This window comes from Akebia trifoliata, chromosome 10 (genome assembly GCF_017979445.1).
Source record: "Akebia trifoliata isolate Shusen 1 chromosome 10, ASM1797944v1, whole genome shotgun sequence".
Taxonomy (NCBI): domain Eukaryota; kingdom Viridiplantae; phylum Streptophyta; class Magnoliopsida; order Ranunculales; family Lardizabalaceae; genus Akebia; species Akebia trifoliata.
The window spans coordinates 2,199,847-2,343,022 of NC_141384.1; the positions used below are offsets into that span (position 1 = coordinate 2,199,847).

Here is a 143,176-nt window from a genome sequence, read left to right on the forward strand (position 1 = left end):
ACAATTTATAATTATAAAAACTTCTAGAAAGATTATCAAAATAAACCAAATTGTTTTAGAAACAAAATCAAATCTCATTTTTCTCATCAAACTTACGTTCGATCTTCAAAGCTTCAACGTTAAAACACACCTGCCTAGAAACTAACGAAAGAGAGAAGAAATTAATAAGAAACGAAAATCAGAGATCTAGAGAGAGAATGAGGATTGGAAGGAGAGAAATTAGAGAGAGAGAGAGAGGAGAGAAGAAGGTACGTAACGAACTCCAGTCTGTATGGGGACAAACATGCTATATGCATGGGACCCACGTATACGGTACGAACATTTATGTTAATTTTATGCCACGTGTCATGGAATAGAGAAAGCTGTGGCTGATAGGCCGTACAATGTTTGCGGAGACTAGAGGAGGTGGTTGATCTCTTGCCCAACTTTCTTGGACTCGAAGCTTATTGTTGGTGTCCTCTACCTTCCAATTATGGCAAAATTCTAATTCATCCAAAATGGTTGGATTAGTGGACCCAACGTTTCAATTTTTTGATCTAAAATCAACTTGATTAGCTAAGATGTTTTAATTTTAATGTTGGATTTAATATTTGATGAGCCAATTCGAGTAGGATTATGGATGGATTAAATTTAGATTGATATTGATCTAGAACCAATATGATAAGAGTTAGATTGTCACATTCGGATTCTGTCATCCAACTTATTGAATTGGCTTCTTTGTTGGATTGAATTCTTAAACGATTTTCAATATTTTGATCGATAATTGGCTTGGGTCAGATATTTTTGAAAAAATTGATTTTTATGGACCAATAAGATTTTGATCTTAATCATCATACCTATGATCCCATTCGAAACAAAAACGTCGAAAAAATTAATTATAAAAATAGGTCAAAATCATTTATAAATATTATTAATAGAAATTATAAATGATTGAATATTTTACAAAAATTATTTAACCTTCAGCATATGTTGACATCAGATAGACATTCATCATCGTCATCATCATCATTGTTTATTTTGTGATTAGTATCCTCGTCCTCTTCATTTTAACCATTATTATCATCGTACTTTTGTTAAAGAGATAGATAAGTTTACTTCGTCATTATAAAGGTACAAAGATAATTTCAAATCAAGAATATAAATGTAAATTTATCAAATTGCTCGTACATTAGATAATCGTTTTGAAAAAAGAAAATATTAAATGCTTGTATAACTTGTTCAATAATTTTTTTGGTACGTAAATTACACTTTGACCGTTTATAATTTGGAATACCCCCTTACATTTTGATAATTGCACTTACCTCCCTTGCATTAACAGGATTAAAATTTAAATATTATTTTACCCTCTTATTTTATGTTATTTTTATTAGAAAAAATAAATTTGAAAACAATAATTAAAATGCCTCCGCCTAAGCATTCATTGAATTCATTTTTTCACAAGCATATTTTTATTTATAAAAAAGAACATTTAAAAAAGGGCAGAATGATTTTTATAAACAATATTGAACTGTTAAGTTGATGGCAATTTGACAGAAAAGGGATAAATGAACCTCGTAGATAACTATAAGGGAGGTAGGTGCAATTATCAAAATATTAAGAAGTCAAAGGAAATTATATCAACTTACAAGGGGTCAAAATATAATTTACCCTAATTTTTTCTAAATAGGTAATTACTTTAGTAGTGTCAACAATCTAATAATTTGAGATGATTCTGATTAAGGCATTAATTCTAGTGTTGAGGAAACTTTTACTTTCCAAGTTGGTTAGTTTGTGAGGGTTGCTATGATAACCTTTGTAAAATCCATCTTGAACAATTAATATTAAGGGTGCAACTTGGTTTGGGTTGAGGCAAAATTGGAATCGAATCAACCAAGGTCGATTTCATTAAATGAGAATCGAACCGAATCAAATTGCCATAGAACCAAACCAACCCAAACCAAGCTAAGGTCAATTCGGTTTTATGGGTTGCCAATAGCTTAAAAATCTAATTGAATCAACATATGTTTAATAAAAATTAATAAATATGAATATGAAATCTCATATAATGAGTCATTAGTTTATCCATCAATATAAAAAAATCATTAATGTATCTATTAAAAAAAAAAAAGTTAATAGTTTTTCCATCAATTGAAGAAAGTCATTAATCCATCCATCCAAAAAAATGTCATTAATACATCCATGAAAAATAATCAATTTATCTATAAAATATATGTATAGTTTATTAATTAGATTAGTAATATTTATTTATAATTTTATTAATATTAGGATTTGGTTCTTGGTTTGGTTCAGTTCTATATAAGACATGAGTCAATAACCGAACCAAATTGGTCGTTTTCTAACTGAAGTTCATTATAAACCGAACCAAACTAATCCAAAGCTCATGGTTTGGTTTGCTTCGATTCTCAATTTGAACTGGACTAAGTTGCACCTCTAATTAATATGCCTTGCTTATCATAAAAATAAGGAGAACTTATCAAATTAATGTGCAAACAAATGGTGAAATTATGATTTTTAATGCAAAATCATAAAGTTTTGTATAAAAAAGAAAAGAAAAGCAAGTCTCAACCTTATGTTTGATGTTTTGCACTACATTTGGGATCGTTTTTGACGAGCATTTTAAGGGGAGTCGTGATTTTCTGATGCCCCCTTTGATGTAAGCTCCTTGATGTGGCATGGGCTAGAACCATGGATTTCTTCGGGATACACAATTGTACATCCACATAAACATGTGAACTTATGTATCCCGAGGAAATTTGTGGTTCTAGCATATGCCATGTTACGGAGTATATGTTAGAGGGGTCGTCAGAAAATCATTATTCTTTTAATGTTAATATGCATTAAAGAGTTGGTTTATAAGCCAATATTTGTTCATTGCCTCTTCACTGATTTGGTTTATAAATCTGGATATGAATAATGTATGTTATCTATGAATAATGAATTTAGATGATAAAACGAAAGGCAAGGCTCTGACATGATGAGAAAACAAAATTTTCACTTAGAGTCAAGTCGAGTATCATTTAAGGAGTTCGTTGAAACTTCTGACCTTACAAATTATTTGTTAAAAGATTTGTCAAAATAATTATTTTGGAATATCTTAACTTCTAATCCAGTTTTGAAAGTGTAGAATGCTAAAAGAAAAATGTTCGAAAGTTATAATACAAAATATTATTTCTTTATCTTTCTTCAAGGTAGATGTTAGTTCATCACTATTCTCCAACTTTTTCAACAAAAGGAATTCATTCTGAGACCAAATAATAAAGATGATTTTGATGTCGCATTGTAACACCCTTTTATGTCGCATAAGATGATTAAATCACTAAAACTATAATACTAAGGTGGAGAAGTTGCATTCAGGACGAGTCTTCTTCCATGAAAGGAAATTAGTGTTAAACAAATCAGATGGTGATCGTGAAAGATTCAGTTAGAATGTATCTCATGAAGTTAAAAAAATGTGAAAATTCTTTGGGGCAAGATTGGCATATATTTGTGGAGCAATGGTTGAAGGAAAAAACAGTTGTAAATGAAAAGAAAGGGAAGGTAAGCAAGAACTTGACATTTAAATCATTTTCTCTTATGCTATATTGAATTCAATGTGTATTTTTTGTTTTGACGGTTCATGATTCTTTAACTTGTAAATTATTGGTAAAAAGTCGACGGTCCACAATTCTAATCACTTTTGATGGATTCAGAAGTTTAAGATTGGGCTGATTTTTTGTGAGGATGATCTCCTCACTCTAGATAACATCCTCATAAAAATCAGCTCAATCTGAAACTTTTAAGTCATATAAGACAAATCGTTGGCTCCCTGACGTGGCTGTCAAACCTATATATATATATATATCCACGTGCACTTTATTAGTAATTTTAAAAAGTTAATTCATGATTGTGAGGGTGTAAATTTATTGATTCTTACCAAATTGACCTGATTTTTCAATCAAGTTTCCATGTGAAATGAAAAAGTTGTGAACTCAACATAGTAAATGTGATTCTAATTTATTTTTGTTCATTTTTTATTTGTGAGATTTACCCGACAAATCTAATTGTTGCACTTTTATTACAAAAACTCCCTTGAAATTCTGACAACTCCAAGGGAACCTTGCTTTATGAAGTTCATTACCCACCAAACCTCACTTTATTAGGTTTGTTACTAAGCAAACCCTGGAGTGGGATCCACATCATAAATTTCTAATTAATTTTTTTTCCAGTTTAACATACCTTGTAGTGGATTTTAACCACATTAATTTGTAACATTAAAAAACATGATCTGACGTACAAGATTATAAAGGTTAAAATTCTAAGAACTTATAAATAAATTAATTAATTAATTTGCACAGTTGAATTTTAATTTTAAATTTGAGAGTTTGATATCCATTTTTCAACATCTACTATCAAGATCAAAAAGAATTTTTTTTTTCTTTAATTTTGTTTCTTTGGAATCTAAGTTTTTACATGCAATCTAGAAATCTGCGTTATTGGATTGCTAATTTGATTGTCCATGTGAGCCCAATGATCCTTAGTAAGATTTGAAATCTTATTAAATTAGTCATGGTAGCATGATTCATTCAGTAATGTTTGTGCAGGTAACAAACTTGATAAAGTAGGGGAGTTTTTGTAATAAAATTGAAATAGATAAGTCTACCAGGTAAATCTCTCTTTTTATTTCAATTTTTTTTCTTTTATTTGACATTGATATTGGATAGATTTTCTCAAAATACTTAAAATGCATATGCTATAGTTCCAAAACGGACACTCAAATCAAAAGTTATAATGAAATCTTAAAAAAATAAAATTGAATCATATCTTCCTTCATCATTTTCTGTTATAAATCATTTAAATAAATCGAGAAATACATCTAAATGTTCAAAATTAAGAGTATATCATTCTCTATTCGTCATTCATAGTGGAGAAAAAAAAGTGTTGAAAATGATTGCAATCATTGTTGGAAAACCTGTGCATGTTAATCATGCGAAAAAATTGTAATTTGGATATTCTAAAAATGTTAAAAAGAGAGATAAGGTTGATGGACAATTAAAAGAAATATTAAGTTTACTAAATGGACCATCAAACTTTGCTCAATGGTTAGGGATTATTTAGAAAGAAACCCCTCCTAGAGGGACTATTTAAGCTCGACTTGAGCCCACTAACTCAAAGTTGTTTTTCAATGTGTCCAACCGACTAAGCCACCTCTACATTGCTATTTATGGAAAAGAGTTATCTTCCTACTAAAATACAAAAAGAGATAAAATAAGAAATCTTACACTTAAAAAAATTGAACTAAGCATAAAATCCATACTACTAAATCTTAAAAGTAGAAAAGAATTGACAGAAATTCTAATTTTACAACGAAGTTATTATCAAAACAAAACTTTTCTAAAATGATAAATTTGTTGAGAAAAATTTGTTTTTCCACTCATAAAAGCTCGTTCAAAAGTTGAAGCGTTTAGGAAACCCCATATTTTTCGCTTTAAAAAAGCTCTTTAAGCGAAAAAGACGTGGTTTCAGGGATCGATGCAGGACTCCAATACTAGATTCTTGTATCCTAGTAGTAGCGTCTATGGAACTCAAAGAGGGAGAAAGCCAATAATATGTATACACGAAGGATTCATGCCCCAAAATGGAAAGTTAATGGCAAAGCATGGATCCTGAAGATCTCAACATTTCCACTAGGTATGAGTCCCATTCAGTGATTCCAAGTTTGGGCCCATGATTTCTACTAGTGAATGAGCCACTCACTTGGATTGTTGGTGGTTCAAATGCTCCACAAAATCCTATGTCACTTGTCCTACATTATATATATATGGAAATGTTCACCACCAAACATTTTTCAAAACATGGGTTAGAAGTTTTGGAATTGGCTGATTTTTGGTGATGATGATCTCCTCACCGTAGAAATCATCATTACCAAAAATCGGCTCATTCCAAAACTTCTAACCTCATCAAAAAATGGTTTATAAAAAATGGACGGTCCACAATTTTTCAACTTATAAACATGGGGCTAAAAGTTTTGGAATGGGCTGATTTTTGGTGAGGATGATCTCCTCACCGTAGAAATCATCCTCACCAAAAACCAGCCCATTCCAAAACTTCTAACCCATGTAGGACAAAAATGGTTGGGCAAAATGTTTGCCAAAATGTTTGGTGCTGAACGGAACCCATATATAATGGCAAACATTTTGCCCAACCATTTTTGTCCTACATGGGTTAGAAGTTTTAGAATGGGCTAATTTTTGGTGAGGATGATCTCCTCACCCTCAACAGTGAAGAGATCATCCTCACCAAAAATCAGCCCATTCCAAAACTTCTAGCCCCATGTTTATAAGTTGAAAAATCGTGGACCATCCATTTTTTGTAAATCATTTTTGATGGGGTTAGAAGTTTTGGAATGGGCCGATTTTTGGTGATGATGATCTCCTCACCAAAAATCGGCCCATTCCAAAACTTCTAACCCATGTAGGACAAAAATGATTGGGCAAAATGTTTGCCAAAATGTATATATATGGGAAATATTGGGCACCCTACTATTTTCACTACATGTTTTGTCTTACATGGGTTAAAAGTTTTGGAATGGGCTGATTTTTAGTAAGGGTAATCTCCTCATCATAGAGATCATCTTCACTAAAAATCAGCATGTTCCAAAATTTCTAACTCATGTAGGACAAAACACGTAAGGCAAAACGTAGGGTGTTTAACATGACCCTCTCTCTCTCTCTCTCTCTCTCTCTCTATATATATATATATAAATCAGCCCGTTCCAAAATTTCTAACTCATGTAGGACAAAACACGTAAGGCAAAACGTAGGGTGTTTAACATGACCCTATCTTAAGAGTGCTCTTGCCTATATTTTAAAGGGTTTGGGATTGGTCTGCCATTAAAAAAAAATGTTACTTCTCTCAAAGAAGCCAGGCTTTTAGGATCAATTAAAAACTTCCATTTGGGATGGATATCCATCCTATCTTACTTCCACTCTTATGCATCGATTGCAAGGGTCTTCTCCAACCAAAATCGAAAATATTATAGCTAAAACAACAAACTTTGCAAAACGAATAATAAAAGAGCGGACTATCCATAAAGGAGTGGGCTCTTCAACCTAAAGAGGATGAACTTTATGTATATTATCAAGGAAGTATTGTCGAGGAAATAACATTAAATATAGGACTGACTAGTTGCACACCTTACACTACCAACTGCACCCTACTTAAAATTTTCCCTTTGCACTCCATTTGGATGATTGACTCGAAAAATAAGAAAGAAATGTTTCACTTCTTCATTGTTTTTATTTTCCTCGTACTTCAATGAACTTGAACTAAAATATTACACCACAACCTTTTTTAAGAAATCACAAAAATATTGATCTAAACAAAAATACCATAAGACAAATGATAATTTGACACTCTTTTTTCAGATCCCCCCCCCTCCCTCCCTCCCTCCCTCCCTGACGGTTACAGAACCATAAATCTTTTTCTTGTGTTTCTTGAAGCAAAAGATCTACGGTTCTATGATGGGGGTGTATAAGGGGCGTCTAAATAAGGAGCGTGAGATTATCACGACTCATACCATAAACACACTACTTGAGATAGATATTCATCATCACGTGGGAAAATAAATTCCACCAACTGATTGCATACCTAGGAAAATATGATTTTTTAACTCAACCAACGTGTGCCTTGCAAGAAACGTAGTTTTCCCCCCTCAGGATACACAACTACACATCCCCATAAAACATATGCAGTTGTGTATCCCAAGGGAAAAAATTTACGATTCTTGCACTTGCCACGTTAGTGAGTTTTTGAGTTACCCTGTTAGGTTGAATTACAAAATCAACACTCAAAAAAAGAATTGGTTTTTAACATTGTTTTAAAACTCATATAATCAACTTCAAACTCGGCTAAGTTGACTCACCTTGATTGGTTTCAAGGTAACTTGACCTCAAAAAATCAATGGAAGCAACTTTTAGAGGCAACCTAACAAATCAAAAAGTCAACTCGATCGAGTCAGCTTGAAAATGCACCTAGACAAGTCCTAAACCTGAGCAAGTTACTCGACTATATATGATATTTTTGTGGAGATTGGAGAACTACAAATTAATATTTTATTTACTTTAAAATATTACTTTTTTTAATAATTACAAATTTAACATATTTTTATTTGACTCATTTGAGTGGAATCACAAGTTGTCAACTTCACTAACTCAATGAATATACAAGTCAAATCTTGGTTGAGTTTTAAAACAATGGTTTTCAGTTTGGGAGGTTGGGGTAAATGTAAGAATAATTTTTTACGGGCATTTTCGGTACAAAATCTAATTTCCAAAGTGTAATTATTGCACTTTAACGTGTGCCCTAAGTGCACATGTTAACAAGACCTATACTAGATATGCTCTCTCGTAGGGGTGTCAATGGGTCGGTTCTAATTCAATTCTTCAAGAACTTAGAACCATAATCATTATATTAGTTTGGTTTCGATTCTTGTTGTTTCTGGGTCCAATTCCAAAATAAATGGAACGGAACTGCCAAAAATCACGGGTACCCATCGATTTCAATTATCAAGAATCAAATGAGAAAAAAGAAGTATTTCAAATCATTATAAATAAATAAATAAAAATTAACATATTATCAATAAAATTGTTAACTTAGTTATAATTTGTTATTTTTTTCAAAAATAAAAATTTATCTTATTTAAAAGTAATAATTTTTTAGAAGAGTAACCCATTTTAAGTTTCAATCGATAATTTATATGAAAAATTGAAGAATTTTATATAACATACATTTATTTTTGAAATAAAAAAATACCTTAAATCATCTAGAATATAAAAAGAAATGACAAAATAAATTGGTTTTGAATACCCGCGGATACTCATTAGATAGAACCTAACGGCTTTAGTTCCTATCAATTTGGTTCCATTTTAGATCCTATGCTAATCAATTCCAATAAAAAGGGTTCCAGAACTGGGGTATTCAGTTTCAATAATTTTTGTTGTATTTAGAATTGCAAACAAGGCTATCGACCAATTCACCTTGAAATCTAGTAGAGTAAAGTTGACTCACTTGAGTTGACGAGTTTCAAAAATATGAGGAAAACTACAATTAATATATGAATCGTGATAAAATGACTACCCAAGTGGCATACTCAATCGACTCCCTCTTATGTGACATATTTGAGCATCATAGATATGTACTCCTCGGGATGTTATGTATCTCAAGGAGTATAGATCTACGATTCCCAAACATGCCACATGGGGGTATTACGACTCTTAATATATTTTATAGAGTGATGAACCCTTTACTTCTCTTCTCAAATGTCATAGTCACTGCTAAGACTGTCAACGGATGCTTATCGATTCGGATACAATAATATCTGAATTCAAATTTGAATCTGATAAATGTTCTAAAATTCTATCTGAATTCGAATCCAATTATCCTATTGGATATCAGATAATATCCAATTAAAATTCAAATAATTTGTATATTAAAAGAAAATATAAATTTTTCTTATTCAATTGATTTTTCATTATTAAAAAAATTATTATATATTATATTATGTATATAAAAAATAAATTGAATAAAATCATATATATTATATATGATTTCCATTCGAGTATTATCAAATTCTAAATGTTAATATCCAAATTCGTATCTGATAAGGGTTCGAATATATAAAATCATCCAAATTCAAATTCGATATTTAATTTTTTGATTTTTTTGAGTTCGAATGGAATTCGAATTTTCAACTACCCATCGACACCGCTAGTCACTGCTCGTATTTTAATAAGAGCTCCCTTCTAAATATAGGTTATAGAGTGTAGCCTTTTAGCTTTAATTATCCTAAGTTGTAACTTTTCAAAATCTAAGGCACAAACTTCCAAGCATTCCAAGGGCTTTTGACTCGGTCTTTTTCACTTTGGACTAAAGTTCAGTCAATGAGAACATAAATTTACTAACTTACCCCCCAAACCTTAATGGTGGATTATTAAAGAAGACTAAGACTTACGAACAAAAAAGCAGGTGTGATGATAGATACTAGGTAGGCCACCCATCAATAATAAAAGATTATTTTGGATGTTGTTTATAACCATATCCATTGAAGCTTATGGATAATTTAAGGACCTGTTTGGTTCGACAACAATATTAATTAGTTCTTAGATTTTTGACTTTTTGGAGGGCTTTAAAAATTCTACAAATGTGGATGCTGTTGTCACAATGAAATAGTGATATTTGCAAAGCTATTTTTCTTCTTGAATCCAAACAAGTCTAATAGTTTAAGATTTATCCATTTCATTCAAATAATAAAATATCATCCCTAAAGTACAAGACTGGCACTACAGGATGTTGAAGTTTTTGTATTGTTATCATCGTTATCATTATCAAAATTTTGTTCGAAAAGTTTGGGGTCGACTAAATGAATCTTTCTCTTTTATCTAAAAAATTTTGTACGAAAAGAACAAGAAATGGGATTGAATCGAAAATCACGTGCTTATATCTTCTGTGAGGTGTTGGGACAAATCAGATCGGATTCTACTTGAAACTTCTTAGATTTACAAACCAATAATAAATTGTCCTTGCACTCGACATTGATCATATCAAATGTATCATGTAAAGTAATCCAATGCAGTGGATGGCAACAATGACAATCGAAGTATACGAACTAAGGTCGTCTTCGCCAAAAGGACCAAGGGTTTCTCATAGTAAATACCATACTATTGAGTGAACCCACGGGCAACCAGTTGCGTCTTACATGACTCACAACTTTTTATGCCATCTTGTGAGATTCTCCCTTTTTTAAGTGGAGATAAAGTAGAAAACTTTTCAACCATAGCACCTACAACCAATGAAAATGTTATAGGCCTCATGGTAAAAATATGGTTCATGATAGGTGTTTAAAACTGGGATCCTCAAATGTAATATTTTGATATAAATACTTTTTTATTTAAATAGGAGGTTATTTATAAGCGACCCTTACCAAACAATTAATAGTAATATCTATACAACTTTTGATGATCCTTTGTTGGATTATAAAAAGTAAAAGAGTCTTGTTACAATGACTCAAAATAACACTCAAAGTAGCATTGTGTGTGGAGAGAGTAATTGATTTTTCTTGAATGTATAACACTCGTATCTCGAGAAAAAAATCAGTATATGATTTTTTTTCATACTCAAGTATACTATCAACATTGTATTGAGTGTAATTTCAAGTCACTTTAGTATTTTTAAGAGGAAAAAAATGGTGTCTTCTTACAAATGGGTCCACTATTCACACACCAATAATGCTTAAGTGATCTCAACCTAAAATCTCATATTGCATTTTTTGACGAAAAAGCGTATGGGAACTATATATGTTTTTCATTGAAATACAAGTGCAAAATATCTATGCTTCTTATCCACTTTCATGTCAAGAAGTGCAATATGAGATTATAGATTGAGGTCACTCACGACTTTTCCTGGTCTCAATGTCACCCCATCCGGCAGTTTTGACCCAAAATAATTATGCCACGTGGCAAAAGAAACTCCAATTTTAATGCTCCTAATGCTTATTAGCCCATAATTAAGTAGGGGTAATTATGAAATTATTTCCACTAAAAAGGTCAATTTTAAGAACTCCAATATCTAAATATCTAAAGCAAGCAAACCAACCAACCGTCGTCGTTGTTCACAATATAGGCTGAGCAAACAAAGCAAAAAAAAAAAAATGAAGAATGAATGTCTGACTCTGACTCAAATCTGTAAAAAAAAAAATTTCTCTCTGTCTCTCACTCAATCTGATTTCCAGCAGCCTTTGACCGAATCTCAACCGTCCATCACCCTTCCCAAAGGACCCCCCCATCTCTTAAATTTCTGAAACTCTTTGTTTGTCCAGTAGTCCTTCCAGCTCACCCCACTTTGATCGGATCCATTTTCTGCCTCTCTTCTCTACCCATTTAATCTCCCATCTGTTGCCACTTGTATTTAATCAAAATCATAAAAAAAACCCACCTTTTTTAGTTAATTTTCTTTGGGCACTCGTTATTCTGTGTGTGTGTGTGTGTGTGTGTAGAAACAGAGGAGCTTCAGAGATCGATAATGGAGATGTAGTTGATGTTTTTGTTATTTTTTTTATTTTTGTTTTAATGGGCAATGTAACATCAAGTGTTGCTGCGAAATTCGCGTTTTTTCCACCAGACCCACCAACATATGATGTGTACAGAGAGGGAGATGGGAAGCTTTTGTTCTCTGGAGTCTCGGCAGATAAGAACGTTGATGTTCATTTGGTTGATACAAAGGGAGGAAACAAGATCGTTGCGACGTTTTGGAAACACCCACTTGGGAGATTTACTCTTTTATATTCTCATGGAAACGCTGCTGACTTGGGTCAGATGCAAGAGCTCTTTATTGAACTCAGAGCACACCTTCGCGTCAATATTATGAGGTATTTTTTTGTTAATTTTGATTTTTTTTTCCCTATTTTGTTGTTTTGGAATTTGGGTTTTGATTTGATGTTTATGTTCTGAGATGGGTTTTGGTTGTTCTGGTTCTGTTTTAATTTTTTGAGATCTTTATTGAGCTCAGAGCTCGCCTTCTTGTCAATATTATGAAGGTTTTTATTTATTTATTGGTTAATTTTGATTTTATTCTTCTTTTTGTTGCTTTGGAATCTGGGTTTTGTTTGATGTTTGTGCTCTAAGATGGGTTTTACTTGTTCTGGTTCTGTTTCAATTTTATAGCTCAGAGCACACCTTCGTGTCAATATTATGAGGTATTTTTTACTTAATTTAATTTTTTTTTCTTTCTTGTTTTCTTTTTTGTTGTTTTGAAATCTGGGTTTTGTTTTGATGTTTGTGTTCTAAGTTGGTTTGTTTGTTTTTTTTTTTTTTTAAAGGCTTGAGATCGGTTCTTGTATTTGTGAGGTTTGTTGTGTTTAATACCCATTTGATGATTTGTCTTTTTTTTTTTTTTTTTTCTGGTTGGTAAGCTGAGATGGAACCATTAACTATTGTTTGTTTGCTATGTGATGTATTAACCAATTTTGCTAGCAGAGCATAGCTTGGGTTTTGTTTATATTGCTTTTGTTTTTGCAAATTGGGACTTGTGATATTCATATAATATATTTTTTTGGGTGCAATTGTTAGCCATCCAAATATATTTATGTTTATACTGTGTGTTGCGGAAAAACTCCCTTAGATTGATAAATTACGAAGATTCAAAGCAGAGAAAACCAAACACGAGATTTGCGTGGTTCGGCAAGAGTGCCTACATCCATGACTGCGATAATTATTTTTTATTGATGGCAATTGCTAAAATACAATACTATTTTAGGGTTTCTGAACTTGGAATATGTATGGCATCCAAGTGCGAAACACGCATTTTCTAAAGACGAAAAGGCCCACACCAAAAAATAACTCAAGTTAGGGCCATAAACTAACATTGTGGGCCTAATAACCATTGATGTCACGTTGCGTTGGTTAAATTTGATGATGAATTCAGTTCAATTGAAAGCATAGTTGAATTTTATGTTTGATCCCAAATTATAGCCTTAGAGATATTGGAGATGATAGCAATAGGGTTTTTAAGGATGCTTATTGAGACAGCTGTGGATTTGTTGGTATAATGGGTTTAGAACCCATATCAACATTTGGAGTAATGGGTTTCATACCCATTCAAACCGGTTATGTGTGAAAAAATGAAATTGCGAAGAGACAATTACACACAAGGATTTACGTGGTTTGGTAGTGTGCCTACATCCACAGAATAAGAACGACCACAATTTTCTCATACGTTTTACAGCCCTAGATATCTTTATTTATAAAGCCGGGAGTTAATAAAATATGTAAATCTCCCCCAAATAAGAAACTCCCCAAAAATTGAGAATCCTTAAGGTCAATGGGACCCCGCCCCTGGAAATCTGCCTAGTGCAACAGAATACAAGACATCTCACAAACAACATTATGTTAGCTAATCTTTTTGTTGTTGTTGCTAAACCTTTTTTGAAGGTGTCAGCTTGCTAAGTTGGTAAAAGTTTGTGGCTGTTGATACCACAACCAAGGACCAACACTTCTTCGTCCACTAATTTCTAATCTCTAACCGTCCGTTTGCTTATCAAATAAATAAATAAATAAACTAAACCCATTTGGATTATGTCTAATCCATATATATGTTGTGTTGACAGGGTTAGTAATGGTAGGGATTTTTTTTTTTTCACATGTCCACTTTGTATCCCAATCTTGAATGACTTCTTACATTAATTTGAGGTTGATGTAATGACTTGACTATGTGTCCTTTGTGGGCTTTGGTATATGATGTAATTACTACCAAGAGGAAGCTCTTCTTTGTTATTGACGAATTATCTTCTGATTTATTGCAGTTATGATTATTCAGGATATGGAGCTTCCACCGGCAAAGTAAGCTATACTTATGACACATTTGATAATATGGTTCACTTGGATTTTGAAAATGTAGTTTGGGTGTGAAATTAATGTCCGTTGGAGTCCTTTTATAATTTAGAACAAAGGAAAAATTGAATGAAGAAAATAGTTTTTTTTCTCCCCTATCTTTATCTATTACTAAGTAGTTTTTGTGGTAATGATGATAGCCATCTGAGTTCAACACATACTATGACATAGAGGCGGTCTATAATTGCTTGAAAAGAGAGTATGGAATTAAACAGGAGGATGTAATTCTTTATGGGCAATCTGTTGGGAGTGGGCCCACGCTACATTTAGCTGCACGTCTACCACGGTTGAGAGCCGTTGTCCTTCATAGTGCAATCCTTTCAGGCATACGGGTGTTGTATCCTGTCAAGATGACATTCTGGTTCGACATTTTTAAAGTAAGTCTTGATGAAGTTTGTTTTTTTTTTTTTTTTTGCTTCCAATGCACACGTAAATACTTGATTATATGTTGAGGAAACCTATTCATTCTCTGCAGAACATTGACAAAATACGGCAAGTCAGCTGCACAGTTCTTGTTATACATGTAAGACTTCAATTTATTTTGGCTAATATGTGCATTTCTTTTAACATTTTTATTTTGTAGTACGGTTCTTTTAACATTTCTTTGGAAACCATAACACATATCATAGGTTATGAATAGACCTATGCTTGCTGTGAACCCATATTTGTAGTCTATCATTGTTTTTATTGTTGGACTGGTTTACCATCCTATGGTCAGTATTGTGTTTCTCATTTGTTGATAAAGTTTCAAAGTTATTGTAGATTTTGTAGTTCCGTCATTACATTCATTATTGAGAATCTTGAAGTATTTTAAATGTCATTTTCATAGTTAAATAAATACTTTGAAAGTGGCTGTTGTCAGCTTTACATTTTATTTTTTTTCCTTTTTTATTTCTTATTAGAAGATCTAGGAAAAGCTTTTTGATGGGATATATAATCAGTGGAAGCTAACTCAAATATTAGAATTTAAGATTTTTCTTTTAAAATCTCTAGAAATAATTAATTTATGATGTAATAAATTTCTCAAAGAGAAAAGAGAGAAAAAAAGAGGGTGTGTGTGTTGGGGGGGGGGGGGGGGGGGTAGTGTTATTGTGATAATTAAATTATTGGATAAATAGTGAGGGTTTGGGGAAGTATGTGGCAAAGGACAACCATGGTCACAAGTAGATCAATCTGTTATAAGTAGTAAAGAACATGAATTAGGATTGTGAGAAAGTATCTTAAAAGTAGCAGAACTATATAGAAACCCTCCACCAATAAAATTCCTTTCCGAGTCACTCTTTTGTTTTGTTCCTAAACCACATCTACCACTTGACCACAAGCTGTATCAGGGATGAGATCTTTGGGATACAAGTTCATATTTCTTTGAAGGTGGGCAAACATGTATTCCTTTCAGCTTCTTGCTTCAGAGACAAGGTAAAGTTGTTGTTGTTGCTTTAGAAACAAGTAAAGTTGTTGGCGTGCATCTAGCATTTATTAGCCATCTCATACCCATTTCTCCTCTAAATAGCTTCACGAATTCTTCTGAGTCTCATAGTTGTTTATCAATGTTATATATATATATATACTAGTGTTCGCCCGTATCCTCTTTGGGATTAAAGGGGTAAATAGGAAAGATAGTAAAATTGGAAGGATATTATTGAAAATGGGGGGAGAAGAAGAAAGACAATAAAATTTAAGGTGCATTATTGGAAAAAGGGGTAAAGTTGAAGTGATTTTCTTGGAAAGGGGGGAGAAGAGGAAAAACAATACAGTTGAGGGTATCCTTGCAAAGGGGAAGAAGAGAAAAAAAAGGTAATTCTCGAGATACATTCTTTGTGGGATATAAAGATTGAGACAAAGGAGTACGTTCCACCATTGTGTTTTATTATATACTAAAGTTTGCCAACGGCACGAGCATCCTCTTTGGTTTTAAGGAGGTAAAAGAGAAAATATAATCAAGTTGGAGGGGTATTATTGAAGGACATCCCCTTTGGCATTAAGGGGGTCAAAGAGAAAAGATAACAAAATTAGAGGGATATTATTGGAAAAGTGGGGAGAAGAGGAAAGACAAGATTGGAGGGGTATTGGAAAAAGGAAGAAGAGGAAAAGGCAATATGTAAAGTTGAAGGGGGTATTCTTGGAAAGGGGTAAAAGAGAATGATAATAAAGTTGAGCTTGAAAAGGGAGGAAGATCAATCAAGGTAAAGTCTTCCTCGAGATACTTTCTTTATGGGTTATAAGATTGAGACAAAGGAGTGCGTGCGTAAGTAAGTAACAAGTGCATTCCATATTCTAAGAATTTGACATGTTGGACACCATGTCATATGTTCAGATATATGGTTTACTAGATATGGTAGATTAGCGTATTCATGTGTTGAATGCATCCAATGCACTTTTTCAAACTGTTATTTATAGGGAGATGAGACAGGGTGTGGAGCATTTCAAGTACTAAGTTGTTGGAGCGTTTGTGGGCATTTGCATCCTTGTTTGTTCTGGGTTGATCATCTTGACCTTCTTTCTTTCTATATTATACACGTAACATCAACTGAAAATAATTAAAACATGGCTCTTAACTCTCAGCAATATGAAATAATTGACACAATGGAAGCAGAAGCTTGTGTCAATTTAGGAGAAAAGACAGGCAGTGTGTATCGTAAATAAGCTAACATCATATATCTTATTTAACTTATCTACATATTGTAGCAGTACAAACTAAAAATTTAAAGATACCTTTAGTAATATAAAAACTTAAAACATACTTGAGATTCATGCGTTCTAATCATGGTAATTATATCTAGGGTAAGATAGGGATGTTTTGATGTCTCATAGCTCGAGTGAGTGAGATTCTGATGTAGGGGCAAGAGCTTGTTTAAAAAACATTTTTCCATAGCTTTATCAGTTGGGTTACATCTGATTTAGATTTATTTGTGAAATAGAGTTTTTTTTTTTTTTTTGTCAAAATCAAAGCCTTGGGTCCTATATCCTGGTTTAATTATAGGCCAAAAAGTAGCTTGGGCGCCATTGCAATTGGGTTTTTTCTTGTCACATCTGACACCCATCTGGGAACTTTGGACTGCCAATCAAATAGATGACATCTCAAAATTTATGTGGAATGAATGGTATCAATCGTGTTTCATTCATCCAATGAAAATGTAAATTCCAATTTAAACTCAACTTGATTCCGTGCCTAAAATTTTTTCCATTCAAAACCAATGAAACAAAGATGGCTTAAAAATGAGTACTTCAAAATTATTTCAATCAATCTTATCCTTATGAAGTTCTAAGAACATCTGGTTTTTCGTAGGGTTGGGGTGTCTGACCGTAGGGACTAAATCCCATCCCAAAGGGTGTGGGGATCCCTGAAACTTCTTAAAATCTATAAATATTGATGTTTTTTTCTTGAATTTTATTTGCAAAAGCCATACTAGTTCTCCTTTGTCATTTCATTTAAATTTTATATTTTGATTCATAATTGTTGTATTAGAATTCCCAAGGATGTATTTCGGCTAAGAAATTCTTTGACCACAAAAGTTCTACTATGGTTATACCTGCCCATAGAATCATCCATCTTGTATGATTAAGGTTGTTTTTATTTTTTTGACATCATCATCATAATCATCATGAGCTTTATCTACCCCTTATCCCAATTGTTAAGGGTCGACAACTTGAATTCTATTTTGACACTCAAACTGCATCTTTTGCCATATCTTCAGCCAAGGCATAGAAAGTGTAGGAATGTTGTAAAGTTGTAAACTTGTTACAATGTTGTTAATGATGGTGAAGCTTCAAACTAGACAATTAAAGAGAAGGAACTATAAGGTTATTAGTGTCGATGAAGCTCTTGTTGAGAATTCACAACCAGTGGGTTCTAATAGGGATTTGTCAATGTAGGGTCTTAATAGTAGTTCACTAACACACATCCTTGGTATTTTTCCTCCACACTTGGGTGTGTCATACCCCAGTTAAGCCCCATGACCCTCTTACATTCATAGTATTCCCCCTCTCCAACAGATTGGTTTTTTGGAGTAGTTGGTTGGTTAACATGGTATTAGAGCACTAGGTTTGTATGGGTCACGGGTTTGATTCTTTCCACCCTTATGGGTGAGTGGTAAGTGTATATTTTCCTCCACTCTCGGGTGTGTCATACCCTAGTTTAGCCCTTTATATTCATAGTTCTCTCCCTCTCCAACAGATCGGTCTTTTGGAGTAGTTGGTTGGTTAACATGGTATTAGAGTGCTAGGTTCGTATAGGTCACGAGTTTGATTCTTTCCACCCTTATGGGTGAGGGGGGGAGTGTTGAGTCTATATTTTCTTCCACTCTCGAGTGTGTCATACCCCAGTTAAGCCCCGTGACCCTTTTGTATTCATAGTTCCTCCCCTCTCCAACATATTAGTCTTTTGGAGTAGTTGGTTGGTTAACAATCCTTTCTCCGACTCGTGAGGGACCTACTTGTGTCTTAGGGCATAACCGTGTTATGTTGGCTCTGTTATAGGGTTATGTTGTGATCACAGTAGTGTTATTTATTGTGAGGAACTTGTTTATTTTTGAATCATTTGCAGATCGTAAACCTCTTACTATAATTAATGTAAACTATGGACAAAACATAAACAATGTGAACTAATTTAGGATTCTAACAGTTATGTAGCATGTTTTTGTTTTTTTGATAAGTATAATCTATTGATAAAGGGGAAAAAGTACAAGGAGGCTGAGGAGGCCTCTCAAAGAGCAACATAAAAAAGAAAAAATAAATCTTCAAATGTTACAAAAAGAGTTCCATCTAAAAACAAAGCCATCAAAAGAAGTTCCCCCAAAGTCTATGTTCTGTTTGGACCAAAGATACAAATAGCCCAAGATCTCCAAAAAACTGTCGTGAGGGCTTCTCATCTTATTATTGAACACCCTGTTATTTCTCTCGTTCCACACCCCCCAAGCAATAGTCGAGGGAAGTATAGCCCAAAAGAATTTTTTTCTGGATGAGAAAGCATTGTTGGCCCATTCTTCTAATAATGAGCAGAACTTACAAGGAAAGACCCAATGAATACGGAAAAGATTAAGGAAAATTGACCAAATATTGTGGGAAAAGAAACAATGAATTAAAAGATGGTCTACAGTTTCTCCATCCCTCAAACAAAGGGGATAACAATTTGGTGTGATCCACCCCCGAACAATCAATTAATCCAACGTAAGAATCCTCCCAAGGGAAGCCAACCAAACAAAAAAAGAGATTTTAAAAGGAACTGACTTGGACCAAATGATTTGTCCGAAGACGGATCTCTCGGCAAGGGGGATAAAGCACTTGTAAAAGGAACTGACAGAGAATCTCGATTCCTTAGCCCTCGACCATTCCCACCTATCCTGTTCGCTTTCGTTGAGATGAGCTGAATGCAGGAAATCTAAGAAAGATGCCATCTCTATTAGCTCTCAATCATTAAAGTTTCTCCTGAACCCCAAATCCCAAGTAGAGTTGGAATCGATGCGAATCAAATACTGTTGTATTAACTGGTTCTTTTTCAAAGAACAGGCGTACAAGGACGGAAATTGAGCTGCTAGAGGCGAACTGCCGCACCAACTATCCTCCCAAAATCTCACCTTGTCCCCCTTCCCCACTTTAAATTTAATCCATTTTTCGGTGAATTGGGAGTGTGACTTCATGGAGGTTATGCTGGGATATTGTGAAATGTTTAGTCTATATCATTTGCAAGAACATAGATCATATTTGTGTGGGCATCAGGCGAATGCTAACAACCTTAAAATATCATTTTAAGATGAGCTAGATAGTGTTGGTGGTGGTTGGGAAATGCGTTAGTGTCCGGGAGGATGCATCAATATCATTGGTTTTTCTTATGGAGTTGAAGTCTATAAAAGTAGCGTCATGCTCGCGATTCATCGATAGGAAAGTGTTGACGGACCTTCCTCTAGGTGATGCCCCTTGGAACTCTTGCAAGTTTTTGGTTTTGGTTTTGGTTTTTTTTTTTTTAATTAATTAAAAACTCTTACAAGCTATAATCAAGAAAATCATATTAAATCAAAACTTGAAAGATCTATGGTTTTGGCTAAGTGGGAGGAACATATTTCCAATGTCATTTCAAGAATAGACTCCAATGCCAAAATCTGACCATAAACCTGCAATATTAAATGTTGGATGTATAAACTTGCTACAACCCCCCATCACCATTTAATTTAAATTTTTTGACCGGTCATTTAAGTTTTGAATTATGGAGTTGAAATTTACCAATTTCTTATATAAGGTGTTTTGGAAATTAGAAGTGAAGAAGAGTAACATTCTTGAAGAGATTGCATGTATTGATAAAGAAAGAGAGTTTGTCCAATTGATTGCGGATAGAGCTATAAGAATGGAAAAAAAAGAGTAATATTCGAAGATTGCTCTTTGGGTGGAGATAGGTTGGCATCATGATCTAGAGTTAGGTGGTTCATACAAATACAAACTTTTCCCATTGAATTGCCAATGTTTGAAGAACTGATAATAAAATTCTAAGACTTGAGGTAGATGGAGAAATTATTGAAGTGGAAGACAAGATTCTAAGATTCCAAAAGGTAATTTTCAATTTCTTTTTAATTTATGGTCTTTTAGCTGAAGTAGATGGTTGGATTTCCACTGAATATATTAATCTCTCCTAAAACAATACTAGCTCCAATCCCATCTTGATGTGAACTTGGGATTGTTAGGATAATGATCCAAAATCACTCTTTTCTTGTGGGCATTTTTGTCCTAATTAGTTGGGGGCATTTTGGTCTCTTGTATGTTTTCTCTTTATGGGGGCATTCTATGTTTATCTTCAGAGATGCTTTTTAGAGTTTTCTTAGAAGAGTTTCTAGAGTGAGATTGAGGTGGAACTAAGAACTAAGGGGTTGGGATTTTCTTTGTGCTCAAGATACATGGTTGGTATTAGAGCTTGAGGTATTTTTGAAAAGGTCTTTTAAAAGGCTCGTAGTGGTTTGAGGTAGAAAAGTTTGATTAGAAAAAAGATTTTGAAATTTAGAAGTTGAAGATGCATAATTTATTTGCTCAATCAAGGCAACACAGAGCTTTGAATGGGAAAAACAAGAAATTGAAATCGATGATCAATGATGATAGAGAGGATCTTGATTTGAAGGCACGAGCTAACATTCGCTTGTGCTTAGTGAATGAATTGTTATTCAACAATGTCGTAGAGAAGACGACAAAATACTTATGAACAAAATTAGAAAGCTTGTTCCAAACAAAGTCTTTCATCAATCAGATTTTCTTGAATAAAAATTGTACTCATTGAGAATGAAAGAAGGCACAAAGGTATCAGAGCATTTAAATGATTTCAACAACCTCATTTGACTCTTGAAAGTGTCGGGGTGAAGATGGAGGGGGAAGATAAGGCGGTTACATTGTTTTACACATCGTTGGAGTGGTATGATAACTTTGTAACTATATTGAGTTGTAGTAAAGAAGACTCTCGATTTGTGGTGCTCTTCTTGTCAATGAACTAAGGAAGAAGGTGTCTTTGGTTAGTTCAATCGATTCGAAAAGAGAGGCACTTGTGGTAAGAGGTAGATCGATTAAGCAAGGTAGTTCATAAAAAAACCATCCAAGGAACAAGTCAAAGTTTTGATCAAAGTTGAAATGGACAAATGAAAACAATACGTGTTGATTTTGTGGCAAGTCAGGCCATGTAAAGAAGAATTGTTGGAAGAGAAGGGAGTTGGGTTCATCCAAAGATTCTAGCTTGGGAAGTGAAAATAAAATAAAGCCAAAGATGAAGCTAATCAAGTTCAAGAATCTATTTTGAGTTAGAAGAAGAGGTGTTGATGGTGGTTAACAAACCCATGTTTCAACAAAATTGGATTCTTAATAGTGGTGCCACCCACCATATGTATTTATATTGATCTTAGTTTGACTCGTACAAGCCATGTGAATGAGGGTTGGTATCCATGGGGAACAATTCATCTAGTAAGGTGATTGGGATGGATTTGGTTCGTCTAAGGATGTTTGATGGACAATTAAAAGACTTGAAGATGTTAGGCATGTGTCGGATTTAAAGAAAATGTTGATTTCTCTCCCTGCTCTAGACTTGAATGGTTACAAATTTACCGGGCAAAGTGGAGTAACTAAAATTTCAAGAGGGGCTCTATTTGTAATAAAAGGTGTTCGAGTTGGAAACTTATGCAAGTTATTGGGAAGCATAATAATGAATGAGGAAGCAAATTCGGTAGTGGAAAATGAAGAACTTCTATTTCACCTATGACATCAAAAGTTAGCACATCTGAGTTGTAGGTATAGAGGTCTTGATAAATAAGAATTTTATTCCTTCACTAAAATTTGGAAGGTTTGAATTTTGTGAGCATTGTACCTATGGCAAACAACATAGACGGGGACATTCAAGGCCGAGATGCATACTTGAATATATCCATTTGGATGTTTAGGGTCCTTCACCAACTACCTCATATGGAGGTGCATGTTATTTTTATTTTTTTTCATTCATCAATGACTTTTCAAGAAGAGTATGGATCAAAATTCTCAAGTCCAAAAGTGATGTGTATAGTGCACATAAGCATTTCAAAGTAGAATTAGAAAAGTCTATGAGACATTGCATCAAGGTTTTTAGAACGAATAATGGGAGAGAGTTCACATTAAATGAGTTCAACACTACACAAATGTTGATACTCCTCAACAAAATGGTATCATCAAAAGCATGAATAGTACTTTGATGGAATGTTCACGATGTGTATTGAGCAATGCTGGTTTAGAAAAAGAGTTATGGGCGAAAGCGGTTAAATTGATTTGTTATCTCATTAATTGATCACCTTCAGTGGCATTGGGAAACAAAACTCTCAATGAAGTGGTATGAAATTCCCAGTGATTATATCTTTTGAATTTTTTTGGATGTGATGTTTATGCACTTATCCCAAGTTGTCAAAGGAACAAGTTAGGATAAATGCTATCACCTTCGTTTACGATGCATCGAGAGAATCTTTTTTGCTACAATTCAACGTAGTTATAAGGTTATCATAACACTCCAGCAACATGCAAAACAATGTAACCGTTTTATCCTTATCGTCAACCTTCACCTCAATGTTTCAAGTGACAAATGAAGTTGTTGAATCCATTCAAATGTTCTGAAACCTTTCTCCCTTCTTTCATTCTCAATTAGTACAATTTTCTTTTCAAGAAAAATCAATTGGTAAGAGACTTCGTTTGGTATAAGTTTTCTAATTTTTTTCCTATAAGTCTTTTGTTGTCTTTTTCTCAACAATGTCGAATAACTATTCATTCCTTAAGTACAAACAAATGGTAGTTCGTGCTTTCAAATCTTCAACGGTCATCAATTTAAATTGTTTTTCCCATTCAAAGCCATATCTTTTCCATATTGCACTAACAAAGCATGCATCTTCAATTTCCAAATTTCAAAATCCATTTTCCCATCAAACTTCTCCGCCTCAAACCGACTATTAGTCATTTAAAAAAAAACCTTCTTTCAAATACCTTGAGCTCTGATACCAACGATGTATCTTGAGCACAAAGAAAACCTCAACCCCTTATTCCCTAGTTCCACCTTACTCTCACTCTAGAAACCCTCAAGAAAAGAATGATTTTGGATCACTATCCCAACAGGGAAAAATTCTCATAATGCAACCATGGAGAAAATGTCATTATGGAGCATTATAACATTGTGATGATGACACTTTTTTTTTTTTTTTTTTTTTTTTTGAGGACTCTTAATGGAAGTGGTTCTGCTGAGATTTGTGATTATCCTTTAAGGGACTGCTTCATTTTACAGTGATTATTTACTAAAACATAATACATCCATATCCAAATGTAACTCTCATCAAATCATACAAAAGAAACATCACTCTTCCAAAAGAAATAGAGTAATCTGGCTTTGAGAAGGAAGTTAGCATATCCTGTCTCGAAGTAACATTGAAGGTTTCGATTTGTTGACATGATGTCAATACTTCCTTGGATTCTCCTATTCTAATTCAATCTAAAAAATAATGCAATGTTTTACTAGTTAATAAGGTTGTATGGTTGTTATCATGGGCTACTCAGGCCTTGTTAGTCATTTTTGGTGCATCATTACATAGTGGGTGAGTTTTATGAGCTTATGTGTGAGTTATCTCCTTGTATATGTTGCAATTTTATTGGGGATAAGGTTTTGATGATGGTGATTGTGAAGTAGGGAAGGAGTATAGAGGACCTATCGACGTAAAAGATCAGAAGTTTGATATAAAGTTGGCATATTTTTTACGTGGTATAAATCTAACTTAAGGGGATTGTTTGGGTATGACATGGCTCCCCCCCCCCCCCCGTCACGTGTTGTTCTGTCTTGTTTGTTGACTCGTGTTTGTATGTGTAAAATTCCCTTTTTCCATCTTGGGCATCCTTGCATCAAAACACCCTTAAATCTCTTAGAGAAATGTGGAATAATTGATTTCAACCATTCAAGTTGCCATTAGAAAAACCTCAGAATACATGGGTTTTGTGAATATTTCAGATTGTCTTGAAATGCTCAATTTTCACTTTTTTATTTTTATTTTTTTATATACATTATTATTGTAGTTGTTCAACATTTGTCAACATGTTGAGCTTTATAGTTATTTGTTGTTTCTCTTTGTTTTGGCTTGAGCCCATTTAAAGTGTGTCGAAGCTATCATACATCAGCAAATTTTTGTTGCTTGTGATGGTGCTTAGATGTTAATGGTTTCTTTGCAGGGAACAAACGACGATATTGTTGACTGGTCCCACGGCAAACGCTTATGGGAACTATCAAAAGAAAAATACGAACCCCTATGGGTCAAAGGTGGTGGGCATTGTAACCTCGAAACTTATCCTGAATACATCAAGCACTTACGCAAGTTTGTAAACGCAATGGAGAAACTTTCTCTCGTAAAACAAACAAAGCAAGCAGTTCCTCCAAATCCAACCATTACCGAAACAAAACATAACAAGTGCTTGAGATTTGGCAAGAGATAACTTGTGTGCTTTCTTGGTATATTCTCTCTGCAAGGTAAGCTTGCTTTCTTCACAAATCTAGTGTTGGACAGCCAAGCTTCTTTGGCTGTGTTGTTCAAGAAAACCAATAGGAATCATACGTAGATGTTTGATCAACAGCGGGTTCAAGGGCTCAATAGGCAACTCATACGATATCTTTATTGTGCTTGTGGAGAAATGTTTTATGCTAAGATCCAAAGCTTTTGTTCTTAGTCTAGATTTGTTGTATAACTTGTCACACTATGTAAAGACTTCGAAATTAAAATCATTTTGGATTACTTTGTCTGCTTCGCCCAATTTTCACACACAGATTTTTTTTAATGTTGTTCTGCGACATTGTTATGTTTGAGCGATTTTTGTGTGTCCAGGAACTCAAATTTTTTTCTTTTGGTTAAGTAGAATTTTTTTTAGGTGTATTTAATAAGATTCTTGAGACCTCAACATCTCACCCCATGAATAGCTTAGAGAACTGCTATTGGCACCCCCAACTTTTGCTTATTACACCCCAATTAAAAATTTTAAAAAATAAGTCAATGGTTAGGAAAATAAAAATTGGGTTGCCACTAGAAACACTCTTTATCTCTTATTTAGATTTCACTTTGTTAGATTTAGGATTTTATATGAGCTTAATCCTAATTGTAAATAACTGTTGAAGTTGTTTAAATTTATTATAATGCTTTGTAATGTCGAAGTATTAATTTGAACCAAAGTTTGGTTATGTTTGAAGGGTGTACTTTGATCTTTTATTAGGATGTGATAAATAACATAAAATAATTGGGGTGTAATAAGTAAAACTTGGGGTGCCAATAGCAGCTCTCATGAATGAAGGAGGCTTGCAAGTATAAAAATAGAGGAATTTAGTAGTTTTTTACTAGAAATAGTATTTATATAGTTCTTTGACAAGGACCTTGTTGAAAAAATTGCCCCAATTTTGTTATTTAATTTGCTTCTGATTAGTAGAATATATTTATTTGAAAGGGACCATTTTTATTATTTAAGTTCAATTATCAACAATGAAATATAGAACTAACTTTGGATGTATAAACCAGAAAATGATTTGGAGTTTTACCAATTAATTATTATTATTTTTGCAACATAGTCTATATATCACTAATGATTTTCCAACACCCTGTCAGGCCTATGCTCTCTCACTAAATTGTAAATCATTTGCCTTGGGATACTTAAAATCATAAATCTTTTTTTATGTATCTCGAGACAAATGATCTATGGTTTTGTGATGAGGGTGTCAGATTATCATGACTTTATATATATATTGGTAAGGGTGATTTAGATATACAACTCTACATTTTGGTGAATATTTGGAATACCCATGTTTTGAAATTGAAGACATCCCCTTGGCCTTGGTCTTCTTTGATAACTAATAAAATTACTTGAATGCCCTCATCTTCAATCCCTTATTAAAATCCCTTGAATTTTTTTTTTCTCAAAATCAGTGTCCCCAATGTTAAGATTTTGTTTATTTCAACATTTAAAACACAAGGCAAGATAGAATTTTTGAAAAAGTAGAAAATTGATAAAATTTCAAATAGAGAATTTGATGGTTTTGTAGAAAGGGTTAAGCAAGGTTGAAAATGATAGATTGAAAATTAGGTTGTATAGATTAAAAATAATTCGGTTGAAAAACTTAAAAGACAACAATACTTTAGGAGAAAAATCAAGGGTATTTTTTTTCCCGGTTAGAGATTGAAGATGAGGGTATCATTTAGATGATTTGTGATAATTTGATGCCCTCATCACAGAACCGTGAATCATTTGCATCGGGATGCACAAGAAAAAGATGTATAATTTTGCGTATCCAGAGGCAAATGATCTACAATTCTATGATGAGGGGAAGGGAGGGGTTATATGTCAGAAAATCATTATTTTATTTAGATTATTTTTAATTACTCTATAAGAGAAGACTGAGGTCAAAGGACATGTCATTAGTTCGAAAACACGAGGGTATGTCTAAATAATCTTACTGACATTTACGAAATAACATGTTGATGTAAAAACGACGAGGTGCCCATTGGAGAAATGAGTTGGATTCCATGAATCACAAAAAAACTAGAAAACCACATATCACTAGGATAAATCCTGATCATTAATTTTTATATTTTAGTGGTCAGGATTTTGTGTGAGAAATTAGAAAGTCTTGATGAGATATAAAATGAAAGTCAATCGAGATTATTTGAAAATCTACAAATAAGATTAATAGTAAAGTAAGAGCTTACACATGATGCATGTTCTTATCAATCTGAATCGTCTATCTTCTGTGGGCCTAACTGTTAAACCATGGATGTACTGTATATTCTTCTAGAAGGTCAATAATGATAAAGGTTCATGTTTTCTATTAAAAAAGTTAAAAACACAACTCATTAGATGGTTAAGATTGATCAAGCTGACTCTACCTAAGGCCCATTTATTGGATTGTTAAAAGATGGATCACAATCCACTACTATATTGGGTCCCACATATATAACTCTCTCTCTCTACCAGCTTTGATAATCCTCACATGCTTAGCAAAATTAATATTAGAAATATTATATTGGTTGATAGTATGTGTCAACTAGAACCATAGGAATCAAGTTGTCCAAGCTTTCAATATTTAAATAGAGAATTATATTGTCACACCAAAATTTTCCATCAGACACCAAGTAAGGATCTATGCGTGCGTACACACACATAAACCTCGAGAACAACAACCTTGGATTTCTTCCTCTTTCATTCTCTCATTCCCATAAGCGAGTTCTTATGAGCGTGATTTTTTTAATCACTAAATAGAAACCCATGTCAATGAGGTTATTTGGAAAGAAAGAAGAAATCACAAGTTATTATGGGTTGTTTTGAAATTGATTGTGCTTTTTCTAGTAATCTTGTATCTATCCTCTTTTAAGGCAAAAAAAGGTTTGTTCTACTTGAGGTTGTAATTGGTTTGGGTCTGTTTTATCCCTGTCAACCTTTTAAAAAGAAAAAGAAGAAATCACAATAAATGTGGTCGTTAATAAAGTTAAATTTTATACACAACTCAAACACCACGGTTAATTTCATTGTTTAGTGTGTGTGCATGGTTCCCATGCATTATGTGCCACATCTGATCAAATTGACAGTTGACAAGTTTTCAGAAGGCAACGTGGACACGCCCATGTGATATCTAGATGACACAACCACCTCAAACAAATGTGAAAAGAGATGTAGATGTAAGGACCTCAGACCGCCAATGAATTGAGTTACAAATCCTAGTGACAATCATCTTACAAAAAGGTATGTCGGGAGGCCAAACATTTAATGTTCCCAACACTTGATCAACCATTTGCCTATAACCCCACCTCCCCTCACATTAGAGGCGAAGGAGACATTCGTTGGACTATTAGATCCTCAAAACACTCTCCAAATAAAGACCAAAACCCTAATTTTGATGTAACAGTTACCGATTAATCACCCACTTGATTTAGATGACAATCAGAGTCACTTGTAAATTAATTACATATACAAATCTTATCCATCTATTTTTTAGAATCACTTTGTATCCTTAATCATCCCATTGTGTTATAAGAAAAAAAAAAGAAGTTGATGGGATGACATAAACCATCTTAAAATAACGGAAAGGAAGCTTACAAGAAGCCAACCTATTTGTTTTATATTTTGAGAGTGTATGTCCTTGTGGGCGACAGCATTAGGTAGACTTGAAAACACACATTAGTAAGTGATGTACACGTCTCATCCCACATTACTTTAATTCACACCAAAGGGATGTCGTTTGTGTCACTTTTAAAAGCAAGGAATCTTAGATCTTACACCCAAAATGAATCTTATTTTTATATATGAAATAGTTGAAAATATCAAACAACAAATCAACTATCAGTGTAAGAGAATAATGTGAAAGCCAATGAAAGGTTTTGAAGTTCAATGGGTAGTCAACTAATGATGCCTTGAAGGATCATGAGATCATTGGGTCTTGTTTGCATCTATATTGTGGGAAATGGGTTATTTTAAAATTTAAAAATTGTTTGATTTTAATGTAGAAATGTGTAATGGGGGAATATGGCATTAAATGGAGTGGGTCAGATCCAATACATAAAAATCATATTTGATTTATGGTTTGGAACATATTCAATCAACGCGACGATGATGATTGTGATTATATATTAAAATATACATTACATATAACATGGATGAAATACTATTGATACTCGGATTTGGTGCTGTTATAAATTTGATTTTGATCGATCGATTTCACGATTACTAGAGATTATGAAGCTATCAATCAAATAAATTTATATCATACCTACATGTTTTGATTTCAAAGACATTATTTATGGTAGATGACGACGTTGAGACGGATGAGGGTTTTAAGAGAGCAAGAAGAAGATCCAAAATTACATGGCATGAGATAAGAAGAGCATATAATAATACACTTTCACTTATATAAGCCATGGATTTAGACATAATAAGTGAAGGAATAGAATTTGTCAATCCAACTCCAAGTTTTTTTTTTATCCTTTTGAAAATTGGCTTTTATTATGACGATGAAGATGATCATTAAATCAAAGAAATTTGAATCCATTGATGTTGTATTAATTCCATTTGACATGATGGACACACATGTTGTGGAAAAGCTCCTTAGATCGTTCAAAACTGATAAACTACGAAGATTCAAACAGATAAAAAAAAAAGATATTTATGTGGTTCGACAAAATTATCTACATTCACGGCAGGAGATAATAATTCTTTATTGATAAAATACAATACAAATTTTAGGATTTCTGAACTTGAAATATAAATGACATCCTATAGAGCAAAATATGTATTTTTTAAAGATGAAAATACCTTTAAAAGTTGTACATATGCCTAAAAAAAGTCAATTATAGGTCTACAGGGGCTCAACATACGCCAAAAAAAAAAAAAAAACTCAAGTTAGGGCCCCAAGTAGAGTCAAGTGGTGGCATCCACGTCAATCATTCGCTATTTAAACATCACTATAAAGCTTTATGATGAGATTAAAGAGGGATTATTAACCTTACCTTTTTATGGGATATTTTGATTGAGAGATGATTATGAGTAGTACATCCACTATTAGACTTTGTTTTAAAAACTCTCTATCAACTTTGAGAGATAAAAGTAGCTTTACCCATTGATGTAGAATGGGAGATCACATCATCTAATCATCTCTAATATCTCAACCGCTACAAATTCTATAATTTTAAATTCTTATCCACATGGCTGTTGTTCCTCACTACCAATGGAGTTCCCCAAGCACAAAGAAGTGGGCATTCAAGTTGAATGTGATTTGCTAGCTCTCTATTCTAAATCAATTAGGGTTATTATCTCTCTTTCACCACCAACTTCTAAACCAAAAAAAAAAAGGTGAGTTGTTTTGTTGCCATTACTCTATGAAAACATGTCCCTTCTCTCTCTCTCTCTCTCTCTCTCTCTCTCTCTTTAAATACACCTCCATGGTTTGATGAACATTTGAGATACCCCTATATTTTCAAACTGTTGACATGCCCCACTTTACTTCGGTCTTCTCTTATATATTAATGTTAAATGACCTAAATACTCTCATTTTCAAATTCTAGTAAAAAAAAAAAAAACTCTTAATTCCAATCCCCCTCCCAACATGAAAAAAGGTCATATTCGACAATCCAAGAACGTCAAATTTGATAAAATCGATGGATTAAGATGTCAAATTTTTTGTTTTGACGGGCCGAAACCATCATATTAATGGAGGATAAGAGAAATTCAACGGTTCTAAGTTGTTGAATCAGGGAACATCAATTTTTTTTTTGTCATGAGCCATCGAAATTCGATTTCTAAAATTCGTGGGCCTTGACACGCTAAATTTTCCTTACTTAGTGCCCCTCCCCCCCCCCCCCCTCCCCCTCCCCCTCCCCCTCCCCGTGGTAAAAAAGAAAAAAATCCTATCTTGTCTTGGTGATTTTAAAGTTTTTCTCTTTTTTTTTTTTTTCTCAAAGGCAAGATAGGATTTATATATATACTTTTTGTGATGTGGGTTTCGAACATGTGAACCCAACTAGTAAGAACAAGGCAATTGGTCTCTTAGAGCAACAGATCTCGTCCAAATCCCTCAAGGTACATGCAACATTACCCCCACCAACCACATATACAAGGTAAGCAAGGATAAATCTTTATGAGTGACTAATAGGGACTCTTGAACTCAAGACCTCTCCCTTTTTAGAGGAATGCCTTAACCATTACACCCAAAGTTTTAAAGTTGAAGCAGATATAATTTTAAGATCGAAGATAGTTATACAAAATTTTACTCAAAATATTAAAGATAATTGATTTTGAAAAAAAAAAAATCAAGGTATTTTTTTATACAAGTTGACGATGAGGATAACTGCACCATTCTTATTAGTCTATAAGAAAAGATCGACGTCAAAAGGACATGTCAATAGTTTGAAAATATGGTGAGTATCTCAAAATTCAGCAATATGGGGGAGGGCATCTCTAAATTTTTATTTTTTTATTTTTTATTATTTATTTTTATAGGCTTAGGTTGTAAGTTGTAACCATGGTAAAGAAATTATTTTCTACTAACACATAATTGGAGAAATTATTGTTGTCAAAATAAGAGTTTGTTACACCAACACTATAAAGTAAAGAGAAATGGATGTTTTTGTGGGTCCCTTTGGTTTTTTTCAATGGAAATAATTACAAATGAGGTGGGTCCCTTGTTGGGTCTTTGGATAGAGACCATCAGTGATTGATTGATACCTCATGCAAATACAACAAATTTGGCAATATAAGGTACCACTCAGCCTTCCAAGTTAATTATTTTGTAAGGTAATTATGGTATGGGCATGTGACCCTTATAGTGAGGACCCTTTTGTCCCAATTATTAGGCTAAAGGGTACTCATCTTTTGCCCTTCCCTTTGCCTTTCACTCAGTAAATTTATTTATCGAGTCAACCCATTATTTTTAGGGTTTGGATAAGTTGGATCATGAAAAATATGAAATCCTGATCATTGAAACATGAAATCTAACTATGATGTATTCTTTATTAGAGTTGTATTTCATATCTTGATGGTCGAGATTTCATTTTTTTCATGACTTACTAGATCTTGACCCAATGTTCTACAAATCATTATAAAATATAAGTTTCCTATTACTTAGTTAATTATTAGAAAATCTTTGCAAATGTTTGTTTGTGCCCTCATGGAAGTTTGGAACTTTGTTGTTCGAAGAATTCAACAAAAGATCGTAAAATTTTACTTGTGAAAATAAATTGAATAAAAACGCATGTGCCAAGACAAAATATTCAAACAGGTCACACCAAAAAGATCTTCCGAGACAAAAATCATCATAATCAACCAAGAACACTCTCTAAGTCAAAATCACTGTAATTGGACAGCTTTTTGATCACATTGATCTTTGACCTAAAATCCCTAAGTAGGACCCATTAACAATGGCCCCAATATTATGATTTTAGAATTTGGTACATGGTCTCGATATATCGAGTTGATTAGCTCGAGTTATCTCATTTTGACTAAGTCAAATTATTAAAATTGATTTAAAATGATTTGTTAATATATATTTTCATATTTAAATAATTATATTTTTCTCATTACAAGATATATTAATAGATGCTCAATCACAAAATTTTATTTCTATAAATAATAAATAAAACAGTCAATTATTTTATATTAAAAACATAAAACAAAATTAATTCAGTCAAAAATTTTTAGAATTCGATCGATATTTCTAAAATGAATAATGATTTTCTAACGCCTCCATCACAAAACTGTAGATCATTTGTCTCGAGATACATAGAATCATAGATCTTTTCTTGTGTATCCCGAGGCAAATGATCTATGGTTCTGTGATGGGGGCGTAGGTTAGATCATTTAGTATCTGACTCGAATGGCTTTGAGATCAAAATGATTTGTCGAGTCATCTCGATCCCTATTGAGTATTTAAACCATTTTTTGGGAGGGATACATACATGTATGTAGATACCAAACGGGGCATAGAATGAATAATAAATCATCCGATCCGATACAAAACCGAAACATATCGGTGTGAGACACGATACTGTCTAATTACATAAAAAATTAAAAGTTTATTTTTTTTATAAATATTCTAAAAGGCTTAAAAGATGGAAATAAAAAAGCCCAAAAGGACCTAAAAAGGGAAAATTCAGAAAGGGCAGAGAGAAAGTAAAATAACTGCACCACAGCCGGGAACCACGCGCAGGCGTGTCTGCATCCCGTCCTCGTCGACAGAGCCACTCCTTGTGGTCCCCACCACACGATAAAGACGTCTTTATCAAAAATAAAAAATAAAAAATTAATAAGGACAACTCTATTATGTGTCACGTGTAACTGGCCTTATTCAAAAAATTTCAAATCATACTCATTAGTGAATCAATGGTTAGAAATCAATCATTCATAAAAAATAGTTCAATCAAATGGCTATAAGTCATCAATTCAAGCGTAATTAATGGATCAGGCCGGATCGGATCAGGATCTATCTTAGACCGACCCATTGAAATCGAATCGAACACATTTATCAATGGTTAAGGTTTAACGACTTTGAACCCAAGTCGTGATATCAACACTCCACAAACTTTTTCATGGTATCGGGTTTTTATCAGTATCTTACTTTGATCAGATAACAATCAAATTCGATCGAATATAATTTCATGGTGTATATCCTATCAAATCGAGTCATGATTGATCCAAACTAGATCAGAAAGATTATCAAATCTGATCGTTCTCATATGGATCTTTATTGGAGCCCAAATCTTCAATCCAAATTCAAAGTTATTAAATTGGATTGGATCTTGAGGACTGATCCATAATCCAAATCATAACGTATGTGGGCCTAAAAACACCACGTGTCAATTAATAAGGTCTTGATCACAATGTTTAATATCAAATACAAATGCACCCGATCCTGTGCGGCTATGTTCATGGATAGGTCCTTACGACTGCGTGCTACTTAAAAAGCTGCATTTCTTTATGGTTCGCTTCTCATAACTCAGCCAATGAGATGATGAAACGTGGCATTAATTCATAAATATTTTTATAATTGTAAAAATATACCTTCAAAGTTTGATTAATTACGATCTGACCATTGAATTATTGTCAAATTGTCAATAATCCTTCTATTTTGCCTTCTCGCTCCTATAATTGAGACCGTAGAATGCTTCGCTGGATGCACTAATTGGTTTAGGAGAAGTGATAATTAGGTTATTATTAGTCTTAAAACCTAATTAATTGAAAGATTCTCTATAGATTTTCATTTAATTTTTACAGATAATTATCCCCATGTGACCCTCATGAGCTGGATTTTTCTAATAATTTTAGCTATGGTTGTTAATGGATCGGATTCGAAATGGTTGATCCCAAACCGATCCGATAAGTAATAAAGGATCATTAATAGACCCCAAATCATTAACCCCGAGACCCAAACGAATCATACGAGAATATGCTTGATCCAAAATCAATTCGATAAATTATCCAAGTCTTAAGTCATTGAATTGAAATAAATTAAATTTCAAGTCTAATGGCACACAAATTAAAAAAAAAATTGGATTTTATGAACAACATGTAACTAAGATTTAGTTTTATGTCTAAATTGAATGAATAAGAACCCTACAAGGGTAGGTATTGAGTTCGAGTCACTCCCTTACAGGTCACTCTTGGGGATTTATCCCAAAAATTATACAATACGTATAGAGGGAGGGGGTCTGACATGCCCGAGGATTAGGTCGGATTTTCTTTCAGATAACTAAGTTTCAAAATAAAAAAATGAAACTCAAACCATGGTCAACAATTATTTGGTCCTGGTCAATTCCAATAAATTTGGAAATTTTTTGAATAGAGGGCAAGTTGAAAAAGAGCAATTTTTTTTTTTTTTTTTTTGCAAAAATATCAAAATAAATTTGAAAAAATTTCAACCCTACGCCCTTATCTCAAAGCAGTAGATCATTTACCTTGGGATACACAAGAATTAGATTTATAATTTTACATATCCCGAGATAAATGATCTACGGTAGACTATCTAAATGTTCTGATTATAAATTGTAATATCATTAGTCTTACCTCTGGGATTTCTCTAAGTTATCTTTTTTTTCTTTTCTTTTCTTTTCTTTCTAAAAATCTATGAATTCAATCAAAGTAGCTAGTGATTGAATGATTGGGGATCAATGAATTGGTGGGTCCAACTAAATGATTGATATTGATAAAAGGATGCACCACGTTACACCCAAAAGAAACCTTAACCTTCTAATTTTATAATAACCACAAGGTCCCGTAATTCCAAAAATATCCACATAAAATAGTACATAAAAGGTGCAAAGCTGTAAAATCCCAAAACCCATAATAATTTCTCAATTTTCAATTTTTTTTTTTTTTTTTGGTAAAAAACTAAAACAACCATAAAAATGCATTATCAATAATCCAAAATTCCAAACTCAAAAGCATTATTTTAGAAATAAACTAAAATAACCATAAAACTTTCCTATTAGACTCTCTCTCTCTCTCTAAACTCTATTGATGCTTCTTTGAACACAGAGTGGAAGAAAATACAAAGAAGATAAATTTCCAAAAAAAATTTCACTTGTGTTGTGTGTGTGGGTCAAAGGCTTCTCTCTGTCTGGTTTTCTTTTGGGTTGTTTATTATTTGTTTTTGGTGGTTCTTTATTCTGTATTTGGTCGAGAGAGAGAGAGGGAGAGATTGGGTTTTCTTCAAAGTTGAGAATCCTTCAAGGATTGTGGGTTTTCTCTGTTTGATTTTCTATTGGGATCTAAAATGACAGTTGAGGAAAGAAGGGGGAGTATCTGTGAAGATGAACCCAAAGATCAGTTTCCAGTAGGCATGCGTGTTCTAGCTGTAGATGATGATCTCACTTGTCTCCGCGTGTTGGAGTCTCTGCTCCGTCGATGCCAGTATCATGGTTTGATTCCTTTGTTTGTCACACTTTTTTTTTTTTCTGTTTGGGTTTCTGTTGATTTTGTTGGATTCTGTCTTTTTTCTTTCTTTTAGATTAAAATCATAATTTCTCCAAATGGGTTTTCATGCTTTCTCCATTTTTCAGCTCAGTTTTTTTTCTGCTTTTTTGTTGTTGTTGTTGTTCCTGGACTGTTTGAGTTTCTGTTAATTTTGTTGGATTCTGTCTTAGTTTTTGTTATTTTAGATTAAAATCATAATTTCTCCAAATGGGTTTTCATGCTTTCTTCATTTTTCAGCTCAGTTTTTTATACTGGGAGATGGATTGTTTATATTATATTACAATTTGTTTTAGTTTTTGTTCTTTTTAGATTAAAAGCAGAATTTCTTCAAATGGATTTTCTCATTTTCAGCTCAGATTTTCTTATCTTATTTATTTTTTTCAATGGATATTGCGATTTTTTTTTTCTATTATTGGGTTCTTTATTCTTATTGTTTTATGGTTTTAAAATTTCATTTATTTGATCATTCTTTAGTTTTTTTCTTTAATTGTTTTAGCATACAAGAGAATTTCTCCAAATGGGATTTTTCATAATATTCTCATCCTTAATTCTAGTGATTTTACCTTCATTTTTAAAATTTATATGTTGAGTAGTTTCAATTTCATACTATCATGGTCTAGTATTATTTTTTTCTATGATCCCAGATCCAGTCTTAGATATTGGGTTTTGTTTGATTTAATTCTCTTTGGTCTTAAAATATTTATAAAGTTGAGTTTTTTTTCCATCTGATTTATGTTTGTTGCAGTTACTACAACTATTCAAGCAGCTTCAGCTCTAAAGATGTTGAGAGAGAACAGAAACAAGTTTGACCTTGTTATTAGTGATGTTCATATGCCTGACATGGATGGATTTAAGCTTCTTGAACTTGTGGGGCTTGAGATGGATCTACCTGTCATAAGTAAGCAATGATTCGTATTCGTTTTTTTTTTCCGGTTAATTTGGCAATTTTGATTGTAGTTTATTATCAAATTTGTTACTGAAGAGAAACTTAGATATATGCAGAAGTAATCCCAATTTCTCTTCAAGAGAGTTCCCTCTTAGTCTTTTGCTTTGTTGGGAAATATGTTCTAGAGAAAAATCTGGCCATCTTGTTTATTTGTATATCTAATCTTGGAGAATTGATCAAAGCAATTTGTAATTTTTTTTTGGAAACTAAGGAATGGATTAGCTTCTGCAAGAATAAATTATATTAACTTTGACTTTTGATCTTTTAATTGACATTAGTGTTGTCGGGAAACGGGGACCCCAAACTTGTGATGAAGGGGATTACCCATGGCGCTTGTGACTATTTGCTGAAACCTGTTCGAATTGAGGAACTCAAGAACATATGGCAACATGTAATCAGAAAAAAGAAGTTCGATCCAAAGGATCCAAACAATTCCGACAGTGCAGAAAAGCCTCATCTGGGAACGGGTGAAGGTGGACAAGGACCCGGAACAGCTGAACATGGTGATCGTAACGGGAAACTCAACAGGAAACGGAAAGACCAAGATGAAGATGAGGATGATGAATTCGAGGAAAATGGGCAAGAGAACGAGGACAACTCATCCCAAAAGAAGCCTAGAGTTGTTTGGTCCGTGGAACTTCACCGCAAGTTTGTTGCAGCCGTTAATCAATTGGGCATTGATAGTGAGTCCTTGACCTGTCATTGATATTGCATTTTAAGTCATTTGTGGAGCTTTTTACAACTTAATTCCATTTGTTTGTTTTGTTTCTAATGCAGAGGCCGTACCTAAGAAGATACTAGACCTAATGAATGTTGAGAGGCTTACTCGAGAGAACGTAGCAAGCCATCTTCAGGCATGAATAATATGGCCCCATGTTTTTATTTATTTATTATTATTTATAATTTCTTTGACGGTCACATTCCTGCTTTTTGGTCGCAGAAATATAGGCTTTATCTGAAAAGGATCAGCTGTGTGGCGAGCCATCAAGTTAACATGGTTGCTGCTTTAGGGGGTAAAGATGCCTCCTATTTACGTATGGGTTCATTCGACGGACTAGGAGATTTTCATGCCTTGACTGGGTCAGGGCAACTTTCAAATCCCTCTCTAACATCTTTCCCACCAAGTGGGATGCTCGGTAGATTGAACACTCCCACTGCTTTGAGCCTATGTGGGGTCGCATCATCTGGAATGATTCAACTCGGTTGCACCCAAAACTCGGGCGGCTCCATCAATGATCTTGGGAAGCTTCAACAAGTCATCTCACCCGGAAACCAAAATGGAAATTTACTTAGAGGGATGCCAACATCATTTGAACTCGACCAATTACAACAAAACAAGTGTGTATCTCGCATTGGAGAGTTCTCTTCTCCCATTGATGACCCAACATTTTTTCCACTCACTAGTGCCTTTCCAGACACCGGCGTGACCATTGGTAGCTCAAGCAATTCTTTTCTCAATGTCTCGAACAACCCATTGTTGTTACAAGGACACCCACAACAGGCACGGAGTCAGGCTTCTGTTAGAGTGCCGTCACTTAACTCGGAATCTTTCGAGATGGGTTCTAGTGTTTCTTCTCATTTGCCTGATCAGGGTCGATGCAATGACAGCTGGCAAGGTGCCGTTCCATTAACCGGGTTTTCATCGAACCCTTTGCCATTAAGTGACCACCCTTTCAATCATACTGATTTGCGAGAGAATACTTCTTCGATGGCCCCAAATATCCGAAGTAACTCACTTGATATTTCCCCCACTAGTGTGGTGACATCATCTCTGCTGGATTTAAGAAGAGATGCACAATACCAAGCCGGCACGATTGGTGTTAATAATGTTCAACATGATAACTTGAAGGTCTTGAACTACGGAAGCATGGGTAGTAGGGCTGGCCAGAATATGAACTACACTATGCAGCAGAAAAGAGAAGAGAATAAACAGAATTACACACAAAATTCAAATATTAACTTCGGTTCTTTAAACTCTTCGCCACCCGTCCATGGTGTTATGGGTCCCTTGGGTCAGAGTTTGGGTCAAAATAATGCGGTCTCCAGTAGAAAGATGGATTCAACTATTATAAACCAAACAAATTCAGGTTATCCGTTTCTAATGCACCAAAATGGGTTGGAGAAGTCAGCTATGGGGATGATGAACAGATTGAAGGAACCGTATCAATTGGAGCAAACTAAGTCACAGAGTGGGCTACTGCCTAACAACTGTGGCTCCTTGGAAGATCTAATGAATGCGATGATTAAACAGGTAAAACCGCTATCTTGATTTGTTATCTGAGGGTTTTTTTTGTTTTTTCTCAAATATGCCTTTGTTTATATTTCTGCAGACATATTTGGTTAAACTAAAAGAATATGTGTTATTGATTTAGTGGTTTGTATGCTGGAAATGTTAGTAGCTGGAGTTGGTCTTGTGATGTGATGTGATGAAGTTTGTCTTATATCTGATGTGTTGATCTTGCTTCAAGAAATTATTGAAATTGAGTTTGGGTTATTGAACTTATGTTGAAAATCTCTTTACTATTATTATGAGAGAAGACGGAGTGAAGTGACTCGACACCAAAAATTGGATTCCAAAAATGCCCCCATCTTAACAATTAAACTTAATATAACTAGGGTCATTTTGGTAAAAAACTGAGAAAAGTGGAACTGCATGTCCCTGAGATCACTCTGGTTAGTTTTTAAAATTACAAAAATATCCATATAATCTTCAAAATCACCCTTTAATTAATTCTTAAATTACAAATAAGCCCTTCAGATACATGTGTGTTTGCACATGCCACCTTCTTGCTGTCGATAATGGTATAGATGCCAAAGACAGGAAATGTATCCTGATTGTGTCAGGGGCTTAATGATATATGAGTTATGTTGCATTTATATTTTTTGATAGGTACACATTTTATTTCCAAAAACGAGAGAAAGGAGGTTGACAGGATGCCCCTAATACAATTAAAACAAAAACAAAAAGCAAATTACAGCTCATACCATACACCCATGCCAGGGTTAAAAATTCACCTTACAGACAAGATCCTACTTGAAAAGGAATCATCAAAAAGAAAAAGAGAAAAAATCCCTAAAATCATCAAAGGCTTTGCACCAATAAAACAGATGCACTAAATGCTAATAATGACCTCCTCACGCAGTGCACCACTATTTCCTTCCTTCCATATGTATCAACAAACAACAAAAGGGGACAAAATCCATAAAATTCAATCTCCAGATCTAAAAGAAGGAGACTACCAACTTTGGAAAACTAATATTAATGTTCTAAGAAAATTCTAATGGATATAAAAAAAGGTATAAGATAAGACCAAATTTCACAAGTAAATGAATAATGGTTGAGGTGATTTACAAATTCTCCATTGGCTTTATACAATGAACCAAAATTCTCAGAGATAACACCATGAGACGAGAGATCGTCCAGCATTCAAAATGCCCACCTTGGATAGAACCATGTGGTCCCAAATAGTTAATTACCCTAGTAGTTAGGTACCATCCCTGTGGTCCCAAATGTTGCATGTATTATTTCTAGGGTTGCAAATGGTCCAAATTTATGTGGTTGGGTAAAATCAGACTCCACAATATTGGACCATATCCAATCATTGATGATTAGGTTTGAGCAGGGTTGAGTCAAAATCAGTTTTGTCTCATTTATTAAATGGGTTTGGAACACCATACAAGTGCGTTAGGAATTTTTTTTAATGAGCCAACCATTTTTATGGGTGTTTGTCATTATATTTAATCCCTTATAAGAAATTATATGAAAAATGAAAACTAAAATCCTATCAGACAGATCTTTCCTTTCATACTCAAACCCTCCCTTCAGAAGTTATCAATCTATTATTGGAATATGTAGTATGAGCTCCTAGCTTGCCTATCTCTCTGCAAAGACCAAGGACCCACTTTTTTAACGATACAAAAACGTGAGGACCACTTCAATATTGAATAGTTATCAAAGGGTCTCTGCATATTTGACATTGAAGCACCAACCCAAGTGGTACATCTCTTAAATGATTGTAGTATTATCTGCCATGTTGATTTGAACATTATGATATTGATTCCATTAGTTCTCATCACAAGACAAGTATTGTTAAAATTACACCTATCAAAGTATTTTTTCATTTTACATGAGTTAGATGTCATGAGTTCTAGATTGGAATGATACTGTTTGAATTACATCTATCTCAACTTATTTTTATCTTGACATGAGAATCAAGCCTCATGGATACTGTTTGCCTAGTTCTCATAGGTGATTTATCCATTTTTTTTTCTCTTGAGTTCGAAGCTTGATCTGTCCAACATGCTGCCGATGTAAAAACAATTGGCATGGTCATACACCTTTTCTTTATAAAATTCACACACAATTTCTAGCTCTCTTTAACCAATCTAGCACTTAATTCATTTAGAAGTTTTGTCGAAGATGGTGTTTTTCCTTCTATCAAGAAGGTTATCTTCACCAAATTCCTTCCCCAAAACCTTACTCTATAGTGGTGCACATGTGCATTCTGGCCAGAACAACCTGATACACTTTGGTAGAGTAACCGTTGCACTTTTGCTTGGCAAGGTCTGACCTTCCAAAAGTCTTGCCCCTCAGTACGCCAACCACTCTTTAAAAAGGTTATGGAAGAATCATCTTATCCATATTGGCTAATTTCATTTGCTTCAACATGGCTTCCACCTGTTTGTTAGCTTCCTTTTCCTGAAACCGCCCGTTCTTCGTCTTCTGGTGTATGAAAGTGATCTCCTCTCATCACAAAAAAATAAAATAAAAATGTGACATCTTTCAGTGACGCACCCATCTTTAAATCAATTCCCCTCCAAAACGATTTCAATTCTAATCCCTTAGTTTTTTCCTTCATAAACTTCATTTTTCTTCAAAATGAAAAGAATTCTACCACTCTACGATACCATCAGCGAGCTTAGGATCATGAAATTACATTATCTCAAAATTGGAGGTTTTTAAAAAAATAAAGGAAAGGAAAGTGAAGGGTTTATATGGACATCCCCGAAGGCAAGCAAGATATGACAAGCTATGGAAGCAGTAGCTTGTTCCTTAGCAAAAAAACTGTGCCCATAGATTCTTTTGTAAATCGGGAATTTTTTTCTTCGTAATCTTGTCTTATTAATAAAATTCCACCTTTATGGATTGAAAAATTCCTAAAAAGATGATATCAATTGATGAAGGCTTAATGGGTATATGCAACTATTAGGATGACTTAAGTTCGGAAGAACATTCAAAATATAATAATGAATACTATATGCAGTTAATGCAAATTAATTTAAAGGAATACTGAAAAATTCTGGTCTGATATAACTAAACCGCACAATTTGTTGTTTCTAGGCCTCTTTTATGCTGATGACGGTTAGCTGCAGTTAATTCATTTTGTTCTCAAATTTATCTTTTGAAGTAGTAGTGGTTCACTTCTGCATGTTATATTTCATACATATGCATGTGTAAATGACAAACAAAAGATTTTTGGAACAAGTGTCTTGCATTAGACATGTCATGGTTTGCGCCTCCGCTAGCATGTGTACCATGTTTACCATTATGGTATTTTGTATATCATTATTATTGAGAGCTTCTATTGCCACACCAACTTTTACTAATGCCACTCCAAGATGTTTGCTAATTTTTATTGATTTACATATGAATTGGGATGGCATTAGCAAACGTTGGTGTGTCAATAGTATCTCTCTTATTATTGATGATCAAATGTTTTACTTTGTATTTTCCTATTATATTCAATCTTGTGCTATTGCTACATATTTGTCTGCTTTGTCTTACACTTGATTGTTTCAATTTAAAATCTTAAATGGATGGTTTCACATCAACATGGTCTAATACCTGATGGACACAATCCCTACTTGAATATGTGGAGAAGGGCTTTAGGGTCTGTTTGGAAGATGGATTTGAGTTGAAAATCTTGTAAATTCGATTTCCATTGTTGGCTTCGTACTTTCTCAGTGTCGTAAGTAATAGAATCCCCTCAATTGCCAAATTTGGCAGAGTTATAACTCCTACCTAAAAGGGTTGGAGTTGATCTCAATTTGTGCCAATATGATCATACCCCCTAAGTTGTTCAATCCTAGGTTGGTTCTGCCAAAGTCGTCTAGGTTGCCATGTCCAGGTCGCCCAGGCCTCTGTGTTGGGTACCTATGATGACTTCATCTCCAACTCCCGCAGATAACAAAACTGATGAGGACATCAAATATTGAAGAGTAGATTTTATGTTTATTTAGGTTTTTTTTTTTTTACTTTTATTTTTGGACTTATTTTCATGTTTTTGGGCTTATTTTCATGTTTTATTGACCCTATTTTATCTTCTTCCCTTACCGTCTTGCATCAGAAACACTGGAGTTAATTTCAGGAGTTGCTACGAACTCTTAATACTTGCATCAACTCCAACTCATCTTTGAAACACATCCTTTAAGTTAGTTTTCTATAGTTATTTCGATTAATGACACAATATTCAACCAACTTTAGACAATGTCAGTATTGATCTAGAAACGTATTTTATGTCATATGCATGGATGTATTGTTTTTAGGATGAAATTCTTTTTTCTAGTTCTCTCCTACTTTTCAAATTACTTTTGCATCTCTTATAATCGGTATCCCTTGTCGGTCTTTTGGTAATAGGATTGGGTTGATGTGATGCAGGAACAACAGGAGGGTATGTTTATGAACGATGACATCGATTGCGACATTTATCCCGTCAGAACATGTATTTGAAACTTGGGTAGTGCTGCCAACTCCTTAAAACAAAAACAAAAAAAAGGGGAGGGTTTAACAACATAAATGACCTCTTTGTGGGGTTTGTATTATCATGTAATCTCTTTGGCTTCAATCTATATTGTTTATCTGTAGAGTTTTAAATCTTCTTTCCATTTTCTCCTCTGTCTAAGACCAACTCAATCTCAGGTTTTGATCAAAATATCTTTGGAAATTAATCTAAAATTTCATTTTGAATCAATGTTTTATTATGCTGAAATATTTCATCGAAACATTTCAAAATGTTACGAAACTTTGAACTATGGGTCAACATTTAATTACACTGATCTTTATGGGTGGATTTATATTAATTTCAACCCATCTCTTGGTTGGTTCACTAACGATATAGATGCACCATGCGCCAACGTTTGGTCCCAACTGTAATTGGGATCCCAAAATTGTCACCCCCATGGCTCCATAATCAATCAATGTTTTACTCTGATCGAGTGATTGAGTCAACTCAAGTCCTCAGAAACGATTCTTTTTCACTCTCACAATACCTTTATTTTCAATCAATTAAGTAAAACATAAATCCTAAACCCTACAGATTTTTTCGTTTTCGCTCTTCTAACTGTAGAGATCATCCTCACCAAAAATCAGCCCATTCCGAAACTTCTAACCTATGTAGGACAAAACATGTTGGACAAATTGTTAGGTAAATGATTGGTGCCGAACGGGACCCTATGGGTTAGGTATATGGGAAATGTTCAGCACCCAACCATTTACCTTAACAATTTGCCCAACATCTTTTGTCTTACATGGGTTAGAAGTTTTGGAATGGGCTGATTTTTGGTGACGATGATCTCTACGATTAAAAGATCATCCTCATCAAAAATCAGCCCATTCCAAAACTTCTAACCTCATGTTTACAAGTTGAAAAATCGTAGACCGTCCATTTTTTGTAAATCATTTGTGATGGGGTTAGAAGTTTTGGAATGAACTGATTTTTGGTGAGGATGATTTCCTCACCATAGAGATCATCCTCACCAAAAATCAGCCTATTCCAAAACTTCTAACTCATGTAGGACAAAACATGTTGGGCAAATTGTTGGGTAAATGATTGGGTGTCGAACGGGACCTATGTATATTTGTCAAAATGAAATATGTCTGTTATTTGAGATTCTCAAGGCTAAAAAGTAATGGGCCATGGGAAATGCTATGTTGGTAAAATAACAAGTCTGCCTCTGAGAGTAGGACTATCAATGGATCAGATCTATTTGGTATAGATCCAATATGGGATCGGCTTCGGGACTGATTCGATAAGTGTTGAATCGGGTTTTTATTAGTTCTCAATATAAGATCCACATCCGATCCATTAACAATCAAACCGAGTTCGTATGTGAATAAATCCGATTTTATATACAAATTTAAAGAAACTGTATGGCTCAACCTAATGTAATTTGTATACTTTTTAACATGTTATCAGATTGGGATATGATTGATCCAAATCTGATCCAAAAAGATATCAAAATCAAACTCTTATCAGAATCCAAAACATCGATCCAGACTTGAAGTTATTGGATCAGATTTCGTGTATGCTTTGTTCCATTGATAACTCTACTCGGGAGTTCATGGCTTCAATCAGGTTTGGAAAAAAAAGAAAAAAAAAAGGTAAAAAAGAGACCCGTGATAAACTGACTCGAAAAAGGTCACTCGAAATTCACTCAACTACACAGAACCATAGATATTTTCCCTCTCGTCTATCTCAAGGAAAAAAAATCTATTGCTCTGTGCACATGCCACGCCAGTTGAGTGAATTTTGACTATCTTTTTTGGAGTGAGTTTATCACGACTCTAAAAAAAAATTGTTTTAGGCTTAATTGAAAGGTATAGAAATGAAATTAAAATCCAACAATGAAAAACAAAAACTGTTTTGCTACATTCCCATCTCAATAATTTAGGGTGTGTTTGGAAGCAGTAGTTAGTTGGAGTTAATTCTAACTTCTTAAATGAACTCCGATGTTTTGTTTCCTATAGTATTTTTTTTTTTTTTTTTGTAACCGAAGGAGTATCCCATCAACACTCTCATGTAAGTGTGACAGACTAATCTCCCTTGGGGACCCTGCATGATCAACCCCATACGAGTTTTAAGGGGACGAACCCAAACCCATTTAAGTGCCACATAAGGTGGTGGGCAGGGGATTCGAAGACAAGACCTGGGGAGCACACCCAGTCTTACCATCAAGCCCAACCCCGATTGGTATTTCCTATAGTAATTTAGTTGATGAATTGTTCTCGTATTTATTGAGATTCGATACGACTCCTCTATTACTTGGAAAATATTGTTATAGTCAATAAAATTCAACTGAGTCAGATGGGTTTTATATATTTTTATAAATTAATTAATTTATGCTAATTAAATATTTATTATCTTAAATAAATATGATTAATTTTGTGATGAAACATATTCTAATCTAGTGTTCAAAATGGATCGGCTTCGGGGTAAGATATGAGTATATTCATATTCAAATCCAATTTTTTTTTATCTAGATCCGTATCTGAATTCGATTTAGATCTTATTAACTAAAATCATGCCCAAAACATATTGATTACACTAAATCTGGATTTGAATATGATCCGACCGAATTAATTGATTTTGTTCGAATAATTTTGAGTTGTTGAATAATTTTATTTTTTATTTTTTATTTTATTATATTTTTTTTATTTATTGTATTATTCTATTTTACTATTATAATTTATTTATTTTCTAAGAATTCATATTAAAATAAAGTAGTAGATAAAAGATATCATTTAGATCTAGGTGGATATAGGGATGGATCCATATTTGATCTGGATTTGACTCAGGTTAAGGGACATCAATCCCATATTTAACCCTTATTTTATTAAAAAATAATTATTATTTAAATAAGAATCTATATCATAAATAATATAAAATGAGTTGAATGATTTATATACCAGGTGATTTAAGTGAGTCAACTCAATTTTTAGGATTAAAGATTTTTACTTGAAATTATAAATCCCACCTATATAGATGGGAGTCGTAAACTCTTTTAAAAATGAAAGTTGAGGATCTTCTTGTGATTGAAATTTTATGGAATTTTCTAAGATGGGAGTTAACTCCAACTCCCATTTCCAAAAACGCCCTTACTATAATACCGACATGGACTTGCATTATAAAAACTTAGAGTGCAAGTAAAACCCCACAACATGACAGTTGAACCAGAAAACAAGTATGCCAGATGTCTTTCCATGATTGGCTATGATACCTAAACAGCAATTTGACCAAGCAAAGATCGTTTATCATGCAAGGCCATGAGGCTGCCACGTCTCACATATCCAGCTTTCATACATTATCTTCTCTTCTTTCGTTTTCTAGAAATATCTATCTATATATAACTAAGCACCAGAACAACCCAACACTAAAACCCACAAAAACCCTCTGTATCAAAAAAGAAAAAAATGGCAAAAAAAGAGATGGAAGCAGTTAAGGGCTTAGATTTGGAGAAATATATGGGAAGATGGTATGAGATTGCTTCAAATCCTTCATTCTTTCAACCCAAAAATGGGATGAACACAAGGGCTACTTACACTTTGAATCCAGATGGGACTGTTCATGTCCTTAATGAGACATGGAGTGATGGGAAGAGAGGTTTCATTGAAGGGACAGCTTATAAGGCTAATGCTTCAAGTGATGAAGCCAAGTTGAAAGTGAAGTTTTATGTTCCTCCTTTCTTGCCTATAATTCCTGTTGTTGGAGATTATTGGGTTTTGTTCATTGATCCTGATTATCATTATGCTTTGATTGGACAACCTTCAAGGAAGTATCTTTGGGTATGTTTTCTTTCTTTCTCACTTTTTTTTATTTTATTTATTTTATTATTTTTTTAATAGATTTTATGATAAATATCTGTGGGTTTATTATTATTTTCTATATTTTTTCTCTTTTTTTTAATTTTTGGTATCTGATTTAGGTGATATTATTGGGCTTGTTTTCTTAATTAATTTTGTTTGTTTTTGTAAATTTTGGATTGGGTATCTTGAATTGTACCTCATATGTTCAAATGGAATCTACAAATTCATGGACTGAAGGGTTTCACTAGGATTACTGTTAGGGGGTCTGAAGGGAATCTCACCAAAGCACAAAATATGGTTACTTTTAGGCTTTGTTGTTTTGGTTGAATTGTGTGAGAGGAATGTTGAAACTTGAAATAAAGTGGCCAAAAGGAAAGTTGAAGAATTGATGTTTGCACTAAGAGTGAAGAGAATTGTCACACAAGTTCTTAATTTTTTTTTTCTTGTATTATTCCAATTGGGATTTCATCCCTGTTACATACAAAGTTCCCAAGAGAGAGATTGGTTTAGAGAATATTAGGGTCAGGTTTAAGACATCGTACCATTGGAGGTACTGTTTGAGCGAGGTTAGGACCCGATGAGGCAATTGTGGAGGTGCCCTTTGGGTTTATGGAGGTAGAGGTATATGCTCTATGGGGTTGAGACATGTTAGGCGGCGATCTTTGAGAAGCGGCTTTAGGATCACGAACTAGTAGGCATTTTTCGGGGTCGGTTGGAGTTATATGTCTTATATTATACATCATATTAAATTTAATTTTCACACTCATAGATTAAAATGCCATTAAGGGTTCTCAAAGAGAGAAAGACACTTGGTATAAGAAATTGATCTCTTATAGACTCCATTCACCTTCAACAACCATGACTACACTATATACAAGAGTAATTTACATGATTCCATTATATGGCAAGGTATGATGTTGATTAATTGATTGAAATGAGCCGTTACATGATTCCATTAGACATAATGAAGATTCAACAATAGAAATCGATTACAGCCCCAATTAGAAGAAACATTCAAGTTAAAGGTCCTAAAAGAGTAAGAATAAGACCCCCCCAAAAAAAAGTGAAAGCAAATATGAACTCAATCTCAATAACAAAAGCCTTGTCTTTGGACAAAGTGAAATAGTGGAACAATACTTGTTTGACTGACTCCAAATCTTTGGGATAAGGCTTTGTTATTGTTGTCGTCGTTGTTATGAACAATGGGTTTGATATCTTTTGCCAATTTTTTTTTAAATTTTTTTTTTATTTAGGATTTTTGAATTCCTCCTTCCTCAAGAAAGTTGGATGGCCTTGGTTTTCTTTATTTCTTATGTTCCAAATTAATTTTTATTTAGGACTTGTGTTGAAATGTATTTCCCTTAATTAATTCCATATCTTCTGTTGTTTGTGGTACTATGTTCAGATATTGTGTAGGCAGAACCATCTAGATGAAGAGATTTACAATCAGCTCCTTGAGAAGGCCACAGATGTGGGATATGATGTGAAGCAACTCCATAAAACATCACATACTAACCCTCCACCAGAGGGAGATGATGGCCCCAAGGACAAAGGTATCTGGTGGATCAAATCCCTCTTAGGAAAATAAATAATAATAATAATAATAATAGATTATTATTACTAATAATAAAGGAACAAAGTCTGTAATAGGATAGTCTAAGATCAAGTTCTTTATTTTATTTTTCTTCTGAAGTTGTTTCACTTATGTATGTGTGGATGTAAAATACCTCAACTTAGAAGTGAAGAGTGCACCTTCACTTATGTATGTGTGGATATAAAATACCTCAACTTTGAAGAGTGAAGAGTGCACCTTCACTTTCGTGTGTGGATGTAAAATACCTCAACTTTGAAGAGAGCACCTATTTTGAGTTTGGGTTTTTGTTAATCTCTCTCTCTCCAACTTTGAAGATAACAGTGTATCCCACATCTCTTTCTAGATATGGACCACTTCCTATCACAACCCTTCGAGATAGGGACTATTCCCTACGAAAAGTTTCTCCATGGATAATATAGTGGGTGGGTAGCGCACAATGCACTACTATACTGGGATACAGTCGCATGCCCTGAACCCACCCACCCCACCAAAGTTTCCCAATGCTAGGGTTTAAAATGGGTTGGATTAGAATTCAATTTTTAGCGGGAATTAAAATATGGGTCGGATATGGGTTGATGTCTCTTGACCCGGCTCAAATACAATCCCATCCTTATCTCCGAATAATACATTATTTTGTATGTTGTATGTTATATTTTTTATATTATTTTAGTCTATCATTCATCATCAAATGAGTATTAAGTGTTGAGTTCAAACGACATTTAAGTCACGGTTTTTAATAAATTATTATGTATTGGTTTGAAATTATCCGATTCGAAATAATTTATTCGATTGGATGATTGGATCGGATCTGGATATGAGTTTGATGAAAGTAAAGAAAGAAATCGGATATGGTTTGAACTAGTAGCATCCGAGTTGGATATGGATATGGATATGGATTGCATTAAAAATCCGGATAATATGAATATGAGTAGATACGTATCATGTCTGAATCAGACCTGTTTTAAGTCTTACCCAATGCATTACTAGTGGGTACCGCACTATCGGCCACACCTCTCTCTCTCTCTTTTGATAAAAAGCAGAGATAAAGATTTTGTCAAATGTGAGCATTCAGGGTTGAGCTAAGATGGGATGTTGCCTACCTCCTAACTTAAATTGTAGCACTTTCTAACATTAGAGTTGCAACTTTTACAGGCTGACCCGAGCTCAGCATGATTGATGGGTGAACATGGCCGAGCTATGTAGAACATGAGTTGAGCCTGGGTTAGAATAATTCAACCTGACTTTAATTTGGGTTGAGGGTTTGGGCAACCTAGTTCAACCCGAACTCTAGTTTTATATAAAGATATATAAAATATTTTATGTTATTTATATATTTTAAATTACTTCTTGTTTAATATATATTGGGGGCGTTTGAGTGACAATTTTAGGACAACAACGTTATTTGATGAAATTTGTCTTATATGACTTAAAATTTTGGACTAGACTGATTAGAGATCATCCTTACAAAAAAAATCAATTCAATCTAAATTTTTTAATCTTATAAAAAATGATTTACAAATTTACAATAAAAATCGGCAATTTATAATTCTTCAACTTCGTAAATCTTGTTGTGCATCCCCACAACACTGTCCTTGATAAATAGTTGACTTTTTAAATCCTAATATCGTAGCCACTCTTTAAATCCTAATTTTTAAATGGCTTTAGATGTATGGGTGGTCCTATTTCTTAATAATGGTTGTCAAAAATTTCCTTGTCTCTCAAATCCTAATTTTGTCACTATATCTTACACTAATATTGATTGTTTATGACTTTTTAATGCTAAATATATTATTGTGGAGGATAAAATATCACACAATCCAGATGGGTCATATGGTACTAATCCGTTCAATCCTCGATGTAAATTTGATTTAGGGAGGATCATATAAGTGTGTATCTTAAGATCTATAATAGATCCATCTATCGTGTCATGTAACATGATTTAATCTGATCTGATTAATAAAATAATCTCAATAAAAAAATATTTTTAAATTGAAATGAGTCATTTTATTTGAATAAATAATTATTAAGAAATTACAATTTCGAGGATTCATTTTAGAGTTGATTTTTTTACCTATTTAAGGGGAGGTATTATATATTGTAAAGGGATCTGAAAGAACAAGATCTAATTATTCTCTAATTTATAGTGGAACGTCGAATCCTTTATGGATTTTTATATAATTGATCATCGGAGGATTGTGAAAAATTGCATCCAAAATTATAATTAACTTAATTCTTTTAATAGACCCCCAAAACTACATATAAAGCAAAAGATGCCCAAATTATTTCACCCAAATAAAATAACAAACACATAAACACATATTAGCCCATATTTTCTTCATTTGGAGGGATGTCTTGAGCCACATTAGCACAGTAACTCGTGATACCACGTGGCACTGTGGGAACGTTGAACAAAGAGAGCCAGCAATTATCACCTAGTGTTAAAGCTGATTTGCAACATTCGGGTTTTAATTGGTTCCATAACGGGTCGGATTTCAGCCTGTCCATAAATTCATTAACCTTAAACAAACACCCTGTTTGGAGTTTCAGTACGCAAGCCCACGTCTCTGGGGACGGAGGACTGATTTGGGTCTCGTCTTCAATCAACTTCCGGGGCTCCGAACCCATTTCCATGAACGTGAATCCGAACCCGGTTCCAAACCAAGTCATCACGAGAAGCGAAAGAATTGCAACTCCTGTTTCCTTCCTCATAGCTCAAGCTTTTGTTTGTGAGAATTCCACACAATTTTCAATCCTATTTATATTGGGAAGTAATGGTGTCCTCCTCAGGACTCAGGAGGAGATACTCTTTCAATTTAACTCCCAAGATTAATTTCTGCTGTGCGAAACTGCATCATCATAGGCTATGTTTAAGGTGTGGGGTCCACTTTAGATACAGTGTTCAACACCGCGCTGACGTGGCAGTACAAAGAGAACTGTTGATATTTTAACTTGTATCCCGAAGAAATAAATCTATGGTTATTTGTGCACTACCACATCAACTCAGTGTTTAGTCCAACGAAGACAGTTTGTCATGACTCTTTTGAAATATTTTCAATTAAATTATGTGTCTTTATAGAAGGGAAAAAAAAGATCCTAAAAATGGATGGTTAGGAATTTTTTAGAAGATTGATGTGACCAAAACTATCGTGGAAAGCATAGTTACTACTGTACTACGTGCTACACAATAGCACTGTTCTTATTTTTCTGGAACTGGAAACAGTCCATTTAAGATACTCTTTAAGAACAAAAACAGTTTTTAGTATGATTAATGTTGGAGTGACCTCAGTGGGGGACATACGGGCAATGTCTTGACGTGGTGGCGTGCCCATATTCATAGATGTGTTTTAAACGCATCTATCTATGTGCATGCACGCACCAACACGTCAAGATATTCCCCCCCGTTGAAACCGCTCGAGGACAACTCTTTTAAATTATAATAGACAAAATGTTTGAATGAGCAAAGTTTTATTATCATGTGCAAGTGCAATAAATACATCTTTGGAATAAGTATGGAAGGGCATTTTAGTAAAAAGAAAATATTTTTCTAAGGGCAGTTTCGATACAAAATCCAATTTCAAAAGTGTATTTATTGATCCATGTTTGATATTGGTCTTATAAGGGTTTTGTTAAATTAAAGTGCATCAAATACACTCGGGATGCTTATTTTCAAGGTATGTTTATTGCACTTGAATGGCAAACGTAACACTAACAAGACACCTATTATAACAGCAACCTTTACCAATGGGAATCTCACTTAAATTTTGTTATTTGGTTATCTGTAATATTAGAGTCATCTTAGAGTGACTGAGCATGACACTCTGTTTAATATTGGGCTTCCGTTATTTGGTTATCTGTAATAGTAGGAGTCATCCTAGAGTGGTTACGTAGGACACTCCCATTTGACACTGAGCTGATCGAGTAGTATTTTTTTTCAGTCATTTTACCATTAGTCTTCTTGTAAAGTTGTTTCATTTGTGTATGGAGAAATGATTTTTGACGTCCCATCTTTTCTCGGGATACACAATTACACATATTTATGGAGATGTACAATTGTATATCTCGAAGAAAAAGATTAGTGGTTCTAGCCCATGCTACATTAGGGGGCGTATGTCAGAGGGTGCTTTAGAAAATCACAACTCTTTGTGTATGTGTGGATGTAAAATACTTGAATTTTGAATAGTGCAATTGTTTTCAGTTACGTTTTGTTAGTTTGTTCTCTCTCTCAAATTAAAAGCTTCCCCAAATCACCTTGTTTGCAACAATTTATATGGGAAAAGACTCCTAATGGTTAAAAGATATTATAAGCCTACATCTTAGTTTTGTTTCAATTCTATAATAGATGGATGATGATTTTAAAGATCATTACTTTGTGTTATTTCTCATCTAAGATGGGGTGTTTCGCACCTCCTGACATCAACCGTCGCACCTCCTAACATGAATCGTGATCATACATTTCATTCAATTCATACTAGGGAATTAGACCTGTAGACAATCTTAATAATAGGTTGTCAAAGTTTCATAAGGGATTTTTTTTCTTTTCCCATCAAATTATTCTCGTATCTTTGATTTTGTCACTATGCCTTAAAGTACTATATATTATTCTATTGAGTAAATATAGTATTGTGGAGGGATGACAGATCACACCATCTAGATCATGATTTCAAAACTCGTCCAAAATCGAGATGTATTGTCTGAGTTGTTTCGGTATCAGGCATGGACAAGATGGATAAGTCAATTTTTCGAACAAGATTTAAAACCTCACATTCATTTTTTTTTTTTTTTTTCATTTTTGAACAAAGCGTCTCAAACATATCGAAAAACTCATTCGAGACAACTCGATATCTGCCATGAACAAGACGAGACGGGAAATCGAGTTTTAAAACCATGATCTAGATTGGTTATATGTACCAATCCACACGACTAGATGTAGGTATGATCATACAGATCAAGAGAAGCATATTAGTAATCTCGAGAGCTGCATTGAATTCATTTATCAGGTTATATGACATGATTTAATTTTATCTGATTAAGGAAAGAATCTTAATAAGAAAAAACTCTTAATTGAAAGATTAATTTATTTGAAAAGACATTTATTGAGCAAAGTTAGAGCGATCACTTTATTTTTTAGGTTTCTTTTTTTAAACCTATGTAAGAGGAGGTATTATGCATTGTAAAGGGAATCTACAGAGGAGAGATCGAACAATTATTCTCTGATTAACAGTGAAATTACTCTCGAATAGCCCAGGAATGTAGTTGTTGGATTCGACGAATCTCGTAAAAAATATCTTATTTTATTTTAAGTAGTTGATCGGTAGAAGATCGATTGAGGAAAATTGCATCCATAATTATATATCGAGGCAAAGAAGTCCAAATTATTTCATCCAATTAAAAAGAAAAATAAACACATATTAGCCCAAATTTTCTTAATATGGAGGGAGGGCTTCATTCACATATGCACAGTAATTCTTGATAACACGTGGCACCGTGGGAAAGCCGAACAAATGGTTCCAGCATTCATCACCTAGTGTTAGAGCGGGTTTACAACATTCGGGTCTTATAAAGTACCATAACGGGTCGGATTTCGACCTACCCGTAGAGCTCCAAATATTATTCAAGCACACACTCTCCGCGGGTATTTTTCGTACACAAGCGATCGTCTCTGGATCCGAAGGAATGACGATGGGATCGTCTTCAAACATCAACCTCCGGGGCATTGAACCCATTGCCCCGAACCCGAATCCGAACCAAGTCATCACGAGAAGGGAAAAAATTACAACTCCTACTTCCTTCCTCATGTTCAAGTTCTGTTTGTGATAATTTCACACAATTTGAATCTTATTCATAGTGGGAAGTGATGGTGTCCTCCTCAGGAGGACCTACTCTTTTAATTTACTTCGAGATAATTTCTGCTGTGGGTTCACTTTATATTTTGGAATATTTTATATTAAATTGTGTATAACTGATATGGTGAGTAAAACAGAAGAAAAAAAAAATCATAAAATTGATGGTTGAGAACTTTTTAGAAGATCGATGTGGTGGAAATGATCAAGGAAGCATAGTTACTACTGTGCTACCTGCTACACAGTAGCATTGTTCTTGGTTTGTGAAACTGGAAACAGTCCATTAAAGGTCAACAAAACAGTTTTTTTATTTTATTATTATTATAGTTATAATAGACAAAACAGTTTTTTTTTTTTTTTATCAAACAAATTCAGTAAATACGCATTGAATATAGCTTTTTACCCATTATTGTAAAATTGATTTGGTAGGTTCCAATCCAATCTTATAAAACAGTTTCGGTAGGTACCTTTCAAACATAATTTTCTCATGTGAACAACTTCGACTTGATTGAAAGTGTCAAGAGTACGAAAAATAAGTTAGATTAAAGTTTAAAATCCTTATTAAAATCTTTCAAGATGCAAAGAAAAAGAAATGTGTGTGTATGTGTGAGAGAGAGAGAGAGAGAGAGAAGAAGAAGAAATGGTTCGATACTTTTAGGTGTGCAATAAACAATAGAAGTTAAAATAGATTTATTCGGTGTGTGCAAACAGATATTTTAAAATTAAGGTGGATATCGCAAGAAAGTGAGTGCAATTTGCCATTTCGATGTGTGCAAATAGACCTAGCGCCCCTTTTTTTATATGTATCATTTGTCATGAGTCAACTTATCCTAACCCTAAAAATAAAATGTCCATTAAGTACTGGTTTGATTGCACATGGGTAGAAAAACGAATTACTTAGCAAATGTAATTTCTAAGCATTTCATTTTGTATTTTCCTTAGAATTCAATTTCTTATCCAAAGTGATCTTCTAGTTCGGGCGGGAAATGGATTCTCCTACCCGTTAGGAATTTGATTTTCCCACCTTCTAATGTTATTCTCTCTGATTGCAAATTTTTCGGCCTTCAAAACTTAAAATATAGTTGGCTAACTATCGAACTCAAGGTAACCATATTGTGCCAAGTGGCACACTATCTGGACCCACCTATGGATGGCTCAACTTGGGGACACTCCAACACAACTCTCTTGTGTTTGAATTAAGAGAAATGTAGAGAAGAGAAGAGAAGGGAAGAGAAAATAAATGAGTTTCTCTCCATTTCTCTTGTTTGGATTGTTAAGTGTGGAGAGAAGAAAAAAGAATTAGAAAGAAGAGTGTATTTTCTTTCTCTTCAAAAGTGGGGAGAAGATGAGAGAAATAAAAAAGAACCCTTTTAAAATATTTTATAATGCCAACTCTACCCCTAGATCTCTTTTAAGATATTTTAAAATTTCAAAGTTGTCCCAAGTTCTCTCTTGTCAATTCAAACATGGTGGAGAGAAATTGAGTTTATCTTCTCTTCCTTTCTCTTTTCTTAATGAATTTCTTTTCTCTCAATCCAAATACAAAGAAGGGAAGGGAAGAGAAGAGAACTCAATTTTTCTCCATTATGTTTGGATTAATAGGAAAGAACTTGAGACAACTTTGAAATTTTAAAATATCTTAAAAAAGATCTAAGGGCAGAATTGAAATTATAAAATATTTTAAAAGGATTTCTTTCTATTTCTCTCCTCATCTCTCCACTTTTAGAGAGAAAGAAACTCATCATGTTTTTCTCTCTTCTTTTCTCTTATAACCCCACTTAACAATCCAAATAAGAGAAATTGAGAGAAACTCATTTATTTTCTCTCAATCCAAACACAGTGTAATAAAATAATATTGAAGGGACCTCATGCTGGAACCTCATATCGCACTTCTTGATGTAAAAGTGTATGGGAACCAGGGGCGGAGCAAGGATTTTCTTGTAGTGGGGGCAAACTATGGTTAGTTGTATAGTTGAAGAACTTAAAGATGAATGATTTTAGGGAGAAATTAAGAGGTTTTTAGTTGAAAATTGAATAAAATGATATTTAGGTTATTTTCAATTAGTAGATGAGAAGGCCCAAGAGGCAATGTCATCAACAACAAAATTGAAAGGGGAATTTGAGTGAGGTGAGGGTGTGGGTGCAAATGGGGAGTGAGGTGAGGGAGTGGGGACAAATGGGGCATGTAAATTAGTGGAAAATATAGGGGTGTTTGAAAGTTGGGAGGGGGGGGGGGGGGATTGCCCCCACCAGCTCCTTACTAGTTCCACCCCCTAATGGGAACCATAGATGCTTTTCATCGAGATACGAGTGAAAATCATGTATGGTTCCGTGTCAAGAAGTGCCATATGAGATTTCAGCTTGCGGTCACCCCAGCACAACTCATAATAATAATAATAATAATTTCTACAAATCACCAACTAGGCTCATGTTTTTGTCCAATACTATTATTAACACGTGGTGTTAAATGGAGATTTGTAGTAGTATATCTGCCAATTCCATGGAGTACAGGATCCGCATTCTTTCAAAAAGCCGTTGAGCCGTTGCGAATTGATCTGTAAATCTCGCGCCAACTACAAAGAGCCCATGTCTGGATATGAGAAGCAAAACGGTTAGACCAATAAACCGGGTTCTTGACCAAGACCAACCATTATTTTTATGGCACAAGTTAAATAAAACCTCTCTCTCTCTCTCTCTTTCTCTCTTCCAAGTTCCACCTCATTCCCTTGAGAGTTTTTATTTTGTGGAGCTTGATAGGGAATGTAACCCTTCTCCCTCCACTAGCTCCATTAAATATCTAGTAAGATTTCTTTCTCTCTCTGTTAAAAATATATATATATATATATATAGATTTTTAATGTTAAAATTACAGGAAAAATTATCCATTTGAGGTCGTGGGTACCATTCAATCTTACCAATGGTGGAGTTTGGGGTGTTTTTAAATTTTGGGTTTTATGTGGACCAATCTTTTTTCAATTTTGTTTTCTTAATTTTTTCATCTTTCTTAGTAGATAATTTAATCAAAATTTTTTTTTTTCAGGATTACAAGAGGATGGTTCGATATTTATTTTTCGTTTTCGTATTGATCCAATTGGCTCTAGAGAAAAATTCTCAAGAGGAGACGTTGCAGAAATGGCAGACGCTTAGCGGTAAAATTTATTTTTCTTTGATTTTCATGGATTGATATGTAGCATATAGGCTGGTTGTTTAATCCCTTGAAGGGTTCCTTTTTTATTATTATTTTTTTTTCCAATATCACCCAACTTTTTTTTAAAGTTTGATTCGACATATTTTTTCAATCCATTGGATTATAGAATTTGAAATTTATGAAAATGACAAGGAAAAAAAAAACAGAATTTCTGTTTTAGTTTTTTTTTTTTTTCTTTCAATAAGATGTAGTAATTTTTTTACATATTCAAAAATTATTTATTTTGGTTCTCCACTTTATTTTGTTTGTTTTTTTATATATTTGATTTTTTAAAATAAAATTAAAATTAGATGAGAATCCTCCTTGATCAATCTTTTTTCTTAATGTATTCTTAGCTACTTTCAATGTAATTTAGCACTCATAAACCTCTTTTCACATTACATTTCACCTTCATTAATGACTTAATGCAGTTAGATCTAAAATTCCTGTTACGCCATTTTAGTGCCAAGAAAACATATTTTTGAAAAATAAATTTAAGCTAAAATTATCTTATTTTGGTGCAAAAATGGCAAATTGAACAGTCAGTATGAGTTCAATATTTCTAAAAGATAAAATTACATCATATTACACATATATTTTGTAGGCATCGGCTTGCTAAGTTGGTTAAGTTAGCGAGTGTTTATGCCAAAGACATGGGTTCAAAACCCGATTTCACCTTTAAGTTACTATTCTCAACAAAACCTGTCTTCATCAACACTAGTAACTTTTCGCCTTTAGGGATTCTATGAGGAAGAATTTTAGTTTTACTGAGAGGAAGTGAGCCAAACCACGTAAATTTTGTGTTGTGTTCTCTATTTATTTTGTATTTGCATTTTATTTTTTTATTGTTGTTGTTGTTTCTCATGCCCAATTTCCCTATAATAAGGTTTCAACTTATATGTGATTCTCACAGTAAGACATCTTTTTAAATGTGACTATATATAGGTGATAGTCCCGTGGTAATAGCACACAGTGGATTTTCAGGGCTTTTTCCCGAGTCTAACCAATTCGCCTACCAATTTGCAATATCGACTAGCTTGTCCAATGTGATTTTATATTGTGATCTACAACTAACAAAAGATGGGACTGTTATATGCCAGAAAGATGTAAAGTTGGACAATTCGACAAATATAGCTGTAATTTACCCTCGTGGACAGAAAACTATAATGTGAACGGAGAAAACGTTCGTGGGTGGTTTGCAGTGGACTTCACAGAAAACCAATTGTTTAGCAATGTAACATGTAAGTCCATACGCGCCTCTTTAATTTTGTTTCTCTTAAAATTAATTAATTTTTTAACATTTAAATAAAATTAGAAACAAATGTCTTCGGGAAATTGTAGGAGTGGCTCTAATAGGCAATAAACTAAGAGAACGTCGACTGAGATGGTTTGGCAATTTCAATGAAGACTGATTACAGCCCCATTATAAAAAATATTCAAGTTGAAAGATCCTAAAACAACGGATTCTGTAGCACAAAAGAGTATTTATTCTTCTTGTTTTTATCTGATTTTTTTCATAGAAGAATCTTAAGGGCATTTTCTTTGGGTTGAAGTTGTTTTACTTTACGAAAAAAATTATTTTTTTCTTCTCAATCTGATTTCTAACAAAATTTCCACGATGGGTTCAATCCGGGTTCTGGTGTGTTGAGTTTAATCCCACATTGGACACTCATTGCCTTGTCTGTCTCCTTATAAGTTCTTGGGCTTCTCCACTCATTGTCAATTGATTTTGAGTTGGACCCCCAAACTTATTATAGTATCAGAGCACTAGGTTCATTTAGGTCACGAGTTCAAATCTCCTCGAAGGAATTTTCCACATTGAGACTAACTGTGGGCACGAGTGTGTCCGTGTAGTACACAAAATAATTTAATGAAGTAGATGTATTACACGAAGATCTAAGGTACTCCATATAGAAAAAAAAACCAAGTACAAAAATAACAAGTAGGCAATGGGGAACAAAACTCACAACATATCAATACTACCCTATTCAACATACACTATTCGCTAGGCATGATTTTAACAATTATCTTCAACAGGTTCTAAACCCATACTAATAATATCTATAGCTGTTTATTTTGTACAAAATTTTGGTTTTTTTTTTTTTTTAATAGACAGTGATCCTCTTCTAATATCAATTATACTTGGAAAGTTTTCCCAAACATGTTTTAGTTTAAGTTGGATTATATTTTCAGCTATAAGGCTGAATTAGCTATATCCCATTATCGATTCATATAAAGAACACAAGAATATAGTTGAAAATTAAACTACTTATCTTGGTTTTTTTCATTTATCCTTTGTTGATAACTTGAGTTTGAATTGCTAGTAAAATTTGAATTGATATTAACCATTTTTTCTTTCTTTTGTTGCATTTTCTTCTCCCTATAGTGACTCAAAGTATCTTCTCTCGTCCAAGTTTCTTCGATGACACCCTTCCCCTTACTACAGTTGGAGACATTACAGGACTTCGCCCCCCTAAATTTTGGTTAAATGTGCAAGTAAGTACTATTATCGAACCTCTCCCTCGCTCTCAAACTAAATAGTTTCTCTTATTTTATTTAATGTTTCTTTAATGTGAATTGCAGTATGATATGTTCTACAAGCAACACAATCTAAATATAGGATCGTACGTTCAAAAGGCATCAAAATCAATGGGTATCAACTATATATCATCCCCTGGGATTGGGTTTTTAAAGAGCCTCAATGGGAAGCTTAACAAAGACAGAACAAAGCTCATATTTTGGTTTCTAGATGTGGACGCAATCGAACCGACAACCAACTAAACATATAGTTCAATCTTGGAGAATCTATTAACGATCATGTCCTTCGCTTCAGGAATTCTCGTCCCCAAGAACTACATTTGGCCCGTTAATGCCGATCAATATTTAGAGTCTCACACTAGTCTTGTTGTCGATGCTCATAAACAAGGACTAGAAGTGTATGCTTATGGTTTTGCAAATGACATGCCCGGAAGCTTTGACTATAGTTATGACCCCACGTTGGAGTACTTGAAGTTCATCGATAATTCAGAGTTCTCTGTCGATGGGGTGATTACTGACTTCCCTCCTACTGCATCAGAGGCCATTGGTAAGGTTCTCTTCTGTTATTATTCCACAAAAATTCTCTTTAAATTTTTTTTGTTTCAAATGGGTTTTGGTTTCGGTGGATGGAGCTGGTTTGATTACATCAAAACATTTATAAAAACTAAATAAAAAAAACTTGAAAATTCACTCCTAATCATAGAACTAAAATAAACACCCATATAGAGTAAGGAAATGAAGATTATAGTGTTCAATATTACACATTGACCAGAAATTTGAGAGACCGATGGAAATATATTCTAAATAGGAATGAGAATTATAATGTCACATTAATGATATATTTTATGGGCTGGTCTAGTAGATGGGTACCTTAGATTTCCTTTATTTAGCTATTATCCTTCAAATAGCTTGTTTGTTAAAGTTTTAACCTATAAACAAGCTCATTGCAAGCTTCCAAGAGTCCATTTTGTTTGTATGTTTGTTTCTAACTCAAGTGAATTTAAGTTTAGGTTAGTTCTATTTTTTCATACTAGTTTTACACCAAAAATGACCACAAAAAAAAAAATTAGTTTTTCGAGTTCTAATATTCTACACTCATAATGCTCCTTTTCTTGCAGCTTGTTTGGCTCAAAACAAGAAAACTAAGCCTAGAAAAGGTGAGTTCACATCCATTTGAAGAAAAAAAAAAAAAAGAGCAATAAATCATGCACTCTTAGTTCTAATTAATGACTTTGTGATCTATCAGAGAAAACTTTGGTCATCTCCCATAATGGAGCGAGTGGAATCTATGCCGCCAGCAGCGATCTTGCATATCAGCAAGCCGTGGACGATGGAGCTGACATAATAGATTGCTCAGTCCAATTGACAAAAGATGGGGTGCCCTTCTGCTTGGACTCACCGGACCTCACGGGTGGCACTACTGCGATGACTATGTTCATGTCACGAGCCACCATGATCCCTGAAATCCAACAGAAGAATGGGATATTTTCGTTTGACCTCTCTTGGAGCGAGATTCACAGCTTAAAGCGTAAACCTCTTATAATTTCCTTCTCGTTCCACCCTTATTGTTTCGAATAAGATTTGAGTTCCATTACCATCTTAATTAGGACTAGTTAGAAACTATGTGTTCACGAACTTTGTGATTATAGAGGCCCTAATGATCCTAGTGTTTAGTATTTTCCTCCACTCTAAGCCCCGTGACCCTCTTATATTCATAGTTCTCCTTCTCTTCAAATGATCAGTCTTTTGGAGTATTTGGTTGGTTAACATGGTATTAGAGCGCCAAGTTCGTATATAAGTCACGGGTTCGATTCTTTCCACCCTTATGGGTGAAAGGGAGTGTTGAGTGTATATTTTCCTCCACTCTTGGGTGTGTCATACCCCAGTTAAGCCCCATGACCCTCTTATATTCATAGTTCTCTCCCTCTCCAAAAAATCTGTCTTTCGGAGTAGTTGGTTGGTTAACATGGCATCAGAACGCTAAGTTCATATAGGTCATGGGTTCAACTCTTCCACCTTTATGGGTGAGGGGGTGTGTTGAGTGTATATTTTCCTCCACTCTTGGGTGTGCCATACCCCCAATTTTAAAAATAAAAAAAGCAATCGTTCTTTTGGAGTATTTGGTTGGTTAACACTTAGAACTTTGTTTTTTTCAGCACAACTAACAAGTCCCGAAGAATTGGACTTGCCTAGAAATCCAGCAAACAAGGATAAGGGTAAACTCATGACACTCCCCGAATTCCTCGACTTTGCAAAGGCCAAGGCTACTTCTGGAATCCTGATCAACATAGAGGTGAGTTTCTTTTCTTGACTAAATTTGATTAAGTTTTCTTAAAATCTTGGGTAAATGAGTGTACGAAGAGTGGTCTAAGTTATCACAACGTTCCCTCTCTCTTTTTTTTATCAGAATGCCACCTACCTTGCATCGAAGAAGGGTCTTAGTATAACGGATGTCGTTGCCAAAGCCTTGACTAATGCCACTTTTGACAAGCAAATCACTCAACAAGTTTTCATTCAATCGGATGATAGTGCAGTGCTTTCGAAGTTCAAAAACATCCCTACTTACAAGAAAATCCTCACCATCGAAGAGGACATTGGTAGTGCACCTAAACAATCCTTAGAAGAAATCAAAAAGTTCGCAGATGCAATTAACCTCCATCGATCCTCCATCATCACAACCTCGGGAGGCTTCACTATTTCCTCTACAGACGTTGTAGATAAGATGCACTCTGCCAACATTTCCGTATATGTCTCGGTACTCAGAAATGAATACACGACGATCGCATTTGATTTCTTCTCGGACCCAATCATGGAGATAGCAACCTACATCTCAGGAATCGGAGTTGATGGAATCGTAATGGATTATCCAGCCACTGCAATTGCCTACTTGAGTAAGTTTTTCACCACTTATAACTATCTACAAATTGATTATGTTAGTATTAGATTATTAGATTATGGAGTATCGTATTAAGGTGAACAACGAAGTAATACGATACTCCATAATCTAATACTCCAATAGTTGGTACAAAATTACTCAAATTTGTGAATATATACTTAAATTGCATAAACTCGAATAATTCTTTTGTTACCACAGGAAGCCCATGTTGAAATCTCGACGCCAATGTCCCTTACTCAATCTTGCCAGCTGAACCCGGTTCTTTGATCGGCTTGGTTCCACCCGACGTACTACCACCAGCCGAAGCCCCTGCACCAGCCCTTAAAGCAGCGGACATTGTTGATCCACCATTACCCCCGGTATTAGACACTACGTCTGTTACTGGACCCGCTGCCGTACCGATTGGGACACCTCGAAAAAGTGGTCAAACAGTAAATGTTGCAAATATAGGTCTGTGTGGAGTGGCAATGTTGATGATCGGTTTTCTGACTTTGGGCTATTTCCATTGATTCTGTTATTTTATGTTTCATTTGAGTTTGTATAATAGTAAATGTTTAATGATTTAGCTCACACCATTATAGACTAATTTGATGAGTGGGTTTGGCATATATTCAAACAATAGAAAGCTTAAAATGATTAAGTTGTAATTGAGTTAAAATTGTTGGATTAATTTCAGGTTCTCTTGTAAGCATTCTCTTAAGCTTCATCTCTCTTTGTGTTCTTGCATCTAGATCTTGTAGGATCTCTTAGATTTTCAAATTTTAATTTTAATTTTTTTTATGATTAAAGATATATTTAAATAATAATTACACTGCTATTTAAATGCCTGTTTCTAATATATAAATCCCTACAAAAAGAATAAACAAAACAAAACTCTAATGTGCTTAGTAGGGAGGGGGCATTCCGAGAATCGAACTCGGGACCTCTCGCACCCAAAGCGAGAATCATACCACTAGACCAAATGCCCACCTTTTGTTACGAAAGAGTTGAATAATTTAATCTAACCAATTCTATAGAGAGAAAAAAAATGTGATTTATTGATGATACCCGTCAATGTTTGTGTGAATATTAGATACGTCGCTGGCGAATTCAAACTGATAATGTGCCCCTTGACCTCAGTCTTCTCTTTTAGACTAATACTAAAGGCCCTCATTCACCTTAATCTTTTGTAGAAAACCCTAAATTTTTATACTCAAAATTATGTAATTTTCTATTTCCTAAAAATCTTATCTTGCCTTGTGGTATTAAGGTTGAAGTAGATAGAATCATATAATAGAAGAAAAGGAAGAAAATTTTATCCAAGAGATTGAAGATGACTGAATTTGGGATAGAAAGACAGTCACATTCAATTCATTTTCTATTAGTCTATCAAAGAAGACTGAATTCAAAGGGGGGCATATCATCAGTTTGAAAACATAGGGGTGTCCGTGTAGGAATTATCTAAATCATCCATATTTAAATGGCTTGTTATGTAAATCATAAAGGTGAGATTTTGTTGTTGGGCATCCAATAATACACCCTATAAATTATTATTATTTTGGATCGACTAGTTGCACACCATCCATTGCCAATTGCCTTTCAAAATTCCTCTTTGCACTCCATTTGAATGATTACACTCCAAAAATAATTAAAATCATATTGCACTCCTTTTTTTATAAATTTTTTTCTTCTTTCTCAACAATACCCATAGAAATAATAAGGGTCGTGCTTCTTTTCTTCATTTTATATTTAAAAATTATTGTCTGGAAAAAATATTTTATATATATTTATAGATATTCAATGTTTGTGATTCATAATATTTAGAAGAAGAACAATTGCAAAAGAGTAAATAAAAGCACAATGATTCTACAACATAGAAGCAAAAGTAAAATATCTCTGTCAAGACTGTGCGTAAATTAGAAATCAATCGTGAAAATCCAAGATATGAGATTCAAACATAAGTTCATATTAATTTCAAAACAAAATCTAAGGAGAAATTGAAAAAATAGTATCTTAGATTGGAACCAAAGAGAACACATGCAAAATCAGTCACAAGAAAAATAGATCACATGCGAATATCACAAGCGAAGTACGTGGGCAAAGAATACAAAACTATACGAAGATGAATAAATTTTGAACTCTAGAATATTACGTATTGAAGTGCAACTTGTAGGTCATCAAAGGTCATAAAAAAAATCCCCAAAAAAAGGAATTTTTTTTAAGTTTGGAGTGCAACCAACTATTACTGGTGTGCAATTAGTCAGTCCCTTTTTTCTTTTTCTTTTTCTTTTTTTTTTTTTTTTTTTTTTTTTTTTTTGGGGGGGGGGGGGGTGGATTTAGATATGCCCCCCACGTTTTATTAAAAATTAGAGATATCCTCTATCTTTTGAAAATGATGACATGCATCATTTGACCTTTGTCTTCTACATAGACTAAGGAGAAACGACTTTAACACCCTCATCTTCAACCTCTAGTTAAAAACCTAGATTTTTCTTCTAAAAACTAATCATCTTCAAGTTCCTCCATGCTATATCTACTCAACTTAATCTTCAATTCATTGTTCTCTACTTAGAACTAACCCTTACATAAAACCCTAGATTTTTTATCCAAAATCTCATCATTTTTAATTGTTTTCATAAATTTTATTTATTTTTTCTTTTAAAACAAGTCATCTTCAATATCTTCAACTTCTAGGGTAATTTTAATCTATTCAACCTTATTTTAATCCATCATTTTCTACATTTCCTTGTGTAAAACCCTATATTTTTCAATCCAAAATTTCATCATTTTATATTGTTTCAAAAATTCTCTTGTCTTGAGATTTAAAGGTTGAAGATTTGAAGTAGATAAAATCTTAAGATAGATAATGAGGGCTTAAAATTTTATTCAATTAGAGGTTGTAGATGAGGGTGTTTAAGTCTTTTTCCCTTAGTCTACATTGAAGACTGAGGTTAAGGGATGCATGTCATCATTTTCAAAACATAAGGAGGTATCACTAATATTTAGCAAAACATAGTGAATATGTCTAAATCAATTTTTATTTTTTTTTAATATTATTATTATTATTAGAGGATTCTATTGCTACCATGGTTTCAAAACTTATCCAAGATAGAGTCGTAACGTCCGAGTTGTCTCAATATCAAGCATGGATGAGATGGACAAAAAAGTCAATGTATTGAACGAGATTTAAAACCCCAAGTTCATTTTTCTCATTGTTGAACAAGACATCTTAAACGTATTGCGAAAAACTCACTCGGGACGACTCGTTCACGTACGAGTAGGGGTGTCAATGGATAGTCGAAATCCGAATTCGAAAAATCGGATATTATCCGAAATTTTCAGATATCGGGTTCGGATTCAGATGTTATTTTAACATTATACGAATTCGGATATTACTAAATCCGATTCGATAATATCCGCTCAGATTATAAATACATGTGTTACGTATTCATGTAACACAACAAAACTTATTTCTATCTATATATTCTCTCATGTATTCAAATTTCGCAGCGAAGTATAACTTAAAATGTTTATCTTCTCAACCAAAAACGCAGAACCAGTGGGTTTCGGGTTTCGACTGTACAAATTCCCCATAGCCACCCGCTTCCCCGGCCGACGAACACCAAAGTAGGTATTTCCCCTCTCTCTCTCTCTCTCTCACTGTAAAACCTTATATTTTATTCGAATTTTTCATTTTTTTTTTTTTCAAAAATCAAAGCTTATTTGATTTTAAAATTGAAATACGTTGAAAATTGTAATTTCTGAAATTGAAAAAATTAGGAAAATCGATTTGATTTTAGGTTGGTGTACATCGAATCTAATTTTGTTAGGATTTTTATCGAATCGGATATTATCGGATATCCGATATACTTTTCGAATACGAATTCGAATGTTGGTTAACGATATCCGATCGGATTCGAATTTGAATTCGGATATCAATATTTTTTTTCGGATTCGAATTCGGATATAGCACTATCCGATCGGATAGCTATCCGTTGACAGCCCTACGTACGAGACGAGAAGTCAAAACAAGTTTTAAAACCATGATTGCCACACCTGCTTTACTAACAGCACTCCAATTCTAATGGACCATCTCTCTCTCTCAAATTCTTCTTAGAAGAAAGGGAAAGGGGTATGCGGTTGGAAATAAGTTTTTTCTACTATAGGTTCAACTCGTCCGAGACGAGATGACTCGGAGAATCGCTCACCAATCTATACTCCCATAAACCCTAACTGGAAAGACTGAAGGCAAGGGAAGCAAGATCAACCGGTACTTTCGATTCCTTTACTCTGCATTTGGTTCTTTCTATTAGATTTATTCCATTGCCATGAACCCTAGAAACTTTGTTCAGCTCAGATTTGATCTAGGGTTTAGTGGAAGGAATCTTTAAGTAGTTTAAATATTATTTGATTTCATCCATTTAAAAGCAATTGAACCCTCACTAGGGAAATTCATCATAAACGTTGATTTTTTTTCTTTTGATGTGTATTTTAATTTGGGATCTGAGTTACAAATTTGATATTTCTGCCCTGTTTCATGTTGTATGTAAAATGGGTTTTCTGTTATCTAAATAGATAACAAATTGTTATAAATCATATTGCTTTTTGATGTATAAATTTGTGGTTTTTTTTATATTCTAATTTATAGCTTTCAGTTTTTATAGAAAGATTTCAGTTTGATTTATTAATTCTATTTTGCTTGGTTTGGCATCTGAGTAGCAAATTTGTTAAAATTGTCTTATTGTTCATATTTCTTCAATTCTACTTTGTTTCATGTTGTATGTAAAATGGGTTTTCTATTATCTCAATGGATTACAAATTGTTACAAGTCAATTGTTATTTTATGTATAAATTTCGTATTTATTTTTTAACATATAGTTTTAGTTTTATACATTATTCAACTATTAAAGATTTTAGATTGATTTATTGATTCTATTTTTGCTTGATTTGGGATTTGAGTTGGAAATTTGTTAGAATTAGTTATCAATTATTCAGATTTCTGCACTTTTTCCCTGTTTCGTGTTTGTAGGGTTTGTTTTATCAGATTAAGACCCTTTTGTCCATATTTCTATAATCCTAATTTCGCATTTTCAATTCCAACAAGAGTAGAACAATGTCTCTGCGCAAACCACCATTCCCTCGCATACTCCTCAACAACGTCTCTTGCATGAGAAACGCCCAAACAGTCCTCCGCAACATCAATGTCTCAGTTCACGACGGAGGCGCACTCATGCTAACGGGCGCCAACGGCGCGGGAAAATCCACTTTTCTACGTATGTTAGCAGGATTTTCACGACCCTCAGCTGGAGAGGTTCTCTGGAATGGCCACGACATGACCCAATCAGGAGTCTTCCAACAATATAAGCTACAGCTCAATTGGCTTTCACTCAAAGACGCCATTAAAGACAAACTAACCGTCCTCGACAACGTCCAATGGTTTGAACTTCTTGAAGGAAAGCACGGAAAATCTAGGGACGCGCTGGAGCTCATGGGGCTCGGTCGGCTTTTAAATGATAAGGCAAGGATGCTCTCTATGGGGCAGCGGAAAAGACTTCAGCTTGCAAGGCTTATTGCGATTGATCGTCCTATTTGGTTACTCGATGAGCCATCGGTGGCATTGGATGCCGAAGGGGTGAGGTTGCTTGAGTACATCATTGCGGAGCATCGGAAGAAGGGAGGGATTGTGTTCGTGGCGACACATTTGCCTATTGAGATTGAGGATGCTATGTGTTTGAGGTTGCCGCAGAGGTTCCCAAGAAGGAAAACCATGATTGATCTGTTGGATTGATAGGAGAGCAGTTTCGGTATCATGTTGGTAAATACTTTTGTAAAAAGATTAAATAAGATTTTGAATTATTTGTTGTTATCTAACAAGATTTTGATTAAAGTAGACTTTATTGGATTACTTGGCTTTCCCGACTTATTCATGAAGTTCAAACTCTCAAATTGTCGTCTTTGAAGTTCATTTCTAGCATCTTTGAAATTCCATTTTGACCATTTGGAAACTTCTTGAGCTTACAGACCCATTGGAGAGAGTTAACTGAATCGGTTCAATATTCAGCTTTTTCGTGTTATTTTGGGCTCTAGGACTTGTTTAGAGATTATTTTTTTCTTTTTTCGCTGTTCCGAAGAGAGAACCAAAATCATGATTATTATTCTCAAATTTACCAATCATCTCAGACTATTTCTGGTTTAATAATTTATCTTCTGGGATAACTGAAGCCCTACTCGTCTTCTATTTCAGATATCTTAATATGAAGCGTTTGAGTTGGTTTACAAGAAAAGCTATGGAAAGATAAACAAGTAGATGGTTCTCCTCATGGACAACAACATCATTGAGTAGGTATATTTGACCCTCAAAATAAATGCTTGCCTAACTACGTGCATGGCTCGCTCGCCAGTTATTTTTGCTGCCAAAGTTTTGGTTTTCGCTTGTTTCTTACTCTTCTATGCACATTGCAGGCACTTGGAAAGTATGGGATTATATGCATTGACATGACGATATGGTACACGAGATTGCCATCGTTGGTTCATATTTTGAGGATGTTATCAAGGTTTACGTGGCATTTCAAGCTCAACAGGCCCGAAGGAGGTTTGCAGGGAAAGAAAAAAGTCATACAAGACAATTGTAGAGCTCACATCAATAAACTTGTATAAGAGAGGATAGGTGACTGGGTCTGTCTTTTTTTTTTTTTCTTTTTTTCTTTTTTTTTATTAAGAAAATTGGTTTAAGTTGGAACTATAGCTGGAATGAATGAACTGTACTTGAAGTCATTAGTTTGATTTCATCGTCCCGCTTGAGGATTCTCAACAAGAAATGCTTACGAACAATTTGTGTCTTTCTATGTAGTTCTTTATTTGGATTATGCAATATTGATTCATGACTTCGCATGTCTTATTTTGAATATATATTAAAAATTATAGAAAAATTGTATTCATAATGTAAAGTATAATACATCACATTTATTCTAAGTTTACAAAACATTTTTGACTAAAAAAAAATATTATTGAATATCTAAGTATGACAATATCTTCCTACCCATGATTATACATTTTAGGATGATAAATAAAAGGTATAACCATCAATGTATCTTTTGAGAAAAATAACACTACTGAAAGAATGAAAAAAAAAATAATAATTATAGCATCAAGCATTACCATCAAATCCTACATTAAACAATGAACCAAAGTACCTGCAACCATAAGGCCATAGAAATTAACCATAGACCTGTTAAAATGGGTTATTTTGATTTTTAATTTAATTTATTTTACTAAAAAGTGTGTTTAAAAAGTTAAAAACACGTTTAAAATGTAAAAGTTTTGTTTAAAACATTAAAATGTGTTCTTTCTAAACAATCGAGTTTTTATATTGTTTTAATCGTTTAGAGGTACGACACATGTTTTAAACGAGACTTTTAAAATAAAATATAAAAAAGAGTTTTTAGTTACTATGGTTGGAAGCGGGGCTGAGGCATGGGAGCTGCATCTCCAATTCATTTTTCCAAACAGAACCTTAAATCAGTTGCTGAATGAAATCAAATCAATTCCAAAAACTAATTTTGAACGAAACACATTAATGGCTGCATGTCTTATTGAACCAATTTGTGATCTTCACAGATATCACCTTAAGTGGGACAACGGAGATGAACAATAAACTTGTTTTCTTTCTCTGTATTTCATTGAAACTCTATTTGTAGAACAAACAAGGGAGATTGTTTCCCTTTGATGCTTTTCTGACTTTCGTCAAGAACAGAACAACAACAAAAAAGAAGAGAAAAAAAGAGAAGATAAATATGCCATACACACATACACATGAGACAGAGGCGCTACAACATAAATGTATGTTGAAAGCCAACCTCATTCAGCTCTTGTGCAACCCATTGATCTTCCTTCATGCAATCAGTGAAGCCATCGCCATTAAAATCCACTCTCCCTGGCATCCAAATACCGTCTCCCTGATACAAAATGATGCTAATCGGAGAAGAGGGGGGGGGGAGAGAAGAGCACTTCTGTGGCCACTATTAATGACCAGGTTCAATGTTACATTTTCTTTGTTAACATATAAATAAAAAAGATATAATATAAGTAGCATTGCATACATAAGTGAAATATTGCCGAGCCAAACAACTAGCAATGTTATCCAACGGAATGCCAACTGTCAGCTTTCGAGGCGTTCTAAAATGCTGAACAATGAGTTCTTTGAGGTTAAAATATCAGGCCACCCAACCAGCATCATAAAAGCCAAAACAGCCCATTAAAGTTTGATCCTACACTTAGCTACTGATCCACCTTCGTTTCCGAGCTGGTCGTTCTGGTTTGATCTCTGCATCCGCAATAGTCTCACTTTGAGTGGGTATCAATGATTCATTATCCATTTTCCGGTTTGACACGGAATCCTTCTCACTAGGCATTGGAATCTTGAACCGCTCGCTTCGTTTCTTCAGTTTTGCCACTGTGTCAAGGTGTCGATCGTCTCCAACCTTGTCAGATTCCACGTGATGCCCACTACCTCGTATGGGTTCCGTGCTGGCATCCTTGATCTCCGGCTCACTAGCATTTCTGTCCTCATCTGGTTGTTCACACGCCAAAGAAGATGGATCATTGTTGTTGCTGACGCTCTCCTTAACCTTTGAAGAGGATGAGTGAGTGATGGTATTCCCATCCCTGTCTTTGTGGCTCACCCAACGTTCCAGTTTGGACCGACCCTTCCTTGAGTTCCGTTGTTCATCATCTGACAGAGCATCTTCTTTACGTTTTCTAGAAGAATCGCGTTGCTGAGTAACTTCATGCTCATGATGAATTTTCTTGGATAGTGCAGAGGAGGATAACCTTGATTGGCCAGGATCACGGTATTTGGTGGGGCCCGATGTCGGTACATAGCCATTTTCTTGCTCACTTGTAGCTTTCATGCTAACCTGAACAGAGGGAAAATGTTCATGAGCTCAACATAAGAGCTTCCATATAAATCTGCTACCAGAGTTCAGCGAAGAGATTTCGCTCCTTTGGTCAGAGACAACCATTTAGGAAGACCAAAGATGGAGACAGTGCTTTGAAAACCAAGGTATTCAATTTCAATTTCGGCGTCTATTTTGGTTAGTCTGGAAATGGAAATATTTCCATTAGTGTGGAAATTAATACAATTTTTGGAAATGATAGAAATATTGAAGAAATGTTCACCGACTCTATAAGAAATGATAAAACAGGTATTAAAACACACCCATTAAGTCATCAAGATACAATAAAGAACCATATGGAGTGTGAAAGAAGAACAACATTTTGCTACATGGAAATAAGAATAATAAATTGCGTTAACTACATACAACTTAATGCGTAAAACATTTTTTTTATATAGGTATAAAATTTTCCATTGAAAAGAAAGGAGAAAAGGTGGCTGAGATAGCCCCCAAACAGCAAGACAAAAAAACACGAATAGGCCAAAAACAAAAGAAAGAACAAAGGGAAAAGAAAGTTACACACCCGAAGGGGGGGGGGGGGGGGGGGGGGGGCCACGAGTCACAAATGGTTTCCCAATTAAAAACAAAATCTTGGAAGCGCACGCCCTCAAAGTCTTTACTCATCTTCAACCAAAAGAAGAGTAACCCCAAAATCACCGCATTAATGTGTTATTATATTTCATATTTTTTGAATAAGTGAGAATAAATTGCTAATGTATCCAACTAATTAAAACATGGCTAATTGTGTACTTGCTTATATAGATGTACTAATACGTTTAGAATACATTAAAATAAGATGACATAGATAAGATTACTAACCAATAATAATTCATTTATACCAACAAATGAATGTTATGTGCAATATTTATATAGTTAATACAATGTCTATTTTACAAGTTCTTTCTAAAAGCAATTCTGTTTTTTTTTCAAAAAAGGATATTTCGATCAAAGTTAACTGTTCCTCGAAATATTGCATTTTTGTACTTGAAATTTGAATTTCGATCGAAATTCACTATTCATCGAAATATATACAAAAAGAAACTGTCGGTTAAATTTCATGTCAAAACTGTGGAAATGGAAATATTTCATGGAAATACGTTGAAATTCAATATTATGTTGAAAACCCAACAATTCAATCAGTGAGTTCTCTCAAAAAATTGGCCCAAAGTTATAAAAATTATATTTTCTATCAAACCAATCTTTTTTTTTAATTTAAAATAAACTTAGTTACTTGAAACACCATATGAAATCATGGATTGCTAAGTTGATCCAGGCAGCTACCAGATCAACTCAGCCCAGCACATTTCTCAATTTAATGACCGATTGGTTTTTTTCCGATAGGTGTATTAAGTGAGCGGCTACACAGACTTTACCATCTCCCTGACATGGCACCCTAGTGACCAAAGGGTGGGAGCGCCAAATTCAAAAATATCTTAGGGTGTAGAGCATTATATAAATAATATACTCAAATATCAATTTTATTTTTGTAGGCTTCATTTCGCTTACTTATTCCATCACCACTTACTCTCTGTTGAAAAAAAAAAACCTTTTAGAATTTAGAATTGACAAATTTTAAGAAAATAAACTGTTTTATAACCAAAATATTTTGTTCTATAAATTTCATATTGAAAAAATACAATCATGGGATCACTAGTATCTATAGCTATTATAATTTCACTCTACATCCATGGAGTGGATTTTTTTTTTTTTTTTTTTCACTATTTATATAACTTGACTAGTTTTACCATTCTATTCCCACCATGGTCAGTTATAACACAACATTGATTAATATTATTATTATTTATTAATAATTCAATAATCAATATGAGTTTTAATGATCGAAGTTTGTTCTACTTTGAAGGTTTTAAATTAATTTGATAATTACAGTAATATTTTTAAAAAAATTAATCATAGCTTTATTTGTCTTCTAATTAAAATATACACCAACATTTCATTGCAATGTTTGTTTTAAGGACATGCATGATTAATAATTATGTAAGGAATAAAAACTAAAAAGAAAAACTTAATATAATGGATAGATTGGGAATCTTCATGAAAGCGGGTTTCAAACATCTTGGGAGAAAATTCCCATATTTTGAGAGCGGGGATTGGAGAAGGATTCACTCCCAAAGCGCCAAAGCGGGGATTGAGAGCAGGAGCAGCACCACTAACAGAAGGATTGGATTACTAAGTGTGGCACATTCGACCAGTTTGGTTCTGAAAACACGTGTGGGATGTTCTGTCCTATTACTTTCTTCTACTGAACAGTAAAGAAAAATTGTACTGTAAAAGGAAGAAGAAAAAAGGCTAGGGATTCTTGCATTTGTTTATCTACGTAGAATGTCAGAGTGCTTCATCTTCACATAATGACAATAGATTTTTCAGAATTTTCTAATGCTGTTGTGCCTGGTTGTTTTCCTAGACTGTTAGCTTATAGGGATATGGATCATACCTTCTCACTTCGGTGAGAAATGTGGTCTGCTTGCTTTGTCTTTCTAGATCCCAAAGAATTTTCATCACCCACTCCAGATTCTTTCCTCCTTGTATTCTCTTTGTGTCTCTCCTTGTGCATCCATTGTCCATCAGAAGCATTCACAGGAAGATGATCATTATAAATTCTCGATCTTTCATGCCTTGGGTCCCTATCCTCATTATTGAATTGATGCTCACGTGCATAGACATCCTCACGTCCCCTGTGTTGCGAAAGCTTGTCATCCTCTACCCTACCATTTCTCATAGGTTGCTCGCTTTGCCGCCTTTTATCTTTAAATTGGTAGTCCTTATCAGAACCTAACCCTTTAGAGTCATCCTTAGCCCCCGCACTCCCAACCCATGATTTGTCTTCTGTACCACGTCCACTTAATAACGCACCTCTCCCTTCTCTTTCCGGGTTTGATATTGTATCTTCGTGGGGTTGTCTTAGACTTCGTCGGTAGTCCCTCTCTCTATGCCGCCAGCTCTCATCTAAGTGCCTAGAGTGATAATCATCAAGCTTATCTCTGGCTCTTGGTTGATCCAAACCTTCATCCCTTTCCCGCTTTCTTCGGCCGGTATCCTCCCTACCTCTGTACCCATGCAAGACTTCTTTGTCGGCTTGTTCCCTCCTCTGATGCTCTCCATCCTTCCTTGTTTTGGCACGAGGATCATCAAAGTTGTCATGCCAACTTGTCAAATTATCATCCCTTTCCCTCCATCTTGGACCAGCATCTTTATCATGATGACCCCCCCTCCAATCACCATTGTCCAACCGTTTCTTGGAATGACGATGCTCATCTTTTTCAAACCTCTCACTTTCACGAACCTTACTCTCATGTCTAGATCCCATTTCTTCATCTTTCACCCTTCTCCCATGCACATCCTCGTCTCTCCTTTGCCAAGATCCAACGGAATTATCCTTCTCCCTTGGCCTCTCAAAGTCCCTCATCTTAATACGTGATGAATGTGTCGAATTAGAATCCCAATATTTATTAGGATAAGAGTGAAGAGAATCTTCTCTCCCTTTTACAACCATGTGGTTTCGGGCCAACTCTAGTTTCACGTCCCGGCCGTAATCATCTTTCTCTCGAAAACTACGTCCATCTTCATCACGAGGCCTTTTCATGTCTCTCGAGTGTCTAGACCTCCCCTCTTGAACAACCTCCTCCTCCCCACCATCACGTTGCTTCTGATAATCTCTACTGCTCCCTGATCTTGCTTTGCTGTTGTCACGACTACGCGTGGCCCTCACATCATCCCCACTACCAATGTCTTGGTCTACAGGTTGTTCAACTTGAGAACTCAGTTTTTCTTTCTCGACAGAATGAAGTGGGCTTCCATCTCGAAGGTTATCACTGGGAATTATGTTATCCTTGGTTATTTCCACCCCTTCTAATGCAACACTGCTATTTGTCATTGCAAGCTCATTGTCCACGCCAACTTTATGTTCTACACTTGTTTCCCTCGCAGCCTCATCAGAAACTGCAGATGATGTTTCCGGAGTTTGTCTCCCATCGATGCTTTTCCCTGATTTCTCCCTCTGATTGTCATGAACTCTGTTTATTCGGGCACTTCGACTAGGAATCGCATCATTTCCATGTTTGGCAATTAAATGTGGGTTCCTGTCACGTGTTGTCCCCTGAGGCCACCTGAAGTTTCCATGGAAGAAAAAGGTTTATAAGTTCATATTGATGTCATCAAGTCTGAAAGAATATACTACACCAGACAATTGAAATACCCCCTAATAACAAAGTATAGATAGACTTCCAAACAAAAGAATCCACCACACATGCGGAAAAGGATTTAAGGTAAGCCTGCTACCTAATGATAATGAAGAATGAAGAATACTAAGAGCCCACTTAGATACACTGTAAAAAGCAACTTTTTTTTTACTTTTGAAAGTTAAAATTAAGTTTGGGTTCATTTTAGAAAACTAGTTTTAAAAAAGTAAAAATCCTAACTTTTTCAAAAAGTAAAAGGAAACTACTTTCTACTTTTTAAAAGTTACTTTCTTTCTAGCTACTTCTACTTTCTAAAACGGGACCTAAGATGAATACGATCTACTTGTAAATGAGAAGCAATAAACATCTGTGTTCTACAAATATGCAATACCTTCCATTATGAGGCGTGTGACAGAACCCACCAGGGTAGACGGGGGTTCGCCCTCTAGAACCCGAATGATATTGAAGGGGTGCTTCTTGAGGGAAAGGCAAAATCCCATCTCCTTCATGTATATTATCATGAAGAGAACCCATGAAAGGATCTCTTCCACTATCCACCATCCTTCCTTGTACCATATCTTCTTCAACATCCCCTCCTTTGAGATCCTCAACCATGGGATCATTATTTGGTTGCTGTAAGGCACCATTAGCTGTGATGGGATCATCGTCCCCAGAGTCCTGCAAAACAATCTGTTTACACAAAGATTGTCAAGTAAGGTAAAAACTTGTATGAAGCCATGCATGCTACATGGACTTCAAGAGTTGCTGCACTTAGTTGAAAGATGAGAGATTTAAGTACCTCTATTATTGCATCTGAGTCACGGACTCGTAAAGGCCTGGTATCTATGGAAGGAAGACGTTCAACATAACTACTTTCCACTTGTATTGCTCTGCCAGTCGGCTGGTTTTAAACACAGAAGTGAATAAATCAGAAAGCTTGGAGAAAAAGAGAGCTACTGTTGGCACCCCAATTTCTTAAATTATTTATCGCACCCCAATAAAAGATTGAACACACCATTCAAACATCACAAAGGTCTGGCTCAAATTATTATCTCAACATTACAATACATCATAATACTCGTTCAAACAATTTTAGTAGTTGTTTACAATTAGGATTAAGGCTAATATAAAATCTTAACCCAAAAAATAGAAATTTAGCACCAAAAAAACAAGAGCGCTTCTATTGGCACCCAAATTTTACTTATTCACAACCATTTACTTGTTTCTTTATGTTTAATTGGGGTGTAATAAGTAAAAGTTGGGGTACCCAATAGCAGCTCTCAAAATAAATGGTGCAAATAAAAGAGGGCATGGAGCCAGTTATTTTGAATACGGGAAATCAAAGAGGTAAAGAGGGGGTGTGAAAATTAAATTTATCGAGTATTCTGGGATGAATCCTGATAGTATATTTATAGGGACTACATCAACCAAGATAAGGAAACTAGCATATCATAAATATTCTAATTTATTACAACTTCCTAATGTAGAATATCCTAATTGATATTGCTACATATATTATTCTCCAACATTTCCTTCCTTTCAGGATGTGATACAATGTATCTCATGTATCATAATATATTGCATTTGATTCTCTAATATACTCCCGCATTTGCATGGTCCTTTGAAGAAGGAATATGCAATTGGCTTCTCCGAATAATTTCTCTTGATCTCATTAAGTGGCACATTATTAGATCGCCAAAAATCCAATTCTATTTCTTGGTGGTCACCGCTTGTCTGTGAAGTCCATCACTATCACATCCCGTTCTTTTTTTTTTTTTTTTTTTAGTTTGTCGGAGCCGGTGGCTTATGAAACTAGGTCTGTCATGATCTCTTCCAAAAGCAAAGAAATTAGGATTGTGCGATTTAAATGAAAGAACTTTTGTTGGAGAGATTTTTTTTTTTATATGGAAAAAAATAAGATCATAAGAAATGAATATATAGAAGTGAGAGATTTGTAAAGAAATAGAAGATGTGGTTTTATTGAAGAAAACTATGACAATAAATAAATCTATTTAGGTTCGGTGATAGGGGTGGCGCCATCGCTGAAAAACGGCGCACCAGGAACGATGTGCTCAACGATGTGCTCAACAGAGCTTGAGCTCTAATACCATGTGAAAACTAAATTTATTGAGTACTCTTGGATGAATATTACATGAATCCTAATAAGATATTTATAAGGATTACATCGACCAAGATAAGGAAACTAGCCTAACATAAATATTCTAATTTATTAGAACTTCCTAATGTAGAATATCCTAATTGATATTGCTAAATATATTATTCTCCAACATTCCCTTCCTTTCGAGATGAAATACATTGATATGATACAATGTATCTCATGTATCATAATATATTACATATGATTCTCTAATATCCTCCCGCAATTGCATGGTCCTCTGCAGAAGGAATATGCAATTGGCTTCTCTGAATAATTTCTCATGACCTCATTAAGTGGCACATTATTAGATCGCCAAAAATCCAATTCTACTTCTTGGTGGTCACCGTCTGGCTGTGAAGTCCATCACTGCCGCATCCTGCTCTTTATTTATTTTTTTGAGTCTATCAGAACTGGTGGCTTACGAAACTAGGTTTGTCATGATCTCTCCCAAGAGCAAAGAAATTAGGATTGTGCAATTTAAATGAAAGAACACTCATTGGAGAAATTTTTTATATAAGGAAAAATAAATAAAATCGTAAGAGATGAATATATAGAAGTGGGAGATTTGTAGAGAAATAGGAAATGTGATTTTATTGAAGAAAACTATAATAATAATAAATAAATGGATTTAGGTCCGGCGATGGTGGTGGTGCCATCGCCGAAGAACAGCGCACCAGGATCGATGTGCTCAGTGGAACTTGAGCTCTGATACCATGTAAAAACTAAATTTATTGAGTATTCTTGGAGGAATATTACATGAATCCTGATAGGATATTTATAAGGATTACATCAACCAAGATAAGGAAACCAGCCTAACATAAATATTCTAATTTATTAAAACTTCCTAATGTAGAATATCCTAATTGATGGTCACCGCCTGCCTGAGAAGTCCATCACCGTCACATCCCGCTCTTGTGTTTTTTGTTTGAGTCTGTCGGAGCCGGTGCCTTACGAAACTTAGTCTGTCATGATCTCTCCCAAGAGCAAAGAAATTAGGATTGTGCGATTTAAATGAAAAAACTCTCGTTCGAGAGATTTTTCTTTTTATAAGGAAAAATAAATAAGATCGTAAGAGACGAATATATAGACGTGGGAGATTTGTAGAGAAATAGAAGGAGATGTGATTTTATTGAAGAAAACTATAATAATAATAATAATAAATAACTAAATGGATTTAGGTCCGACGATGGCAGTAGCACCAACGCCGAAGAACGGCGCACTAGGATTAATGTGCTCTGAAAGGATATTTATAGGGATTACATCAACCAAGATAAAGAAACTAGCCTAACATAAATATTCTAATTTATTAGAACTTCCTAATGTAGAATATCATAATTGATATTGCTACATATATTATTCTCCAACGTTCCCTTCCTTTTGAGATGAGATACATGTATATCTCATGTATCATAATATGTTGCATCCGGTTTTCTAACAGGGGGTGTAGAGGAAAGGTATACATAATAATAAGGAAATGAAGAGCGGAAATGAAGGGATATCCATAATAGGAAATGTTGTTTGAATCATAGTGACAAAGTCAGGGTTCGGGAATAATTCAGTAATAGAAAGTTTCGGAAAAAGTTGGCAAAACATCGGACAAAAAAAATTAAGTATAAAAATGTAACAAATATGTATTTTATATATTAAATGATAAAAGAACAATTAAAATGCTAAAAATAAAAACCATCGGCGATGTTTTTAAAAAAATAACGTGATTTTTTTTTTAAAGCGTGATTTAATCAACAACTATTAAAATCATGGATTAATTGTATTTTTTTCAAAAAGTTGCAGATTTTTGTCGCCTATGGTTTTGAATGATAACTACAGAAAAGTTTGAAAGAAAAAAAGGGGGGTAAGACATACCATGGGGGGTCGAATGCATGTAGATCCTCTTCCTTGACCTGTCGCATCACCTTGTACATCATCTATCTTTCCATGATGAGCATTTTCAACAGAAGCATCATGGATGCCCGCTGCAGCTGCGAGTTCAGGGGGAAAATCTGGATCATAGTCCTGAAACATAATGGAAGATAAGAATGTTTCTTTCATCCCCCACCCAACACACCTACACCATTCTTTGATATATATATATAAGTACATTGAACACAGATAATGGCTGTCAATATTAGAAATTTACAAAGAAACAAAATAGCCGACAACTTTCCATCTGCGCAAAGATCTCACTACCTGCTCTGATCGTCCACTTTCATGAACACGAATTTTGCTTTGCATAGTAGCCTCCAGACGGAAATACTCCTGCACAAAATCCAAAACTTGTTCCCTTAGATGACATGAGAAAATACAGTAATCTATATAATGAAAGATTGAACTTGCCAGCTGTTTGCAATGATCTTTCCAGGTGTTCTCTTCAAATCCAAAGTTGAAAAAATCAGATGTGTCAACACCAGGATTTCTCCATGGCTTTTCCTCAAAGCTATCAATGTCGACGTCAAATATTGTCCTGAGAGAGAGAGAGAGAGAGAGGTGAAAAAATAATATGTGGACTGATGCAAAAAATGAGAAATTTTTATAGTTAGATCCATATAAATCATAATGATCTCTAGATAATCTGATATAAATTTCCACATTCCTCACTTTTCAGTTTCATACACAGCACACCCTAATTCAGTTATCATCATTTTTGTAGTATAATGTAATTATAAACATGTGATCTATATATCCTTTAGCCAATAGTAAGTGTCCCCTTTGGAAGTTCAACGAGTAAGTCCCTACATATCAAGATCCATGCTAAGATCTCTAATTTTGTCAGCAATGTTTGCAGAACTCAACAACCCCTCCACTTTGAAACCCATCAAAGTCATTGCCCAAATCACCTTGGAATTCCAGGAAAAAAGTAGAAAAGTGAAGACAATAAATCTTCGAGATAATTTAAGTTTTAAGAAATTTAGTAGAGAAGAAGTCCAACTCAGAAAGGTCAATTGAGATGGAGGAGGTCTTCCAGGCAGGTAGTCTTCTCCTTGAGTGGAGAAAGGCCCGGGCCCAGATGAATTTTCAATGGCCTTTTACAAAAAGAGTTGAGACTTGAGATATTATTTGCAATGATCTGATGCTTGGTATTCAAGATTTTCATGAAAGCGGTTTTCTTGATTATTGTTCCAACAACACGTTTATACCCTTGATTCCCAAAACACCAAGAGCAGACGAGATCTCTAGTTTCAGACCAATCAGCCTTGTGGGTTCAACATACCAGATTATCACAAAGGTGTTAGCAGCAAGGCTCAAGGAGGCGATCCCCTCCCTAATTGGGCCGGAGCAGATGTCAGGTGACAATGGATAAAATAGATTATGAAATGTGTCAAAAAACCTCCTTTTTCATTCTAGTAAATTTGAGAAATGGCTCAAAACTTGTTATACATACACACACAAAGATGATTTAAGAGATTAAACCATAAGTATGTATTCTATGTACTCACAACATACTACTGTTTATAGAATTCCAACAAGAATAACACAGAAATTCTAAGAAGTTGAAGAATCGGCCATAAACTAACCAAACAAAGCTCATTCAGTTAAACTCATACATATTCTCATGGTAAACATGGTATTATAAGCTGATCAAAAATGCATAAGAGCTTATATAATCATGACAACTTTACTTGTGAGATGGAAGTGTGAAATCCGATCCGTTGCCAAAGCCACGCCCTGATGAATTGTTGGCCCAAACAGGGGGTCCAAATCCTGTGTGAAAATTTTTCTGCATAGTGGGAGCATTCTTAAACCCAACAGGTCTCCAATCACCTCTACCACGACCAGCAATAAGGCCCATGTTGATAGGGGGACGAACTTGACCTGGGACACCACCAGAACCAACAACAGCTCCACCAGGAATCACCGATGCACCCGGTCTTACGTACTATGTACACAAAAAAAAATGTAAGCTAATCTACAAGTTGTAAGGAGAACAAGAAATAAGCATGCCAGAAAAAAAGTGATTTAAATGTCAAACATAAAGTTTATGCAGCGCAAGAATTCAAGCCAAATTTATTGGATGATCAAACTAAAGACTCGAAAAACACTTTTCTTTCCAATACAGTTCTCCTAAATCACAATGCATAAGAATAATATTTATGTTGCAACAGATTCAAAATCCATAACCTCAGCTCTCATTTTGCTATGTTCTCATTTTGCTATGTTGATGACCAAAATGGCCCCTTACCAATAAACAAGGTACATCTGCAAATAAGCATAGTGTAAACTGTATCATTGTATAAAGGCATGCATTTCAGGTGAATCATGAACATGAATCTTTTATCACCATTAAACAATAGCTAGAGCTAATATCTTATGTCAAGGCATGTGACTTCAAAATAATTTCTAACTATCGTGATCAACCTCATATCCAGCCTTTTTGTCTCCCTTTTATGGACTTCAACTTGTACAACAAAGTGCTCGATCTCATTGCTACCATCATCGGTCTTAATTAAGATGAGACTATAAAAGAATTAAGTATTGGCTCTACCGTAGCATAGCTCATACAAATTGGCTTTTTTTTTTTTTTTTTATACTTCACTGAGTTTAAATTTGATAACAAAGATTTTTGTTTTCTTTTCCATATGCACGCAGATCAAAGAATGAAAAAAATATACATCAGATGAGAGAAGGAAAAAAGAAAAGGTAAAAGATTTGCATGAGGCATATGTTATATTTTATTGGCAAGACTATATAACATTAATCGAGAAAGATCAAACAGAAAGTAGAGCAAATGGCATGGTGAAGATGACAGTTGGAAAAATATAAGAACAATGGAAAAATGTGTTTATTTCCAGACAAGGCTTTTTTTACTGTTGATGAGAAGGATTGATGAAAACCAAGAATGAACAAGGGCACATGGGCATTTACCGCAGTTAGATCAAGTGTGGCCAAAGTGCAATATCGAGGATGAGAATGGAAGCAACATTTTCAAAAATGTTAAGATCTGAGAAAAAGTGAGTGAACCTCTGAAGCAGGTCTACAAATGCATTACCATTATAGAAAAGACCATAGTTTAATGATTTCATATTACAGATGGACTATGTCTTCTACAATATAAAGATTACAAAAAGCGTTAAGTTGGTAAAAACATGGGTTTATGCATGACTTATAAATGTATCTAGTGGTGCAATCTGGCCTAAACAGGGGCGTATACTCTAGTTTCTTTCTGTGTTTCTCTTTATTTTTTTCTCTTTTAATAAGTATAGGTCAGTCTAGTATTAACAGAAGTATCAAGAATTGATCAATAGTATTGTCAACACGTGTTTTTCTGAGTGATCAGAGTTCTACCACTGCAAGGCGTCCTTTAAATGGTTTGTGTCTGTTGAAGCAAAGGTAGTGGACTCATACCAGTTGGACCTGAAGGCCACCTAGCATATTGACAATTTTCCTTATCAGTCCAATAACTAGTGAAAAAGAAAAACAATTCTTAGTGTCAGTGTAGAATCGATTAGCAGACCTAAAGGATCGTCAAAATCAGTAGCGGTTGGCACTTGAAGATACAATGTCTTCATATTACTAGTTTCCAGAGGTCTATATGATGAAACTTGTGACCACCTACTTTTGCACACTGCTTCAATGCATGGTTGTCCTAATGACTATTGAGACAGCTTCACTTCTCTTTAGACATTTTAAAAAGCAAGAGCAAGAGAAGATTTTTTTTTTTTTTGAAAAGTATAATTATATTGAAGAAAAGCAATCAAAAACAAGGAGGCCGAGAAAGCCTCAAGAGCAAGAGAAGATTTGAAAGTTGGTTGTTTGTTGATTTTAAGGCTGACGAAACAAATCCAAGTAGTAATTTTCCTAGGTAATTTGAGGGGGGCGAGAGAGACAATTACCTACTTTTATCCGGATCTAATGCAAAAGTTAAATGGTATGGGATAGCCATACTAACAATGAGTTTATCACACCCTGAAAAAAAAAAAAAAGGACACCCCAACTTTTATGCCGTCAGCATGGTATTCCAAAGAGATAATAACCTAATTTTTACATGTATGTACACGCCAAGGTGGTACCTATGTGACAGTTGCTCAAGTTGAGGAACAACCTAACTCATAGGCAGACAGAGATTCCAGAACACTTGGGATTAAAAGGGATTTTTTATCTTTCCTTTTTTTTTCTGATAGGAAACAGAAATTTTACTAAAAGAAAATCAAAAGGCAGTCGAGGTGACCGACCAAGGATACAAGAAAAGCAAAAAAAGGGATTTTTAATCTTAATGTCATTAGATGGAAAACTAATGCATTTCCAACTTGATACAATGAAGCATCCAACTTTAATAATATATTGTGTGTGTCGTGAAGCAGAAAGTCGTTCTAGCGAATGGCTTCAGTTGTTTGAATTGGGGTTTCTTGCCCTTCATTTCATTCTTTTACTTTGGCAAACTCAATATACTTACTATGCTGTTACATGGAAGCAGAAAGAATAACAAGAATCCAAAATTGAAACAACAATGATAACAATATATTCCGAAACGGCAAACAACATTTACATTATAGTCAAGCAACCAAATACTACAAACCATTTTACACAACAAGATTTCATTTTTTTTTTCTTTTTCTCTTTTTTTTTTCCATTGAAACTTATAGAAACTAACCTTAAACTGAGAATGGTGTGGATGATACGCATGATTGATAAACCCAACTCTAACCCCTACAGCATTGCCCACACCTCCGTTCGCTCTCGCAGCTTCACCACCAACTTCCTTCCTTTCCCCATCCGCCACTTGCGCCGAATCCTCTCCCCATTCTTGCTCCTCCATAGCTTGATTATGCTGACCACCATCAGCAACAATAACGAAATCTTCTCCATCCTCATCCTCATCCTCATCACCGACAAGTCCAGATTTCTCATTAAGAACGATCTGCAAATCATCGTCACTATCACTTTCCCAATCATCTCCACCACCACCCACATCGTCTCCATCGTTCCCTCCACTATCAGAAACTCCAGGAATCAACGGAGCAGACGATAACCCGGGAATTACCGGGTCCGAATCCAAATCAATCTCCGGAAAAATCCCATCTTTTTCCTTCAAAACCCCAGATTTATCACCATCTTCAACATTAACTTTCCCGATACTAGATTTCTCAATTGGTTCCAGAGCTTCCAAAACCCTAGTTTCCTTAATGGGTAATTCCGCAATTTTGGACTCTAAAACTCGAGACGAATCCAAATTCTCCAAAACCCTATCAAAATTTTCTTCTGATTTATCATCCGAACCCCTATCTTCATCAATCCAGTTCGAAGCGGTGCCGCTGCCAACACCAATAAGCCGTTGTTCTTCAGTCTTTCCTGGCTCAGGAACTAGGGTTTGATGAGTGGTGTGAGAAGAGATGGGTAAATTGGGATCTGGAGCTCTGTGTGTTATATCTTCGTCATCGATTTGAAGGTTGAGATCGTTCGAAGGATTTGCAGAGAACGCTGGCGTGGCGAAGAGAGGAGGATGAGAGGCGGCGGCAGAGGAGGATGAGAACGATTGGAGGACATCTGTGTAGAGATCTCCAAACTCATCGTCGTCATCCATGAGAAAGAGAAAGAGAAAGAGAGAGAGAGAGAGAGAGAAAGAGGTCCTTGGATGAGTTGCAGAGAAAATTTTGAGAGAGTTTATTTTTCCTGTTTTTTTCTTCTTTTGTGCGTTAGTTTTGTTTGAGGTCAGAGTCCCAGTCTCACTCCAACTCCATTTGGCAGGATCAGGGTTGGTCGCAATTTCGGATTCGGGTCGTGGGTATGTAGTGTGGAATGGATCCAATAGAGTTTCCAAACAGAGGCAATGTCCTAGAATGGACTGTTGGTAGGGCTGTCAATGGATCGGTCCAGATCGAATCATTGTTGATTTGGTACCAATCCAATAAGGGTCAAATCAGATCCGGGACTGATTAGACAAGTATCGGATCAGACCCTTATCAAAATTCAGAACTCAACCTTAGATCCAAATTCGATCCATTAACAATCGTGTCGGGTCCAGATCGGGTCAAAAAATCTGATTTTATATACAAAATCTAAATAAACTCCATACATCTCAATAAACATATAATATAATTTATACACTTTCTAACATATTATTGGATGAGGACATGGTTGATCCAGATCCGATCCAATAAGATATCAGATCAAACCCTTATCAAATCGGATCTTTATCGAAATCTAAAACATGCTCGAAATTATTGGAACGGATTAGGTTTTGAGTCTGATCCGATCCATTGACAGCCCTAAGTATGGGTCTGGCCTGGGCTTGGGAGGACTTCTTTCTAAATACCCCCACAAATTTGGGCATTAAGATAGTGAATTTTTTCTCTCTTAGCCCTTCACCCCATACTATAATTTTTAAGAATTCTAATGCCCCACTAACTTTTGTTAAGAGCACCCCAATTTATATGAGATCACCAAAGAGTTCGCCCACACATCTCGAGATGCTCTTAGTAAAAGTTGGTGTGGCAATAGCAACTCTCTATTTTTTTTTAACTTCCAAAATATCTTATCTTTTGTTCTTTTTTTTTATAATTATGTTAGAGTGACTTTAAGATTGTACCTCATATCGCACATCCTTATGTGATAGTATATAGGAAACATAGATGCTTTTTCACTCATATCTCGATGAAAAGTATCTATAGTTCTTATGCGCTTTCACGTTAGGATATGCAATGTGAGATACAATTTTGAGGTCACTTCAGCATTATTTTTTCTTTCTCCACATGATTTTAAAATTAAACTAGTCTAGATTACTCGAGAAATGAAGAATGGCTTCAAGGCCAATAAACTTGGTTTCAAATCTCGGTTTGATTTCAAAGGATTCATTTATGGAGGAGATCCAATTGTCTCAAACAAGTCAATTCATCCCGGATGAGATAAAGCATTTAACTCGATTTATAATTGTTTATTAATATATATTTATATAAATATTTGTATGAAATTGAGAGGATTAAAGATATTTAATCACAAATTTATATTATATTATATATATATATATATATACAAAATTCTAGTTGACTTGGCCAAGATTTTCAAAATTTCATCTGATTCGTATTATTTATCTCGTGAGACATGTGAATCCTGAGAAAACGTGTAAATCCAATTCGTTAGTGAACAACATCTGTAGACACCCATTTTTCTCACTTGCCCGATTAATCAACTCGTCAACCCGATTGTGATGGTTCCCAATGATGGATGAATATTATAATATTTTTTATTTTTTATTAGATATGTTTCAGAAATTCGGATAAGGTATTTCAAGCAAGCAAAACTTTAGAAACCACATTACTCTAGGAAAATATGATAAAAAACATATAAATCATTATTTTCAAACAAAAATAAGTTTTATGAGAAAAATCATCAAAATTTTATCAAATTATAATATCAAAACATTCCTAGAGCCTACATTACGTTTAGGAAAACCCTTTCGGACACGTAAAACAATAAATTAAAATCAAATAAAATGTTTCACAAATTTTTATAAAATTCGACAAAATTATGAAAATGCCCCTCATAGGGTCCACGACCATTTCACGCCAAAAACTCATAAGTGAGATAAACTGATATTCCCATTAAATTCCTTATGAAAAATTGATTTCAAAACGTTGAAAATCAACCTCTCAACTCAAAAGTCCTCTTTGAGGGTAAAAAAATAATTTTCCAACCTTAAAATTTTAAAATTTTGAAATTAATAATTAAAACATTATTTAACGTAAAGTGAAATCTTAATAAATTGAACTAAAAATTTAAACAAATAAAATCAATTAATTAAGCCCGCGGATCAAATTTTAAGTGGCGGCCCATTTATTTAAATAAGGCCTACATAATATTTATTAAAAAACTCCTCCATCTGGGGTTTTAAAGAATTAAAATATAATTAGGGGTTCTAAAAAAAAACTAAAAAATCTTCATTGTAAGTAAGATTTATAATCCTAATAAGAGACCTAATTAAACAACTTAACTTTATCTTGAAGAAACCTAGTTAAACTGAAAAACTCTCAAAAAACTCTATAAAAATGAGTTTCCACAACCTAAACTCACAAGTTAAGAAAAACCCTAAGAAAGAAAGGTCAAAACCTCTCTCAAGTCTTTCCAAAATCCTAAATCTGAAGTCCCAAGTTCCTACTTAACACTCAAATTCAATTTTTTACTCAAAAAAATATCAGAAATTCTTAAAAAAAAAAAACACCCAAAAACCCTTAAAACATCCAGAAAAGTAAAAAAATATTAAGAGAAGAGTATACCTCATCTCGGAGATCAGTAGTGGATCTAGTGACGAAGACAAAAGTAGAAAGACTCACACAAGAAACGCTCTTCGCCAGTTCTGAGGGAATCAATCGTCACAATCACCCAGGTAAAAAAGATATATTTTTATTTAAATTTTTTAAAGTTATTTTTGCAATGTAATTTTTTTGGGAATAGTAGAGACCGTCGTTCGCTTAACGGGGTTAGTGCGTAACACCTTCCAATCCCATAACATAATCCCTAGACCCGTTCTTTTTGTAGATCAATATTTTTTTATCTATTTAGAGTCATGTTTTTGTTTTTAGACTGTAAAACTGGGTGACAACTCCCAGATATAAAAAAGCGGATCCACACATGTGAATTGAAAGCGCTTTCAATATTGAGATGACTCAAGTGAGTCATTTCGATTTCGGATGAGATTTAAAATCATGTCATTGAACGAGTTCTTCATTTTCATTATAAATCAATTACCTCTTGACTTGTCCAAAAAATCATATCATGCCGATGAATTGTTTTTAAAAAAATTAGGATATTTTCTTTTAATTCACAGAGGTGCCTAGTTGGAATCCCTATTTTTTGGGGGACAATGACCGCAAAGACTTATTTTTTGAAAATATGTATCAAAAAGTCCCTCCTTAAAATATAGACTATTTAGTATCAAATTTATCAAATATTAGTCTAAAAATGATTTTTTACGAAAAATACCTATGGACACCTCATTTTTTACCTATGCCAGATTTGTCGACTCATCAAGACAACCACTCAAGAACTTTGAAATGAGTTTAAATTGAGATGAGCTATAAACTATTGTACATTCTGAGATAAGTATAAATTGTCCCTTGCTCCAAAATGAGCTAAAACTACGTGTAATTCGAAGAAGATAGAAAGAGAAGAGAGAAAATATAAGAAAAAATGATAATTGGGAGAATGCCCTTACCGAACGACCACCATTTCTTGCAAAAATTGACACATTTAGAGACATAGAATCCAAAACCTTAGGTCCCACACACTAAGAAAACTAAAATAATGAAATTACAAAAATACCTCTCGTAGGGCACACATCTTTATTTCATTCCCAAAACGAGGTAAATAAACTCTAAAACAATCCGAAAACACTACCATTGCTCTTGAAATGAGATTTCGAGCCTAACAAAATCAAAATCGTTGAAATCGAATAAATTTATGAAAACCCTCAAAATTCATGAAATTACGAAAATACCCCTTGATACATTACAACTTGACCCTAAACAATCACTTTTCGCTAAAAATAACTTTGAAAATGAATTTAGAACGTCAAAATACCTTAGGTACGACTGTAGGCACGAACCTAAATTCAAAATAAAAATATTTTTCCAAAATACCCTTGACAACTCATGAAATTAAAAAAAAAAAAAAACCTTCAAATTTAATCCAATTCAATCGAAACACCCGCCAAATTAAACCAAACCAAGAAACAGGTATGAAAACCCACAACTGTTCCCAACTCGATTCAACTCATTTGCAATTCAAAAATTAACTCACCAATTCGACTTGTATTAACTTACGTCCCAATACACTCTCTAACACAACCAAGAACCACCCAACCATCACCCTAACCTAACTCAACCCAAACAATCCCTCTTGCTACACGTGGCCCATCATTCCCATTTCCTGTACTTTACACGTTTCTCAACAATCCTTTAATTTGCCCATCTCACCTTCCCACCATGTTTTCTTACAAACTACCCTCATTATCACCCACATATTTCAAATAAATCCCTCAGCTCCCTACTAGTTTGCTGCACAACTTTTACTAATGCCACCTCAAGATGTGTGCTAATTCCTTGGTGATGTACGTAGAAATGTTAGTGTGGCAATAGTATATTTTTTATTTATTGTGCTAGCGTTACATCCAAATCAATTTAATTTATTTTACTATCATTTAGTCACTGAGTTGACTAAGCTGATTGGTTTGAACTTTAATTTCATGAGGCAACTTGACTGCGTAACATAAAAGTTGATTTTGGTGAACTCATCTTCTCGAGTCAACTTGGTGGGTTACGTAATTATCAAGATTAAATTTATAATTCGGTTTTTGGCATCCATATTAAGTGCAAATGATTTAATTTGATTTGGGTTATTAATGATTGTAAATTATTGGATGCTTTTAAAAATTATTGCGTTCTCTCGATAAAAGCGTGTGTTTGATCATCAATTTGGAATAAAGTTTGTTTAGGCCCCGTGCATAAAAATCATCATGATGACATTATTCACCTTATTTTAGTATTTTTGACCATAGTCCATTAAAATTGACCTTTAGATAGTCGATGGATCGTAGTAGAGATTGACTCTCAAGTCGGCCAGATCCAATGCATAACATCTTTCAGATTTCGTAACATGACTTACGTAACAAGAATCTCAAACACAAACCGACCCGAATCCAATTCGGTGTCAAATTTGGTTCATAAATCTAAACTAAGTGACGACTACCAACCCAATAAAATTATATTGAATTTAATTTTTAATAAACATAAAATATTTATTTTTTATTTTTCACATAAATATTAATAACTAAATAAATTGGTCAAATTTTTATTTGACTCTTTATATATATATTTTTTATCAAACACTTAGTAAAGTTGTTAAAAGGGTATTTCAAGTATTTTTCTTCAAAAAATGATTCGTATTCTTTACTAGGGGACTATTCGATATATATTCTTAATAAAGAGTCCTTTACAGTCATTTTCCCATCTTTTTTTCTCTTATATATAATTTTTTTTTAAGTTTCAAATTTTTTGTTATTAATATAAAATGAGATTTTGTGATTGTAGCATTTATTAATCAATATTATAAAAATTAATTATTTTGTATGACTCTTTGAATCAATTTCGATGTCTATGCTAGTATAAGAATCAACCCATGTCCCCAGAGTAGCCTGCTTTGAATCAATTTTTTTTTTAATATGTATAATAGATTTTTTTTTAAAGATTTAAACATTTATTGATTAATAATTTAATAAAAAATTATGATTGTACTTGTATCATCAATTAATCCTGAGTGAGAGAGTTGAGAATGTAAAATTAAGAAAATAAGTAAAAGTTGGGGTGCCAATAAAATTTTTTTATTTATTTATTTATAGATTTCTATTATTTCATTTAAGATTATGTAGAGCCTTATCATAATTGTAAACAACTGCTGAAATTGTTTGAATGAGTGTTATTATGTTTTGTAATGTTGAAATAAGAACTTGAACCCAATCACTGTAATGTTTGAATAGTGTGTTTTAATCTTTAATTGGAGTGTCATAACTAATTTAAGAAATTGGAGTGTAACAGGTGCTGGTAGCAGCTCTAAAAAAAATATATACATGTTTTCTCAGAAAAAAAAAAAAACAGAATTTTAGCCAAAATAAGTTTCAACAATTAGAAGTGCTTAACTCGTCCTGGTCAATTGGATTGGCGAGTAAAACCTTGGCTCCATGGGTTCCAAACTTACAATCCAACACCAAAAACTAGTTTTTAAAATATTATTTTCTAATTTACTTATGATTAATGCTGGAGTGACCTTAGTGGGAGACACAAGGGGACATCTTGACGTGGTGGTGCGTGCATGCCCATGGATGCATTTTCTCCAAGAAACGAGAAAAATGCATCTTTGGACATACGCGTCACCACATCTAGGTCACCCGTGTATGACTCTCTACTTATAACTTTGACATGCAAAAAAGAGGTGGTTAATTTGATTTATGTACTTGGGTGAGAATCAATCCATGACTAGGAATCAATAGTGAAAAATCAACTCTTTGTCTTTACATCCACCAAAAGATCCCCAATCATGGTTTTAAAACTCGTCCGAGACGTCTTATTCATGGACGAGACGAGACGTCAAAACGAGTTTTTAAAGCAAGTCCCCAATAGACTTAGTGGGCACACAGGACTGTGTCAGAAAGGTACTTTTCAGGTGGAAGGAGGACATCACACTCTTTGTGCAAATAAAACAACATACATATTCTTGTTGGTCTCCTTTCACTGAGCTTCTCATCAAACTTATGTGACTTCCATTGGAACTATCAATTACAAGACAATTAGAGCTTCAAGCACTTCAATTATAATTGGAAATCTGAAACTATATAATTGATGCATGATAGAGGTTGGTGCTCGGGGTACCGCATGTAAGTTTGGTTACTAGAGCACTACGGCTTGCCTCGACATTTCCTACTTCTATCAAGGGGTGTCGTCAGGGGGGTTCCCCTGAAGGAACGTTAGCTCGTGTTGTTGGTGGGCCCGTGCTATTGATTCAAAAATTGGTTCCAATAATGAGACTCGGCATGAATGAAAGAGAGAAAAATAAAAGTCATGAAAGAGTTGGAGGATAAAAAATTACATGCAGAACAATATCAATACGCAAATTCTCATATATTTCAATCTGTCACAACAAATCGATTATATACTACATTGAGAAGAATGAGCAGCAACAAAACTTGACACTAAAAATGTATGGAGATGATGAGCAAACCACTACTTTTAAATTATATCTAGAAAAAGAAACACCGTGATTCAAATATAGATACAGAACAATTAAATGAAATAGACAGAATCGCATTCTAACTTTATAAGATTGAATGTATAAAGAGAACCCAAAGGAAATATTTCCTCATCAAATAATTGGTCGGTACCTAGTGAGTAAAACATGACACATCACTAATAGCTTCTTCAATCACTAATAAAATATAAAATATAAAATAACACGTAAATGTAAATTGGACTTGTCTGCTAATTATAAAATGTGAGCTACAACAAATTGCAAGACGGAAGGAAGTGGTCTCGAAATGCAGTAAAATTTTGAACTTTCTGCTATATAATAAAAATGTATATGTATTACACGTAGGAGGGTAGGTAATTAATCTCAACTATGAACCTTTTAGAATGTGAATCAAGTGAGCAATCCCCAATCCTTGCACTGCAAAGATCCTTTTAAGCCGACCCGCAAGAATGCTAACTTCTCTATAAATCAAAAAATTCCCATGAGTGATGCATAATGTAATTTTGTATCAAAGCAAATAAAGAAACAAATTACTCTATCGGCTCAGAGGTTCTAGCTGAACTTCCATTCTTTCAGATGGATGATGAAGCTCTCCTTTATCAAAAGTTCCATTTGGGTGAAGAAGATCGATGGAGTCATCTTCATCAGTGTTCCCCAAAACCCAATTACTCTTCCCAAAACTTCTACTCCTCCTCTGCTTTGTTTTGCTATACTCCAAGTAGAGAACTATTAGTGCACCCACCAAGAACCAAATTATTAAAGCCCAATTAAGTCCTCGAACATTCTCACGGCCATATCTATCTCCTAAATGTTTCATCCCACTAAAAAGTGCTGCAATTCCCGCTACAATGGTACATCTACCCACAATAACATGGAGGTACTCCCAAAGGATCCTTCTCGAGGACACCTCTTCGTTAGCGGGCTTTTTAGGCCGTAAATATGCATTTACGGGCTGTATACAAGCCAAAAATATAGCCGTAACTCCAAACTTAACATGAACAGATCTGAAGAAGAAACCCCGAAGCTCAGCGACAGCAAAAAGAACGCCAAGTAGGACAATAGCCAAGCCTGAATACTGCAAGTAGACATGAATCTGATACCATCCGTCACCCCTCACATGTTTTAAGTATCTTGCTGCCATTATTCCTCCCGGAAGAAGTATACCCCAAGCAACAAACATCATAAACCCATGAACGGCTAAAACCGGGCGTAGTTCCTGTTCAGCTTCAGCTGAGCCACGCATAAGCAACACCCGAACAGGTCTACTGCTTGTCACGGAATGCATATTTCTCTCACTTAGACGACCCTCCGACCACTGAGCACCCATTGCCCACACAACCCTAAGAGGAGTTGTTGGATCGATAATATTTTTACACTCAGGTTTCTCGCCTCCACTACATGAAGATCCAAACGAGCGGGTAAACTCCAAAGTGATTATACCATTTTCTGATTTGCATCTTGCATGTGTCAAATTCTCATTGGTTGGATGCACACTCAAGGCATCCTTTCCATCAATCCAGTACGTGTTCACATGTCCTTTGCCGTTATCATCAACCCAACCCACATAAGCATAGCTATTCACCATTCCGCCACCGAACGCTATCGCAAGATAACCACTTTTTTTCTCTCCCCGAGCAGCTATAGATATCGAACTATCCGATAGAGTCCAGAACAATGTAACTTGTTGATCGTCCAGAATAACACTGTTATTGTACATATCTGAAAGACCACCATCGACAACCTGAATTTTCCAACCCATTTTTTGCTCGTACAATGAATGATAATAAACTTGGTCTGGGGTATTCCGATCAGGTAACCAATTCAACTCCATTGGACTCGCTAGTACTCCTTCGGCATCCGGACCTCCCGCGTAGATAGTCTCCGACATATTTCTTGTTGTCGCATTCCCACCGATCGGATCAGATGTAATGTACAAAGCAACATCATGGCCTGCTTGTATTGAAAATTTTACAGGAACCCCTCTTTCAACTCTCAACATCGGAGCTTCTTTCTTATTGATGTAAATTACTTTCAAAGGATTGGGTGGATTTGGATAATGCAATGCCAGACCCGTCACAACAACTAGAGTGGTCTTCCCGTCCGCAAAAATAAGATCTTGATCCTCTTTGTCTTCTGCCTCCAATGGTCCCAAGCAATCATTTACGTGCTCCGACACGTTGAGTACAAAGTGCCCGTAGGCCACGAGCGGAGGCCCGCCGTGATTTTGGGGAAGGTAATATGGGCGGAGAGTGTCAGGAGGTCTTATTGATCCTAAAGCCCATATAACAGTCATGTTACTTGTTCGACTCACAGGTATATCATACTTCTTGTCGACTGGATCCAAAGGCCGTCGATAACGGATGAACGAAACCCCGTCCTTTCTGTGTCCGTAAACCAATATAGTGTTGTTCACCAATCCAACAGGATCAGACCCCTCATAAATGGTGTCAGGACAGACACCTTGGACCGAACCATCCTTGTTCAGCAAACATTCACTGTACTTGGTAATGTAGTAATCATCGGCAAAGGGGATGCCTGTCTCTGTGAACCCTGTCACAGCAACATCGGCGTGGTACATGAGCTCCGCATAAGATGAAGGATCAGCCCAACCAAAGGCCATATAGTTTTGGGACTCGGTAGCGGCTTCAAGACCTATATCGATCGAGTCCAATTCAGTATCCAACGTCCACCTTAATCGATAATTTGGGGAAAGGATCTTGCAGTTGTTGAACATTGTAGGCTGCACATGGTCCCGATTCTTCTCTCCACTTCGATTGGCATCAATCGCTGAAGAAGGGGTCGGTGCTAAATTGGGACTAGAAGCCAACGAACCCGAATCATTTCTAGGGTTTCCAAGAACAATATGACCGAAATCAGATGCAGTGGGTTTGTCCCAAACAGAAACAACTTTGATCTGATCCCATGTAACATTCTTCAAATGTACAACAAAACTATCATTCTTATAAGTTCTGTTCAACTTTTCATCAGAGATCTCAAACCCTAGAGTCAGATTCCCAAAATCGTCACCAATTGCACCCCACCAGTGAACATCAGAACCTTCGATCATATCAAATTCTCTAACCCTAAATGAACAATCATCGATCAACTTGAACACACCTCTCAATTGGTGACGAACCATGACGAATTCCGACTCGTAACCCACAAAAGAACTGCTATTCGAGCAACTTTTACCCAAATCGGCATCGCAAAATACCAAAAACACATCCGAAAAGAATAATAGAAATAATAGAACCCTTAAAAAGCCAAATTTATCCGCCATTTAGAAGAAAAAAAAAAGGAAAGATCTTGGAAAGGCTGATCTAAGGAGAATCAGAAGAGAGAAACAGCTTTTGTTGAATCGGAGAAGTGTTGTTCTGTTCTGCGTGAGAGAAATCGAGATCGAAGAGAAAAATACCTCAAGATCGGATTCGAATCAGAGCTAGGGTTTGTGCAGATTTGTTGTTGTTGTTGTTGCTGCTGCTGTTGTTGAGGAGAATGTCTTGCTGGCTTGTTCTACGTGGGGAAGTTGAACAGAGCGAGTTGAGTAGACTCAGTAGAACGAGTTACGAAATTCGAAGTCGTGAAGGAGGAAGATTATTGCTATTGTGTTTCCACTTTCCACTTTCCGTTGCGCGAATGCAGTTTTAGTTTAGTGTGCTTTGTGGTTTGTGCAACATAGCTTCTTTTTTTTTTTTTTTTTTTACCATACCCTCCACGTTTTGGTGAATGTTTGATACACTCCTTTGTTTTCAAAGTGATAAGATGCCCCTTTACCTTGGTCTACTCTAATAAATTAATAAAATGACTTAAATGCCCTCTTCTTCAACATGTAGGCAAAAATCCTAGTTATCTTCCCAAAACAAGTGATTTTAACCTCTTGGGTAAAAGACGAAAGGTTCTATCCACTTCAACCTTCTAATCTCAAAAATATATAGGATTTTTTGGGAGGTAGAAAATAATGAAATTTTAGATATCAAAAGTAGGGTTACAATTGGGTTGGTTGGCTCAAATTCAACCTGAATGGTGGGTAAGTCTAGGTTGAGTTGTGTAAAATATGAGTTGAATTTTGGTTAGAATAACTAAATACGACCCTAAATTAGATTGAGACCAACAAACTCAACTCCTACCATAGGCTATAATATATATGTTTTTATATTAATTATATATTTTAAAATATTTTTAATTATTTCTTGTTATATATATTGGCTTATGATATTATTGTGATGATGTTTTGTACACTGTGGATGTTGTATTTCTTGTTTGAGATATACAATTTTATTTGCTGATCAAAATAAATTTATGTTCAACCTGTCCAATCCTCCTTAACTACCTAGTTGGGTTAACCTGAGTTCAACACCTCAACTCGAGTTTAGAAGTTTAAGTATGGGTTGAACTTGGGTTTATAAGCTTAGGCTCGATGCTCAAGTTGAGGGTTCTTCCACTTAAGTTGAACCTAGTCTACCCTCCAACCCACCCAACTTACAACACTAGAAAAAAAAAGTAGGATATACTACAAAAGGGTAAGCTTATGTTGAAAACGAGATAACAAAGTAAAAACTAAGTTGAAAACAATGGATTTAAGGTAAAGTTGAATAAATAAAAATAATATACTTTGGAGGTAAAAGATCTTAAAATCAATTTTGGAAAGAAAAATGAAGGATTTTCATATATAAGATGAAAATGATGGGCATTTAGGTCATTTTCATAAGTCTATTTGAGAATATAGGTATAAGTGTTTGAAACCATAGGGGTATCTTAAATATTCACTAAAACATGGAAGGGTAATTTAAAAAAAATTTAAAATCACCCTTTTTATTAACTTATGACCATGCTTCCACTAACTATGAGTTCAAGGGCTCAAAAACTTTTAGCTCCACGGTAGTCTTCATACTTTTCTCGTTGTTTATTCATTTTAATCCTCTTATTTTAAAAAATAATAAACAATTTTATCCTAAAAGTTGAAGAGACAACTCGTGGTTTTTTTTTTTTTTAACAAAACATTAAAATCAAATGTTTTCGATCATTTGTCTATGGCATAAATATTATTGATGAAAATATTTCGTTTATTTAATTTTTGAAGTATCTCAAATGTATATGAACTAGAGTTTGCAAATGGCATAAGTAGATGCATATTCTTTGGGGTTAATAGGGGTAAAATAGGAGAATAATAAAATTTAGGGGGTATTATTAAATATTTCTCTCGTCGTTAGAGGGATATTATTTTTATTAAAAACTGGGTAAAAGAATAAACATAGTAAGATTAGGACTAACAACAGATCGATTCGATATCAGATCAGTACTACTTGTAGACATGAGATGTTTATCATAGAACCTCTATGCTATGTTATTTGGGGTCACCACCATTCTTTTTTGAAAATATGTGTGAACGAGCACCCGAATTGATTTTGAAATTGATTTATCATTGTAGTGACTCTCATATATGTATAAGGGCACAGTTTACCTAAGATCTAATTATGAATATTTGATTAAAATATGGGGAAGGTGTTAAGCAACCCATCCTCTCTACTAAAGGTGGGTTACCTTGAAATTTGGTCAATCTTTTGAAAAACTTAAGAAAATAAAAAATACATGAAAATGCATTTTTTAAGGTGGTGTGTGCAATAAGTGAAAATGTAATCTTGAAAAAGGTTTTAATGTCAATGTGAGACATTAGGAACATCTTATGGAAAATGATGACCCATCTGACCTACATTATTTTTTATGAGAAAAAAATGTTAGTTTGGGCATTGTAAAGAGATTTCATAATAAAGTTTCCTTAATATTTCAACCCTAACATGAGGATGACACATTTTTTCATCATTGCCAAACATATGTGAGGGGTATATGATGTATAATATGATGCATGAGATATATCATAAATAAAAAAAACTTCAACCTCCTCCATTTCGATCGATAAAAGTCCAACCTATCGGAAGTGGGAGAGGATGTGCATTACATCCTAAAAACTTTTTAGAACATAAAAAATAAATAGAGGATTAGAAATAGAAAATGCAAATACTTAAATGAACATCTTAATTTAAACTCAACATTTCCCTTGATGTTCTTAAATGATCTTGAGTCTTGTTAGAAATAATTTGAAGGTTGAGAGTTTTAATTAATGGTAGATGGTTGGAGAAGATGAGAGTTGTTAGTTGAGAATTGAGAGATGGATAAAAATTCTTGAGTTAATAGTTAAGTTGAGAAAGGTAGAGAATGAATTTTAGTAAAGTTTTATATTGAGAGATGGGGACTTGAGAGTATGAATTGCTCATAGGAAATAGGGTAATTCATAGAATTTCAGGATAACTTTTGGGGGTAAAGTGGTGCAAACCTAAATATAAAAAAAATGAAGTTTAGGTTATTTGTTTATGAATTTTTTATTTTTATAATGGTAAAGATGGAATTTGTGAGAAGAAACCCTAAAAATATTTTTGATCTTTGATTTTTTGATAAATAGATGTGAGAGAATAAAAGTATTTTTATGAGGGTGAGTAGGGGAGTGACATGTGTAAAGGTGGAGTGGTAAGTAAAAAGTAAACCGTATTTTTTAAATGAATTGATGGTCTTCATGCATGTACTTGAAGATTCCTACCTTTTGAGATAGGATTGGAAGTTCTCCTAAAATACATTTTTTATTTGACCACACTTTTTGAGGAGGACATTATTAGATTTTCTCAAGAGAATTAATTCTCCAATTAGGTTTGAGCATTGGTCCACCAATAAGGAGCATTCTTGGGTGTTGAAGCTTATAAAAAATCGACATGTGTCATTTCTTGGGGGAAGTGTAAGATTATAGGCTTAAAATGGGTTTGTTCCGGACTTGGGTTATGGGCTTAAGATGGTTTAAGTTTCAGTATTTAGGTTATGGACTTTAGATGGCTTAGGTTCAAGTATTTGGGTTATGGACCTTAGATGGTTTATGTTTGGGTATTTGGACTAGATTTGAATGTGGGCTTAGTTTTGGGTTAATAGGTCATTAATCGGTTAATAAAAAATGAGTTTGAATTGGGTTGATTTATGGATTTGGAGCGATGGGTTAAAGAAGTGGACATGAAATTAGATATGGAATAAAGACAATGTTTGGTATGCAAAATAATATAACATGATGAATGTGTGCATGTATGCATGAAGAAAAATGTTGAGTGACAATTATTATGCAATGTGGGTTTGTCAAATGGTTTTAAACTCTTAATTGAACTCAACATGAGATTTGAAAATTTAGACATTTTCTAATGGGTTCGTGCAAATTGGGATGTCTACACCACTCCATTACTGATATGAATTTCTTTAAATATGTATTTGAGTTGATCTAATCCGAACAGATCAAGGAATATGTGAACAAAATTCGATCTGTTTCATTGCATTCTTAATCTAAAATCGATCTAATCCGAACACATGACTTATCTTCAAATGATTAATGTTCAAAAAATTAAAAAATATATATAATTTTGTATAAGTTTTTTAAAAAATATACTTTCCAAATATAAATCTAAAAGGAAACCAAAAAGACTAAAATATTTATCTATATGTATTTATATGAAATTAAGAATATAAAAATATATTTAAATATGTTCGAATCAATTTTTTTAGCAGATTGTAGTAAATCTGAATCCGATTCAAAATTGTTTCAAATCTAAGATTTCAATCCAAATCTAATTTTTCATATTTTTTTTCGGATCGGACCAATTCGGACATTAGGTGTATTTCATATCATTGCCCACCCTAAGTAAAATTTGAGAGATATTATTGAAAAAGGGGGTGAGGAAAGGAAAAATAATAAAGTTAAAAAAATGAAGAGAAAATGCGGGATAGTGTGGATCGTCTCCAATGTAGTTGGAATGGACGTTTATCTCCTATAAATATAATTGGGGTGGGGTCCACAATTATATTTTGTTATATAGATGACTCAAGTTTATGGGTCTCAAATTCTTGAATAATTCAAGTTTACCAAGTTTGATCTACCAATTACACCTAATATGATTGGAGCTAATTTTTGTCTTTAAAAATTTTAAGTGTATTTTTTTTCAAGTCTCCACACTCTCATTAGGTTCTTATTTTTGTTGAAGTATAGTTAGGGTTTAAAATGGATCGAATCCAAGTGAGATATAAGTATATCCACATTTAGATCTATTTTTAGTTGGATATGAATTTTTATCCGAATCATGCTAGATAAAACCATATCCAAATAATTTTGCATTCACTTAACCTGAATTCGATCTTGTAAAATGTCGAATTTTTAATTCGTATCTCGAGAAAAATAAATAAATAATAAAATTTTGAGAAAATCTTGAAAGTGAGACTTAGGGATAAAAATTTAGGAGGTTTATGATCAATTTTAAGGAAATCTGAGCTCACCATTGCATTCAAAATGATTGAAAAATATACTTTAACTTATAAGCACGCTTAAATGCGAGTCCGAGCATAAAATTTGTAAAATCCTCGATTATCGAGTCGGACCAGGCTAAAACAATGACTTTTTGCTAAATAAAAAATTGTTAAGATTCGATCATACCATTGGGTTCATAATAAAAAATTATTGAACATGAACTATTTATTTATCATTTTTGGAGCATAGAAAATCGAATTATCGTAAAAAACGAAAATGACGTCAATTTTAGAGGTCACCTCAAGCAAAAAATGTAAATTTTTGTTAAAGACAAAATTTATAGAAATTGATCATATCATTATATCCGAAACGAAAAATTAGATGAAATAAAGTATTTATTTGTCAATTTTGGAGTCTAGATGGTCAAGTTATCGTCGATCAAAATAATAGGCAAAATATCGATTTCGTCCCAAAGTTATATAAATAAATTTAAAATTTTTTTTTTTATCATCATCTTCCCCAACCCATCCAAAAAAAACCAGCCAACGATTTTTTTAAAAAAATTCTTTTTTTTTTTCATTATTCCAACTTAGATTCGTCGCGAACCGCTAGCCGTCGACGATCGACGTAGAAGGGAGAAACGTCCATAGCCTCGTTCTCTACAAAACCCACCTAATTTTTTTTCGTTTCACTTTCTTTTTCACTCCGTATCGTAAAAAATTTGTCGTATTTATATACGGAAATTTCGAAACTTTGACATCGGATTTCGTCTGTTTCGAAATCAAATCGTCCTCTGTCGCAGAAGGGAGAAATGACGACGACATCGAGATCTTTGAAACCACTAGGCCAGATTTAAAAATCAACCGTCTCAATTTTCACGTCGATCGCCTCGATTTTCGTACATATGTTTCAATTTTGTTGTCCATAGATAGTAAAAAACTCTCAATTTCTATTAGTAATCGTAGATTGTGAAAATTTCATTTAAGATTTTATTAAAAATTTGTGGTGAGTTTCTAAAAATATAGAATTCAACTAGTTATTTCAAATTTACTCCAGAACTTGCATATTTGATATGTTTAACTATATTTTATAACAAATTATACGTGGGTAGGATACTTCAACGGGTTATTTCCATCAATTGGGTCATGTGCACTGCTTGGACCCCGTTTTAATATAAGTTTTGTATTTTTTCAATATTATTGATAAAAATGAATTCCATAGTTGGAAAATATGATTTAATATTCAATGAACTCATATTGAGTTGATGAATATTTTATTTGAGAGATTGAAAACTATAAAAAAAAAATGGTATGAAACAGTAAAATGTCAGCGTCACACCCGATGCGTGATGTCTACATTTTACATTGTTGTATTGTATGTAGGTTGGTGAATAGATATCCAAGGATAATGTTATTGTTGCATGTTTATTTACCTTCTGTTAGCGCGATGCGCTGTTTACTTTTCCATTCTTTTATTTATTTTAGGCCAAGTAGCCAAATTGCATGATAGGAAATTGGATATCCATTCTCAACCTTGTATTGTTAATTCCTCTTTTGTTTTCAAATGAAAATAATGTATATGTAACTAATTTGTGAGCTGTTAAAGTGTCTGTGAATGCTTGAAGGGATAGTGCATCATATCATTCGGAGTAGTGTATTATCTTGAGATGTACGGTAGGGACCACCAAGCTCATACGTGGTATGAGACGCGTATGAGAGTGAAGTCACAACTGAAATTCGGGTTATTCCTCTCTATATTTACCAGTGAGCTTGTAATTTAAAAGTGGTTGTATACGAATGATTTGTATATTTGGGAATCACATGCACGTCTGATAGGCATAGACGGAGATGATTAGTCAGTGATCACTAACAATCTACAGTAGTCGAACGTTCTGACACATCGAAAAGAGACTCATTGCTTACGGTCACGTCAAACGGCCAGCCTGAGTCGGATAAATGGTCCCGCAAGTGTGGTAAACAACGACCAGCCACAAAATCATGAACTAATACTTTGTATATATATATGCAGGATTGTATGTCGTTTATCAGATGCAGGTTGAACGCCTTAGAATGCTAACATAAACAGAGGAGACCATACTGAAATTTTGAGGCGTCACCTTGTGCCTCAAGATTTGACATGGGAATTTGTGTTAGCGTTTGGCGGGACGCCACAGATTTGGTCGAAATGCTATATCAGAGTTCAGTCAAGTCAGATAATTCTAAATCGTTCAACATTATTCTGGTAAACTTCTTTACTAATTGTTACACTATATTATTTTCTATTATAAACTTTTTTTTTATTATAAGAATTCATATTACATTAAAGTACTAAAAATAGGATATTAATATAATTTTCAAAACAAATATTAATGGAATCTAAGCGGATATAGGAATGGATTTGTATTCAACCTAGATCCTTGATCAAGAGACATCAAATCATATTCAACCTATTTGTTTTAAGACTAACATTGAAATGACCTCAAGTTGGAACTTCATATCGCACTTCTTGACATGAAAGTGGATATGAACCATATATGTTTTTTCACTTGTATGAAAAATCATAAATAATTCATGTGGAGGGATAAAATTGTCTTCCATCTGAATATGCATCATGAGGCAAACACATGATATCATTTGAAGATGACTCTATTTTATTAAAAAATAATCATAATTTAAGAAGATTATTCCCCTTTTATATAATTATTAATTTAGATAATGAATAATGTGGTCAATTGTAACTTAATTAGGGTTAAGATTTTTTTTAGAGTTTTTATATTTAAAAGCTTTGAGGTCATTGTAAAGAAGGAGGAAGAGAGAGGAAAAAATTGAAGAGAGGTATGGAGGTCATGTAACCGTGAGATTTATAGTAAAACGACTCTTCGAACCCGTGGACGTAAATACATTTGTCGAACCACATAAAAAATATTTATCTTTTTTATTTTTTCATATTTTTTATTATTTTTTTGTAGATTGAACGATAAAATCATGATTATATATCCACTTTCATGTTAAAAAGTGCGATAAGAGGTTCCAACTTGAGGTCACTGCAGCATAACTCATTTTTTTATTCATATCTACTCCAAAGTCCGCTAAATTGGCATTTCAAATAACTTTTTTTCGGATAAAACCTGACCCATTTTATACCGTCACAAGATCTGCTCAATTTGCTAATAAGAAACCCGGTTCATAATAAACCGAATAATCATTTAATTTATAAGAAAGTAAACCATCCGGTTCGATTCAGACACGAATTTACAGAAGCAGAAAAAACGGTTCATTTGGTTAAACTTGGTCACACTTCACCTTCTCCGAGACCCAAGAGAGAGAGAGAGAGAGAGAATGATAGGAGTAGGGAAGGCCAAACAATACGCCAACGTTCTTGACAAACCCCTTAGCAAAGGCAAACAAGAGGTAAAACTTTCAATTTTTATTTTTTCTCTCTGCGATTCCCCCTTTTGTTTTTTTCCAGTTTTTTTATCCAATTAAAGTTAATTTCGGACTTTAAAGATTCAATTTTTTTTTTCCTTCTTTTTACGAGATCTCACTTGTCGGCTTAGTCAATTAGTTCTCTAGTCGATCTTTAGGGGAATTTAGGTTTTGTAATTTTAAGGATAAATTTTATTGGTGAAGAACGATAAATTATGTTGCAGGTTAGTTTGAGTGCATTTGCATTCTTGTTTTCGGAGCTTGTTCAGTTTAATCAGACTCAGGTTGACAACATTGCCGAGTTAGAGCGAAGGTGACAATTAAATCTGTTTAGTATTTGAAACACTATTGTAATTTAATTGTTTCTTATGCATTTAATTATAATTTCCCACAAATTGCTCTATTGGGTTTTTTATTTTTATCCGAAATCTATAAAAGTCAGATCTTGTTTAAAAGCTTTGCATTTAACTTGTAACTTATTGTAATTTGATTGGCCCTCAAATTGCTCTATAACGGGGTTTATGAATTTTATTGGAAATTGATAAAAATTAGATATTTCTTAAAGGCTTTGCATTCAAATTGAATGAAAAAATTGCAAATGGACAACTAGATTTGACTACTCTAATTGCATCCGATCATTGATTTTTCACGTTCAATTCATGGTATTGAGTCTTAAGTTTTAGTCCATGTTTCATGTATTCGAGTGCGGATTTCAAGCCTAAATCTGGTACAGGGTGTCGGATTCAGCAACACAAAAATAGGTTTTGTGGGTAAGAGAATACATACATTTTATCACGTAAGAAAAGGAGAAATCATGTAACCAACAATATTCAAGTAAACCTCAACTAAATTAACCAATAATTAAAGTGACATTAACCACAATATTCAAGTCAAACGTCACAATACTCAAATAAAATGTGGAGGGGCATTTCTAAATCACCCTAATTAGACCACTTGGGATATAGATTTTAAGCCCTTTAAAGGCTCTAAACTATAAAATCTAGGGGGGGGGGGGGGATATAGGACTAGGAGTTCTAATATAAAACCGGGCAAATTGTTATTACATGTGATGCTGGGGCTTTTAAAAATTGTGCCTACTTCAACGCTTAATTCTTTATGCCTCTACTTTATTTACTTTTACTTTTTGCATGAACCAGGTGCCTCCTAGGCATGCCTCATCGTTACCGATTAAAAAAAGACTGTACCCTTCGAAAAATGATATTTATTTTATGATGGGTTATGATATGTTTTTGTATTTGGTACCATGGGTTCATAAAGTAGATGCTTAATTTGGATATGTGGCTGTTTTATTTACTTTTATTTTCAGCATAAAGCGGATGCCTCTTAGGTGTCACCTTTGACAACAAATAACTGTAGTACTGTACGCTCATCTTTATTAGTTAAAAAGAAGCCCGTACCCTTCAGTAGATGATTTTGGTTTTATGATAGATTATGATACATTTCTGTAGTGGGTACCATGGGTTGATTTTCTTGTTATCTCGAGCAGGCTAGAGGATGCAGGATATGCTGTTGGAGCAAGAGTTCTAGAACTTCTTTGCCATAGGGATAAGGTATCGAATTTGTTTTGTGATACCCTTATTTTTATACTAGCTAGCACGGGCTTGACTAATGGAGTTTAGCCAGTAATTTGATAATTTTAGTGCATTCAAGCTTTAAAAACGCTCCTTGGCTAAGAAAATATTTTGAAGATTTTGTAATTCTCTCTGGATCTTAAGCTTCTACTTTGAAGGCCCATATCATCATCATCAAAATCTTATTTTATTCATTTAATTCTTTCTACTTCGAAGACCCATATTCCTAAATGTAATTTGATCACACTCTCATCTTTATTTGTTGAATGAAAATGGTATGGTTGGTGCTCAATTAGATAACAAAGAGAACTATCTATCAAAAAAAAAAAAAAAAAAAAACAAAAGATAACAAAGAGAATTGGATGTGCCTCATCCTCATAGTGTGAGAAGAAATATTGAAGATTCATACCAAGCACATGTTTAGAACTAACATTGCTCACTATAGGTACATTGTCATTTATCATCTGTCTATTTCTATTTTTTTCCTCTTTGAAGTTAATAACTGGAATTGTTTTAATGAAGTAAAGAAGCACGAAAAGGGAAGATATTTCCCTTGAAAGATACTAGAGTAAACAAAAAGGAAAGTTTTAACCTACTTGATCGCTTCTGTCCAGATCCTCTCAAATATGAGTAAATTCCTCCAAAATAACACCCCAAAATTCATTTTTAGTATTTGATTAAACGAAATGAAAATTGTGCTCTGTAAGAAATTTGTTGGTGAGGTTGACTTCATATTGATTTTCTTTTTCAATGTGATGCTACAGGGAAACAGAAGAGAAACACGACTATTGGGGATTTTGTCCTTTGTGCACAGTACGATATGGAAGGTGTTATTTGGAAAAGTAAGTTGATTCATTCATCATCACTTAAACTTACAGTAAGTTAAGTAATGCATTTTCTCTACAATACTCATCCAAGTTCTATTAATAAAGGTTTCACTTAAGTCATGAAATCTATTAACTATTACAAGTTCTTCAGAAAAGGAAAGCAAACTATGACTTCTATGCCCTTGATTCTAAAAGTTCACGTAAAAATGTGATCCAGCAGTTTATGTTTTACTTCTAAGAGTTCTAGATGATTTTGGTAGAAGTTGATGTAAATGTTGATATATGGTCTTGATTTAAACTTTTCAAGAATTTCTCGCTCGTAAGCTGGGTGGGTAACTTGGTTCAGTACACGGCCATTTGTCAACACCTGATTATTTTAGTCAAGCAAGAACAACCCGACATTCTTAGTATATTCTCCTGTCATGATTCATGAATAGAATGTTTACCAATGAAACCATTGAAATGGGATTTAAGGTTTCAAGTTGGTTTCATCCATTTTCAAGGTTACTAAGCAAGGCAGGAAAGGCTATGAGCCTTTTATGTATCAGTTTCGGTGGTATGCTTGAGGGGAAGGTCGTTCCTTATCTGAGCTCTCATGGCTCCATAATTAATCTGCATGATCAAATAGTGTACATATCTTTGTTTTATGATTTCTTAGAGTCATACATCGTATAGCATCAGTGATCAACTTATCCTTCCTCTCAAATGCCAAAAGAGTGTCTTCACCTCAACTCACGATCTCTTGTCAAGTGTAGAATGAGAGTTCGACACAACTTGTAGATTTTCTTCCTCTATTGACATTGTTAAGAATGAAACTAGAATACCCATTTAGTGCATCCTTCAATTATAGAAATATCCGTAGACATAAACTTTAGTTCATTTTATGTGTGTATGACCAAAATACCCTTCACAAGTTATGTTTTGCTAGGAGTTAGTGGCATCTGATAGGTGATCCAAAAGTGTTGGAAAATTGACACTTAAATGATCATCGTACTTTTGTCATTTGTGTCAAAGATAAAGAATGGTAATCTCCCATGATTTGCTTGATCTAATAATAGGTTGCTGACTCACTTGAGAAAGGTACCGAACATGAAGATGAATACATGATCAGTGAAAAGGAGCTCCTCGTGAATCGGTAATATTTTGATCCTCGAATTCTTTAGTACATTCCTATCAAATCAACTATGGAATTGTATTTTTGAGTTTAGATTACCAATTAATTGCTTTCTGTTGAAGGTTTATTTCGATTCCAAAAGACATGGGAACATTTAATTGTGGCGCATTTGTTGCGGGAATCGTAAGGGTGAGTTTATGATTCAGTTGAACAAAAACACATTGGCTTTGTTCTGGTTGATATCTCTCTAAAATACGTTTGGTTTTGTGAAGGGTGTTTTGGATGGTGCAGGCTTTCCAGCTGTAGTAACCGCTCATTTTGTTCCAATGGAGGGTCAGCAACGACCTCGGACCACCATTTTGATAAAGTTCGCTGAAGAGGTAAATTTATGTTTATTTGCTTTCACTCCCTATGTTGGCTAATAAAGTGAAGCATTGGTCGATGATTCTAACTACGAACTGAATTTGAATATTATTCTGAACACCAGTGATCACACATCTTTTCACTTTTGACCTAAATCTGTGGTGTTTTATTTAGAGTGCTATTGGCATCCCAACTACTACTTATTACATCCCAATTGAAGCTTTGACTCTCTCTCTCTCTCTCTCTCTCTTTTTGCTAGATTTCTATTTTTTGGGTTTAAGATTTTATATGAGCCTATTCATAATTGTAAACAACTACTGAAATTGTTTGAACGAGTGTTATAATGTTGAGATAATAATTTGAGCCAAACCTTTGTAATGTTTGAATGGTGTGTTTTAATCTTTAATTGGGGCGTAATAAGTAAAGGTTGGTGTGCCAATAGCATATATATATATATATATATATAGAGATCATCCTCACCAAAAAATCAGCCCATTCCAAAACTTCTAACCCATGTAGGACAAAATATATAAATATATATATATATATTTCTCTCTCTCTCTCTCTCTCTCTCTGCCTAATCATCTAAAATAATAATGAAGGAAATTGAAATAATCCAGTGTTATGTTCTTGTTGTTATATTTCAGGTACTTCGAAGAGAAGCGAGGTTGGGCTGATGTTTAGAGATGGAGACCAAATAATAATTTTGTTGAAGATCATAAAGTCCATTTACGGTAGATGATTTTTTTAGCCTATTAATGTACCAAACACAACTGCCGAGTTCACAAACATTTGCAGGCATTTGATGTTCATGGTGACCGAGATTCCATCTAAAGCTTTGCTGGTCTACAGTTTCCTTCATGACCTACCATAAAAGCTAATCAGGCAATATTATTGCATATTAATGTACAGGATGTTAAATTATAGACCATGGCCTGCAGTGTTGTGAAATTTATAGTGTTTTGGAATTATTTGAAGTAGCAGTATTTTTTTTTCTAAAGCAAATATTATTTAGGAATTTTGTTTTTCAGGAATTTTTATTTAAACTGACATGGAGAACCGAAGTGTTAACTTAACATTTATGCATACACTTAGGATGTTTAGTTCTCCTTGGAAAATTATTTTTAGGATTCCAGAAATTAATATTTCCTCTGACTATTCTTAAAAAAAAAAGATGGGGGGAAGGAGGGGAGGAAAGTAAATTATTGAAAAAATTACTTAAAGGACCCTTGCAAAAGGGTTTCTTTTTAAATAGTCCCCAAGTTCTGTGCGGTAGCTTCATTGGACATGTCATAAACTTTTTCTTTCTTAATGGTTTCTTGCATAGTCACAATGTCGAAGTATGAGTTTAAATCGGCAAGGGAAAACTTTGGGAAAACAAATGATGAAAATAAAAGATAAAAAAATATATTTAAAATTATGAAATATATATATATATGGGAGCGGTTAGGCAGCCCTAAAGTTTGCCAAGTTTGGTGTCAGACATTTTTTGTAAATCACTTTTGATGGGGTTAGAAGTTTTGGAATAGGCTGATTTTTTGTGAGGATGATCTCTACGGTGAAGAGATCATCCTCACAAAAAATCAGCTCATTTTGAAACTTCTAACCCTAATTTACAAGTTGAAGAATCATGAATCGTCCAATTTGTGTAAATCACTTTTGATGGGGTTAGAAGTTTTGGAATAGGTTGATTTTTTGTGAGAATGATCTCCTCATCATAGAAATCATCCTTACAAAAAATCAGCTCATTCCAAAGCTTCTAACCCATATTTTGAAAAATGTTTGGCACCAAACTTGGCAAACTTTAGGACTGTCGAACCGTCATATATATATATATATCTAATGAAAATTCATAAAATCAAGTTCTTATCATCAAATCCCATATTTTAACATTTATGAATTACCAAATTCTATTATGCATCAATCCCATATTTAAAAAAAGAGAGAAAATGTTTAAAATTTTGTCTCTACGAAAAAAAAATGAGAAAAATTGGAAAAAGCCGACGATTTTTGTGACATAGGAAAAAGTCACGTTTTTTTTTTTTTTACTGTTTTAATTGTTAGGGATATAAGTCACGTTTTAAACATGATTTATTTTTTAACCGCCGATTTTTATTACTATGGTTCCTCATTACTAGCAAACTCACCACTTTTTATTAGTGTTGAACTCAACGCTTTTTTATTTAGTGTCAAGTTCACAATTTTTACAATTGAACTGATCACTATTTACGGTTGAGTTCACCACTTCTGTTTACTATCGAACTCAACACTATTTATTTAATGTCAAGTTCATCACTTTTTAACACCGGTAAAACCCACCCATTTTTCAAATTTTTTCAACTAAAATACTTGGAACAATCAACTAAAATCTTGAGATAATGACTTGTTTAGATGATTTCAACCTAAAAGAATCATTCTTGATTCATTTTCTTCCAAAAACTAAGAAAAAAAATCATAGATTTATACATACATCTTCAAAATATTTAAAAAAGTTCTTGAAAATGGCTTCTTTCTTTTAAATCCTTTATGACGGAATGGAGTCTCTAAAACTTAATTGAGAAGTCAAAAATTTATTTTTTATTTATTAATAAAAACGATGAGTTCGAACAGTTGGGACATTCAATTGTGAGAAATGTGGGAGATGAGGTCTAAGGACTATTAAGAAAATAAAAGTTTACCAAATGTACTATTAAGAGATTGCACAAAACTTAAAGACTATTTAAAAAAAAATCCCTCCACCAGGGTCCTTTTAAGTAATTTTCTAATTTTTATTTAAACTTACAAACCCACGTGTTTACCTAACATTTATGCATACACTTACGATGTTTTGTTCTGCTTGGAAAATTATTTTTAGGATCTGGTGCGTACTTCAGAGGGTTACTAACATGTATGATAGTTAGAAAATTTTCCAGAAATTAATATTTCCTCAGAAAGTTATTCTTCAAAAAAAAGGGAGAGTTGGAAAATAAATTATTATGTTTTATTGCTTCAAGCTATTCTGGTTGGTGCCTATCCCTGTTTGAAAATCCCTCCCAAACTAATTTGATATATTCTTATAGAAATTGCTGTAAATAATTATTTTCTTCCGTTTAAATTTATATTAATAGATGCTAAAATCACAAAGCAATATATAAATTCTTTAAAAAATCATTTAAGTATATATATAAACTTAGCTAAACTAGTCGAATCCGCCAAGATTTCATTTAAAAAAAAAAAAAAAAAAAATTAAACCAGAACTTGTGTGTATCAATGTGGGATCTGGTTCTATATCTGTTTAAATTAATATTTTATGATTTTAAAATTGAGGGATTCTATTGGCACCCCAACTTTTATTTTTGGCATCTCAACTAGTCAAATTAGTTATTGCACCCAAAAATAAAGATTAAAGCACACTATTTCAAGTGAGAATTAACATTTCTACACCAAATTTTTCTCCCGAATGATAGAAAAAGAAGGATAAGGGTGGTGCATATCTTATGTCTCCTTCAATATTTTCAATGTCGATTGCATGCCCTTTGATTTCTCACTATGATTGTAGGCTCTTCGAATGTTGGTTGTCCTCGTCATTTTCTAATTATACATCTCCAACTTTATTATCTTTATTTTTTTTTTCTTTAAAAAATACCCCTCCAACTTTAGTGTCTTTCTTCAATTTTATTATCTTTTCTTTTTTCTCATTTTTTCCCCTTAAAAATACCCCTCTGACATTACTGTCTTTTTCTAATTTTATTATTTTTCATCTCTTACTCTCTTAACCCCAAAGGACGTTTGTGCCATAGGTACATACAAACTCTAGTATATAATAAAGTAAAAATTACTTAAAGGATCTTGGCAGGAGGATTTTTTTTTCTAACTAGTCCCTAAGTCTTAGGGGTTCTCTGAATAGTCCACTTAGTAACTGAATAGTCCACTTAGTAAAACTTTCTTTTCTAATAAGTCCCTTAACGTTTAACCCCACTCTAGACATTTCTCACAATTGAAATGTCTAAACTACCCTAAATATTCAAGTTCACCATTTTCATCCAAACAAAAATTGGATTTTCGACATCCTAGTTGAGTTTTGGGGACTACATTTTGATTGAAAGGATTCGGCAATGACAAATAAATCATTTTCAAACATTTTGAAGATGTATGTAAAAAGTTAGGGATTTTCAATTCTTTTACTTCATTTTTTAATGAAAATTGATAAAGGATGGTTCTTTTGGTTTGAAATCATCTACACAAGTCATTATGTCAAGTTTTTAGTCGATTTTTTCATATATCTTAGTTGGAAAAAGTTAAAAATAAATAAATAAATAAATCTGTGGGTTTTACTGGCATTGAGTTCACTTCTTTTTAATTTTTGAGTTCAATATTTTTATTGTCGAGTTCGACATTATTAAAAAATTTGTCAAACTCAACTATTAAAATTTGTGAGCTCGACAATAAAAAGTGGTGAGTTTGATAATAAAAATATTAAACTCAACAATAGATAAAAATTGGTGAGCTCGACACTGTAAAAACATTTGAATTTCACTTAATTTTTCATTTTTTTTATAAATTGTGGAAATAAATAAAAAAATACATCTAAATGTTCAAAATGAGAAATATATCATTTTCATTTGTCCTTTACGATAAAAAATCATTCAAAAATGATGGAATTACAATTGGAAAATCTAAGTACATAAAGAAGATAAAAAATGGGTAGTTTTAGTATTTCAAAAATATTATAACAATAAGATTGAGGGACCACTAAGAAAAGAAAGTTTTACTAAATAGATTATTAAGAAAATCCTAAAACTTAGAGACTAATTAGAAAAAAGTCTTTCCGTTAGGGATCTTTTAGTAATTTTTCTATAATAAAACAAGACACTTATTTATTACCTATGAAGAGTCTCTAGCATAACTTTAATTTTATTATTATTATTACTCTTTTAAGAATATCACTTCAATTTTATATATTATTTTACTTTTTTTTTTTATAATAATATCCTTTCAATTTTTTTATTTTCTTTTTTACCCCTTTAACCCTATAGGGCATGGTAGTGCACAAACAATCTCTAATATAAATAGAATTTTCAGATTTATTTCAGAGAAGAATTAGAAGATGAAAAAAAAGAATATTGAGAAAATTGCTTTGAAGAAAAAGAAACTCTAGAGTAGATTTCTTTGATTCTATATAGAAGAAAGATAGAAGGAGATGAATTTTTATGGTGGTGATTGATAAAGAGGTAAAATTCTCTCAAAATATATTTTAAAATCAATGTTTCTCTTTCTTGAAAAAGAAGATCAAGAAAGAAAGATATTTAGCATTAATATATTATTACTCCTAGGGTTTTAGCACATTTACCCTTTGTGACCTCTCTTTTTCAATTCTAGGGTTTAATAATTCTTCTTCACAAACCATGTGACTTTGGGTTTTGCATTTGAGCTATTCAAGTAACTTCATCATCATCATCTAAGCTTTATCTCAAATCATCTTTTATTGTTAATCTACAATTAGAGTTATATAGTTTCTTACTATCTCAATCCACTTCATTTTTTACATTTCTTAAGTTGAGGGAAACATTTTTCTATATTTATTGTGAGTGTATGCAAACTGTTCGATGAAATGTCTAAAAGAAGTATGCCAGGACGTTGCACAGTATTGCATTCTACTGTCTTATTGGGTTTATATTGTTATCTTCATCATAGCTTTATCATGATTAATTTGGGTCTACATGGGTAATGTTCCACCATTCCACTCCATCTAAGATCATGATTTTGATTGATTTTGAAAATTGTCACATTTGAAAAATTCAATCAGTTTTGGCCGAGTCTTATATTTTACGGAGTTTCAATGAAATTCCAAAGGAATTTAGATTTTTGGGGTATCGTTTCGGTTTTGATGAAGATCAAAATTAATGTTGGTATTGCTATTTAGAACCTTGATATGATGCATCTCTTCTTTATTTTGTCTTCTACTAAGGTTCCTTCAGGTTTCGTTAAATGCATTGATTACTTAGTGCTTTGGAAATTCTTGCTTGAATTACTTAGTTGGAATCATGGACGAGTTTCATGTAGTTTTGGTAGAAAATTCCGGTTTCTGACGTGACAAAAACAAAACATTGAATGTTTTGGATTTTCTTCGATTTTTCTCTTGTCCTAAACATTGCATCGAAATGATATTTCAAACCTTAGTTGGGATTTGCTTGTCTTATTTATATTTTTCCCCTAAGATGCTCGCCAGTTCATTTTTAGGTTCTTTCTCTCTATGTCTGTGTGTTGTGGCCACCTATCAAATAATAATTTCTAATAACAACTAAATAATATTGTTCTTAATTATCTTATTAATTACTGTATTATTAAATTCCAACGTACATTGATTTATATGTTATTCTAACTTTTTGCATACTTTTATACTTAGAAAAATGGATTAATTTCTCCACCATCTATTTTGAATAGTATATTAAAGGCAACTCTAGTTGAATATTGGTCATTTAAGTGTTTCTTGAAGAGTGATTATTTTTCAAAGCTATAACCAAATTCCTTGTTATGTGACCTACAAAGTTAGTGATGGATGGGGTATTTTGTGATCAATAATGCACCAATCAAACTAAAGTGAAATTTTATAAGACAGTACCAAGACCATCTATGCTCTTTGGAGCTGAATATTGGGTGCAGGGATGTATGAGTGGTAAGACAAGTAAAGACAATGTGGAATAAATACATTAAAGGGAATCTAGGAATGGTTCCATTGGAAATAAAATGAAGGAAAATTGTTTTAGATCGTTTGGGCTTGTGCAACAAATGCCAATGATGGCATATATATGATAGAGCATTTGGTGTAAGTTGAAGGCTTTGCAAAGGTGAGAACAATGCCCAAAATAAGTAAATAACGTGGATTGAGATAGTAAGAAAAGTTGTGAGGATACATGCATTGATAGGACATGGAAGATATATCCCTTGCGTAGATCTTTTCTTTGATTATCTCACAACTTGCATTTTCTTGACTTATTGCAGTTCACGTGTTTGCAAATTCGATGGAGTACAATTCAGAAGAAGATTCAGATATAAGCGAGTCCGAGATTGCCAACTACAAAGAAAAGCCCTATAAAGAGCTGAAAGCTGGAAAGCTCAAAGTTAAAAATCCAAATGCCACTTTTAGATGCCCATTCTGTGTGGGGAAGAAAAAACAAGATTACCGATTCAACGAACTCTTTCAACATGCTTCTGGAGTGGGTAAAAGTTCATCAAATCGAAGTGCAAAACAGAAAGCAAACCATCTTGCTTTAGCAAAATTCTTGGAAACAGACCTAGCCGATACACCGGGTCCTTCACAATCTATAGTTGAGCCCCAACCAATTACCAAGCCTTCTGAACAAGATGATCTGTTTGTTTGGCCTTGGACAGGCATCATTGTTAACCTTTCAACCAAAACGAAGGATGGAGACGCAACTTCATTGAAAAAGGAGTTTTCTAAGTATAGACCTGTAGAAGTTCACATGTTATGGAACCACCGAGACCATACTGGATACGGTACCATGGATTTCAGTAAAGATTGGACAGGTTTCAACAATGGCATGGCATTTGAAAAAGCATTCGAAGCTGTTCGTCATGGTAAAAAGGATTGGAACAAACACAAAAGGCACCCTGGTTCGAGGATTTATGGATGGTTTGCTCGCATGGATGATTATAATTCTGAAGGACCAATTGGGGAGTATCTCCGTCGTAATGGAGAATTAAAGACCATCTCTGATATTGTCCAAGCAGCAAGACGTGAAAAACAAAACATTGTAGCTAGCCTAAGCAATGAAATTGATGTTAAGAATGAAAATCTAAGTGAATGGCAAGCTAAGTACAATGCGACAACTAGATCCCATGATAGGCTTCTTGAAGAGAGGGACAAACTACAGCATGTTTACAACGAAGGTTTGTACATTCTCTTTCTTCTCATATATATATATGGATTGGGTTATATGGATAGTAGGACCACCTATCTCTATGGACCGCATGTCCACATGGCATTCAAAAACACAATCGGGTGCCACATGTATGTAGAGCATAACATTTTATGAAATCCCTACAAAACAAATTTGAGAAAAGATTTTTTTCACTGTTGGATTTGTGTTTTAAATTTGAGAGTTCAGTGCTCGTCCATTTTCAACCTCAAGATCTGGCCTAAACAGTTTTTTGTGCTAATGAGCATCATCATGTTGAGAATGGATTAAAGTATGGTTGGATCATCCTAAATGTTATGCATATGGGCTTGTGTGTGTGATTTTTTGATCCTAAATGGATTAAAGTATGGCTGATTTTTTGATCCTGGCATCTTTTTCAGAAATGAGGAAAATGCAGCATAGTGCTCGTGAACATACTCGTAGGATGGTTTATGAGAATGAAAAGCTGAAGTCTGATTTGGATTCTCGAAGAAGAAAACTTGAGCGGTGGTCCAAAGAGCTTAACAAACGTGAAGTTCTGAATGAACTTGAAAGAAGAAAATTCGACGAGGAGATGAAGAAGGTGATACACTAATCAAATTCTGCATTTTATTTGAGACATTCATCGATGAGGTTGTTACATTTAAATTACTTTGGCTAAAGTTATTAATCGGTTTCTAATTCAGGTGGAAGATAGTCTAGGTAGAAGAAAACATACCCTTTTTTGCCATTGTTGAATAATCGTCATCGTAGAAGTATTATCCCAAAGATTTGGGGTTGGCTAAATGGATCTTTTTTCTCCATCAGTTCATCTAGAGCCACATCTTTTATCATTTAAGTGTGTTCATATTCACTTTCATTATCTCAATCCAAGTTCTTTTGGGCTCCCTTTCTCTCTTTTAGAACCTTCAACTTGTATATTCCTTCTAGGTAGGGTTTTAATCACCTTCAGTGAACGTGCCCAAATCATCTCAATTGACTCTCTTAGTTTATAGCCTATTGGAGTTACTCACACCTTTGCTCGAACGCATTCATTTCTATTTTTATATTTCCTAGTCTTCTCGTCAATCTGTCTCAACGTCCTCATTTCTATTACATTCAATCTATTAACATGATGGTTCTTGATTGCCTAACATTTAGCTTCATAAAGCATAGCTGGTCTTAATATTGTGTGTTTTAGAATTTTCCTATTAATTTAATTTATGCGCGTCCATCAATAGCACTCTAGAAGAGCACCTCCACTCTTACCCATCCAACTTTGATTCTACGGCCAACATATTCGTCAATCTTGCCAACATTATTTATAAGAAACCCGAGGTAACAATAATGGTTACTTTGGGGTATTTCTAGATCTTTAAATTTTTACTTGACATTCCTCTTCATGGATGTTCAGTACTATATTTGCATTCCATATACTTGGACTTGGTTGTACTTTTCCTAAAGCACTTGGAATCCAATATATCTCTCCATAATTCTAGTTTTGTGTTGACTCCATCTTTAGTCTTGTCAACTAATAATAAATCATCTGCAAATAACATACATCAAAGTACACATTCTTGAACACTGAATGTAGCAAGTGTTTTCTTTTAATCATGAGAGTAAATTTTATGGCCTCAATATTGTCTAGCTGATCTGTTTGGGGGTAGGGATCGTTCCAAAGGACCCAAAACCATTCAATTGGTGATCCATATCTTGGATTGCGTGCAATTCACCAGATATCCTGCTAAGATTCCTAATCATTCAATGTTCTTGCTTTTGGCCATTTACACATTTTTTGGGCCATCTAAGTGTTATGTTGAATGGAATAAAGATAACCTGATACTAATATCATTCGTTGTCCTTTCAGAATATTGCCAAAAACAATTTACTTCAAATGGCATCCATGGAGCAGAAAAAGGCCGACGAGAATGTCCTGAGGTTGGTTGAAGAGCAAAAGGTGCGCCTCTTGCTGTTAGGCTTTGACCATAATTGTCCTTCGAATATACAAATCAATCTCTTTCTCCTTGTATCCCACCAAAAGAAAAAATTTCTCTTATTTTCTTTTTCTTTTTGTTTTAATGGGAACCCACGAGCCACGGCCTCAAAGTTGCTTTGCAATGTGTCAAACCAACTGAGCGATGGATCTAAGCCCAATTTTTTTCTTATTTTTCTAACTATTTTAATTTGTTGTTTGACTGGGTCCATAAAATACGCAGAAGGAGAAAGAGGCTGCTTTGAATAAAATACTTCAGTTAGAGAAGCAATTGGACGCTAAACAGAAATTGGAGTTAGAAATCGAGGAGTTGAGAGGAAATTTACTGGTGATGAAGCATATGGGAAGTGAAGATGATAAGAAAGTTCAACAGAAGATGATAGAGATGTCCAAAGAATTGGATGAAAAAATTGAAGAAATGGACGATATAGATTCTTTGAATCAAACTCTTATCGTCAAAGAGCGGAGGAGCAATGATGAGCTACAAGAAGCTCGCAAAGAACTAATTCTAGTATGGATTTTCTTTTTCTTTGGACAGTCTATTAAAAAAAAATTCTACGTAAATGGACTATGAACTCAAAGTTAATTGATCAATTACTTCCGTTTTCTCATTAGGGTTTGAAAGAAGTGTTGAGTAGTCGTACTTCAATTGGAATTAAGAGAATGGGGGAGCTAGATGTAAAGCCTTTTCAAATTGTATGCAAGCAAAGGTTTCCAGCTAAAGAAGCGGCACTGAAATCTGCTGAACTATGCTCAATATGGCAAGAGTATCTCAAGGAATCAGATTGGTATCCATTTAAAGTTGTGATCAAAGAAGGGGAACCCCAAGTATGACAGATATCTCTCTTCCTCTTACTGCTATAGTTGCCCCTTTTATGTGATGGTTTGGCATTCTTGTGGACTGTTATATTGGGATATCAGGCATCTTCTCCATTTGTCTTTGGCATCATCACTCATCGGTATGAGCGTGCTTACCGTATGGTATTGGCCATTTATTCTCTCACGAGGTTCATGATTTCACATATGCATTTTTTATCCCCACGTGCGCTTGTGTCCATGGTTTTAAATCGTGGGATTCTCTCGTATCTTTCATGGACAAGACTGAGATGACTTTTCTGAGTCATCTCAGTTGTCAACGAGACATGTTTTTACCCTTAAAAAAATAAGGTTCATTGCTGCATTGGAACCAAAACCTACAATTATTTTCCTCCAAATCTGAAGAAGAGAAGGGGGTTTTCCTTTTTAGAAATCAGATCTGAAGAGCAAGGGGTTTTTGCAAAAGAAAAAAAACCCTAGAGAGATCTTACATCTTTAGGGTTTTCTTTCGGCTTTGAAGAGCTACAAATCTGGGAATATCATGATTATCTCGCTTACCTTGTCCGAGATTTGCAAAATCTCGACCAAGATATCACGTTTGTCTAAGGAAACATTGTGATTCTTGCATCACACTCTATTTTCATCTCGTCGAGCAACGAGACTGAGATGACTAGATAGAGATCATCTCAATCTCGGACGAGATTTAAAGCCATGCTTGTGTCAAGACAATGAAGTTTTCTACTTAGTAATTTGGAAACTTATTCTTCTATAGCATGCTTACATTATCGAGTTAAATGAGAATGTTATCTTATTCTCGTTTCAGGTAAACTAGAAAAACATTGATAAAAATCATTTGTAAATGGTGGTGTTGTAGCAAATAATAAATGAAGAAGACGAAAGATTAAAAGATCTGAGGAAGGAGTTTGGGACAGGGGTCTACGAAGCTGTCACAACAGCCTTGAAGGAGATAAACGAGTACAATGCGAGTGGGAGGTATATAGTGCCAGAGCTGTGGAACTTCAAAGAAGGGAGGAAAGCCACATTAAAAGAAGTCATCAGTTATATAATGTCGCAGACACCTAAGCGCAAAAGATGACGAGGCAAAGGTTAGTGTTCTTGTAGTTTACACTCATCTTATTTGTGTATAAACTGTCATGTTTAAACAAAGGTCATTACTGTTGAGTGTTGTGATATCTGCCTCGGCTCGTGGGTGTCACAAGCTCAAGTATCGTGCTCTAGTTTAACCTGTGACCCTCTTATATTTATAGTTGCGCATTCCCCATCAGCTTGGTCTTTTGGGGTAAATGGTTGTCAACATGGTATCAGAGCGCTAGGTTCATATAGGTCATGGGTTCGAGTCTCCTCGAAGGAATTTTCCACCCTTATGGGTGAGGGGGAGTGTTGAGTGTTGTGATATCCGCCTCCACTCGCAGGTGTCACGTGTTCACGTATCGTGCTCCAGTTCGACCCGTGACCCTCTAATATTCATATTTGCGCCTTCCCCATCAGATCATTCTTTTGGAGTAAATGGTTGTCAACAATTACCAGCACTGTTGAGAAGAAAAATCTCAACTGCAGTTCTTCAGGTATTTCCTATCGAAAATATCATTTTAAAATTAAAGGGTCTTGATTGATGCCTCTGCTCCTTCGACTTGTGATGGTTTAAATGTAAGATTCAATATATGATAAAGATCCTTCATTTTCTCGTCCTTTGTACATGCTGACATTATCTCACTCAACTTTCTTTTATTTAATCTCCTATCAGAGCTACTCTTATAATCATTCTTGTGCATGTGCTCGTTTCTTATTTTATTTCTTCACTTTGTTTATTATGGATCTTGAAGGGGGTAGAAAAGTCGCCATTTTAATATACCTCAAAATGTTAATGTTACTTCATTTCTGCAGGATGAACCTTGAAATAGTGCTGGGAACAACTAGGCAAAATGGTGATATCGTGACACATAAAGAAGCTGAAGAACTAAAATGCTCTTTCTATAGTTTCCTTCGGTTAAGACTGTTCTTTCTCTTGCTGTTTCAACCCACATTATTTTCATCATTTGCATACTTTTAGGAGTTCAACCTGCACAGTTTACTAAAGACTTTATTTTACTTTGTAATGTGATCTCTCTTAGAAACATGTGTTCATAACTTCAATACAAATTGTGGGTTATAGATTGGAATGGCCTATTTTAGCTGTGTTCTTGATCCTCTATGGTTCGACTAGTTCGATTTTGGCATAATTTCTTTTTTATTTTCTGCTTTTTAAATTCAAGCGATCGTTTGCATTTGAAAGTTGCCATCAAAACTACACTCACCTAATTCAGCACTAAATTAGCCTTTCCCTTTCTTTCTTCCATCTTTTTTTTTCCATACTTAAATTGGCAAGAGGTGTGTTATGTGGGAAATAGGTTCATTCGAGAGTACTTAAGGTGGTAGTATGTTTCCTGGTTCGTCAATTCACTCAGTTCGAATTTCGGTTCATAGTTTGCCATTGTAAGCAAACCTGGTTCATAGAAGCAGGAAGAGAGGATGTGTTTCTTAGATCACTTACATGTAAGTGTTTAAGCAAGTTACAAGAACAGCGGTGATGTTGAGAAACCCAATTTATATATAATCAAAATACATATGATAGTCCAGATTTGAAATATATATGACTACTACTTTTTTCGGTCTAGATGTCGTCATTTTACAAGATCCAATAGCATTTGACATTGTTGTCAAAAACATTGTAACAAGTTGTCCACCATCCAGAATCACACATGAGATTGCAAAAAAATCAGCCCATTCCGAAACTTGGAACACCATCGAAAGTGGTTTACAAATTGATGGTCCACAATTCAACTTATATACTGGTGTTCAGAATGGGTTGATGTTTGTGAGGGTAATCTCCTCGTCATAAAGATCATCCTCACAAAAAATCAGCCCATTCCAAAACTTTTAGCCATATAGGGCAAAACACTTAGTCTAGGACTTTGGCTGTTGAACCTGACCAATGTAGGACAGGGTTCGATTGCCAAAGTTTTGTCTTAAATGAGTTGAAAGTTTCAGAATGAGCTGATTTTTTGTGAGGATGATCCGGACTGAAAGACCATGTAGAACCTAGACTAAGGTCCTTGTGGGGGAAAATTCTTGAGCACGGACACGTGGCTCGATCAGGGGCCAAGATTAATGATTTTGAGGTCGTGGCTCGGTTTATTAACCCCGACGAATGCATGTATTCGAAGCTCGGAGCTAGGCCATCAGCCAGTGAAGCGGTCCGGGCAACTGCCTCTTAGGTCGGTATGACAGGCCTGACAGACGTGCCAGCAAAAGACAGCCAGCTCTAACAACCCACGTCATGTCAGGCCAACTCTGACTTTCTCAGAAGTGATAGGGCAGTTGCAACAACTCCTGCAGCAGACATGTCAGGGAGTAAGCCAACTACCCCAAGTCACCTCAAGGGGTGGCACAGAAAACGATCAAGTTGAACGCCTATATAAGGAAGAAAACTATGAGTAAAAGAGGTTCGAATGCTCCTTCTCTAAACAAATTACACTGATCAATTTGGCTAACTTGATCGTCGGAGTGGGCTGTTTTGCAGGTCTCCCGAGCTTAAAGAGAAGGAAAGTGTAGAGCCATTTCGAGCATCTACAATTTGGCGCCGTCCGTGGGAAACTTACAAGGAGAAAAACGACCAATATGGGAAGAGCTAGAGGCGAAAATCGTGGAGAGCCATCAAACCCACTGCCAGCAGACTCGCCCCCAAACGCGCCGGATCCAATGCTAGCAATGTACAACTTACTCACGGAGATGAGAGAGGAAATGCGCAGGGGGTTGGAGAAACAAAATGATGAGATAGTGAAAATAAGAAGGGAAAATGAAGAGCTCAGGCAAAGGTTAGGCGAGCGCGCGGAGACCGAGGAAGGCCCAGGGGCAGAGCAGAGTAGCGACCATCCTGTTCGAGCGGCAAGAACGGAGGTAGATTGGACTGAAGATTCAGCAGCAGTAAAAACGCAGCAGGGAAGCTCGAAGTTAAAGAAACCATGACGAGGAAGGAAGTGGAGGAGATGCTCAAAAGGAGGGATGAGGAATTCGCGCGAGGAAAGGATCCCGCGCAAAAGGTACGGAACGCAATTCGGGAACTCAAAGGGACACCATTCTCGCAGGCGATAATGAAGTCAGAACCACCCAGGTCGTTCCACATGCCAAAGTTTGAAACTTATGACGGGACGCGAGATCCCATGGACCATATACTGCACTACAGAAGTCAAATGGTGCTGTACCAAAATGATGATCCGTTGCTCTGCAAGCTGTTTCCGTCAACCTTGAGGCTCGGGGCCATGATGTGGTTCCAGGCCTTACCAGCTGGGTCCATTACGAACTTTTCCGAGCTGGAAGAAACGTTCGTTGGGCAGTTCGTGCACCTGCGAAGGAAGAAGGTTGGAGTTAACACTCTATTTAACCTTCGACAGGAGCCTGGGGAGAGTATTAGGTCGTTCGTAACCCGTTTTCGAACGAGAGCCCTGGACGTAGAAGGCATGGACGAGGCCACAGCATGCGCGGCGTGCATCGCTGCGGTGATCCCGGGGACACGGTTGTATGAGTCCTTGATCAAGTCTGATCCTACTCGTCTAGAAGATTTGTATGCGAAGGTGGAAAAGTACATCCTGGTGGAAGAATCTGTGAAGGGCAAAAGACGAAGCACCCAGACAGTGGCTAACAGCGAAGGAGGAATAGACGCTTCAAAGGTACCGACCCACCCCGGAGTGGAAGGAAATAAGAAAAGGCGGAGAGATTCGAACGAGCAGTCGTGGTGGAAAAGAGGCCGGACGTATACCCCGCTTAACGAAAAACTATCCGTGATACTGAGGCACATAAGGGGGGAGCCCGACTTCATTCAGCCGCCACGGGGGTATAAGGGGAAACCCGGAAAACCATTCTGCGAGTATCATGAGGCTGAGGATCACCCTACTGAGGACTGTTACAGGCTGCGCCATATCATCCAGGATATGATCGAAGCAGGGAAGCTCAAAGGTTATGTCTCCGCGGGAGGAAGGAGAAGAGGGGAGACTACCGAGAGAGCCGAGCGAAAGCCCGAGCAAAGAAGGCCAACTAAAGGAGGGCGTCGAGAGACGGAAGAGCGCAGGATAGTTCATACCATCACAGGATTATTAGGGGCCGAAGTGCCGTCTAGGCGGGAGATTCGAGAGAAAGTAAAAAAGATCCGACATATGGTCGGGGTTAACAATGTGGCATCAGGAGTACGGGCAGTTGGAACGACGAACCACGGAGCAGATCCCCGGGCAATCGTATTCACAGAGAGTGACCTAAGGGGGACGGCAGGGCCCCATCAGGACGCATTAGTAATCGCACTCCCGGTGGGAAACGTCGAACTCCGTAGAATACTCGTGGATTCGGGAAGCGCGGTGGACATTCTCCTCCTAAGCGCGGCTAAGAGAATGGGGATTTCAGGTAGTTTGGAGCCAACGCCGACCCTCGTCTATGGGTTCAACGGTGCCGCTAGCAGTTCGGTAGGAGAGATCACACTCCCGATCTCTGCAGGGTCTAAAGTGGTAATGACAAGATTCGTGGTAATAGATGCAGACTTGGCCTATAACGCGATCTTGGGCCGGAGATGGATACACGAGATGAGAGCAGTCCCGTCAACCTATCATCAAGTTATTCGTTTCCCGGGTAAGGAAGGAATAATGGAAATCATGGGAGATCAGGAGATGGCGCAGAGGTGTTTTCACCTGGCCTTGAAGCAAGACCGAGGCCCCGAGGCTGTCCCCCTGAAGAAGAGAAAGGTGCCTCCAACTGTTAATGAATCTTCGTAGCAATTACAGAAGCAGCCGCTGCGCGAGCAGCGGGTAACAGTTGAGGAAGTCGAAGCCGTGGACCTCGGCGGCGATGGAGGACAGATAGTTAGTGTTGGTACCACGATGTTGCGGGAGGAGAGGGCGGCACTACTCCAACTTCTGAGGGCAAACAAGGATGTATTCGCATGGTCATTAGAGGACATGCCTGGGATAGACCCGTCGGTGGCGTGTCATAGATTAAATGTTGATGAAAGCTTCCGACCTATTAGGCAGAAGCCACGGAGGCTGTCGCCGTGCCTCAGGCAGGGGGTGAATGAGGAAATCGAAAAGCTTTTGAAGGCCGGGTTATCAGGGAGGTAGAGTACCCGGAATGGATAGCGAACATAGTGGCAGTACCGAAGAAGGATGGGAGGGTGAGAGTGTGCATCGACTTCACGAACCTGAATAAGGCGTGCCCAAAGGATAGCTTCCCGCTGCCAAGGATTGATAGGTTGGTCGATGCCACTGCTGGACATGAGAGAATGTCGTTTATGGACGGATATTCGGGGTATAACCAGATCCCCCTAGCAGTGGAAGACCAGGAACGAACATCATTCATCACCGAGCAAGGGCTGTTCTGTTTTAAAGTTATGTCGTTCGGCTTGAGAAATGCCGGGGCAACCTACCAGAGACTCGTGACAAAAATGTTCGAAGGATTGATCGGGAAGATTGTGGAGGTATATATCGACGATTTGTTGGTAAAAAGCAAGCGAGCAGGGGACCATCTGGTAGACCTCAGGCATACATTTGACCGGCTGAGGAGTTTCAGAATGAAGTTAAATCCGAAGAAGTGTGTCTTCGCCGTCTCCTCTGGGAAATTCCTCGGGCACATTATAACCAGGAAAGGCATCGAGGCAAATCCAGACCAGATCCGAGCGCTAGTAGAAATGCCGAGCCCCGCCAACCAGAAGCAGGTGCAGAAGCTGGCAGGGAGAATAGCTGCGCTGAACAGGTTTATCTCCAGAGTATCCGATCGATGCCGCCCGCTCTTCGCGTTATTGCAAAAAGAGAAGAATTTCACATGGAGTGCGGAGTGTGAGGCAGCCTTCAGCGACCTAAAGAAGTATTTGGGGCAGCCGCCGATCCTTAGCTCTCCAGAAGAAGGAGAGGAGCTGGGGATTTATCTGGCGACCAGTTCATCGTCAGTAAGCTCAGTTCTCTTTAAAGTTGAAATGGGACGGGAATATCCTATTTATTACGTCAGCAAAACATTGGGCATATCGGAGGTTAAGTACACCAGGACGGAGAAGGTAGGATTGTCGCTCGTTTACTCGGCGCATAAGCTCAGGCCTTACTTCCTCTCGCACCGCATCCGAGTCGTGACGGACACCCCGCTGAAAGAGATGATGCACAGAACCGAAAAGTCGCGGAGGATGGCGAGGTGGGCCGTAATCCTCGGAGAGTACGACTTACAATTTGAATCCCGGACAGCGATAAAGGGGCAGGTATTGGCAGATTTCCTTGCAGACTTCCCAGTTGAGGATCCGAACTGGGAAGAGTTGGAGAACGAGGATGAAGGGACGGAAGAAGTAGAGCTGTGGGACAAGCAGACAGGATGGAGAATTTTTGTCGATGGGTCATCGAACTACTCAGGCTCGGTGGTTGGAATAGTAATTGTAACACCGAGCAACGATAGACTGGAAAAGATAGTCAAACTCGGGTATGGGGCATCGAATAATGAAGCGGAGTACGAGGCAGTCATCCACGGGCTAAGAATGGCAAGCGAGTTGAAAATCGGCCGGGTAAAACTATGCACCGACTCCCAACTTATAGCCAACCAATGCAACGGGAAATTTGAAGCAAAGGATGAACGCATGGCGAGATACCTGATCTCAGTTAAACGAGAGATTGAGAAGTTCGACCAAGTGGAGATATGCCAGATACCCAGGGATGAGAACAGGCATGCAGATTCATTGGCTTACATTGCCTCAATGCTAGGAGAGACGGAGGGACGGTCTTTACCTGTGGAATACATGCCTAAAGCAAGCATCGAACATGAGGAGAGGGAGTGCGCACAGGCCGAAAGAACGTCGGGATGGATAGAAGAGTTCACTCAGTATCTGCGCTCAAAGGTACTGCCAGAAGACAGAGGGGAGGCCAGAAAATTGCTTCGGCAGGTCGGCAAGTACACTCTCATTGGGGAGGAGCTGTATAGAATGTCTTTCGGGGGACCACTTCTTAAGTGCCTTTCTAAGGAAGAGTCTGAGCTCATAATGGCGGAAATCCACGAGGGAATCTGCGGCAATCATTCGGGAGGACGGTCGCTCGCCAATAAGGTCATCAATCAAGGCTACTTCTGGCCTAGAATGCAGGAAGATTGTAAGAGGTATGTGAGGACCTGTGATCAATGCCAAAAACATGCTCCCATGCATCTGCAGCCAGCCAGTGAGCTCCATCCTATGAAATCACCCTGGCCATTCTCGATATGGGGAATGGACATTGTGGGACCTCTACCTCGGGGAAAGGGGGGCAAGCTATTCATCCTAGTGGCTACAGATTATTTTACTAAATGGGTGGAAGCTGTTCCCCTTACACGGATCTGGGAGGAAGAAGTTATCAAATTCACATGGGAGCACATCATAACGCGATTCGGGATCCCTTATGCATTGATCTCTGACAATGGAACTCAGTTCAAGGGCAACCGCGTGCAATCATACTTCAAAGAATACGGAATCCGTTCTCTGCAATCGTCGCCAAGATACCCACAAGGAAATGGCCAAGTTGAAGCATCGAACAAGACAATCCTCGCGAACCTGAAAAAGAAGCTGGCGGAACATAAGGGAAGATGGGTAGACGAGCTACACAGCGTCCTGTGGGCGTATCGAACCACGGCAAGAAGGGCGACTGGTTTCACTCCGTTCGCACTAACCTATGGTACGGAAGCTGTTATTCCAACCGAGATTCAGGTTCCTACTACGAGGACACAAGTGGCAGAGACGGAGGTCAATGATGAAATGATGGCTCGGAATTTGGATTGGTTGGATGAAACAAGGGAAAGAGTAATAGAGAGATTGGCACGGTATCAGCAGGTATTGAAGAGGTCTTATGACCGGAAGGTACGTCATAGGGGAATTCGGAGTCGGCGATATGGTGTTACGGAAAGTATTTTCTAATACCAAGGAAATTAATAGTGGAAAGCTCGGCTGTAACTGGGAAGGACCGTATATTGTGAGACAAGTCGGGGAAACCGGCGCTTACTACTTGAAGACTTCGACCGGGGATGAAATTCAATCACCGTGGAATGTATTCAATTTAAAGAAATATTATCAATAAAGGCATCTTTGCTCCACAGCCCTGCTACCTGAGGGAAAGCCTTGGTCCCACCACGGGAACCAAGCCCAACTGAGGAGTTGGTTTGAAGGAAAAGCCTTGGTCCCTCCATAAGGACCAAGCCCAACTGGGGAGTTGGTCTACGGAAAAGCCTCGGCCCCTCTATAGGAGCCGAGCCCAACTGAGGAGTTGGTTCGAAGGAAAAGCCTTGGTCCCACCACGGGGACCAAGCCCAATTGGGGAGTTGGTCTAAGGAAAAGCCTCGGCCCCTCCATAGGAGCCGAGCCCAACTGAGGAGTTGGTTTGAAGGAAAAGCCTTGGTCCCACCATGGGGACCAAGCCCAACTGGGGAGTTGGTCTAAGGAAAAGCCTCGGCCCCTCCATAGGAGTCGAGCCCAACTGAGGAGTTGGTTCGAAGGAAAAGCCTTGATCCCACCACGGGGACCAAGCCCAACTGGGGAGTTGGTCTAAGGAAAAGCCTCGGCCACTTCATAGGAGCCGAGCCCAACTGAGGAGTTGGTTTGAAGGAAAAGCCTTGGTCCCACCACGGGGACAAGCCCAACTGGGGAGTTGGTCTAAGGAAAAGCCTCGGCCCCTCCATAGGAGCCGAGCCCAACTGAGGAGTTGGTTTGAAGGAAAAGCCTTGGTCCCACCACGGGGACCAAGCCCAACTGGGGAGTTGGTCTAAGGAAAAGCCTCGGCCCCTCCATAGGAGCCGAGCCCAACTGAGGAGTTGGTTTGAAGGAAAAGCCTTGGTCCCACCACGGGGACCAAGCCCAACTGGGGCGTTGGTCTAAGGAAAAGCCTCGGCCCCTCCATAGGAGCCGAGCCCAACTGAGGAGTTGGTTTGAAGGAAAAGCCTTGGTCCCACCACGGGGACCAAGCCCAACTGGGGAGTTGGTCTAAGGAAAAGCCTCGGCCCCTCCATAGGAGCCGAGCCCAACTGAGGAGTTGGTTCGAAGGAAAAGCCTCGGTCCCACCACGGGGACCAAGCCCAACTGGGGAGTTGGTCTAAGGAAAAGCCTCGGCCCCTCCATAGGAGCCGAGCCCAACTGAGGAGTTGGTTTGAAGGAAAAACATTGGTCCCACCACGGGGACTAAGCCCAACTGGGGAGTTGGTCTAAGGAAAAGCCTCGGCCCCTCCATAGGAGCCGAGCCCAACTGAGGAGTCGGTTTGAAGGAAAAGCCTTGGTCCCACCATGGGGACCAAGCCCAACTGGGGAGTTGGTCCAAGGACGAAGCCTCGACACTTCAACAAATAGCCGATCCTAGCTGAGGGGTTCGTCTGAAACTAAAAACTTGATCCGAAATAAGGAGCCTGATTTAGAATTGGAATCCCGGATCTTCGCTGGCATCCAGCCCATGCTAAAATGCTACGATCAAGAAACGACCTCTGTTTTGGACAAATGTTGAGCCTAAGGAGCTAAGTATAGTCAATTAATTCGTTTGTTTCTTAAGCAATAAACCTCAACATGACAAACAGAAGAGAGAAAGCAAAATGGGAGGCACAAGAGTCAACGAAAGATATATATTAATATATATTGGGATTACATATGGAGTTACAAAATTATGCTGCAAAGAAGGAAAAAAGAAAACTATTCGACTGTTTCCATTGCTACCACGGCATCTTCGGGGGCTTGGATGTCAACTGGTGCAGCTGCGACTTCGGGACTCTGCTCGGGAGCAGCGGATGGCGTGGCTTCTGGGATCACCTCCGGCCTCTTTGCAGCGGCCTCGGCTTTCTTCAGCTTCGCCTTTAGCTTATTATAAGCTGCCTCCCAGGCTTCCTCTGAAGAGTCCAGCTGGGCCTGGAGGGAGTTGAGCTGATCTTGAAGTGCTCTCTCCTGCTCTGCCTCTTTCACCTTCACCAGTTCTTCCAGAGAAGAGATCTTCCCCTCCGCCAGAGCTAGCTTATCCTTATTCTGCTCCAGCTCGGATAGTGCGCTATCCAAGCTTGATTGGAGCTTCTGGGAATTGGCCGCAGCCGCATCCCTTTCAGCCTGTAGCTGAAGAAGGCGACCTTCCGCGGACCTAAGGCTGTCCACGGAAGCATCGCGGGATTCCACGAGCTTGGCCACGGCGTGTTGCGCCTGATAAGGAGAAGAAAAGAGTTAGATGGAGGAACAAACTGGAAATAAGTGTCGAACCAAGGAAAATAAAAGAAAGAGGTGAAAAGCTTACCACTGCCAAAGCTCGGAATGCGTCGTTCGAGAATTTCGCCGAATCACCGGCAAAACTCTTGCGGACATTCTCCACGTCCCGCGGTAGCGCGGACGCATCAAAGATTGCCCTTGCAATGGCCGGGTCGGACAAGGCTGAATCTTTGTCCGACACCGGCCTACCCCTGACGGTGGGTTGGACTACCTAGGGGGAAGGAGGCGCGACCCCCCTCTGAACCGATCCAGCCGAGGACGCCTGGGATGGCTCGGCTGGATGGCGGGTCTCCTCCGGAGCTGGAGGAGGGGGCAGCTGGAGCATTGGGGCAGGAGAACGGGGTCCCCTCCTTAACCTCTTCAGAAGAGGTTGGTGGTCTTCCTCTTCTTCCTCCTTAGGATCGGCGCGTCTTACCCCGGGAGTTGAGGTTGTTATTGTTGGGGGAACCTCGGCAACTTCCTCCTCAGAGTCGGAGGCGAGGACTGGTGGAGGACGCTTCGACTGAAGAGCCATGCTCGGAAGATGGATGGATGGCGGTAGGAAGGCTGTTGCGTAGCTGTAAAGCTCGGGATTCGATAGCAGGTGGGCGATCACCACCGAATCACTCGGGAATTTGTCTTTACTCGGAGCTGTGGAAACGAGAAAAGTTGAAGTTAGTTACCAAAAAAAAAAAAAGAAGAAATTGAAAGGGTGAAGAAAAGAGAATTAAAGTGGAAAGTTCACCTTGGGGGTTGAACGAAGGGTGGGCCAGAGAGGGAAGCTCGTCACCAGGAACGCTCTCCCATCCTCCAGATATCCGAATTGGAAACAAGAACCATTCCTTGTCCGAATCGGGAAGATCGACCAAGGACGGCTTCCCTCTCCTCTTGGATAGGTAGAAGAAGCCCGGTTTGTTCGGGCACTTCTTCAGGACGAATTGGGCCCTTATGTCCCATAGCCCGAGCTGGAGGCCATCCTCCAGCCTGCTGTTCATGTGCTCGCAGGCGCTAATGAGTAGGAAGAAATTTCCACTCATTTGTCCGGGAGCCCTCCTATAAAAAGTCAGGACTTCCCGAGTCAACCTGCTTAGAGGGACTCTGAGACCTGCCCTGAGTTGCCCCCAGTGTACTATTGTGGTACCTGAGGGACGAGGCCTCGTCCACGTAGGACATGCCTACGCTGGCTGGGACACCAAATGTGTCCCTAACCACCTCTAGAGGAGGGCGAGCAGGTGCGTGGGATTTTCCCTTGGCCATTTGAATATACAGAGAAAGAAGAGGGAGGAGGGAGAAGGAAGAGGAGAGGTGCCTTGTTTTTTCCGTTACCTTCCTTTGACCTTGCACTTCGAACAACCGGACACCGCAGGCGACTGAATGGCACAGCAAGGGCGCGGCGGGGGCACTGGCAAAGGCAGGGAGCGCGCGAGGGGGCAAATGGGCAGAGTAACAGCAAGGAGAGTGAAAGTGAAAATGAAAATAAGAGGTAAGGGGGATATTTATAGGCAAGGAGAGCCTCGAGATGTGCGCTTAGGTTCAACGGACAGGGTTTTCTCAGGTCAATAATGAGGCATTAAACGCTGAGAAACCCAATATGACCGTTCGTCCCATTGCACGCGAATCGAGCCATTCCCCGGACGCCACGTGTCCTCCATGCAATAATTGCGCCGTTTAAACCAACCGACCGCCGCCCTCGAAAAGTGAAAAGGCTAAGTAACGATTTGCCATAAAGATATCATTAATCTTAGCTAAGACCCAATAAGAGGCACCCACGTGTCAGTTTTTGTTATTAATATTCCCGAGTACCCGATCATTCTGCCCGACCCCTCGGGAGGGGGGTGTGGGGGGAAAATTCTTGAGCACGGACACGTGGCTCGATCAGGGGCCAAGATTAATGATTTTGAGGTCGTGGCTCGGTTTATTAACCCTGACGAATGCATGTATTCGAAGCTCGGAGCTAGGCCATCAGCCAGTGAAGCGGTCCGGGCAACTGCCTCTTAGGTCGGTATGACAGGCCTGACAGACGTGCCAGCAATAGACAGCCAGCTCTAACAACCCACGTCATGTCAGGCCAACTCTGACTTTCTCAGAAGTGATAGGGCAGTTGCAACAACTCCTGCAGCAGACATGTCAGGGAGTAAGCCAACTACCCCAAGTCACCTCAAGGGGTGGCACAGAAAACGATCAAGTTGAACGCCTATATAAGGAAGAAAACTATGAGTAAAAGAGGTTCGAATGCTCCTTCTCTAAACAAATTACACTGATCAATTTGGCTAACTTGATCGTCGGAGTGGGCTGTTTTGCAGGTCTCCCGAGCTTAAAGAGAAGGAAAGTGTAGAGCCATTTCGAGCATCTACAGTCCTCATTTGGATTTGTCACATTTCCAAACAATACCTCAACCCTCTAGATTTCCTGGTCTAGATTGGTGTTGGAAGAAAAAAAAAAGAAAGTTCCCCAATTTTTTTTTTTTGGCCCAAAATGGATGGCCATTGTCCCCTCAAATTTAGAATTTAAACACAACGGTAAAAAAAATAAAAATAAATAATATATATATATATCATTTCTTCAATTGTGTATTCCAATTTTTGGGAGTTTTCATTAAATGAGTTTTTACAATTGTGTATTCATTTCTTCATCCACTGGTCTTGCCTCACCCTATAATCTCACTTCTCATCAAATATCAAGTTTGTCAAACTTAATGAAAATGAAAATTTTGAAGAACCTCAAAGATTGGGCGATGCAAATCTTTTGTTTGTGGTTCACTGTGATCAACAAACCTAAACTGAATTGTATCGCAAACTGCTTCACTTTGTACTGCTTCAAGGTTTCGAATAAATTGTTGGTGACACAATATCCAAATCATGGTATTAACATCACCAACTCAACCCAAAATGATTCCCCTTGATGATTGATTTATTGTGGTTTAAGACTTTAAGTCCATGTGAATATCATGCAGACTCGTTATGGTGTCTCATCTCGTCCATGAACAAGACCGAGTCATCTCAGACGAGTTTTCTGATTTGTTTGAGTCATCTCATTCAACAATGAGACAAATGAACCATGATTTTTTACATCTCGTCCGATACGTTTGACTTGTTTATCCATCTCGTTGGTAGACGATGTAATTTTTGGGATTTTTTTTTTTCCTTTTCGAAATGAATAATTTTTTGACTCACCAAGTCAAAAACCCAAATGACTCGAGTTGCATGAAATTATGGGTTTTAACAAACTAACCAAACTCACAACTCATAAGAGGTTCCCAAGAAAGAAAATAAATAATTACTGCAAAACAGAAAGAAATATTCTGACTTTTTCCATCTTAACCATTTTCTCCTCTTTACTGCCAAAGAAAATAATGCTAGAAGAGAGCAAAGATCACATAGAACCAAAACCAAGACAATTCTCACTTCAACGTACAGGTCCGAAACATAACCGATACAGAAACTGTAACACTAAACAGCAGAAGGATACACAAAATAACTCAACTTCTATTTCTCATTAATATGTTACACTTGTTAAAGTAATTGTAGCCAATCCTAAGTAGGCCTGCCTATGTCTTTTCACTGAAGGTTGCATCTCTTCAATCCCAATTGTCCATGTGTATTTACATTACGCTTTTCCTGTATTTACCCATACATGAATCTCCAAAGCAAGGCATCAATAGCTGTGGTACAAATAGGGAATTGTACCTTAAAACAGAGATTTTTTCCCCTCATCATATTATACTTTTTTTTTAATTTTTTGATAAGAAACGTTTTCTCTGTAATTTCTTGATTGGGAATCTTCGATGTGATAGTAAGAAACCCAACCTCCAATGTTCTGGGGTTACTCGCATTTCCACCAACCACTCTTGTAAATGAAATATTACAAGACTGCCATTACCTTGGAACTCTGCTGCAAGGGTGTTGATTGGAACTACTGGTGGAGGCATTACAAGGCAAGTGAGCAACCATATACAAGAGCAGATCAGTTGAAGATGTGGGGTGACACTCCCAAACTTCTTTCAGATTGAAGTATCCCCACTCCGGAATCCGAAGGAAAGTCATTAAGGGCTGCTGAAAGCTCTTTAACAACTGCAGAGAAAAGAAACCCATTAAGGAAAAAAAAGATTATCGATCATTAATATCGAAGCCTTATACCAAAATTTTGGGGTCTTCAAAAGTTGACATAATTGATGTGATATTTCAGAGAAATAATGGCCTGGGATTTCACAATTTACTTACTTTTAAATGAATTGATACAAAGAATGCTGCAGATCAGTTGAAGAAATAGGGTGACTCTAGAACTTCTTTTAGATCAAAATCTCCCCGCTCTGGAAAGGGAGGGAATGTCAATGTAGGGAAAGACTGCTGAAAGCTCTCCAACAACTGCAAGGAAATTCAAACAATGTAACATAAGATTATCAGTATGGTCCAAAACAAGGTCATTCTCAATGTTCAACTGAGAATATCGTCATGGACTATAACGGAGAATGTGATTTGCACCAGTCTAACTCGGTGAATATGGACACAACTTATTATTAGAGAGCTGCTATTGGCACCCCAGCTTTTACTTATTACACCCCAATTATTATTTTTTTAGAAGAGCAATTTTATTAATCAAAGAAAAACCGACTGGTTGAGATAATCAGATAACCAACCCAATTAAAAAGAAGTGAATGGTTGAGAATGAGTAAAAGTTGGGGTGCCAATAGAAGCACTCTTTTTTCGCCAAATTTCTATTTTTGGGGTTTTGGATTTTATATGAGCAGCCTAATCATAATTTGTAAACAACTAGTGAATTGTTTGAACATGTTATAATGTTTTGTAATGTTAAGATTATAATTTGAGCCAAACCTTTACGTAATGTTTGAAGAGTGTGTTTTAATCTTTAATGGGGGGGGGGGGGGGGGGGCGAAATTTGGGGTGTAATAAGTAATAGTTGGGATGCCAATAGCAGCTCTCTATTATTATTAACATACAGTGAAAAATATACTCTCAATTTTTTTAAGGCTTTTGATGTCAAGGATAAACAATGGGATGGTGGTTTTTCCATCTCTTCATTTATAATGGGAGAACTACTGATTTTCCGACAACAGATTCTCTAGTCTGAGCTGAGAAGATTACATTCTCCAGTATAGGTGTCTCGTAGAGTTCAACGAATTTTTCGCGGAGTATCCTATTCATTACGTCAACATCACAAGCATGCGTCCAATATGAATCATGAACTCCTGTAGTCGACGATGAGCAACAATAATTAGAAGTCTGAAAAATTAATAAGTTTGAGAAACCCAGAAATAAACTCACTATTAACCTGCAAAGTTCAAGCCTGCCTTATTGCAGGCAACTGCAGTCATCATCATATGGGATCCATCAAGGGAGTGAACAAAATTTGGAGGAAAAGCTGTCCTCTGCCGCTTGACCATAATCTACAATTGTTAAAAACCAGCAAGGTTAAGATCTCAGGGCACAAAGCTCACAATCGTGACAGCACAAGAATTTTTCATGAAACTCCTCCAAAGGCCAAATCCTAATGACTTGCACAAAACAAAATAGGTTGGTTTTCTAAATATAAAAGCACTAGGCATCCTCTTTGGGGTTTCAGGGGTAAAAGAGGAAAAACAATAAGGCTGGAGGGGGATTCTTGGAAAAGTGGGGAGAAGATGAAAGGCAATAAATTTGGAGGTGTACTAACGAAAAAGATGAGAGAGGAGGAAATATAATAAAGTTGGAGGACTGTTCTTGGAAAGGGATAGAAGAGAAAAGATAATAAAGTTGGAAGGGTATTCCTGCAACGTAATAAAAGAGTAAAGAGAATGAAGTAAAAGTTGTCCTCAAAATTCATAATGAGATTAAATCCCAGCCCCTCTTTATGAAAGGATAAAGGTAAGTGGGGTCCACCGATGTGTTTTATCATATAGACTAGAGTTCACTTGTGCCTATGGCACTGGCATCCTCTTTAGGGTTAAGGGGGCATAAAAACGGAAATATAATAATGTTGGACAGGTATTATTAAAGGGGGCACAGGCATCCTCTTTGGGGTTAAAGGGGTAAAAGAGGAAAAATGGTGAAGTAAGAAGGGGTATTATTGAAAAAGGGGTAAAAGAAGAAAGAAAGTAAAATTGGAGGGGTATTATTGAAATGGGGGTGAGGGGAGGAGAGGAAAGTTAGTAAAGTTGAAGTGGAAAGAAGAAAAGAGGGTAATGTGGACCCCACTCCAAGTAGTTGGATGGGATGTTTGTCCCTCACAAAACTGTAGCAAAGTGAACCCTAAAGTTGTGTTTTATTATATAGATGTCTTGTGATCAATGCAAACCAGATGGATTCAGTAAGATACTAGTGTAAGATTACGGGGTTCATATGTGAGAGCCATGGATTATATGAGAGATGGCGTGTGAAAGTGAATGATATGCTTAAGATTCTAAAAAAATAGGATAAAGGGATAGGGAAGAATAACCTTGTCAGTGTCCCGTTTCAAGGTCAAAACCTGAAGGGAGGTTTTAATCTGCAGTCAAAAATTCAAGTAAAACAATGTATCAATAACAGGAAATGTTAATTTGGATTCAGCTCAGGAAAAGAAAGGGGCAAGAATATTCACGAATTTTTTTTCTACAAATTGTCTCCTGGAGCACTTACAAGATGCCTTCCTAATTGGCGGTAAGGCTGCACAACTGGAAGTCCATAAGGAGTGGTCCATCGCACTGGCTGATTTTCCGAGGCAATAACCTGTTAATGTTCAAATTTTGCAGTCAGGATAATCTAGTCAATTTAATTTTTGAGCCTTTACTTTTGAGCAGAACCTGGAGTAACATTTCTAACGAACCAATGCGAACCTAAGCTACCGAGAAATTTGAGCCAAGTAAATCAATGAACAAGATTACATAGTTCTTGACATAAACGTATATTCATCAGATAGATAACATCAACCCATTAGAGCCCATCAAGTAGTGAGTGTCAACTCTCCTTAAGCAAACCATCAAGGGCCAGCTTGTCAGAAATACTAAATGAAAGTCAGAAAATTGACAAAACACACCTTCGCACAATCACCAAGCCAGCTCATGATACTTCGTGCAGCTTGGAACATCTCCCCTAAAGCAGTTAAGGTTGTCTGCTCAAGCAATACAAGATAATCATGTAAGTAAAAAAAAACATTCCAAGATAAATTTGGAGGAAAAATGATGGTGATATCTCCCAATTTTAACTAATAAATAAGGAGAGCTGCTATTGGCAGCCCAACTTTTACTTATTACACCCCAATTAAAAATAAAGAAAATAGGTGAATTGTTGAGAATAAGTAAAAGTTGAGGTGCCAATAGAAGCTCTCTCAATTTTCCTTTTTTGCTAGATTTTTATATTTTGGGTTTAGGATTTTATGAGCCTAATCATAATTGTAAACAACTCCTGAAATTGTTTGAACGAGTGTTATAATGTTTTGTAATGTTGAGATTATAATTTGAGCCAAACCTTTGTAATGTTTGAAGAGGTCTTTTTTAATCTTTAATTGGGCGGTGATAAATAATTTAAGAAATTGGGGAGTAATAAGTAAAAGTTGGGGTGCCAATAGTTTCTCTCTAAGTAAGTCATTCCGTGCAATAACTAATACCCCATCCTATGAAACTACACCCAAGTTCTCCAATAAAAAAGGGGATGCAAAATTACGAGTTCATCTGTACTAACTTTTGCGGCATAACAAGCTGCACCAAACAGCTCCTCATCGGGAAGGGCATTACGCTCCTTCAATCTTCTCTTTATTTGGTCACGAGCACCAATGTAAGTGACACCATATACTGATGTCATCACTGTCTGCTTCACCAATTTCCTATCCACCTACATGTAGATATTAGTCATCAAGATGAAATATTAGTACAACATAATCAGGTACAGACCAGTATAATTAGACAAAGTTCTTATGATGGCATCAAACATCACCTAATTCTGGTCAATTTCAGTTACCCTAATTTAATCTACAATTTTGAAAGACGTGAAATATAACAAACTAACATGATTAATTAAAAGTCTTGCACGCAACGCATTTGGGTCGACCACAGGATCTTTCTCTGCATCTTTCCGCATAATCTCAAGAACTCTGCATTGCAAACATCACTCTCAATGATATTTTTTACTTAAATAATCCACTTGGGACAATGAACATAATTGCACCATTAGTTATAATAGACATGACGAGCTGAAAAAAGTCAAGTCAAGCCTTATGATCGAAAGCACACGAACCTTCTGAAAATCACACAATTTTATTGTAAAATGGTAATTAGATTTATTCACCTATCATATTAAGTGAGATTCATGTCTGAAATTTTGAACAAGTTTTGGATGCCAGAATAAAATTCATTAACTTTTCATAGAAAATTATGGTTACCACGAAAAAAACATTAGCACTTTTATCCTCTGATTCCTTGATATAAGGCAATTCCAAGATTATCTTTTCCATACCCCAAATGTAAGAAAAAGGAATGAAACCAAATTGATAACACTTGTAACATTGCTAGAAACCAACATACACGGATTCTTCTAAACACTGTATCAACAAATGTTGGATTCTGATGCAACACGTTTGGGTTTTCCTTGATTTTTGTTTCTGGCTCGCATGATATATAATATCATTTGACATTTTTTTAAAGAAGCTTTTTACTGGAAGAAAAGGCATGGTCAAGATGACCACAACCAAAACAAGGAAACAGCACAGTCCAAAAAAACAAACCAAAAAAAGACACGATTACATATAAATATTACAAACCCACTCTCGTATCCCCATAAATCTTCGAAGAAAACACTTTTATTTGATTCATCAAAGATTTTACACCATAGAAAAAGAAGCCCAAAATGGAAATAATTATCTCTTGAATTGAACTCTCCCCGTCTTTTACTAGAATTCCTTTCCTACGAAATCCCCCAACAAATAGCAAAGGAAAGTATGCTCCACAATTTCCATTCAAAAGCCAAGCGGAAGCCAACTCTCAAACAACATCCAAATGGAGATTGGGACGTGAGAGCTCTTTTACAGGGGTCTTTCACAGTTTCACTGATAACAAATATTTGATTTCTTGTTTAATGCTTCATGTTTAAGTTTGTGTTTGGTTGTATCTTCCATATCCTATGGGAAGGAAACTCCCCATAAAATGCAACATATTAGGCACCTGAGAGCTCTTACACAAGGGCCTTTCACTAATGACAAATATTTGACTTCTTGTTTAATGCCTCACTACAATATCCTAACACACTCAAACAAACACATTGTATGCATTTCATACGGGAAGCTATAATGTGTTTAAAGACAATGGTATACCTAGCAGCAATTCCTGAGTAAACATCTGCAGGTTTTTCTCCAGCGACCAGATTTACTGCAGCTGCTCCCAACTGAATGAATAATAAATTTCAATTTTAGAAGTATTTAAATTAGATGGAAGAGTGAAGAGTAAACAATTCATTCAAAATACATGGAAGTGGTCCCATAAAGGAATAGAACAAATCCCCCCACCCACTAAAAAAAAGGGAAAAGAAAAAGTTTTAGAAGGAAAGTCAAACTGCAGCATCAACAAGTATAAAAATAACCTTTTCGATTGAGATTACTTAGGCCCAAGGCTCAGCAACCCAAATAAAAGTAGAAGTAATTAAAAGAACAAAATAACATTGTTATAGCATAACCCAATATACAGACTTCGTTACAGGTAGATAAACCTCGGTCGATATTGGAAAAAAAATTCAATTAATGCACTTCAATGTAAGGAGTATTGTTTCAGTTTAAAGGGCTACTTCTGAAAAGGTGTATTAACCCATCTTGATTACATATCAATATATATGCTTAGGTACTATTGATTTTCTTAGCTGTCGCTATAACATAACAACATGATGTCAACTAACAACAGAAGGAAAAGGTCATTACTTTGTCTCTTCCAAGGGCAGCATAGTGTTGTAAGCCGTTACAAGAACCATCCTGGAAAGAAATACACGAATCAGGAAAAAAATCATCAGATCAAAATTTCTAGGGTTCGAGATAGTCCAATCAATACATCGTTTTTTTTAAATGATAGGGTGTCCCCAACCCCTTTGGAACTGGGATTAATCCCTGCGGATACACCATGCCACCACAAATAGGTGTATTGGTGAAGTTGCAGGTGGGGAGACTCGATCTCACAAGACACGACCCTGGGGAGCACACCCAGGTCACTAAACCCCACCACTCAAGTGGCATCAACGCATCAGTTGATATCATTATATATTATCAATCAAAAAAAAAATATATCATTATATATTCCAAAAAAAAAAAAAAAAACCACTAAAGCTAAAGCTATTGTACGTTACATACTACATGCATATGCATGCATAAATGTTGTTGATTGAATTAATGTAGCTATTACTATAATTCCAAACAGTATGCCACCCAGCAGCAAGCTATATAGGAGAGAAGAAAATGGCATAGGAGCTTTTTTAGAGAGGTAGCTTGGTGTTAGTTGCCAAATTGCACAAGAAATATAGGGATTACCAACCATAATTCAAATAATTCTTACTTTTCTCTGGATTTTGGAGACTACATGAAGATTTTCTAATTGCTCCTCGAGAACTTGTTTTTGACATCTGTAATTGAGGTTTCTAAATATGATTTGAAGTCTTTTGATATTTTGTTTTGCTTAAGAGTTAAGCCAGACAAGTCCCAAAGAAGACTAAACTAACAACATAATTTAAACTGCTGGCAATTTAGGCTTGAATTCTGACAAGATGGGATTTTTAAGCTGGTCGTATTGGTACTTCTGACTTCAATAGAGGTGAAAGTGCCGACACCATGGAATTGAATTCTCTTAAAGCTTCCCCCTAACTCTGTTTGGATTGAAGGGGATTTATTTGTTGTCATCACTTGACTAAAAGTTATCCTCCCCAGTGGAGATTTCTCACTTTTTTCAGGAAACAGATTTCAGTATCGATGGTCATAGAGAATGGAAGGGCAGAGCAGATCAATTTCCTCCCTTTCAGTTTAGGATCACCCCCCAATTAGATGTTTTTTCTAATATACATTTTGTACTTCTATTTTTCCATGAAAAAGTTTTCCAAAAATTTCCTAATAAAAGCCAACAAAACAATATAATGTCAAAAGCTAAGATACCTGGTGTACAGGCATATGTGAAATGGCATCCTCGGGAGAAGAGCTTCTAAATGCTTCGGAGAGATTGATGCAAACTGCCAAACATTGAAATGGGTCTTCTGCACCCAACCACCAACGCCTACCTTCAAGTGGTCTGTCTGCAGAATCAAAAATATCATCCAAGTGATTCTCGGTAAATGCTATTCGACCGTCATATGATAGCTTGTCCACACCGCCAGCATATAAATTAGCCAAATGTATTTTCAACCAACGTAGGCCTGAATTTCCAAGAGGGCGTCCCTCTGCAAACTCAAGGATACCCCGGCAAAGATCTGAGCCAAGATGGTTTAAATATGGGTGCATGGGATACGCACGACCTCGGAAGTCAACGTTGTGAGGGTAGAAGAATCCATCCTCATCCTTCATTTGCCGGGCTACCTGCTCCCCAAGTAAGAAGAATCAGCATAATTTCTTCCGGAGCATCTTCTACGGATAACAGGAAGATAATTTGACCAGATAGCATGGGAAATTAAAAATAAAAAATAAAAATAGAGTAAATTACACTTTCACCCTCT

At 35.6% G+C, this 143,176-nt stretch overlaps 12 protein-coding genes, 1 non-coding gene and 1 pseudogene across 31 annotated transcripts in view; 9 read left to right on the forward strand and 5 right to left on the reverse strand.

The window, feature by feature from the left end:
* Positions 1-237, reverse strand: part of LOC147392693 (callose synthase 5-like) — a 20,713-nt gene extending 20,476 nt beyond the window's left edge. Inside the window, exon 1 of the mRNA XM_086455161.1 lies at positions 97-237. The gene's annotated coding sequence lies outside the window, so the exon portion shown is untranslated. The remainder of the gene's footprint in view (positions 1-96) is intronic.
* Positions 238-11,647: 11,410 nt separating this feature from the next.
* Positions 11,648-25,663, forward strand: LOC147392694 (uncharacterized). The gene is made up of 5 exons (XM_086455447.1): positions 11,648-12,400; positions 14,333-14,369; positions 14,561-14,797; positions 14,896-14,943; positions 25,107-25,663. The coding sequence occupies exons 1-5, from the start codon at positions 12,102-12,104 to the stop codon at positions 25,365-25,367; spliced, it is 882 nt and encodes a 293-aa protein (XP_086311573.1). The 5' UTR covers positions 11,648-12,101; the 3' UTR covers positions 25,368-25,663.
* A 10,198-nt stretch (positions 25,664-35,861) lies between these two features.
* Positions 35,862-44,113, forward strand: LOC147392695 (two-component response regulator ORR23-like). Its single transcript, XM_086455996.1, has 6 exons — positions 35,862-36,310; positions 37,111-37,263; positions 37,590-37,994; positions 38,089-38,165; positions 38,252-39,562; positions 43,970-44,113. Exons 1-6 carry the CDS (start codon positions 36,166-36,168, stop codon positions 44,039-44,041), a joined length of 2,163 nt encoding a protein of 720 aa, XP_086312122.1. The 5' UTR covers positions 35,862-36,165; the 3' UTR covers positions 44,042-44,113.
* A 3,327-nt stretch (positions 44,114-47,440) lies between these two features.
* Positions 47,441-49,778, forward strand: TIL (temperature-induced lipocalin). Its single transcript, XM_086456510.1, has 2 exons — positions 47,441-47,872; positions 49,299-49,778. The coding sequence occupies exons 1-2, from the start codon at positions 47,501-47,503 to the stop codon at positions 49,479-49,481; spliced, it is 555 nt and encodes a 184-aa protein (XP_086312636.1). The 5' UTR covers positions 47,441-47,500; the 3' UTR covers positions 49,482-49,778.
* Positions 49,779-58,012: 8,234 nt separating this feature from the next.
* LOC147392697 (glycerophosphodiester phosphodiesterase GDPDL7-like) lies at positions 58,013-64,571 on the forward strand (annotated as a pseudogene). The gene is made up of 10 exons (XR_015182202.1): positions 58,013-58,127; positions 58,368-58,476; positions 59,460-59,755; positions 60,901-61,010; positions 61,098-61,599; positions 62,171-62,209; positions 62,299-62,580; positions 63,209-63,345; positions 63,460-63,943; positions 64,147-64,571. The product of XR_015182202.1 is annotated as a glycerophosphodiester phosphodiesterase GDPDL7-like (transcript).
* LOC147392698 (glycerophosphodiester phosphodiesterase GDPDL7-like) lies at positions 61,332-64,698 on the forward strand. The gene is made up of 7 exons (XM_086456410.1): positions 61,332-61,599; positions 62,171-62,209; positions 62,299-62,580; positions 63,209-63,345; positions 63,460-63,943; positions 64,198-64,398; positions 64,625-64,698. The coding sequence occupies exons 1-7, from the start codon at positions 61,332-61,334 to the stop codon at positions 64,696-64,698; spliced, it is 1,485 nt and encodes a 494-aa protein (XP_086312536.1).
* Positions 64,699-64,843: 145 nt separating this feature from the next.
* Positions 64,844-64,915, reverse strand: TRNAP-UGG (transfer RNA proline (anticodon UGG)). Its single transcript has one exon. It is a non-coding gene; the product is annotated as a tRNA-Pro (tRNA).
* A 2,517-nt stretch (positions 64,916-67,432) lies between these two features.
* Positions 67,433-70,813, forward strand: ABCI1 (non-intrinsic ABC protein 10). 16 transcript variants are annotated; one of them, XR_015182227.1, is made up of 5 exons: positions 67,433-67,558; positions 68,094-68,197; positions 68,957-69,742; positions 70,172-70,270; positions 70,390-70,813. XR_015182227.1 is itself a non-coding variant. In XM_086456393.1 (3 exons), the coding sequence occupies exon 3, from the start codon at positions 69,041-69,043 to the stop codon at positions 69,713-69,715; it is 675 nt and encodes a 224-aa protein (XP_086312519.1). In that variant the 5' UTR covers positions 67,492-67,554; positions 68,048-68,197; positions 69,037-69,040; the 3' UTR covers positions 69,716-69,832. The 16 variants fall into 16 exon arrangements, 1 of the variants encoding a protein (XP_086312519.1); XR_015182230.1 differs by having other exon boundaries at positions 69,032-69,742; XR_015182222.1 differs by having other exon boundaries at positions 69,037-69,742.
* Positions 70,814-71,573: 760 nt separating this feature from the next.
* On the reverse strand, positions 71,574-86,823 carry LOC147392701 (FIP1[V]-like protein). Its single transcript, XM_086456392.1, has 9 exons — positions 85,822-86,823; positions 82,853-83,109; positions 81,570-81,696; positions 81,423-81,491; positions 81,099-81,248; positions 77,877-77,978; positions 77,469-77,767; positions 75,334-77,005; positions 71,574-72,842 (listed from the first exon to the last, which is right to left on the reverse strand). The coding sequence occupies exons 1-9, from the start codon at positions 86,749-86,751 to the stop codon at positions 72,201-72,203; spliced, it is 4,248 nt and encodes a 1,415-aa protein (XP_086312518.1). The 5' UTR covers positions 86,752-86,823; the 3' UTR covers positions 71,574-72,200.
* Positions 86,824-94,124: 7,301 nt separating this feature from the next.
* Positions 94,125-97,606, reverse strand: LOC147392702 (DOMON domain-containing protein / dopamine beta-monooxygenase N-terminal domain-containing protein). The gene has a single exon (XM_086456151.1). It carries the CDS (start codon positions 97,240-97,242, stop codon positions 94,498-94,500), a length of 2,745 nt encoding a protein of 914 aa, XP_086312277.1. The 5' UTR covers positions 97,243-97,606; the 3' UTR covers positions 94,125-94,497.
* Positions 97,607-105,531: 7,925 nt separating this feature from the next.
* Positions 105,532-110,580, forward strand: LOC147392703 (uncharacterized). Its single transcript, XM_086456983.1, has 8 exons — positions 105,532-105,698; positions 105,938-106,026; positions 107,221-107,284; positions 108,070-108,147; positions 109,191-109,267; positions 109,369-109,435; positions 109,519-109,626; positions 110,257-110,580. Exons 1-8 carry the CDS (start codon positions 105,627-105,629, stop codon positions 110,284-110,286), a joined length of 585 nt encoding a protein of 194 aa, XP_086313109.1. The 5' UTR covers positions 105,532-105,626; the 3' UTR covers positions 110,287-110,580.
* Positions 110,581-114,686: 4,106 nt separating this feature from the next.
* On the forward strand, positions 114,687-122,647 carry LOC147392704 (factor of DNA methylation 1-like). 3 transcript variants are annotated; one of them, XR_015182402.1, is made up of 9 exons: positions 114,687-114,819; positions 116,591-117,499; positions 117,909-118,090; positions 119,354-119,443; positions 119,703-119,990; positions 120,095-120,307; positions 121,170-121,401; positions 121,729-121,881; positions 122,201-122,647. XR_015182402.1 is itself a non-coding variant. In XM_086456979.1 (8 exons), the coding sequence occupies exons 2-7, from the start codon at positions 116,611-116,613 to the stop codon at positions 121,389-121,391; spliced, it is 1,884 nt and encodes a 627-aa protein (XP_086313105.1). In that variant the 5' UTR covers positions 114,687-114,819; positions 116,591-116,610; the 3' UTR covers positions 121,392-121,401; positions 122,201-122,641. The 3 variants fall into 3 exon arrangements, 1 of the variants encoding a protein (XP_086313105.1); XR_015182401.1 differs by having other exon boundaries at positions 121,805-121,881; positions 122,201-122,644; XM_086456979.1 differs by lacking the exon at positions 121,729-121,881 and having other exon boundaries at positions 122,201-122,641.
* A 1,670-nt stretch (positions 122,648-124,317) lies between these two features.
* On the forward strand, positions 124,318-126,453 carry LOC147392705 (uncharacterized). Its single transcript, XM_086456411.1, has 2 exons — positions 124,318-126,081; positions 126,127-126,453. Exons 1-2 carry the CDS (start codon positions 124,318-124,320, stop codon positions 126,451-126,453), a joined length of 2,091 nt encoding a protein of 696 aa, XP_086312537.1.
* Positions 126,454-134,913: 8,460 nt separating this feature from the next.
* The window catches only part of LOC147392706 (DNA-directed RNA polymerase 2B, chloroplastic/mitochondrial-like), a 15,076-nt gene continuing 6,813 nt past the window's right edge, over positions 134,914-143,176 (reverse strand). The window contains exons 9-20 of the mRNA XM_086455458.1: positions 142,623-143,039; positions 141,408-141,458; positions 140,811-140,881; positions 139,511-139,595; positions 139,187-139,336; positions 138,543-138,617; positions 138,146-138,235; positions 137,967-138,014; positions 136,824-136,938; positions 136,637-136,740; positions 135,755-135,898; positions 134,914-135,604 (exon numbers count right to left, since the gene is read on the reverse strand). Of these exons, the coding sequence (XP_086311584.1) occupies positions 135,788-135,898; positions 136,637-136,740; positions 136,824-136,938; positions 137,967-138,014; positions 138,146-138,235; positions 138,543-138,617; positions 139,187-139,336; positions 139,511-139,595; positions 140,811-140,881; positions 141,408-141,458; positions 142,623-143,039 (1,317 nt within the window). The 3' untranslated portion in view covers positions 134,914-135,604; positions 135,755-135,787. The remainder of the gene's footprint in view (positions 135,605-135,754; positions 135,899-136,636; positions 136,741-136,823; positions 136,939-137,966; positions 138,015-138,145; positions 138,236-138,542; positions 138,618-139,186; positions 139,337-139,510; positions 139,596-140,810; positions 140,882-141,407; positions 141,459-142,622; positions 143,040-143,176) is intronic.

What these genes read in the sequence shown, in the direction of transcription:
- LOC147392694 (XM_086455447.1), top strand. Translation starts at nt 12,102, where the DNA reads ATGGGCAATGTAACATCAAGTGTTGCTGCGAAATTCGCGTTTTTTCCA. An exon ending in ATGGAGCTTCCACCGGCAAA is followed by an intron (nt 14,370 to 14,560) that starts GTAAGCTATACT and finishes TAATGATGATAG; the next exon opens with CCATCTGAGTTCAACACATA. An exon ending in TCTGGTTCGACATTTTTAAA is followed by an intron (nt 14,798 to 14,895) that starts GTAAGTCTTGAT and finishes CATTCTCTGCAG; the next exon opens with AACATTGACAAAATACGGCA.
- LOC147392698 (XM_086456410.1), top strand. Translation starts at nt 61,332, where the DNA reads ATGTCCTTCGCTTCAGGAATTCTCGTCCCCAAGAACTACATTTGGCCC. An exon ending in GAATCCTGATCAACATAGAG is followed by an intron (nt 63,346 to 63,459) that starts GTGAGTTTCTTT and finishes TTTTTTTATCAG; the next exon opens with AATGCCACCTACCTTGCATC. An exon ending in CACTGCAATTGCCTACTTGA is followed by an intron (nt 63,944 to 64,197) that starts GTAAGTTTTTCA and finishes CAATCTTGCCAG; the next exon opens with CTGAACCCGGTTCTTTGATC.
- LOC147392704 (XM_086456979.1), top strand. Translation starts at nt 116,611, where the DNA reads ATGGAGTACAATTCAGAAGAAGATTCAGATATAAGCGAGTCCGAGATT. An exon ending in TCGACGAGGAGATGAAGAAG is followed by an intron (nt 118,091 to 119,353) that starts GTGATACACTAA and finishes TTGTCCTTTCAG; the next exon opens with AATATTGCCAAAAACAATTT. An exon ending in CTCGCAAAGAACTAATTCTA is followed by an intron (nt 119,991 to 120,094) that starts GTATGGATTTTC and finishes TTTTCTCATTAG; the next exon opens with GGTTTGAAAGAAGTGTTGAG.
- LOC147392695 (XM_086455996.1), top strand. Translation starts at nt 36,166, where the DNA reads ATGACAGTTGAGGAAAGAAGGGGGAGTATCTGTGAAGATGAACCCAAA. An exon ending in GATGGATCTACCTGTCATAA is followed by an intron (nt 37,264 to 37,589) that starts GTAAGCAATGAT and finishes AATTGACATTAG; the next exon opens with TGTTGTCGGGAAACGGGGAC. An exon ending in TAATCAATTGGGCATTGATA is followed by an intron (nt 37,995 to 38,088) that starts GTGAGTCCTTGA and finishes TTTCTAATGCAG; the next exon opens with AGGCCGTACCTAAGAAGATA.
- LOC147392702 (XM_086456151.1), bottom strand. Translation starts at nt 97,242, where the DNA reads ATGGCGGATAAATTTGGCTTTTTAAGGGTTCTATTATTTCTATTATTC.
- TIL (XM_086456510.1), top strand. Translation starts at nt 47,501, where the DNA reads ATGGCAAAAAAAGAGATGGAAGCAGTTAAGGGCTTAGATTTGGAGAAA. An exon ending in CTTCAAGGAAGTATCTTTGG is followed by an intron (nt 47,873 to 49,298) that starts GTATGTTTTCTT and finishes TACTATGTTCAG; the next exon opens with ATATTGTGTAGGCAGAACCA.
- LOC147392703 (XM_086456983.1), top strand. Translation starts at nt 105,627, where the DNA reads ATGATAGGAGTAGGGAAGGCCAAACAATACGCCAACGTTCTTGACAAA. An exon ending in AAGGAGCTCCTCGTGAATCG is followed by an intron (nt 109,268 to 109,368) that starts GTAATATTTTGA and finishes TTTCTGTTGAAG; the next exon opens with GTTTATTTCGATTCCAAAAG. An exon ending in TGATAAAGTTCGCTGAAGAG is followed by an intron (nt 109,627 to 110,256) that starts GTAAATTTATGT and finishes GTTATATTTCAG; the next exon opens with GTACTTCGAAGAGAAGCGAG.
- LOC147392705 (XM_086456411.1), top strand. Translation starts at nt 124,318, where the DNA reads ATGACGAGGAAGGAAGTGGAGGAGATGCTCAAAAGGAGGGATGAGGAA. An exon ending in TCCCCCTGAAGAAGAGAAAG is followed by an intron (nt 126,082 to 126,126) that starts GTGCCTCCAACT and finishes TTACAGAAGCAG; the next exon opens with CCGCTGCGCGAGCAGCGGGT.
- ABCI1 (XM_086456393.1), top strand. Translation starts at nt 69,041, where the DNA reads ATGTCTCTGCGCAAACCACCATTCCCTCGCATACTCCTCAACAACGTC.
- LOC147392701 (XM_086456392.1), bottom strand. Translation starts at nt 86,751, where the DNA reads ATGGATGACGACGATGAGTTTGGAGATCTCTACACAGATGTCCTCCAA. An exon ending in CACACGCCTCATAATGGAAG is followed by an intron (nt 77,006 to 77,468) that starts GTATTGCATATT and finishes TGGAAACTTCAG; the next exon opens with GTGGCCTCAGGGGACAACAC. An exon ending in TTTCTCACCGAAGTGAGAAG is followed by an intron (nt 72,843 to 75,333) that starts GTATGATCCATA and finishes CCCTCTGTTCAG; the next exon opens with GTTAGCATGAAAGCTACAAG.